General features: G+C 40.8%; 1 protein-coding gene across 1 annotated transcript; it reads left to right on the forward strand.

The window, feature by feature from the left end:
• The first annotated feature begins 6837 nt into the window (after window positions 1–6837).
• klf7b (Kruppel-like factor 7b) lies at window positions 6838–104061 on the forward strand. Its single transcript, XM_022199042.2, has 4 exons — window positions 6838–7376; window positions 67514–68165; window positions 82639–82762; window positions 94719–104061. The coding sequence occupies exons 1-4, from the start codon at window positions 7275–7277 to the stop codon at window positions 94768–94770; spliced, it is 930 nt and encodes a 309-aa protein (XP_022054734.1). The 5' UTR covers window positions 6838–7274; the 3' UTR covers window positions 94771–104061.
• The last annotated feature ends 40118 nt before the right edge of the window (window positions 104062–144179 follow it).

The following is a 144179-nucleotide window of genomic DNA, read 5'->3' on the forward strand; positions in this document are numbered from 1 at the left end:
AAAAAATAACAGTTTATTTTAACAACGTTAATCCCATCACTGTCGATATAAAATGTTCCTTTATTTTCAACAACGTCAGTGTCAAAGTTAGAACTTCTTGCCTCAACTATTGTTGTTGAGGTAAAAGAACATTCTCCCTTAAAACATTCCCACAAATGAAGGATGCTCTCAATGCAACATTCAGCAAATGTTTTCACAACGATTTTTATTTCATTTTATTGTTAGGGGGAAAAAAAGGTCTTTAGGAACTTTATCCTGTTTTTAAGAAGAACATTCTGGGGACTCGAAAAAGAACGTACGGCTAAAAAACGTTATTTGAATTCAGCATAAATTTCTTAGATTGTTTCTCGAACCAACAGATTCTGGCTGGGTGACGGTAGAGGCAGCAGTTGTTGGAATACTGAAGAAGTAAAGTGACGGTAGTTTAACGATAATACTGCTTATTTTAAGTGCAACTTGTAGTATTGAGCCGCACAAGACTTTTATGAGTTTTCATGTTCCAAAGAGGCAGTAATTGGGAATTACTGATGGCAGTAATGTAGCTGTGCTTGGTGTCGCACAGTAGAAAATTATCTCAGTACCCCGCTGTTAAAAATGATTTAAAACCTCATTTTATTAGTATCGGTACTGTAGGAATGACAGTTTTTAATTAAAGTCGTATTTTGTAAGAGTTGTGTCGCTTTGTGACAGTGGGGCTGTGAGCTTCCAATCCCTGCTGGAAGCTTTTTCTTCTTTCATAAGCAACACAACAGCTTCAATTATGACAAAATGAGAGGTTTAGTTGCAAATAAATGTGCTCCACGGATCGTCAAAGCAGATTTAAGAGCAGAATTTTGCTAGCATTGTCAACAGTCGGGGTGTTTTCGCCCTGCTGACCAAAGGAAACGCATCCAACCTGGCAAAACGTCTCTGACAGATTTGTTCAAATTCAAACAGCGACAGGTTGAATTATTCTCTTAAATATTTGTCAAATGAGTGATATTTTCTGGGCGTGTGTGGAAGGTGAATTTTTTTTCACAATCTGAATTCACTGAAGCAATTAAGGCGGTTAAATTAGTCTTTTGGTGAACATTTCTATATGCAGACACATCGGTAACTAGGGCTGGCCCGAATAGTGCTTTCTGGCCTCCGAATATTTGGGCCCTATTAAAGACGAATATCCGAAGATTCGTTCCACCCCATAACGTCCGACGAGGGGGGCTTGTGGCGGAGACGGCCCGAATATTCGGATCCGTTCGTCTGGTCTCGGGTCCAAATTTTGCCTTCGTTTTGTCTTCAGTTAAACTGAAGAATTCCCAAACAGCGGAGGTCTTCAGCATCTTGTCTTGTGTTTATGCAACAAAGTGAAGCGTGACGTCAGAGTCGGCAGCAACCCGGGCATTCGGGTGGATGAGCAGAGATGAGCCGAACACGGGGGATGAGCCGAAGTGGGCCGAAGGCGAAGGGAAGAGACGAGCTCCGAATATTTTCGTCTGGGGGGAGGAAGGGGTGATCACATAGACATATGTGTATATGTTATAGACATATGTGTATATGTTTATGTGATCACACGACGACATGAGCCGATATGAGTCGATGTGGGCCGAAGGCGGAGTAACGCAGCATATTCTTTCCGCTCGGTAACGTCCGACTGGGGGCGGGGGGGTATCCGTGATTTCACAACACGAGTTATAAATGATCCACTGAACTCCTGCAGAACGAGTGAAAGTGGGTGACTCAAATGTGCAACAAAGTGCTGCTGCATCTTCGAAAAGAACGAGTGTGATATGTAAATGTGGAAAGATGTAAATGTATAAAGAACCTTAGGGTCAGTATATAATTGTGGGACTTTCTGTGTGATAGTTGACATTTTTCAATATGAGTGAAGAGTTCCTCCTGGTTTGGTTGTACATAAAATTGTCAACAACTGTGCTACAATAAGTAACTCCTGTTGTTTTATGGTTGCTTTGATATTTTGGGAACATTTTCTGCTTTTCTGATACATATTTTGGCCAGTCATAGTTCTGGTATTGGTGATAGAGATATAGTGGATAAGTGGAGATACTGGATGTAGTTAGAAGTGGTAGTTACCAGACACTCTAGGAACAAAACATGATGATTTCTTCTAAATTCGGAGTCTCATATAGGATGCAAATCTTCTGAAGGCCTCTTGTAGTCAGTCAGTAGGGTATTGATCCACACTCGTCCACCCCCAGCCTCCTTCTCCGTCCTCTGTTCCTTCAGACTGAGCTGTAAAATCAATGGGAAAACGTCCTGAAACAGCCGATCCAGAAGCCATCTGGCCCCGTTGGTCCTCGGAGACGGCAGCGTGTCCCCGGAGACGCCGGAGCCGAGAGAGAGCGAGAAGAAGCTCACAACAACACAAAGCAAGTGTTAACTCAATAACAGATAAATCCTCAGGATGCGACACGTCATGTGGCCGTTACATAAGAGAGAGGCAGGTGGAAGCACTTCAGACTGGATTTCAGGAGCATTTGGTCGTGGAGGTGTGTGATGGGCAGCAGATCATTTCACTGTTTAACGACTTGTTCTGTTGTGATTCAGATTTTGCAGAACTATGGTTTTTCCTTCAACACATCATTCCTCAGTTTTTATAAAAACAGTTTCAGTGTCCTTTGACATTTAATAGCGGCATCTTAATCATCTCAAAGCTGAAACAAAGAGCCAGACTTCATCCCTCTCAATGTTTGGTCAAAATTAGAGTTTCAAATTCTAACCTTTATTGTTCCACCCTAAGTCAGCCAATTAATGGCATTTATAAGAGTTGCTAGATGTGTTCTGCAGGGACTAAAAGTAGAATCTTTTTGACTACAAACCAACTGAACCCCCCAGAAATGCAGTTAGAATTGAAAGACGTGTTGTCTTTTTAAAAAATCACCAAAATTACACCATTTATCAGAGCAAGAAACTGTAAAAACAGAAGGAATCGTATGAATTAGAACTTTCTGACGGTCTTTGAACTACTCATCTGTGATATGCTGTTTGATCAGGAGACACATCTCAGCTTAAAATTAAGTCATACCTGAAGTCAGCGGTCTCCAACTTTTTTAGCACCGCGGATTGGAATCACACAGAAAGCAAAGAAGATGAGAATGGACTTTTTTTTCACTACAACAAAGGAAAACAGTTGTAGTTATTTAACAGTTATTATGCTGTGATTTTACTGGTCCGGCCCAGTGGAGATCAAACTAGACTGAATGGGGAACCTGGACTAAAATGAGCTGGACACTCCTGATTCATGGCACGATAAGACATTTCTGAGTTCTCGCTACTTCTCTGTGTTTCTGCTGTTTCCAAAGAGGTGCAGGACTTTGCATTGCAGTGAAACATTAGCTCACAGTGATAGAGAAAAGAGAAAATGAAAGAAACATGAGAGAAAATGAAAGCAAAAGAAATACAGTATGAAGGTACAAGAAAAGGGAAAGCAAGAAGGGATGAAGACGAGATGACAGGATGAGAACATGTCAAGAAGTACAGACCCATGTGTGTGACAATAGGCCCAATTATCTGGTAAGAATCCCATTTAATACAACTCTGCTGCCCGTCAAATGTTTTAAGAGCTCGGAAATTATTTCTACCATCTGATCCTTTAAAACAGATTTCAATTTGCTGTAACAAACAAAAGATCCATCATGTCTGACCCTGAACCCAGAGGACAGAAAGGTCACATTAAATTAATCCCTGATTGGCCAATAATAAACATCCACACTGTCCTTAAACATCTGGAACCACGACTCATTTTTAAAGTCTAAATATGTATTTCAATCAAATCTTTGACACTCCATACAGCCCAGAGTCCCTTCTGTCCTGCAGCAGGTTGTTTCAGAATCCACTTGCATGAAATTTCATGTACCGTTTTTGTCATTTTGTGTTTAATTTTTGTCATTTTGTGCTTAATTGTTTTCATTTTGTGTTTAGTCTTTGTCATTCTGTGTGTCATTTGTGTCATTTTATGTCTGATTTGTGTCATTTGTGTTTTTCTGTCATTTTGTGTCTCATTTTTGTCATTTTATGTCTTAGTTCTATCGTTTTGTTTCATGTTTTTCTCATTTTCTATTTAATTTTTGACTTTTTGTGTTTCGTTTTTGTCATTTTATGTTTAATGTTTTGTCATTTTGTGTCTTGTTTTTGTCATTTCATGTTTAATTTCTGTCATTTTTGTCTCATCTGTCATTTTTTGTTTTGTTTCTGTCATTTTGTGTTTAATTTTTGTCATTTTGTGCTTAATTGTTTTCATTTTGTCTCATTTTTGCCATTTTGTGTTTAATCTTTGTCATTTTGTGTATCATTTTTGTCATTTTATGTCTGATTTGTGTCATTTTGTCTTGTTTTCGTGTCTCACTGTCATTTCATGTTTACTTTTTGTCATTTTTTGTCTCATTTCTGTCATTTTGTGTTTAATGTTCTCATTTTTGTCACTTTTTTTTGCTGGTTGTAAATATTCCAGCTTTAAACTGGCTTTACAGTTTGCAAACTGTTGCTTTTAAGTGTCAATTATCATCATTAGTGTTGAAAAATGACTAAGAAATCTGCACTATTCATGGACACCTGGTCTGATTGGACCCTGGGACACACCTCCAGCCAATCAGAAGACGGCTTAATGAATAATGGAAGGTAACTGCTGCACCTGGAGACGTGGAAGTCCGAACAAAGTGGGTTTAAACTGGAACATGATCCTAAATGGGAAGCAAAACATGAAAAACTGTCTCCAAAAATTAATTTCCTCTAAATCTCCATTCTCCTTCTTCACTGCTGACCGACAAACATCACATTTCCAGTGTTCTGAAACTCTGGCTACAGAAATCGTTTCCATTTGATCAGATTTTCGTGATGGATTCCTCTTCGAAGCCGCTCGCTCTGCAAAGCTGCAATTTCAAAAATCTCAAAGAAGCTACAAACACAGAGGAGGTGGGATGTAGTTTTAACAGCACAAGAGGGACCTCCTTCACTCTAATCCAAAGATCGCTTTTTTTCCCCTTGTTTTCCACAATTCCATCTTTCAGATCATGTACAGAGTTCAAATCCCCAAACATGGAACCGACACGTTAAAAACTGCGTGGGATCAGTTCAAACCGGTTCTAATACAAATCATCTAAAGTCCAACCTCTTGATTCTCTGCCAGCTTGTTTTGGAGAGAAGTTAAACAGAATTGTCTCTCTGGGAAAAGAGAAAAGAACGACTTTTATTACTCAACAGAAAAAAAACACAACATTGAAGATGCAGATTGGAGGAATTGATGGTAGAACTGTAGAGAAACTACAATTAGCTCAAATGGAAACGGCTTTTATTCACTTTAACTTTTACTGTGAAAGATGTAGAGTTTATGGAGGAACCTGACTTTCCAAAATTAGATCAACGATGATGTGTTCTACAGACGTAACGTTCCTGAAGATGAAGTCTACTGTAAAAAATGAATATTTTAACCCAATTTTTTTTAGAAAAACTTACTGTTAGTTTAGAGATGTTCCACGTTTTTGTTAAATTGCAGTTAATAACTAACAGAATCACAGAAAAAAACTGTCAATCAACATCTGTGAATAGTTTCTAAATTCAAAATCTGTAGTTTTAAGTTTGATTTTAAATTCATACTGTTTTTGCTGCATAGTATTAATTCACAGATATTTGCTGTTATTCTAAAAAAGTATGTATATTCAGGATTGAAGAATGGTAGATAAAATCAATTTACACATTTTTTACGTTTGGTAAAATTTCAGATAATATCTATTGAAATCCCAGAAAGAAAGTATTACTTTACATGCTGACTTAAAAAAAATGGGGGAAAAAATAAAAAATTTAAAATCTCTACATCAAAATTCTGCAGTTTTCTATATGATCATTTATTTTTTCATTGTTTTACATTTGACTGTAAAATGTAAAAAAAAAAATCTGTACAAACAAGTGATATTTTACAGATATTTGCTGTTATTTAAAACAACACAACTTTCAAACTCAGTGTGAGTCAGTCATTTGTCATTTTGTTTCTCATTTTTGTCATTTTGTGTTTAATTGTCATTTTGTGTCTCATTTATGTCATTTTATGATTAATTTTTGTCATTTTGTGTCTCATTTTTACAACTTTTTTGGTGGTTGTAAATACTCCAGCTTTAAACTGGCTTTAGAGTTTGCCAATTGCTGCTTTTTAATGTGAATTATCATACTTAGTCGTGGTGAAAAGTGACTAAGAACAACTATTCCTGTGTTCATGTGGGTTTTTCATTTCTTACCATAAAGAGCGTGTGAGTTCTGCTCATTAGCGCTGCTGTGGGGATGTTTGGCATGAGTGGGAGTTAAAACCAGGAGGATGTTTATATTTATGGTGAGATGGGGAAAAAGAAAAGCTGATAATGGTGGATTTTTTTTAGCTGCACAAACAGAAAACACAGGGATAAAGTTGTGAACTGAGCAGGAGGGCAGATGGAGCTGCTCTCTGACGCCACATGGAGACCACATGGAGGAGGATGTGCTGCTCTTCACCTCCATCCTACCTGCTGCTGACGCTCGGCTGCTGCTTTCTGCAGATTCACTCCACTGTTTTCGTCTGTTTTCCTTCTCCGGCAGCAGCAGCAGCTCATGCTTTGCCTCCTCTCTGCCTGTGCAGCCTGTAATGACTGAGAGAGGAATGCTGCTGCTTTTATATAGGCCTCTAAAAATAACTCACCCCTCAGCGCCATCTAGGGCCGGACTGACAGCCCCTACCGGCCAATCCCGGCCCTGCTTCACCGCCGACTCCGCCCACTCCCTCTGTCTCAGCGCCTCCTTAATTGGACGCCAGTGACATCATCAACCCCATTTGCCTTATTAGGTCACGCATGAAATTGATTGACAGCTGGCTCCGCCCCCTCGCAGCGCCGGTCGCCTGGATTGCAGCGGGGTCCAGTCTGCTGCTGCTGGAGGAGCAAACCTGGCAACCTGGCGGCTCGAGCGGAGACCGATTGGCAATCTGGCAATGCGGAAATAGATCTGGCGCCCCCCCACCCTCCCTCCCGATCCCGGACTGAGGAGAGAGGCGTGACAGAGCCAAGCAGAGAGGAGAGGGGATTGCACTGACAAAGATAAAATAATCAACACTTTTCTTTTCCTCTTTTTCTTTTTTTTTTAAATTGAAAGTGCTCAGGTGCGCACGTCTGCAGCTGGGCTCCTCCGGCGGTGGTTTTCTATTTATTTGTCAAGTCTAAGAAGAAGAGGAGAGAGGAAAAAGAAGAAGTGCGTTTTTATTCTCGTTTGGATTCCGGACTTCTTTCTTTACGGACTTCTTTTTCTTTCTTGCATCAAGCATGGATGTGTTGGCGAATTACAGTATTTTCCAGGAACTCCAACTCGTTCATGACACTGGTTATTTCTCCGCGATGCCTTCCCTGGAGGAGAACTGGCAGCAGGTCAGAGAATGATGCCGTTTGTATCACTCTGTTTTTTTTTTGTTTTTTTGTTTTTTATCTAAAAAGGGGGGGAAAGACTGTGCTTAGAGTAAAAACTGGTTTGGGATGTTTTCCGTGAGCTGCTTTGGGGTTTCTTTGGGGTTTCTATCTGTGTGTTTTTGCGCTCCGGAGCCCCGTGTCTAGTTGCGTCTTTTTTTCTCGCTCACATGGAGCACGGCGAGGTCCGCTGACAGGAGAAAACACGCACACACGCACACACACGCACACGTAGAGGGAGTGGGGTGAGGACGGGGAGGAGAAGGGGGAGGATACAGAGAGCTTTACGCACTAATGGCACTAATGGACACAACAGCGTCTCCAAAAAAGAAAAAAAAAAGAAAATGCGTAAAAATACGCAGATTTACGCACGAACGAACGGTCCCTTAAGTGTACCTGAGCCACGCTTAAGGCTTAATTAAACCCCTTAAATCATTAATTTAAACGCAGGAGCATGACGCCATTGCTCTGTGAAATCCCTCATGATGGTCTCCAGGTTTTTAGAAAAGCCTCAGAAGAAGGTGCATCCACATAAACCGGAGGAAAACCTCTTAAATGCTGCGGGATGAAACCGTAAAACGCAGGTGGTGAAGCTGAAAACGCTGGTGTTTCTCCAAGGCTGAGGTTTTGGGGGATTTACAAGCCAGAGATGGGGCAAACATAAGAGCTGAGGGAGATCTCATTCAGCTGTTTTACCTTTTAAAGTTACTTACGTTGCTTCTATTTCACTTTAATCCCAAAATAAAACCTTTAAGAGGCTTTCGTGGGTTTGAAACAACAGATTTCTTGAAACTTTGGGTGTCTTTTTTTTGCTCTGTTGTATAGAATAAGACAGAATTTAAGCTGCTGAGACTCTTCAGTGAGAGTTGACTGGAGGTGGACGTGTTTTTTTTGGAGGATCTGAACGGTGGAGCTGCTGCTGTTTTTAGTATGTCTGCTGTGATCGATAGACTGGTCTGCTCGGATTATCTCCGTCTCTCTCTCACACACACTGGCTGTGGAAGATGGACACATGCCTAATAGCAAGTGACTTGTTCTTAAATAATATATCCACATCTGCCACTGTTTGTTTGCAGATAATCCTGCTGAATTATGCACATCACCCGGTGTAGAGCATACAGCAGACACAGCATAAACCTGTATTTAACATGTGAAACCTCTTTTTATTGCTTTAAAACAGATTAAAGGTTGATTTTCCACGTCCAACCGCATGAGTTTTTGAGGAAATCCATGTTTCAGAATCTCTGTGAGGATGGGAAAGCCTCAGAATGTGGCATAAAGAGCCTGTTTGAGCTTTTCAAGAAGAGAATTCAATAAGAGAAGTCTCCCCCCATTGAACTTGAGAAATGGAAGCTGTTAATTGGAAGCCATCTTCAGCCACATGTGTGAGTGCAGAAGTGTGTTTTCATGCTATTTAATTCTCAGTACACTCAGAGCCTCCCAGTGGAGCCCCGCATGGCTCAGAATCTGCTCACATGCTGCCGTTTTTTTGTCCGTTCTGTGTCTTTGAGAGGCTTGAACCTTGTGTGCGTTTGTTCCTTCAAACTGCCTTTCTCCTCCCCGACTGCCTCACTGACACCAATCCACACCGTCTCCTCCTATTTTTAGTGCAAACACACATAGTTTCATCCTCCTGTAACCTATTTTTCCTCGTCTGTTATCATATTGTTAATTGATTGAGGGCGGTTAAGGAGAGAAGCTAATTAGGGCCAGTCTGCAGCGTTCACTCCTCTGGGTTTGTGAGAAAACGATAAATGTGGAAACCTGACTTATTGGTTTCCTTATTAATGTTTACTGATGGACATTCAAGGCACATGTTCCCATAGCAAATCTTGCAAAATTAAACCTGCAATTTGCAGAAATAACACCATGAACTAAGAAACCCGAGCAGCAGCAGATTGCATAACATCTGCTTTTACTGGGAGTCAGTAACACACCTCCTCAAAATGTGCAACAAACGCTACAATCATCCAGGTAAACAGTTGCCTACGCCACACGGAAGGAGCTAACGGTGCCCTCTGGTGGACAGGTTGGTCACAACAGCACAACTGCCAATAGAAACAATCTCAGTAAACAGGCCTTTAATCTTATAAAACTCATTAACTGAGCATTCACAGCCTTCTCCAGATAATCCACAGCAATTCTCATAGATATTTTGGCTGAAATTAAATGCAACATAAAGGGTAGTTAGTTATTTTCAATCATATTTTGCCGGACTAATTAACACAAAATGCCCCGCAGGTAGGGCAGATGACACTCCCGACTACCAGTGTTCTCCTCTCTGTATTTTTGTGCAGAATAAGTTAATCCATTGGCTTTAAGCGTTGCAGGTTTAGAGCAAAGGTTAGATGCTGTATCTGTTTTAGATCTGGAATGAAGATGGGGTTGTAAACGCTTACAGGGTCTGAGGATCAGACTAATTCCTGGGTAGGTACTCAGGAAGAATCTGGGGTGCTGATAAAATCACAATTTGAGGGATAACCTCCCTAAACTGAGTTAATTTTTGAGAGTTTAGGCGATATTTGTGAAAAACTTCTGTCACTGTAATAGGAAATGCTCTTCTAAGATGCATTTTATATGGATTTTTTTGCACGGAGTTACTTTTAAAGTTGAATATAGTCTTTTTATTTTCCCCCCTTATGGATATTGTATATAACTAACTAACTAAAGGGTAGTTAGTTGTTTTCTATCATATTTTGCCAGACAAATTTACACAAAATGCCCCTCAGGTAGGGCAACTGTAGCCCAGCAGCTGTTTGTATCACTCTGTGCAGAACAGCCTCCTCTAATTACCCCTCCCTTGTGATTGGGTAATTAGCTTTGACTGATTTTCCCACCTACGAATCAGGAAGGTGTAGCGACGACATGTCAATTTGTCTTTAAACTAGAAGCCTTTCATACAGAGATGTCAGCTGTTTAAGATCTTGGTTACCGTGGTTACCTGTTCCATATTCAATGCAGAGATTGGTCCAAGGTTAGCTTAGCTTAGCACAAATACTTAGATCAGTGAAACTCTGCAAAAGTTGTTCTATGAAAGCGTTCTATAATAATAATGAATCATATAACTGCATGTAATGTGAACTGACAAACCCGCTGACAATGAATTACCCTCTGAGCTTTCGGCTTCTTTTAGTTTGAAGTTTTGTTTATTGTGGGACACTTATTTCATCGTCCAGGCTCGGCTGTTCCAGCATCTGTTTGCAGTAAATAAGAACCAATAACACCAGGTAGAACACCTGCCCAGCACCAAACAGCAGCTAGACAGATTAGCAGCTAGCTCTCGGAGAAAATGAGGAGACAGATATATTCAGGAACTGGTGGAGCCCAAAGCAGAGAACATAGAAAATAATAAACTGTATTTTATATGTTGTATTTACACTAATTATGTAGCAAGAGACATGACTAAGCTGTTGGTTTTTCAGGCCTCGGTGTGTGGATGGAGGAAGCTCACAGCTACCACCATTTACAAAAGCATGAAATGTCAATGTGCACATGTGTGTACCTGATGTGGAATTTTTTGCACCCTACTGACCAAAAATATGATTTGTTAAGACTTACAGTTGCTTCTGCTTTCTTCACATGTAACACCTGAGTGTGTTAAAGCCCAGGTGATTCACAGATGTACTGGCAGCTGGTTGACAAGATGTTGTGAAAGTGATGAGTTTTAGTTTTTACTTTCAGTGAAACCTAGCACTTCCCCCTACTTCTAGAGTTTGTGCTAAGCTAGGCTAACAAAAACGGTACATCCCTTTGTACTGAACACTAGGAGTTCACTCTGCTACTGATTGTTGATAATCAAAGAGACCAATCACTGATAAATGTGGAACCAGTAACATTTTCTGAAAGATAGTGGTAAGACAGTTATTTTCTTTCTTTTCGTGGAAGCTAGCAGTTTCCCCCTGCTTCCAGTGTTTATGCTAAGCTAGGCTAACAACACCCGGACACCTGTCTGTGCTCCAAACTTGGGGTCGGCTGATATGTTCTTTTTTTTTTTTCAAGGCCGATACTGATTGTTAATCATCAGAGAGACCAATGACAGATAAATGTGTAACTGATGCACAGGAATGTATAATTTGCTATAAATGATAAGACATTTTTTTCTCTTATTCTTTTAATGGAAGCTAGCAGTCGCACATTTGTGCATTTAATCTGATAGTTAAGGTCAGAAAAGTGCTGAATATTGGCAGCAGTCAACCACACTGAAAACACACAGATGAAACTGATTTCATGTGTTTTTCCATGTGACTACAGGTACGACATCAAACCGGCATTCAACATGTCAGAATATTCTTTACTTGTGGACAAATCTTGCCGTGTTTGTCGAATGTTTGTCAGACAAATAACCACGTGAGTTTGCATGTTTGCCAGAGGGGGCGTTTTGGCTGTAAACTTGGCGTTTCGGGGAGGAAAACGGCGGCTTATTGTGGATGGATGGCCGAGACTGAGAGCAAAAGATGTGTTTTGTCAAATTTATCTGCACTAGCGGCGACACAGACACAGACACACACACACACACACACACACACACACACACACACACACTGAGCGCAGGCACACCCACATTTTATCCACTCTTGTTCCTTCTGGCTCCTTCATTCACTCCATCACGCGCACACACACACACACACACACACACACACACACACACACACACACACACACACACACACACACACACACACACACACACACACACACACACACAAACATGCTCGGTTGGCATGCACTAATGGAAAGCTATGGTCTGGCAGGACTCATCCCGCCACTTTCGACAGTAATTGGCCGTTTGCTGTCAGACGGACAGAACAACACACACGCACAAACAACACACACACAGACACACATACACAGACAACACAGACACTAGCAGCCTGATTTGTGGCTGTCATTTATCTGTCCTGACTGTCCCTGTGCTCATGCTCTTTGTTTCCTCATACAGGCTGCTTCTATCAGCTGCTTTATTTGCATCACGACTAAACATGTGGAAAACGGACTCTCCCGCCTGTCCGTCAGAGCCGTCGCCTCTGACAGCGCGAGTCCGTGTCGTGCGTATAATTGCCGCATCTTTGCAGGTCTGGATTGATGCGGCGGGCTTTGGGGATTTGCGTGTGTTTGTGTGAGCGGCGGCCGAGGATCAAATGGCAAACCCAGGCTTCCCAATTAGACGTAATCCATTTATTTCAAAGCAGAGCTGCCCCAAAAGTCTGATGAATGAGAGGGAGGCGGTGAAAACAGTTGGCTTGATAAAAGGTTGAAACTGAAGCGGGAGGTTCGGGTTTCAGGATGATACAGTGTGGACGATGTCTGCAGGTATGAAGTCTGTTTAAAAGACTAACGGTGCTTTCAAACGTCTGACTCACGTCGGCTCTTTCTCATCTCGTCTCTTCGTTTACACGCTCGGTGTGTCTGTAGTTCTTTTCAGGCTGATTGATTTATTTGCTGCGGTGTCATTACAGCACTATGCTACACCGACCGGCTCTGTGCTCCTCAGATAGTGTCTCCATCAGGCCAGACGAGCCTCAACCCAGCGTCTGACTGCAGTCTGTCACTATACTGCACTTTATGATTGCAATAATTCCTGCAGATGCACACAGAGCCGCAAAATTCTCAGTGTTTCAGCAAAAGAAACGCTCACAAATGTAATTTCTGCTATTATTCACATTAACCCTCTGAACCACAAAACCTGCCGCTGGCTTTGAAAAGCATGTCGTCTTTTAAAATTTGCCAAAATTGCACCATTTATCAGAGCCAGAAACTGTGAAAGCAGAAAGAATTTGCCAGATTTTCAGCTTTCCAGCCATCCTTAAACGACTCATCTGTGATTCCTTTGGAAAATATAACCAAATGTAAGCTTAAAATCATAATATTTCACCTAAATCACTTCATTCTACATGTACAATTAAAAGTTTTGCCAAAAGTAAACTGTTTGAACAAACTTGATTGTGTACAAATCAAAAAATTCAGTGCTGTTTGGTGCAACTGAAAAACCATTTAGGTTGAACTGCAGGTAGTGTTTACACAGAGCAGATATGAGTAAGGATACAAATTTAAAAAACATAGGTAGTAATCCACGTTTGTGCTGTTTTCATTGAGGTGCAGGACTTTGTATTGCAGTAACAACTGATCCCACAGTGAGTAGAAATGAGACAGGAGCAGAAAACAACCAGAAACTAATTAAAGTTCAGAGGGTTCAATTAGAAATTTCAGATGCAGTCATAAAAGATACGACTTTGACCCCCAAGAGGTGCAAATTGGAACACACTTTCCTCTAATATGTCCCGTCAGACTGAGTTTATTTTCAGGTTATATAACATTAAAACAAGCTCCATCATTTTTAATCTGTGTTGATCATTTCGGACACTAATCTGTATGAAATGAAACCATTAGTAATGTCGTCATCGAGGCTTCAGACCGATGGATTGTGTTGGTTTCACTAAGCAGCCTGTCGTATGATAAAGGTTAATCGCTTCAAGTCCAAGCCTCTAATTCCAGCATCTTAAAATTGTAGATTTTTAAGTTTCTTTCCTCCTCTTTGACAGTAAACTGAATGTTTTTGGGTTGTGGACAAAACAAGACTTTTGAACATGAATCGACGCTTTTCACCGTGAGACCAAACAACTAATCAAACCACAGAGGAAATGAAACAACAAAAAAACCAATCACCAGCTGCAGCTCTGTAGTTTGGGTTCAAAAAACACATTTACAGATCAATACAAAACATATTTCTACAAGTTGTTGCAAAATAACACAAAAAGTTGCCAAGTTTGTTTGCAGCTTTGCAGAAATCCTGCTGCTGACATTTACTGGGGTTTGTGGAAGTAGTTTTTCTATTAAATTCTTCTTCAGAAATGTTTGAAACACAAAGAAATAAACAAGCAAAGTATTTCTTCAGGTTCAGTGCTGAAGCTCAGATACTGCATTATTAGTACAATGGAAGCAATAAAAACCAGACATAGCACTACAGCAGCTGCAGACTCCAGCGCGTTAACAGACTGAGCAGGTTGTTGCAGCTTCTCTTTTCCAGCGTCTGTTGTTCCGTCTGCTTCTCATCTCTCCACTAACCTGTTAACCTGCTGCATGGACCGTTGCATGCACCGCTTCTTTCTGTCTCTTCCTCGCTCTGTTTTTCTCCCCCGTGTGGCTCGGGGCAGGCCCAGGGAAGTTTGACAAGATAATGAATCGCCATGCATGCTGCAGTTTTTCACATTTCACAGCCCAGTAACTCTGTATGTAGGATGGAGGGGAGAAAACACCAGCAGACACAGCAAATGCAGTACAGGTGAAGAAATGCAGATGAAAGCTGGTCAGAGAAGATGTTTGTCCGTCTTTTTTTTTGTCTCTCTGTCCGTCCGGTTGTGTTACCGCAGACACACACCGGGTTATGTAATTGTCTGCGGAGCACAGCTGCTTCCTCACAGTCACAACAAGACGGACAAAAACAAAGGAATGGAGAGAAAATGATGAAAGAGACGACGGAAGAGGTGAAGAGGAGGAGGAACGTAGCCGCTGCTTATGTAAGATCTGATATCAGAAGATAAACCTTTATGAAGACAACTTCAAGCTGAATTCATCATTTTGTTGAATACATCAACCAGAACTTCAGTGCAAACTGTCTGCTTGAACAACAAACTAATAAATCAACCAGTTTAGTAAGAAAAAATGGATGCAAACCGAAATTCTTGGTTGAATTGCAATATGCCGGTTGCAGCTTTTTAAATGCAGATTACTTTTCTTATGTATCATAATGTGAATTTTCCTGAAAGTGTCTCCTTTAAACAACGCTGAAGTCTTTTTAAAAGGCAACTTCAAACTGAATTTATAATATTTTAAACTAGAACTTACATTACAGTGCTACAACACATTTTCTGAAACAATAGACTCCATTTTTAACCAATTTTGTAAGAAAAAATGGATGCAAACTGGAATTTCTTGCAAAATTCTAATAAGCTGGTTGCAGCTTTTTAAATGCAAAAGATTTTTTAGCTGCCACATATAAAATTCTTAATCATATTCTCTTTTAAATAATGTTTAACTCTCATTTTCGACTCCAACATGCTACCAGCTCTCAGAACTGCAGCTTCTACCATCACTTAAAAACGAAAAACGTAAACAAATTTGACACAAATGCAGCATTCAGAATCAGATCTAGCCTATGTAACTCTCATAGTTCCCACATTTTAATATAATGAGAAAGTAATTAAACCGTAAACAGCGAAGTATTTGACACTGATTTTACCAACAAACCAACCAACTCCAAACACGTTAACACTAGAACCAGCAGTAATAATAACAATGGCATTCTTTTCAGTGTATTTATCCTTAAAATTACATTTGCTAATGACAAAACTGGAAAACAGTGCATGGTTGCCAGCCGTAGCGCAGCTGTTTGGCTTTTTTAATCATATTGGAATCCTGGGGAGGAGTTGGGCTTTAATTCTGAACTGAATCTTTCAGGCTGAGGTCGATGAGCAGAACTTCAGTGTCTTTATGTGTCGATCCTGTGATTGATCGGCCTTTAGCCCGCTGCATGCTGGGAAAGACTACAACCCACTGAACAGGACCTGGATGGATGATAGAAGGCTAAAAAAAACAGCTGATTAGGAAACATTTCCCTCCATTAGTGCTGTCAGAATTATCTTGATTAGGAAATCCTGAATTTACATGTGTGATTCCTACCAGTATGTAAATATTAAGACACATCTAAAAACATTTTAAGCCCTTGAACACCAGCCACCTCTTCACTTCTTACAGTGTGGAGCTCGGTGCCAACATGAGCCGCTCTAATCACTGCATTCATTCATTCTCTTTCTTTTTTTTCTCTTCTATCTCGCTCCCAAACACACAGTTATTGTCTTTTCCTCATAATTTGAAATCACTGGAGTCAAACAGACACACACACACACACACACACACACACACACACACACACACACACACACACACACACACACACACACACACACACACACACACACACACACCCGTGCAGACACACACAGCCGCACACGTTAGCCCGGGAAGCCATAATTCAGTAAGTGAATAAGGCATTCAGTCTACGGCGGCAGAGATTAGATAAGAAAGTGAGCAGTCAGACTGCCGCGGCAGGAAAGCAGAACAAATGAGTTGCACTCGTGATGGAGAGAGCTTCCACTGTGAAAGCCATAGCCCTGATCTTTCAAGATGAGTGGTTTTCTATGGAGGGCAGCTCTCCAGCACTATTCACCATGGAGCCCGATTACTACAGTTTACAAGGAGATTTAGCCATTCATCTCTTCATGCTTCAAGCGCACGCTGGATATCTGCTATTGTGGACTGTATCATCCTATTATATGTCATGTGTTGCACATATATATTGATTTTTTACCCCCCTCCTGTTTATTAAAGGCCGTTATAGGAACTGTGCTTGTTTGCTGTCAGATGTGAAGACTGTTATCAGTTTCATGTCTGTTTAGCTCAAAGACTGGAAGCTGGGGGATAAATACTGCCAGCCCTGTTTATCTGTGTGTAACTGTACTGCCGTTTTCATAGTGAGATGTTTAGAAGTTCTGGACATATTTTGTGGCTTTTAAAGCTTTAAGATTGAACTCCTGATAGTCGTCTGCATACAGCATCAAACTGAGACGAGCCATTACAAGTTTGGGGCTGAGACACGCCCACATTTAGACCAATAAATCCACATTAAGCTTACATGTTGGTTTTAATTAGATTTACACTTGCAAAGTAGGGCTCGTCCGAATAGCAGTTTCTTTGCTCTGGATATTCTGGCATAATTAATAACAAATATCTGAATATCTGGGGTTATGACAGAATGTTATTCATTTCTTTATATTTGTTTCTTTACTTATTAACACAGTAAAGGTCATTCAAACAAACTCAAGTACAAATTCAACACTAATACTTTAGAAAGTGACACATTTACCGAATGAATTCTATTCTATTAAAAATATAATACATATATATCATTTATAAATAAGACAGGTAGTGCAAAACAGCAGCATATATTTACAAGAAGGGGCATTTCAGTCGCCTGCCTACACTGTCTTCCTGTTATGTGCCAGAAAAATGAGCATGTTTACATTTCCAGGCAATAGTGAACTCCTGGTTTTATTCACAGTGTAGCCAGCCTGGGAGAATCTGAATATTTGGATCTCAAATTCAACATCCGGATACCACCACAACGACTGAATATTCGGATGTTTGGGTCCAACTCTACTGCAGTGATTAACTGATTCATCAAATGGAACAAAAGTGAATCTACAGTCTGCAACTATTTCAGTTTTGCGGAACCCAAATCTGCAGAAAACACGCAGGAAAGGAAGTTGGGTTGAATTGGTAGCATTAGAGCTGGAGTGCAGGACCTTTGCATATAAATGAAGATCCATTAAGTTCTCGCCATGCTGGTGCAGTGATGGCGATGCGTTTGGTTTTCCAGAGCCGAAGAGGGAAGCAACTGGAATGGCAACTAGGACTATAGCAGAAGAACCTAGGAAGTCTTCAAGAAAAGTTTCTGAAGCTCCCGCCGTTCAGACAAAGGATTGTTGTTTGTCAAAGAAAGCGTCGGAGCGTTTATGCTTTCACTCTCACGGCCAGAAGGGGGAGACAAAAGTTTCGTGCTTTAGCTTCATCATTCTGTCTGGTTATCGGCTAATAGTCACGACACACTTGTGTGGCCAAACAAGATGAGATTTTTCAATGACTGCACATTAATGCACCATTTTTCCATTTATTTTAAATGTAAAAATGATCTATGCGTGTATAGGAAGAAATCTATTTGTGTGGGCTACTTATAGACGTTATCTTTTATATCTGGAACGCAAGAGACCGACTAAAGGATTAACAGCACTAAAGTCGTTTTCTAGTTCTGTCTACTTGACCAGGCCACATACCTGCATTATTATCGCTCTAATGTAAAAGAAATCTTCTCTAGGTCTTTTTTTAAATATCTCCTTTACACCTAACTATTTAAAAAGCAAACATTAATTTGATCTCTTGGGTTGACATAATAATGCGGGTAACTGCATCAACTCAATGTTAACTCTCTTTTCTGTGTTTGTCGACTTAAAATGAAATCGAAGTTGAGGTCATTTAATAAAATTGGCATTTTTCTTGATCTTGAGTTCAGGATTTCAAGTGGAACTAAAATCAGTTCCACAAACTCAATGCAGTTTGTTGGTTAAACATAATAATTTTGTAAAAGCTCGAATTGATGCATGTTTTTTTCTGTTGTTGTGTCTAGACATGATTCTTTTTGACGCTGTATTGGGCATTTAGGAAGTTATTTCACCATAGAGCAGCCCAGAGTGTTTGATTTGACTCAGTTTCTATCAGAGGAATCCCCCTGGTGATCGCAGGTTGAGCTGTGCTGAGACAGACACACACAGGTGTGTTGTGTTGTGTGTCTTTGTGTGTCCACATCCTGCTGAGCCAGTGTTTGCAGACCAGTTGGCTCAGGGATAAAGCCTTGTGACCTGGCATCCATCCAGGCCTCCCATTCTCTCCTCACCCAGCTCTCCTCTCTCTTTCTTTTCTTCTCTGCTCCCCATTCTCTCCCAAACATTCTTTTGTTTCTGCACATTCATACAAAACGACGTGGAAATGCACGAGATCTGAAACTAAAGCGAGGAGTTTTTCCTCTGGACTGCGGTGGAAAGGTTGATGCGTCGTATGAAAGGCCGATGGAAACACATTTTCCAGATAAAGAATGATAGTGTAGGACCTGCTTCCTCTTCACTTTTCTTCTTCTTCTTGTCTTTTGTTACAGCAGGAGCAGGACATTGTCAGAACTCGCCAAAATAAAAGCGGCTGACAAAATCTGTCCGTATTTCTTAAATGCTAATGTTAAAATAAGCATCACTGAAGCATCACAGTGCACCAGAAGTGTTGTGTGGAGAATATTCACACTCCTTACATCACATTTTACACCTTTTTTTTAAATTTGCAGACCCTCTTTGGGCTGCAGCTCTTTGGGTTGTCCTGAAACAACCGTCACCAGGCAACTCACACATTGTCTGTGTGCGCATGTATGTTTGCATGTGTGTGTTTGGGCAATGACATCATTCATAGTGTGCAGAGGATGTTGACAGTGGCAAAGGAAATGAGTGTGTGTGTGTTAGTTGGCAGTGCACTGTGCAGGATGCACTCACACATCACTGGTTCCACAGAGATTTGGTTCGAATTGTGTGTAAAGTTGGACCTAAACTAAACAAAACTAGAAGAAAAGTGGCAGAGTGCCTCCTCCACCAAAGCCAAGCCTGTATTTTGCAGTTTTAACTAAACTGTTCCAGATCTGCACTGAAATTTAAGAGGTTCTTTCTTTGCCCAGGCTCCACCTCTCCGCCCAGTTTTATCAAATTCGGCTGTGTAGTTTCTGCTAACAAACAGACAAACAAACAGCAAACCTCCACCACGGTGCAGCATCCGTAGTCTTCCTCATCACCAATGTCTGATTAAATCATAACTCAGGAACTCGTGTGTCCACATTGCAAAGGTTTCTGTTCATGAATGATAGTGCCGAGAGACAAAAAGTCTTCAAAGGTGAGAAACAAAGATCTGATGTGTTTGTTAGAAAAAAGAAAGATATGGCTAAATTCATCATAATTTTGCAGTAATATTCACTAATACAATAATCCTGCAACTGATGGTTTCCATTGTTGATTTTTCTGTCGGTTATTTCATCAACTAATCGAGCAGTCGTCAAAAAAACATCAGAAAATGATGAAAAAATATCGATCAGTGTCTCCCAGAGCCAAAGGAGACGTCCTCAAACGCCTCGTTTTGCCCACAAACCAAAGATATTCAGTTTACTGTCATTTGTCAGTATATTCAAATTTAAGAAGCTGGAATCAGAGAATTTATACTTACTTTCTTAAAAAAAAAAGCACACACAAATTGATTAAATGATCATCATAATAGTTGATGTAAGTCAGCAGTGCAAATGAGAAATCCAACAGAAATGAAACAACTATTTCTTTGTTTTGTCTGATTTTAAATTGAGCTTGAACAAGATTGTCAATTTACTCAAGAAAACTTGTACAATCGTTGCGTTCCAGATACTGCTGGAAGCCCCCAGTGTGTCAGTGTGATAAAGGCTCTGCTGAAGGCTTTCATTAGAGATGTCAGCACAGATAATAGAGTTTACTGTACCCTGGTAGCGTGGAGGTGTGACTGTGATGTCTGTCAGACAGAGCCGGAGTCGTGGAGTCGCGGTGCGGTCGGTCGGAGCGTGCCGCGCTTTGAATGCGCCTTTCTGCATGCATGGCTGGTTTGTGCGTGTGCACGGAGCGGGACAGTAAATGGGTCAGATGCAGCGGAGGAGGATGACCTTGGGAATTTGTCCTGTTTTTCTACACGCCTCTGCATTTCTTTGTCTCGGCTTGGAGGAGGTGGGGGCGACAGATTTGCCACAAAAGAAGACAGAAAATGAAAGAGTCTTCCTCACACTGCTGCCAAGTTGGAAGTACACTAATTGTGCTAATTGTCTCTAAATTGGAACTAAGAAAACAAACTATTTCCTCTCGCCAGCTGTCTTTAATTCCATTGCAATAACGCTGAACACAACAACCTGTCTTGCCTTCACATTGCAGCTCCTTTCCTACTTATGAAGTTTGTCAGTTGAACACTGTTTGTGAACCTCAGCTGCATTGGCTTCAGCTGGTGTCTCTTCTGCGTGCTATCATTGGCTGAATCCACCTGATTTAATCATTAAATACATCAAGGCGGTCAAACTCATCTTAGTCCAGGTTCCACTTTCAGCCCAGTTTGATCTCCAGTGGACCGGACCAGTAAAATCACAGCATAATAACCTTTAAATAACCACAACTCCTAATGTTTCCTTTATTTTAGTGCAAAAAAAATCACATTTACGGAGTTATCTTTTTGCAAAACATCATGGACAACCTGAAATTTCTTAAGAAAAATGCATTCAATTTCAACAACATTCAGCCTCAGTTTATCATATTACAACTTCCAGATCACAGTGTCCACAAAGGAACACAACATTTAGTCATCTGGAACTGACCCATAGAGGATTTTACTAAAACAGGACAAAATATTACAAAAATGAGACCCAAAATGACAAAAAGGAGAAACATAATGACAAGATAAGCGGATCAAAACAGAGAAAGAGACAAAACATTGACAAAAAGACGACAAAAGTGAGAAGCAAAATGGCAAAAACAATAGACAAACAACAGAAGCGAGACAAAAAAAACACAAAATGACCAACAATCTAGTGTTTTACTTTATGATCAAAACAACTTGTCATGGTCTAGAAATAATTTTAAATGTATAGTTTTACTAATTTACAATCTGCCCTTAATGTCTACACTTTGAGGACCGGATTGGGCCCTCTGGCAGGCTGATTTTGGCCTGCGGGCCACATGTTGGACACCCCTGAAATACATCAAACAAGCAGGGAAAAGCTGCAGAACCAGTGAGGGTAAACGTCTGAGTCACCTACTTAATCCACGTTTCGTCTTTATCTGCAGCATTACGTGATCTGAGTCAGACTTAATCGGATTTAAAGTTACTATCACTGATATATTTTCCTTTATGACGCCCATTAGCTGAACTGTTCCGTTCCCTGAAGTCCAAACGGGACTCCTATCAGGACAATAATAACAGTAAAATTATTGATCATCAGCGTTTAAGCCGCTGTCCATCGGGTCACTGTTTTTCAATATTTGTCATAATTGCAGGTTCTAAATGAGGCCAGCTGTGCTGCTCTAAGTGGACAAATGGTTGCGGTGTCTGGCCCGACACTGCCATGCCTGCTATACCAGGATATGTGGGTCGCCAGCTATTTTAATCCACAATGTTGCCAGGAATACCTGAGGGAATAGACAAGTGCTGCAGAGTGTGTGCATGTGGACAAATGTGTTCCCGATCCATACGTACATGTGCTGGGAACGGGGAATCTGTAGACGTCTAATATCCGGCAGGGCTCCTAAAAACGCACAGAGACCGAAGGGATAAATCTCGTCTTTTTGCTCCCTTTTTCGATTCCTTTGTGCATTCCGTCTTTTAATAGCTGGATAAAGTGTCGGAGACAGGCTTTAAAACGCCGCCGTGTATCTGATCAAACAGTGCAGGTGTCGTGAGGAACGTTCTGTGTCTGTCTGCTGTTTTTATGGCTAGATGACAGCACAAAGCAAAAGCAGAGATTAAAAATAAATATGATGCCTGCTAACCGAGTCCCCGAGCTGCTGCATTGAGACTCGATGTTTTATAGCTTGTAGGTGCATGAAAATAAAAATTTATTAACAATCCTCCATGAAAGATTTTATTATGTGAGCGGATGCACTGACAGAACAGTTTTAGGGACTGAGGTATCATTTATTTCTCTGATCATTTATTCCCCCCCTTAACTAAAATCACTTTTCAATTCATCAATTAATCCATTTACAGAGAATTACTCAAGAACTATCATGATAGTCTAGCAAATTTAATCTTTGTTTATACATTTTGTGTGCTCCATTGAGAGCATTCTCACTTTTTTGCATTAATGCTGTGCACACAGGACAATAAAACAAAATTTATGGTTAAAAATAAGCATTATTCCATCAATACATCCAACAAAAAAGAGGGTAACTATGAAAGCACATGAGCTATGATTGAAATCTATACATCTGAGCTGTGTGAAAATCGTGTTTAGGATGCACATTTAACTGAGATGTTTCTATAGCAAGGAGAGATGTAATCAGTTCAGGACTCAAACCGTTAAAATCAACCAGATCGGATAAATTCCAGAGATCCAGTGAGGCAGTGGATTTGTCTGACGTGCAGCAGAGATGTGAGATGAACATTCTGTACCTACAAGGGCTTCATGTGCATAAATATTAAAGAGTGCAAGTTTCCTTTCAGTGCCAGAGAGGACCGAGCTGCTCTCCTGTCCTGGGATGAGTAGTGGAGTTATCTGCAGAGGGAGGCAGACTATAAATACAATCATCACAGTCCAGGACAGGCAAGACACACCGTTAAAAAAAAAAAAGAAAGAAAAGTGTATTTGAGCTGTAGTCGAGTGCTGCTTCCAAGGAATCTCATTGGTCTTTCTGATTTGGTGGTGATGGCCTTTTGCTGTTGAGGCTTCTGTCTTATTCCCTTTAAAATGGTGTTACAGTTTTGACAAAAGTGCAAAAATGAAGTTTACATCTGACTTCAAAATGTCCGCATCTGCTCAGTTTTTCTTCTGTGGCTTTTCTTCGAGTTCGATTCCAGAGTAAAGGAAAGGAAAGAACAGTTAGTGTTCAGACAAAATCATGTTTTGTCTTCAAGGAAAGCAAACCTTTAATTTAGAAAAATTGGAAACTTCAAGTTTGCTTTCAAGTTACAGCATTGGATTTAGTACGTGGACGTGGAACCAGTGGCATTGATACGACTTGTTAAAACCCTTTAAACTTCAGTGTACCGCCGGCGGTACACCTACTAATTTGCATAGGAATTTCAAGAATGTCCGACGGGTGCAAACGCGATTATACAAACACTATACACCGATGGAAAGCTTAGATTCTCATGAATCCGCCGGTATAAACCACTTTCAGATGTGATTACCACAGCGGGTGAGAAAAACACATTTGTCCGACAAAAACAAATATTCATCCATCCGTTCTCTATACACGGCTTCAAAGCACACAGCGCGACTCACATTTCCGGGTTTATTATTACACACACAAAAAAAGATTCCACAAAAAACGGCCATAATCCAACCTTTTACATCCAGATGACACAAGCCAGTAAACTATTTTGTCCAAAACATGTCCTGAAGTCGGTATAAAATCCCCGAATCGGTCGTTTTCAAGGAAATGCACCTCCCGATGCGCGTCCAATATTCCCCGTATTTTTCATAATTTTTTTTATTTAAAAATAGAATATTAGCGATTTTTTTGTACTGAAAACGGCTGGAATTGACTGAAGCTTAAAGGGTTAACTTAATCTGGGTAAACTTAATCCAATTTATTTAGGTTGATCCAACAATTCACTTTTTCAGTGAAATGTCAAATGTTTAGACCTGCTCAGTGATTGTCGAATGTGAGTGAGGTTAGATGTTGATTGTCATTGGATGCTGCTATCTGGAAAACAACGGCCAAATGGAGAACAAAACATGTGATTGAACTGAGAAATCCTAGCCTAGCCGCGCTAGACCCAGCTCTGAAGACGCAAGGGTCTAGTTACCCTCAGTCAGCATCGAGGTTGGATGCTCCTAAGACTGGCCGGACGAATCACCATGAAGTGTAGAGTCAGAAGGCGGGCGTAACCAAGTGACGACAGAGGCGCGACGATTCTGACAGAAACAACCGGAAACAACTAGCCTAGCCGCGCTAGACAACCCACGGCAACGAATTTAATTCTCTGCCAGGGTCGACAACAAAAATGACAACAGTTGTTGAGCTCCATTAGCACCGACTCTGAATAATCTTTCTGTCAACATGTCTGTAATATACTTGAGCTTCACCCATTGACTGTATAAATAAGGCTTCACTGAACTCCCGTATCCTCTGATTTTCTGGCGCTCTAGGAACTACGTCAGCCTATTCGTTGCGCTGATCGGTTGTATACCTACACAATTGCTGCAGAGTGATTTGATAGACAACCTTTTAGCCCACCTCCCTCCCTGTCGAGAGTTCCTAGACCCTTACGTCTTCAGAGCTGGGTCTAGCGCGGCTAGGCTAGAGAAATCCTGCATTTAAAACACCAGTGAAGTCAAAAAGTGTGACAGTTTGGTCGTAGCGGTCTACGTTTGGACTCTGGGACTGGATGGAAGACCATTCCTGGCTATGTCCTCGTATCCCAACAGGCCTTTTCATGTTATAAGTATCTGTTGTTTAGCTCCAACATTCCATGAAGACACTCTTCTTGCTGTTCTTCAACAAAATAAGGAGTGATTGCTACTATGGCTTGCATTTGGTTGTGTATTTCATTGACAGATTGAACAGATCTTTCATGCTTGCAGGCTGAAGAATTCTATGAAGTATTTGTGTTTTAGAATTTGCAGGGGTTTATTTGGAATAGCATTCGTATTTTAAGTAGAGCAGCTATTTACAATTATTTTTATTGTTGACTGATCTGTCTATAATTTATTTTCTTTATTAGTTGGAAAGAAATTATGCAAAATGTTGCCATAAATGCAAAAAGACGACCTGAAATGTCCACAATTTTCTGTCAGACGAGTAAAGAAACCTGAAACTAGAGAATTTAGATTTTTTTTTACTTGGCATCTAATTGATTAATCGTCGCGGTTTGAATTTGAAGCATTGTTTACTGTCAGAAATACGACCGTGTTATGTGTTCAAATCAGCTTTATTGACCAAACTCGTAAACAAACCAGGAAGCTGCAGTTTGGTTTGTTGTAATTTGTTTATGTTGTCATTGCTTTGCATGTAAGGGCTGCTTGAGTTCAGTATGAGCCGGTTGGAAGACCTGCAGATCAGCTGATGTGGGATACTGCAGATCAAGGTGAGGAAGGTAATGTGTATAAAAGGCTGTCGTCTGCATAAATGTTTTAATTATACACTGATGTGCAGTTGTTTTTAATGCATATCAGGGAAGAACGTGGTAGTGATGTGATATTCTTTTGCTTTAATGACGTAGTCAACACAATATTTTTTAATTCTAGACCAGGGCTGTCAGACTCATTCTAGTCCAGGTTCCACATTCAGCCCAATTTGATCTCAAGTGGGCGGCACCAGTAAAATCACAGCATAAAAACCTGTAAACTGCAAATTCAACTCCCAATTTTCCAAGATACACAAGTATCTATATAGTATTTTACTTGTCCATGAAATGATCAAATGACAACAGTCAGACAAAAAAGGCAAAACTAAAAAAATCAGAAAAAAATAATTCCAAAAATCAGACACAAAATGACAAAAACGAGACGCAAAAATTACACAAATGACACTAAAGAGACAAAAATGACAAAAGCGAGAAACGAAAAACAACAAATAAAGCAAAACACAAAATGACGAAAACAAGACAACAAACACAAGTGAGACAAAAAAGGAAACACAATACGACAAAAACGAGAAAAAAACAACAAAAACATGAGACAAACGACAAAAGTCAGACATAAAACAACATAAACAAGACAAAATATTACAAAAACTAGACACAAAAGAACAATGAACAATCAGTATTTTACTTTATGATCAAAACAACTTGTCATGTTCTAGAAATTATTCTACATTTATAGTTTTACTAATTTAACAATCTGCACTTAATGTCTTCACTGGAATTTTTACACTTAGAGGTCCGGTTTTGGTCCGCAGTCTAAAAGACTCGTGTTCTAGATTGTTGCTCTGGTAAAAATTTGAAGACCAAACCGTTAATCGGCGAAAATAATCATCAGATAAATGCGTTTGACTTTAGATCTTTCAGTTTGTTGCAGTGTGGATGCTGTTCCCAGTCAGTTTAATCGCATGCGACCGTGGTAGAGCGGAATAGAGATGATGACTGGGAGCCCTAAAGCAGAGACAAAGACGCATTTTCAGATTTATGCACATTAGTGTGGACACGGCCTCAGTTTCCAGCTGGGTGAAAAGCAAACTTCACTTTGATGCCAATTGTAGACACGATGTGTGTGTGTGTGTGTGAGGGGAGACATCTGAATTATTTAAGGATGAACTGCAGGACACAGAAAAAAAGCGGAGAAAAAAAAAAAACAGAGAGTGTTTCTCTTTTAGCCCCGAGACTTTGCGATGCAGAACGAACGGTTTGGTTCGTGAGTCATGCGTCCACCCGCTTTGCTTTCCAGCAAGGCCAATGAGATCAGTGACTTCCTCAAAACACAAAGACCTCTGGAAGTAAAAAAGAGAGAGAGAGAGGGAGAGAGTCTGGTGTAAAAAAACAAAAAAAATGTGTGATGACAGCAGCAGCCTCCCTGGAGTCATGCGGGCGAACACAACGTCGTGCATGAAGCTCTCTGGTGGCCGCAGTAAACGCCTGTCACAGCTACACAAATACTTTTTATCCTCACAAGCAGCTGATGTACCGTCATGTAACTGAGATAATGAAGTGACTGCATCATTATTAGCCACTTCTGGATGGGTCAGGGCATAATTGTGGGACTTTTTGTATCATAGTTGCTGTTTTCAGGCCTAAAATCAATATGGCCGCCTATACCCAAACACCACATGGCATTTTTACACATTGTTTAGCTCATTATAAGGTTTCCATAATAAATAATCATAGAACTCGTAAATAATTTACCATAATGAGCATAAAATTCAAAAGTTTAATAAAAACGTGTGCAGGATATATCCCATGAACTTCACTGGCAATGAAAAATCAAAGTTTAGCAGCATTTTGGATGCAAATTAAAGGATTTGTTCACAGAATGAGTGAGTGCATTCGAAGAGCAAAATCTGGAATCATGATGGGATGGATGACGTGTATGGCACCCGGCAGTAAGGAATATTTTAACAAGTTCAGCTGTTAATATGTGGATGCTTATTGATAAAGCGTTGGATAATGGAAGTAAATATCTCACAGTTTTAAAGCATCTAACTCAGCTCTGCATCCCAGAATCCTTGGCAGTCCTGCTGTCAGACACATCTCCCCACCTTCACCGGGAATTCCCTGAACCTCGCTGCAGATTTGCGGTGGCACAAAGCAGTTGTGTGTTCAGATGAGCGGTGGATGTGAAAAGCGGCTGACAGCGACAGTCATGGCAGCGTCTGTCTCCTCTTTATTCTTGATCTCAAAAACGATCCGATCCGTGACTCAAACTTGTCAGACGAGACGAACCGCGAGTTTTCTGATCTGGTGCACCTCTAATGAGAACGAGAGAATGAGATCCTCACATTCTTTGGAGAGCGAATCTTATAGTTTGGTCTTTTATTTGCTCTCGTTCTAAACAAACGTGTGCAGCCATATGGAGCAGCAGAAAGCAGCTTTTAATGTGTTTTTCTTTAGTGAACTAATACAGTCCCATCAAGGAGATCTTCTGCAAAGAACACCTCGGCAAGACTATAGCAGACAAAACGATACAAAATGAAACAGTGAAATTACAAAAACACAAACTATGATACTGGAAAGCACCAAAACAATTCTCTAGAATCATTTTGCATAGGGGTGACCAACATGCGGCCCGCGGGCCAAAAGCGGTCCTCCAGAGAGTCCAATCCGGACCTCCAAGTGTTAAAATTACAGAGAAGACATCAAATACAGATTTTAAATTAGTAAAACTATAAATTTACAATAATTTCTAGACCGTGACAACTTGTTTTGACCACAAAGTAAAATACTAGATTGTTCATTGTTCTTTTGTGTCTCATTTTTGTAATATTTTGTGTCGTTTTTTTGTTTTTTGTCTTTTTTTGTCTGTTGCTTGTCTCGTGTTTTTGCCATTTTGTTTCTCGCTTTTGTCATTTTGTGTCTCATTTTTGTAATATTTTGTGTAGTTTTTTTGTTTTTTGTCTTTTTTTGTCTGTTGCTTGTCTCGTGTTTTTGCCATTTTGTTTCTCGCTTTTGTCATTTTGTGTCTCATTTTTGTAGTATTTTGTGTAGTTTTTTTGTTTTTTGTCTTTTTTTTGTCTGTTGCTTGTCTCGTGTTTTTGCCATTTTGTTTCTCGCTTTTGTCATTTTGTGTCTCATTTTTGTAATATTTAGTTTAGTTTTTTGTTTTTTGTCTTTTTTTGTCTGTTGCTTGTCTCGTGTTTTTGCCATTTTGTTTCTCGCTTTTGTCATTTTGTGTCTCATTTTTGTAATATTTTGTTTAGTTTTTTGTTTTTTGTCTTTTTTGTCTGTTGCTTGTCTCGTGTTTTTGCCATTTTGTTTCTCGCTTTTGTCATTTTGTGTCTCATTTTTGTAATATTTTGTTTAGTTTTTTTGTTTTTTGTCTTTTTGTCTGTTGCTTGTCTCGTGTTTTTGCCATTTTGTTTCTCGCTTTTGTCATTTTGTGTCTCATTTTTGTAATATTTTGTTTAGTTTTTTTGTTTTTTGTCTTTTTTTTTTGTCTGTTGCTTGTCTCGTGTTTTTGCCATTTTGTTTCTCGCTTTTGTCATTTTGTGTCTCATTTTTGTAATATTTTGCCTGTACTTGTTGTTTTTTCTCTGACTTTTGTTGTTTGGATTATGAAGTAAAATCCTATATGGTTCAGTTCCATATAGCTGTGACTAATATTATTATTATTATCTGTTTGTTTAAAAAGGGACCATGTACAATATTATTTTTTGTGTTCCTTTGTAGACACCAAATATTTTCAGAATGTACATTTTTGGACTAAAGCAAAGCAAATATTAGGAGTTGTGGTTATTTGTAGGTTATTATGTTGTGATTTTACCGGTCACTTGAGGTCAAAGTGAGCAGAATGTGGAACCTGAACCGAGCTGAGTTTGACACCGGTGATATAGCATGTTAAAAGTTTTCAGTTTTCTGATTATTCCAAGAAGAGGAGCAGAAAATGAAAGTGTAGCATCTGTCTTTGTATGGTAGATGTTTGCTCGGCCGCTGTTTGCCTAATTTCTGCGTTCCGGGACGAGATCCTGATGAAATGTGTTCAGGACGTCTGAGCTTTGTGAAGTCATAACAGCTGACATGTCATAAATTATTCAGCGCCATAAAAACGGGCTGTTTTTGGAGCTTGTGATACGTTTAGATTATTAAGTCGGTAATTCTCCGCTGCTTCGACAAAGCCGATCCCCCAAATAACGCAATGAAATTCAAACACACACTGAGGTTTTTTGAAATGATTTGACATCGCAGGCTGTTAATAATTACATGTTCCGGTGCCGACCGTGATGACTCAATTACTAATCCTGATAATCTAATGACTCTCTGTGATGTATTTACATTAGTCTACTGCAGACAATGGAGGAGACATAAAGGAAGGGATCAGCTGCTGTTGCGTCTTAATGGATTGACCCTTTCAGTGCACGAGGGTGTGTGCGTCTGACGGGTGGAGGAGGGATGATGTGGGGGATGAGGTCATTGTGTAGTGTGAGCATGCGTGACTCTTTGTGTGAAATAAAGGCTGCCTGGAGTGTGTGTGCGTGTGTGAGATGACTTCATTCGTTATGCATTTATTTATGATCGCGGTCGTACCTCCAGCCGCGTGTTTGTGTGTCTCTTGTTTACCGTCTTAAAAGGAAAAGAGAATTTAATTTTCTGCTCGAATGCAGCGGTTTTGGACGGTGAAGTCAGCGAATCGAAAAGCTCTCGACTGTCTCCAACAAGTATCTGCATCTTTGTTTGGTTTTTGAGTTTATTTAATGATGGAAAAAACACAACTCAGATTATCGCAGGACAATCCAGAACATTTATTACGGTCTGTTATTAGTGATTATCTGCAAACAAAAGAAAAAACAATACAGATTTTAGTCAAGATTGGACGATACAGAAGAAGATTATACAGCGATGGTGGAATGAATCATTTTTAAAAGACAAATTCTGAGCGCATGTGACACTTTCATTAATTTTCTAAAAAGGGGCACAGAATGAGACCCATGGGTGATATTTATGTGGCTTTATACCCACTTATTATTGGCATGAACCCTGTTGAACTGCTACTAAGATGATTAACTGGACTCGTAAAAGTGTTTCTTTTTTTATTAATCATATTTAGAATAAAGAGCTGAAATGGGTGCTTCACTTGGTCCTCGTCTTGGTCAAGTCAAACTTATCACACTTTATTTTTTATTCATTTGGACGGGACAGTGCATATTAATGAACAGACGATCTCATAATAGTTTACACCAGGTTGCAGTAAATACGTTGTCCCACACATAAAAAGAAAACATACAGATGCATAAAAACAATCTAATAAAACAAAGACAACGACAATTAACATGGACTGGGTTAACACAGGTTAATACGGGGGAATGATATTTTCCAGCATATTGTGAAAGCTAAACAAAGTGGCTGTTAGGAGCACATAAGTAGGTCACTTCTGATCTTTAGGTGTGATTTTATATCTCATGTCTGTTTCAAAAATACACTTCAGAAGGGAAACAAGAGTTCTTTAAGTTCCTTGTGCCTGAATGTAGACCTGTCAAATGCAGACTCAGTGAAACGTGTTTGTTTCAGCCTTCAAAAGGACTTTTTAGCTGATCGGCTTTTGAAAACGAGCGTTTTGCGTGTTATTTTGGTAGAACAGCTGTCAGTGTACATCTGTGCATTATTAACAAAAGCAGCGCGACAGAAAGAACTCGTACTGTAATCTTTCATTTTTGGCCAATGGTTTGCAACAACCTCACTTCAAAGTTGGCTTTTTATCAGCGTGCAGCTACAGTAAAGTCTGTTTTCCTGTGTTGTCGAGCCTCCAGCCAGCAGCATGTGTCTGCCAGGTGAGGTTGTGTAATGAAGCTTTGGTCTGACTCAGGACACAGATGTGCTCACAGATGTGCTTTACTGTGTGGAAATGACAAAATGATAGTTTTGGATTAGAATTTTAGAAGGTGAAAGAGGAATAAAAAGTGTTTTGGCTTCTAGGTTTCGTTCTTGGAGTGTTTCCGTCTTGTTTCACTTCAAACTGCTCTGAAATCAGCAGAGTGGTTTATGATGGGATAGAACACTGCGGTGAAAATTCATTCAGTCAGATTTCCAGCTCAGCGGTAATCCAAGACTTTTCCACTCTGTTCAAGTGTTGATTTAAAGCGTCTCTCTCTGCTTCTCTTTGATCTGTAAACAGTTCACCAAACAGCATCATGGGCAGGTCAACAGTGTTGTTGACTCTGATACACATCAGCAGATCCTCAGCACACTCGCCGCTCGCTCTGCTTTTTTAAAATGCGGGGAAACCTTCAGCAAGCCTTCGCAGGAAAAAATAGTTTGGGGATCTTCTGTAAGGCTCAGAGGAGAGAGGTTTTGCTGGTTCTTTGGCTGAAATTAAGGTTCTATATGGAGCTATGGAGACCATAAACAACACACTCAAGTAGAAATGAAGAACAGAAGATCTGTTTAGAATCAGCTGAGCACGGAACAGGACAAGCTGTTTTTCTTTTATTTACTTTATTAAATTCTCCTGCACATGCTCCCTGTTATGCTGAGACACAAACAATCAAAAACAGTCAAACACTGGCAGTTAGGTAGTGGTACCACAGGACAATGATCCTTCATCCAGTCTGTTTGGAAATACAACCTTTATTCACATATAGATGGATTTCTGTTTAGTTTTCTCATGGATTTATTCATATTGCAAACAGTCTGCAATAGCCATTATGCAATAGTTGTAATCTTAATTTTCAGACGCAGAGAGAGTCTTCTTCCTGAAGCTGCAGTTTGACTTCATTTAAAGCTACAGACACTGAAACTGCCTGTTTACTTTATGAATAAAAATAATGGTACAGGGGTCCTCATCGACCTGTGGCGTTTCATCGTTATGTCAGAACTGGTTACGTGGATCTAGTTGATGAGCGGAGCGGATGAATACGTCATCACGCGGCGCTATAAGACAGCTTTGTTTCCATTCTCTGGTTGTACGCCACCTTGGATTGTGCTGCATTCACTAACTTTCCCCCTTCATTATGGCTCCCAAGTGTAAGTCAGACTCTTCTGATGCTTGAAAGAAAAAGAAAGTCGTCTCCATGGAAGTGAAATTAGATAGAATAAAATGCAGGGGACAGGAAGAAACACCGACGAACATCGGAAGGTTGCTTAATCTAAGTCGCATGACTGTTGATTAGATCAAGTCGTAAAAACAGTGTAACATATTCTGTGATTCTGTTGTTATTGTATTCATTTTATGTTCTGTTTTCTTCTTGTAAAATGATTCATACATGCAAAAAAGCCATTGGTATGCATGACTTTTCCGAAGAACTGATCGATATCGTGAATGACTTTGTTTATATTTTCGCCGGAGTTCCGACTTGCGGTAAAAATTGACTTACGTCAGGAAGGAAGGACTCCGTAGGAACAGAACTCTGACGTAAGTCGAGGACCTTCTGTACAGACAGTAAAATAAACCATCAAGTTGAAAAACTGAAAAACACATTCTGAGGACATGCAAGACTAAAGTGAATTAGCTAAAACGGGGCACAACATTAGACCAGTCAGTGGTGTTTGTGTCACTTTACACCATCTTGTAATTGACATGAATCTTCTTGAACTCTCACTAAGTGGAAATGAGTATTTCTCTTCGTCATCGTGGTGATCTGCAGAGGAACAGTCCTTCGTCTTGGCGAGTCAGTCTGAAGCTGTTCTTCACGACAACAAAGCGGCATTTCTTGTAGTGTGAGCTTATATGTTGTGACACGCACAGTGAACACGGCACTCATGACAGAGTTGTTGACGTGACCTCGCATAGGAGAAAGGTGACGATCCTCCACTTCTGCTCTGTTATCGCCGGCTGACTGCATCCAACGCTGTCGCTTTCTGTGTGTTTTCTTTTGTCCCGCGCTCTCCTCCCACCTCTCGTCACGTCTTTGTCTCAGCGTTGTTCGCTGCGCCGGCTGCTTTTCTTTTGACCCTCTCATCGCTCAGAGCAATGAAGATTAGCTCGACACGTGGGACATCGTCGGGCGCTACAATCCGGGCTCTTATAACAAGCTGTTAACCCCCCGTTTAGAAGTGTGGCCTGTAAATCAGCTCGGTGAAAGGGAGTGTAATCCCTGCCGGACGATTTAATGGTAATCTCCATATCCTGAATAGATTACACACACACACACAAACACACACACACCCAAGTCTGCAACACTTCCAGAAGCGAAACTATAGTTTACTGAAATAAACAGCAGATATCTTCTTTTCGTCTCCTTATTTATTTTACCCTCTGGTTATCTCTGTCTGTGTTTCTGGGTTATTCAGAGTTTGGGATGTATCTTTGTTCTTCCTGATCACACACAGTCGTGATGGTTTCCAAATATTAGCAGCGATGATGTCTTTTTATAGCGCTTTATGTTTTTGTACTGACACTACAGAGCGACGGGGAGCGTGGAGAGTCGTGTGGAGGGCATCAATGACTTCACTCGTTTCATTAATTCATCTTTATTTTTAGAGCTGCTGCTGCTCAGCTGTCAGACGCAAATTGCAAAACAATTTTAAACAGTTTACTCTTTTTGCAAAGTCTCTCCGAAGTTAGCAGGAAGCCCAAATAATACTTTCCACGTTCGCATGTAGGCAGCAGGAGTCCAAATGTGGGCAAAAAGTTGTGCTGAACGGCTGAACTCTCAATAAACTGCGACAAGTGAACTTTTTTGAACTATCATTTTTAAAAGATTATCAGACTTTCCCTGTTTGGTTAAATTACAGACAATAACTAATAAAATCACTCTAAATAAAGTAAAAATCTCTGTTAAATAACTGATTTTTCTCAAGATTTGATCAGTATATTTTGGTGGATTTATTGCCGTTTCTGTATCAAAATGATTCATCACATTAAATTAATATTTTTTCCTATTTTTGGTACAACTTGTAATATATTTACAGCATCTTCTATAATATTTCCTTCATTTTAAAAGTGGTTACAGTTGCAAAAGTGATATTTTTTGTTTACTTTTCATTAATTTATATGAAATTAATTCATGGAATTAACAGAAACAGCTAATATGTTGTATTGAACTCACATGCAGTAGCTTTTTAACAGTTTTTTTTAATGAGTCAATATTTAACAGATTTTTTTTTTTTTTTACAGACATTTTGTGATGTGGTAAAGGTGAGGGACAAATTAAATGTTACAGCAACAACTTTCAAGGGTCATAAAATCGTATCTGGCGGTGTCAGACAGCTGTGGAGTGTAGGAACCTTCACACTAATGGATGTATTAGCTGAAATGGACTTCCTTTTTTAGTGAATCTTCTCACTGGCACCGTTAGCAGCTCAAACTTTAGGATTTATTTTTCAGTACTTTTGAGTTTAAATGTGATCTTATACTGAGGTTTAAGTAAGAATTTGTCAGCTTAGCTAAAACCAAATAAACCTTAATATAACCGCTTGGCTCACAGGTACCTTAAAGGGACAGTTTGGTTTCTTTAAGGTGGAGTTTTTAGCAGATATTCATCTGTAGTCTGTGTAAAACCTGCAGTAGAAGGCAGACAGGACGACCGGCAGGAAAGCTAAGCACTGCTATAGATGGAATCAGCAACAAAATGTATTTTAGTCTCATAAAATCAATATCAGTGCAAGTGTATGCTATATTTAGGATATGTTCACAGCTTTGCCTTGCACTCAGACAGCCCTCTTCAATAAGCCGGTCGTATTGCCCTCTTCAGAGAAGCAGGACTCTATAATTTTATCTTTTACAACATGATAGTTACTGATCAATTATTGTATAACTTTGGTGTTTTGACGTATCAATTCAGATGCAGAGTTACATGTCGAAACACCAAAATCATACAAACATACAAACAAACCAATCAATAGCAGCAGCAGTAGACCAGCAGCTCCTGTGATGTGAAATTACTGTTTGTCAACGGAGTCTGGTGGCTTTGAGGAGAGCGATGCTAAAAGCTCAACTCCCCGCTGGAGCCGGCTGTTTGTCAGGGAGGTAAAGGGGTTGAAATATTCTAAATATAGCATACAGTTAGACTGGTATTGATTTGTTCAGATGGCTAAAATACATTTTGCTGCTCATGTTTGGCTTCTGTGCTGTTTCTCCTGCCTGGAGCGAACCCGCTGTGCTCTGCTGCAAGTCATACACCAACTTCAGACCTACCGTTGTGCAAGTTCGCCAAGACAAATCCTTCACTGTTCGTATTTATATTTGCTTTACATAAAAACAACCCTTATACCCCAAGTCTTAATAATATGTATTGACTTTTGTCCTATCTACTACAATAAATTGCTTAAAAGTGCAAAAAAAAACCTAATAAAAGTGAAAATTATTTTTGTTTTTTTCTCATATATCTCAGCTGTATCCCTCAGATTTGCAAAGATTTAAAAAACGTAAACTATTATACTGGGTTCCTCGGATTTAAAAAAGTTGCATAATATCCTTTGGAACCACGGGAAATTTATTTAGGGTCTGTACAGAATTTGCTTTTTGAGATATGGTCAGTTTTGTGATCATTAATTGTACATTGTCAGCACTGCAGACAAGTCAGATGGTACGTTAGATGTGACACAGTCTTATCGTGGCAACAGATGTCTCGTGCTCTTGCAGGATGATATAATACGTCATTTGATCCGGTGTATTATTTTTTTTGTATTGATTTTTTTTCAGTTAATTTCTGTAATGCACAAAGCTGGCAGACGAACACTCAGTCCTGCTTCCGCAACTTGAAAGCATTAATCATCCGAATAACAACATCCTAAATGTTAATTGCAGGGCACGCTCCATCTGTTATCAATGAAATAAACTATGGTAGAAGTCAGTCAGATGTTTGAGCCGTGACCTCCACACGCGGAACAACCGAGTCAAGTGTGCAGCGAGGAGGCTGTTGTTGCTGCTGCTGCTGCGCACACAAAGCACACACAAAGCACACACAAAGCACACACAAACATTTATGTACACCCAGCAATCATTAAATGAATGTATTCCTCAGACTGCAGGCTGTCAGCAATATACCAGGAATACATTAGGGGTGAAAGTCATCATGTGTGCTGCAGAAAACAGTGTGTCCTCACATAGACACACACATGCTGACATCATATATAAACACCATCATCATGCAGAACATCATTTAACAGCTTGCGGTGTCTGTGAATGATGTGTGGGTGATAAAATCAGGCTTGTTGTTCGGAGCAGCAGCCATTTAAACTAAATGAGCGTCGCCAACAATAACCTCATTTAAACGAGTGAGAAATGGGCGATGAGCGACAGTTCACCAAATAACTGCTGGGCGAGCTAATGAGCTCTCTGCCAGTGTGGGGATGTTTGTTTTTTTTGTTTTTTAAAGAGAAAGTTGGGAGCCGCAGCTGGAAAAGAATGGATTAATAATAACTTTGGGTTTTATTTATGCATCAGTTTATACTCGGCTCACTCCAGGTTGTTGTGTTTGTGAGGGCCATGTTTACTCATTAATATTAATAAACTGAAAACTGCCAGCATAAAAAAACGCACTGTTTATGATGGAGCCTTTCAGTCTGGTCTGATTAATGTGATGGATGTGGACATTCATGGTGTCCAGAAGATGATCACTGATAATGATGACAGTAGCTAACATTAGCATGCAGCTGAATTCCCCTCCAACTGTTGGGTGAAGATTGGGATAGCCTTGACTGTAAACAAAACAAGATAAAGCATGTTTGGCTCGACCTTTTAATGACCAAGATAGGAGGCTAAAAGTAAAGTTGGTGAAATTACCCAGAAAATGACTTTAAAGATCTGTGTGTCTCCCAAAGTATCACCCAACTTATTTCTTTCTAAAGCAGTTCCGGCTGCTCGTTTAAAGTTAACTGCCTCTAATGAAGCACCAGTGAAATTCTGTAAACTCTCATTTCTGAAACCTGGTTCATCTAGACCACATGAAGGATGCCAGTCCGGTGTGCATCAGTGGCATAAATAGTTTATCTCCACAGAGTCAGCGAATGGGTGAGTAGCGGGGTGTCTGGGCCGCAGCATTAGGCTTCCAGTGTTGGGCTTTGTTGTATAAAACGCCACCCTGCCCTCTGACAGCATCTGCAGGGACTCAGGTGGCTCAGCCTGATGCTTTACTTCTCTTTCCGTGACGCCGACACGGCATAAAAAATGCCCGTGAACTCGGTCACGCAATGCACACCGCCCTGCAGGACCCTCCGCAGTGGGGTGGGAAGGTAAAGGCCACGCTCAGCACAGCTTGACTGACCTTAAGCAGGCGTGTACTCCACACACACACACACACACACACACACACACACACACAGTTATAGATGGGCTGTCACACTGTCACACACTGTAGAAAATGCAGCAGTAATATCAGCAGTTTCCGGAGCAGGATTCAAAGCGCTGCTACCCGCTGACAGCTGCTGATACCGAAGTAAAACTCACCTCACTCCACAAAGCACGAGTATAAAAGTAATCAAATGTAAATTTGCATACTTATCATGATTGGACCAGCTGCCGTGCGCACACCGCCGTACGTCTTTCATACCCCTAAATAAAGCCCGAAGCCCCCTGTGGGTTTGGATGGGAGATATAATGTGTGAGTGGCTTTCTGTGCCCGTACGTTCGCTCGCATGCTGTCTCATCTCTGGCTAGTTGGCAGGAATGCAGAGTCATATCTCAGCATTAATGTTCTACTTCAGTGGGTTCATTGGGTTCAGCGCAGCGTTGTTCAGAGAGGCTGCTGGAGACACAAACGATCGCTGTAGGAAGCAGCTTTACTCTCTGCCTGCTCGTGTTTTGACATTTATTTGATGTACAGACAGAATGTGCTATAATGATGATCACTTCATTTGAAAGTGTCATTACCATTTATGTATATCTATGTAGACTATCAGGCTGCAGCAGCTTTATTCTCTCAGCTTTGTTTTTTTTTTTCACGAGGCACTTGTGCGTCATTTGTGAAGTTTGAGCCACTCAAACCTGGATTCTCAGGTTTTATGCACACTTTGATGCATATATAATGTAGGGTTGTCCCTGACAGTCGATGCTTCAAAGCGTCAGTGTCAGAGTCCAGATTCTTTGACTGCAGCAGGCGTTTATATGGCGGCGTCTGTGATTAACAGATGAAGTGTGGTGATTCTCATGTTGCTAGTCGAGGTTTTCCTCTTTCCTTGTGTGTGGAAAAACAGACTTCGGAATGTAAGAAGTAACGTTAGCAGCACGGAGCCTCATCTGCTGTGAAGTGAAATTAAGATATCAGCTATAGCATGCCTTCATAGACATAGGTTTTAATGGAACAACTACTAAAATACTCAGTAAAACAGGTTTTGCACACGTCTATGGGAATGATTGTAATACAAGTTTCCTAACTGTTTGCCTCCATCTTTTATTTTGGCTCAATGAACTTTGAGTTTAAAACAAGTTTGAATGAATGAATGGATTCCCACCTTGTTTAAAATTAAATTTAAAATCATCTGAACTAGCTGGACATGAACAGAAATGCACATGTGCTGCCTAGCTCCTTATTCTGACGATTACATATTATAGCATGACATTGTTTTTCTGCACCACATGATGGTGAGATTGCACAGTTATACGAATAAAATCTGTACATTTTCCTGCTATTTCTGATCATTTGTGAAATAAATGTGTCCATTATGCTTGAGTAAATAATCCTCTTATTTAACAAAAATTCTTATGGAATCACTCATCTTTCTGTGTTAGATTTCTAATGTGTTTTTATTAAACCAGATGATAGTCAGTGATTCTGAGTAAAGCTTTGCAAATACAATCATCTTTTAATTATTCCCAACTCATCCTAAAAAGCCGTCAACTTCAAATAAAAGTCGACTCGTTTTTCATTTTGTGCTGCGCCAATATCCATCTTTAAGACGTTTCCCAGAGCGATAATGTCAGATCTGTTAGCAAACGGCGGCACAGCACCAATTGATCTGGACCAAAGCGGAGCCAGAGGGCAGATTTTCAGACCTGGTCCCAGAGAGTCTCGGCCCTGACAGACAGGGGAGGGGACGAATGAGACAGTGTCAATATTGAAACAGGCTAATGGGCTAATGAATGTGGAGAGTTCTGCCTAATGTTCCCAACAGAGCTCCTAGCAAAACCATTAAAGCACTTTTATATGAGTAGACAGGCACAATGCAGTAACTCGATTTATGGGGTACTTTCATGGTCAATTAGGACGGGAGAGACGAGCGAGGCCTGATAGGAGGTTAGAGAGTGTGTGTGATATTAGCTTATTAGCTTTAGACGGGGTTACGCCTGTTTCTGTCAATATTGTACTTGTGATTGTGTCGATGTGATCGGCATGTAAACACACCGATAGATATCCTGTCACTCAAGCATCATAATCTGGACCGAATACGACAAACAATATCAGCTCAAATAGTCACCTGGGAATCATCGGGACCAGCCTGAATAATAAAACCTGACATAATTTTTATGAAAACCGAGCTCCCAGTGCAACCATCTCATCGCCTCCTTTATTACGTTCTACACAGCTGACTGCAGGTGTGACCCAACGTCCTTTCATCTTCCAAACATCTCCAGATGACGGCGCCCTCAGGGGTCTTATATTAAATAACAAAGAGCAGTCGGCCGCTTAAACTTCAACGCACGTAAAAGCAAAGACTTAATTATTGATCTGAGAGGAAATGTCTGATGTCTCTGGATTTATGCTCCAGACTCCAAGTTTTCAGGATTTCTTTTGGTGTGTTTTAATCCTCTGAACCCCAAAATACTCTGATTGGATTTGAAAAGCATGTTTGCTTTTTCAAAAATCGCCAAAATGACGCCTTTAACCAAAGAAATGAGCAGTAAAGCAGGAAGAATCACCACATTTTCAACTTGAAACTGATCCAATTCTTCACTAAAATCATGATCCTACATTAAAATCACTTTATTTTGAAAATGTCATGGCTAAAAAAAGTAATCAGACTTTAGTGCCTCAGCTATGACCAACAAAAATGTAGGGATCAGGTTGAACTGCAGGCAGTGTTTAGACAGAGTGAATAGAAATTAAAAATAGAAGTTATAAAATATCCAGTGTGTCAAGCCACAAGTTTTTTTTTTGTTTCATGTATTGATTCCGGTCTTTTTCAATGTGAGTAAAATGAACAATCCAAGAAATCTTTTCTTTTTTTAATGATTCATGGATTTCTAACTGAATTCAACAAGACTAAAAATGCAATAAGAGCAAAGAAATGCACAGAAATGACATGGGGCTGAGAGGGTTTGAGGGTTGAACTGCTAGTAAATGGCATCCAGATCAGTATTTGAATATCGTGTTGTTGTTTTTAATCGTAGCTCTGGATAGGGACATGTGACCAAATGACTGGCGTACTAGTTGCAAGATGCTAAAAAGGCAAAATAACCTCCAAAAAAAATGAAGACGTCCAATCAACAGTCAGATGAGCCAAAGGAAACTAGCAGGTCACAGGTCAAGTTACCTGAAAACTGTCTGGAGCAGCTTCGTCGTCTCGATGCTACAAAAATGTTCAGCTGTTGATATTGGTGCAACCTGGGTGCTGAAAAAGCATCATGTTGGGTTATCAGTTGTGGCTATTTGTCATGTTATTGTTGGACTTATCATTTGTTAAAAGGCCGTCATTGGAGCAAATTTAGTTTTTATGGGATGTACACTACCGTTCAACAGTTTGGGGCCACTTAGAAATGTCTTTATTGTTGAAAGAAAAGCAATTTTTTTCAATGAAGATAACTTTAAATGAATGGTGAATCCAGTCTAGACATAGTTAATGTGGTAAATGACTATTGTAGCTGGAAACAGCTGATTTTTAATGGAATATCTCCATAGAGGTACAGAGGGACATTTCCATCAACCATCACTCCTGTGTTCTAATGCTACATTGTGTTAGCTAATGGTGCTGAAAGGCTCACTGATGATTAGAAAACCCTTGTGCAGTTATGTTAGCACATGATAAAAGTGTGAGTTTTCATGGAAAACATACAATTGTCTGGAAAACCCCACACCGTTGAACAGTAGTGTAAATGTATCTTAATATCATAAATACTGCACATTTTGTAGCCGTTTTTACTTCAATAAAACAGGTTTTTTGTCCTCATCTTTGTATATTTCCCCCCAGAAACAGTATTTGGAGCAGCCGTAGCATTTTAAAAAACTTGCTCGGCTCCATTTAATCAGAGTCTGGTTTGGACAGGTCTGAACACAGCAACCTTGTTTGTTTGCAGACCAAAACAACAGCAATGAGGCTGTTTAGAGGAGTGTTCTGGTCCTAATCAAATCCTGGAACGGTTCATTTGTAGCAGGAGCTAGATCTGACCTCAGTCTGACCCGACGACGAGGCGCTAAACGGCTCCTATTGGCCGGCGATCATCACATGCTGAGCTGCAGATGAACGACTAGCAGGAGGATGAATCAGGTACCTTCCCTTTATTCTGGAAGCTTCTCCAGGACCTGGTTCTTCTGCTCACACTGCCTCAGGTACATCCAACCACTGAACATTCTCAAGTGGCTTTCAGTCACTTTTTACTCTTGGCTTGAATTGTTTTTTTTAAATATGTGAAAAGAAGCAGAACCCAGGGGAGGAATCCAGATCAGAGCAAATGAAATATTGGTTTAAAAATACCCCGAAAGCTTTGTGGCCAGAATTACAGAGGAAGAAAAAAAAAAAGGTCTAAATGTATTTTGGCTGAAATAGCTGGTGTTGGAGGCTTGTTGACACAGTGACTGCTGGGGCCCCTGGGTGCCAGCGGGACATTAAGTTAATACAGTTAATTCAGTGGAAGCATTTGTCCGATCCACTGCCGGCTGCTGCATCCTGTCTGTGGAGCCGAGAGCTGCAGAGTTCTGTAAAACTGGATGCTGAGACTCATGTAACATCCGTTCAGCTCCCCGCGACAGCACCAACCTGTCAGGACAAATCTGCTGCCGACACGAGACGACTGCACTGAATGAGTTCTGCCCTGAAACTCTTCTGTGGTTCTTCTGTCTCTGGTCTCTGGCTCTAACTGTGCTGCTGGTTCTATAATAAAAGAATAAGAAGAAGCAGGATTTATACCTTAGAGTTGCTATGGTGAACATAATAAACAGTTTGATAGCAAAGATGCTCCACAAACTCTGCAGAAAATCACGTAGATCTTAAGTTGCAACTCTTTTGAATGAAGATTGAGATATGATTTGATATTTAAATCTGAGATACTTAACAAACTTATATATATATGTATATATATATATATATATATATAACTTATATAGTAATATTATATATTAAAATATGTATTTTATACAATTTATTAAGTTATTTATACTATTTAATTTATTAAGCAATTTTTTATCCTGAATATACACCCCCTGTCAAAAGTTTTGAGACACTTTCTCATTCAAATAGATTAGAAGCCGTCTCAAAACTTTTGACAGGGGGTGTATAATTCTATATATTTTTTAATAGCAGTAAGTATCTGTAAAATATTGTTTGTTTTTCTTAAATTATTAAGTACAGTATGTGTTAATTTACAGTCAAATGTACAAAAACAAAACAAAAAACTACCAAATTGCTATTTATAAATATACAGATTTATGAAGTGGTTATCATTTACATTTTAGATTTTTATTTTACTGTTTTTTTAATTTCTATTTTACAGTTAATATGCAAATCAACACATTTTCTCCTGAACTATGATGTTTTTTTTCTGTGATTTTGCTATTTATTCTCTGCAGTTCAACAAAACAGGGAAAATTTGTAAAATTACAGTTAAATTACAGTTAAAAACTGTTTAAAATAGAACCACACAGGCAGATTTAAGACAGTATTCTGCTTTAAAACATATTTTAAACCAGTGATTCACAGCAGATCTGACTCAAAGTAACAGACACTGGAGAGAATGGACTTTAGTTGTTCTGTTTATTTTGGTAGCTCAAAGCACAAAAACAGTAACAAATCTTCTTCCGTTTTTAATAATCACGGGGGTTAAACCTTCGTTTAACGTGTTTTCAACATAGAAACAACGAGACGTCCTCCTGCTGAATCCTTCCTCACAGAAACACCAACCTCTGCTGTGTTTCTGCAGCTTCCCTCAGAGAGTTGTTGCGGCAGGCGAAGTCAGAGGAGGATATTTTTAGTTTTCAGAAAAAAGAAAAAACGGGACCAGGTAGTACAGTTTCTCCCCCTTCTGCTCCTCGTGATCCAAGCAGAAAGAAATGTCTGAATGAGAGCGTCGGTGGTTACAGCAGCAGCAGCAGCAGTTCAACGTGTCGCCTTAATGACTCCAGATCCCTGCAGGGAGAAGCACAACGCTGAACCCAGTGTGGGGTTCAGAGCGTCTAATGTGCTCGCTTTAATTTCACATTTCTCAAACTGACATCATGTATGAGTGACGGTGTCGCACCATGAACCGTATTGTTATTATTATCATTATTATTATTAAGATTAATGGGTTTCTACAAGCAAATAAAACTTAAACGGTTATTATTTTGACATAAAACTATGATTGTTTTGGCACATTAATGCATCATAATCACATAATAGTAAGAAAAGTCCTAAAAGCCAACAAAGTAGTTGTGAAAACCCTGGATTGAACTGTCTTTTCCTGCACTAGACACCCATTTACTTTAGAATATGGACAGAAAACCACACACGTTCTTCAGAAACACAAAGAAGGAAACTGTTTTCAGAGCCTCACAGTGCTCCATTATTAATCATCTGGAGTCGGTTTTATATCCGCGTGATGAATTTCAGCCCAGAATTCATCATCTTTGCATCTATTTTGGTGCCGCAGATTATCAGAAAATCAGAAAACTGTCTCTAACTCTGTCAATGCTCCACTTTCCTTCTGTCGTTTCATACAGCGTGAAGTTAGTTTGCAGAAGCCGCTGTGTTCAGAGTCTGTGTTTGTTCTGCGAGAAGCAACATCGCTTTAGGACAGAACTGGTGGATGTGCTTCCCTGAGTACCTTTGGATCCATCTACTCGATTGTTCGATTGTGAAAATCACGTTAGAAGGAGTTCAGCAGCTGGTCCACTCAGCCAATCAGCGCCATTGTCAGGAGAAAGTTGTGAAGCTGTTGTCAAGTTGTTTGCTGGAAAACTAGAGCGATGGATGACGACTCCTTTGATTAACAAGTTTATTTTGCACCAACAGTGTATACTCTCAGCATTGCCCAACATTGTGGTTTGATTTGACTTCTTTTTACACTTAAAATCTGACAAAAACATTTGGGTACGTCGCCACAAACTAAGCATAAAACGACAGTGGATTCTGAAGGATATGTTGGACATGCAAATTTGGGGTGATCGACAACTAACTAACCAACAGAAATGCAGGATGAAATGACGTACTGATCAGCACCACACTGGAGATAAACCCAGATAAACGATTTGTGGCGAAAAAAGTATGTGGGAAGAAGACAGCCTAGTAGAGTCAGACAGTCTCATGGGGAGGCCCATGAAAGGAAGAGGACCAAGTATGAAGATCTGGTCATCGACTGTCGTACGCAAGGCTGGAAGGCAAGGTGTATGCCCATCGAAGTTGGCAGCAGAGGTTTTGTGGGGCAATCTCTCTACAAAGCCCTAAGTGCCTTGGGCATCACGGGAATGGCAAGGAGCAGAGCCATCAACATCACCGAAGCAGCGGAGAAAACTTCGAGACGGCTCATGATCCGGAGAGGAGAACCATTGGGGGAAGCGAATGCTACCTGTACACAAGCTGCGGCTTGATCAACCGCAGCTGGGTCGCCTGGGAGAGGGTGTCTAATGTTGAAAGACCCGAAACACCCTATGACCCCAGGATACATTACTGATGATGTGTACAGGTGCATCAGAATCATCTGGTGTTTTTAAGAACTCTCTCTGGCAGTGATTCTGTCTCAGCTTGGTGTTTTTTTTTGAGATATATGGAGCCACCAGCTGAAGCAGATGGTTAAACTGTTCCACATCCATACGGAGTAAATGTTTGAAGCCACTTCGATCGTCTGTCTAAACGATATCACGATCAGACTTTTAGTACGTTGCGTTAAATCTTTCTGTCTTAAAACATCTCGGTAGTCTTCACATTCATTTTGTTTCCTACGTTTACATGTAGTGTGTTTTGTTGGAAAATGACAGACCATAACGGTAAGTGCTAACATCAACTGTTAGTAGATGCTAACAACTACTAACTTGGCATCCCAAATTGGCCTCTCTTTCCGAGCCACGACCGCGTCCGTGTTCTCCTCCTCCCTTTTTTTGGGATTTCTCTCCAAACTCATAAATGTCAGCATCGCGAGGGCTTCGTTCATGTTTGGCTAGTTTCCCTATGATTGTAGGAGCTCCGTTTATGCTTTGGTTGTGTATTTTTCATGGATGGATGGTGCACGCTGATGACGTTTTATTCTTTCAGCATTTACGCCGACTCACATACATCATAGGGTGAGATTCAGCTGCGTTTTCATCGTGCAATCTGCACGGAGCAAACTTCACGTCGTGCTCAAAGATTATTAGATTCGTGTGGTACAGTGTAGCAAGCTGTGAACTTATAAGATGTTAAAATCACACAGCGTCGAGAGACCTTTAAACCTGGAAGCAGACGCGTGTAAATTCGGTCTTTTTCCAAACCCCTGCTCTCCTTAAAGCATCTTTTCTGTGTAACTTTTATTGCAGAAACTAAGAACACTTTAAATCTTTACAGCAGCGGATATGGTGGAACAAAGTATGAACACAAACACCTGCAATTATGTTTCTTTTACCAACATATTAAAGGTAATTGCATGTGTGTGTGTGTGTGTGTCGTGTCGAAGCAAAATTTCAATTATTCTGAGTCAAACGTTTTGCTTTCTGTTATTATTTTCGGTTTAAGGATAGAAGTTCTGGCTGTTTGGGTTAATCATTTCCTGCGTCTAATTTCGCTACTTCAGAAGATGTGATTACGAAATCCGTGACATTTTCAAATTGAGGTGGAAAACGGTTTCATCGAGTGGTTTGTGAACAGCCAGTAAAAATGAGGCGTTATGGGGGGGGGAAACAGGTATTCTGTCATCTTTAACAAAGCCTGATTCTCAGTTATTGTTGCTTTTCATTTACATTCTGAGTGATTGGGGGTTTAGATTGGCAGCTGAGGAGCTTTTTACGCCGAATCCTGAATGTGAATGAGTGATTTTTGTGAATTACAAGCCAATTTCACAAAGTGTTTCATCTAATCTCAGTGCCGTCATTTTGTTTATGGTCTTTGTCTTCCACCAGGACCTGAGTGAAGCTTTCTTTTTCTATCCAACCACTTGGCAGAAGAGTCTCTTTACCTCTCACATTTACTCTCATTTAAGTTTGGGAGTCAACGGCTTTTCTGAAGTGTTAAACGTCGGGTTTTAGTCGGTGGCTCTCACAGCGCGGTGTTATTGGACGGGAACAAAAGCACTCAGACAGAAAAACCACTCAGAGCTTTGGAGTGTCTCAGATACGCTCCGGCTGATAAAAAAGGGGAAAAAAAAACCTGTATTTACATGAGAAAAACATGGCTAAGATTTATGCAGTGCTTTATCCTCAAATTAAACAGGAGCAGGATTTAATGGTCCCGCTGGGGAATAGAGTCGCTGCAGAAGAATAGAGCAATGAGACGCAGCAAAGACAAGAGAATAGGAATAAGAATGGAGTTAATGGGGAATTTAATTACAGCACAGAACAACCTTTGAACGCAAACACAGAACAGAAAGGAGAAGCAGCAGAAAACACTTTAAGCAAAGGAGCGCATCTTTAACTTTGGGTTTTGTGGTTCTAAGAGTATTTTTTTGGCATTTTTTTTAATATTTGAAACAAAAACTGATACAATAATTGCACTTCTTTATACGTAGAAAAGAAACATCTCCTCATATGCATCAGTGTTTCTTGTTCTTTAACAATGAAGTCAACTAAATCTAGAACTTGAAAGCAGCATAATGCAACACACATGCATAAATTCTGTCTCTATGGAGGTTGTAATGGCGGATTTTTGCACAGATTCATGAAAAACTGCAGGAAAACCTTCGGTGGCTGGAACAACCACAAGGTGTTTTTTAATTATTGCATTTTTTTTTTAGTTATTCTTGATATAAAAGACATGAAATGATGCAAAATTCAAAGAACAAGTAGCGCTACAGACATCTTTCGAGAGGCTCATTCATGAGAAATCTGTCATGATTTGCACCCATAATACTTGAAAATAACAGAAAACCTGTAGGTGACTGTAACAGCAACAAGGCTTTGCTGTTTTTTTTCTGGAATAAATGCACATTTCAATGCATTTTGGAGACAAGGATAACACAAAATGATGGGAATAGTGGCGCTGAAGATGCCTTTTGAGAGATTCATTCACATGCTGTTGTCTCGGTGTGTGTGTGATGTGTAGACAGCGAGCCCATCATTTTTCCAGCCTGGACAAATGCCTCATGGTGGAGGACAGGCCGTCCGACATGACTAATGACCTGCAGACAGACTCAGAGAGAGAGCAGCTTCATTAACAGAAAGCACAACAGACAGAGGAACAGATGATTCTGCCACAGATTTCAATCCCTCCATCTCGGCCAATTAATGAAATAGCCGGGACACACACACACACACACATGGTGGTGTACAGGCTGGAGGCAGACAAAGGCAGAGAAAGGCCATAAGCTGGTTAAGCAGTATTAAATTATTCCTCAAATTAAAAGGCTGTACCTGCCCTGTCCTTTTAGAGCTCCGTGTGTGTGTGTGTGCATGTGTGTGTGTGTGTGATTAAGCTGTTAATTAATTTTATGTCCTTGTATTTAATTACCATGGACAGTGAAAGTGGAGTGTGTGTTGGTGTGTGTGTGTGTCTGCCGAGGGTCTGTTGTGACAGCTTCGAGTGTAAAAATCGTCTCTCAGAAAAGATTATTTCATTCTCTGCGAATGCATCCAACATGCGGTGGTTTTAGAGAGGACATTGTTCATTCTCTGAGCTCCGATCAGCTCAAAAGAGCCCCAGAGATCGTTTTAAACAGTTATCAGATCCGATATCGCGCATCGGTTGTTTATTTTTTTAAAAGCCGAATCCGGAGACAGAAAGTTAATTTAAAAATTCACTCTCCGTCTGCAGTCGCCACTCATGTTTGTTATCTTATATCATATTATTTCTCATCAGTGTAGCTACAGATTGCTAAAGTTGTTGTTTTTACTTATTTATCAGTTCTGTCAACACGACAAAGAAGGATGATCTGGATGCACGTCACGTCCAATAAAAACTTAGCGTTGAAGGATAAATGCTAAAAAGCTCTCTTTTAACTGAACAAATGTAAAAAATATGCAAACTTTTGTGCTGGAGTCTGTGTTTTTTTTCATTTTGACACCAGAATTTTCATTTTTACTGTGAAAGTGATCTTACAGAAATGGGACATAAAATGGCAAAAGCGAAACAAAAAGACACAAAACTACAAAAACATGAGACAAACGACAAAAGTCAGACAAAAACGATATAAACAAGACAAAATATTACAAAGACGAGACACAAATTGACAAAAGAACAATGAATAATCTAGTATTTTTACTTCATGACCAAATCAGCTTGTCATGGTCTAGAAATTATTTAAAATTTATAGTTTTACTAATTTACAATCTGCAGTTAATGTCTTCTCTGGAGTTATTACACTTTAAGGGCCAGATTGGACCCTCTGGAGGACCAGTTTTGGCCCGCGGGCTGCATGTTGGACACCCCTGTGCTAGAAGCTTGATGAAGGCCATTTCTAACCGCTTGTTATCGACCTAATCCTTTATTTACATCCACTGCCACACAGGTCGTAAATTAGCCCTGAGCTAATTGGATTAAAGGCTGGTTGTTCATACTGGCCCTACTCTAGTTCAGGTTAAATGATTCTGTATATTGGTGTCATTTTCGTTTTATTATGATCAGATGAATGTGAAACTAAAGCATCGACCGTAAATCAGTTTTCAGTCTGTCAGAAACTATATTTTAAAAAAAGAGTATGTTTCAGCTTTTAAGAAGCAGGAGAAGAGATGAGGAGAAACCAGAAAGAACGAGATGAATAAAGAGAGAGAGAGGTGACGTTTGCTTTGCGAATGAGGAAAGAAAGAGTGAAATGTGTGCGATGAAGAGAAAAGAGTTGGGGGGTGCATTTAGAGAGGTGAGGAGGAGGAGGAGGAAGACGGTTGGCTGCTCAAAGGCTTGAAAAGATGGAGAGAATACAGAGAAGATGGAGAGAGAGTTACACAGCAGGAGAGTCTGAGTGCTTCTCCATCAGAGGCTGTTGATTAAAATTTCATCGGCTGAGGCTGGAGGTCGGAGGTGATGATGCTCAGTGTGTGTGTGTGTGTGTGTGTGTGTGTGTGTGTGTGTGTGTTCTTGTACTTGCTACATGGTGAGTACCATTTTCTGCATTTAACTATCAAAGTGAGGACATTTTTACAAAGTGAGGACATTTTGGCCGGTCCTCACTTTGAAACAGCCATGTTTGAGGGTGAAGACTTGTTTTTAGAGAACAGGTATGAATTGAGGTTTGGTTAGGGTTAGGGTAAGGATTAGGGTTAGGCAATCAGTTGTGATGGTTAAGGTTAGGGTAAGGCTCTAGGAAATGCATTACGCCTATGGATGTCCTCACTAAGATAGAAGTACAAACATGTGTGTGTGTGTGTATGTGTGTGTGTGTGTGTGTGTGTGTGTGTGTGTGTGTGTGTGTGTGTGTGTGTGTGTGTGTGTGTGTGTGTGTGTGTGTGTGTGTGTGTGTGTGTGTGTGTGTGTGTGTGTGTGTGTGTGTAGTAAATGTCTTGGTGCACTCCTGGGCTCTCATTGGTTAATTATCTTTCTTTGTCTCTCCGGTCCCTCTCTACCTCGCCGTCTCATCTTAAGATTAAAGGCGGTGATTTACTCTCTTTTCGATGCCACTTATGGCCGCCGCTTTAGTTAGCGAGCGCATAGAAGCTGATCTATAAATCCTGCTCGGCTTCGGCACAAATTAACGCTTTGCTTCTTCAAGAAGCAATTAAACACATGAAGTAAATCAGGAGTCTGAAGTTCAGTCGGATGCAGGATGATGGATTATTAGACTTTATATCAACATATTTAAGTTTCTTCCAACATGGATTTCATTTGTGTTAACCCTCGTGTCGTCCTGCGAGTCAAAATTTACCCGTTTTAAAGTTTGAAAATGTGGAAAAAAAAAAAATTTCACAGTGAATCTTCTGATGTCCACTTTTTTAACATTTTTGGGAAATCTTTGAATATTATTTGGTGGAAAAAAGAAATGTTAAAAATGTTTCTTAAGAACATTCACAAAAAAATCAACCAAAATCCAGAGAATTTTGCTGGATTTTGGTTGATTTTTTTCTCTTCGGTCGCCACGACAATGGCCGTCCTCGATCCTGTTTCACAGTGCGGTGTAGGACCTCCAATTTAGAGCCAAGACCAAAGATATCACCACCATTCTCTCATCATTGTTATCGTAAGTTATTTCACATCAGACACTGAATCTTTAATGTTACCTGAAGCTGTGCCTCTTTGAAAATGTGTTTGTTTTAACAAAATGATGGTTCAAATGAGGAAATACAGAACTAATTTAACAAGCCAAAAAGATTCCAGATCTCACTAGGGCTGGCCCCAATAGTGGTTTCTGGTCTCCGGATCTTCGGGCCCTATTAAAGACGAATATCTGAATATTCGTTTCGCCCCGTAACGTCCTACCGGGGGGGGGACAATGTGGCGGAGACTGCCTGAATATTCGGATCCATTCTTCTAACACCGAATATTCGTTCCAACCGGGGGGGATTTTGATACCAAAATTAATATCCGGATACCGCCGTAGCGAACAAATATTCGGATATTCGGGAAATTCGGGTCCAGCCCTACATCTCACCAGCTTTGTTGTGAAAACACATTGTAGACTCCAGACAGACATTTCACTGTAGCTCAAAGCTATTTCCAAACATTTCTTTCTGAAAACCTGCTGCGAGTTTGTATTATTTGGTATTTTTGACATTCGATAGACTAAAAACATCCACATCTGTTGTATCATCAGCCGATCCCTGATGGGTTTTTCAAGACTAACCTCCAGATCAGAGTCTTGTTCTTCCATCAGGTCTCCATTAACCTCTTTTATTGAAGCCTCCTCCTGCTTTTCAAATCAGACCCGGCAGGACTCCCCGTTTGTCACGCTGCTTTTTCAATCAGACGGAGTGAGAGGATCGCTGATCACACTGACAGCACACACAGGTGTTCGCACAATCACAGAGTCAGCGCTGTCACCGCGGTAACGCTGCGTTGTGTCTTCCTCTTTGTCGCCGCCGATGCGTTCGCTGCTCGTATGTGCGCTCGTTGAGGTGAACCTGTATCATATTTTGTACTTTTTGTCGGTATTCGGTGGTGGTTGTGTGTCTGATGGTGTCATGGCAGAGCTGTGCGGCCTTTTAGGAGATGTGAAAAGCTGAAAGAAGATCCTCAACCGGGAATATCATTTTTATAAACTTGAGTTTCTAGGCAACTGGAGGTATTAGCATTTTCAGACGGAATATTAAGTGAATGACGTGTTATTAAGTAATAACATCTGCATGTGACAATTTATGCACATAATAATTGTGGTTATGTAACTGGAACCAGTCTGCAAGTAGAAACACTGACGACTAATAACAGCTGAACCGTTTTGAGGTGCAAAAGAAAATATTATAAACAGACTCCATGGAACCTTTATTATTGGCTGTCAGTGAAATGCAGAAAACATTAATTTTGAAACCCAACCACTTCTTTTTTTGTCCTTTTTGATCCACAGCGTTGGATGGTGAATTCGGCAAATAGCAATAGAATTGAATTCCATTAAGGTTTATCCAGGTTTTATCGTTTAAAACAATGTCCTTCAATACAGCTCGGTACATTTCTCTGCATGTAAATAGTTATGCAGTGAGAATAGTCCTAAAAAAACACAGATTAAAGCTGAACAGTTGAGAGGCAGGTTAGCATTAGATTGACCTTGTATGCAAAATTAGTTTTATCTCAATCTCACCACCCAACAACAAGTTATTTTAAGAGTTTTCAATTTTTGTAGGACCATAAGTGAAGAAAGTGGTTCCCTGTAAGTGCCACACACTCTTTCTCCATATTATTACTCTTTAACCGTAGACGTTGACACCTTTTAAAGTACCCAACAATCCCTTAGAACACCTCAATACAGTGCATTCATCCATTTTTACAATACATCTACGCTAATTTCTCTTCATCCAAATCTGTTAGTCTGTTTTTGAGTCATGTTGCAGACAGACAGACAGACAGATAGACGGACAAACATACATTTTTGTAAGACTTGTTGGAGTCTGCTGCAGTGTTTGTTTTCATTAGGTTATCAAATATCAGGTTCTTGCTCCTCGGTGACATTAAACACTGACGAATGCGGTGAAACGTCTCAGTCCTGAGTGGATCAGAGCGCTGCAGTGTTCAGAGGGTTTGCTGCTGTTGGATGCAGTCATAGTGACGGGGCTGGAAGCGGAGGCAGCTCGAGATGGTCGCTATCCAGCAGAATGATTTTGGATCGTCACAGCGGCTGGCTCTGGGACCGGTGCAGTGTAGGCATGAGGAAACTGGTGTCTCCAAAATGGCAGCTGTCCACGAACATTATTTGCCGCATTATTTATGCCGTCGTGTTGCCGCACATGGCAGAATGCATTCGGCCCGGGGCTGTTTTTTTAAGAACGCGTCAGTATGCAGGCTGATATTTTAGATGGCGTCGTCCTTCCCTGATCTCCATCCAACACTTTTAGGAGGAACTTGAGCCAAGTCTGATCCCCCGGCATCAGTGTTGGACGTCACTCAAGCCCTTGTGGCAGAATAGGATCAAATTCATAGAAGACTGAAGGCTGTTATAGCAACTTGAAATGACGTGTTGCACAGTCATTATGGGGGATGTTTAGGTCATGTTTAAGCCTTATGGTCCTTGCTTTGCTACGTACAGCCTCGAGGTGCTCGAACGTAACATGAAGTTCCATCTTTCACTGATCCAAGCAGCCACAAAATGCGTTTTCTCAAAGAACTTAAGAGTTTATCTACAAAACTGAGAAGAGCTGAACAAAAGGATGTCATTGAACAAAAGAACAAAAATAATGGTGATGTCCTAACAGAAATTCAGATTGAGCAAAACCAAAATAACAAACAAAAACGACACTAATCTGTTAGGCAAGACTGGCCTACCCCAGCAAAAACTGGTAAAAGACAAACCCAGTCTTACCTCCTGCTACACACAGTACTATACAGAACTGACAGTTTACCAAACGAGGAACAAACTGTGCATTCAGCTGATGTAGTGTTCACTTGTTGTCATAGTTACAGTGACGCCATGCCGCTATCTCACAGTGATACAGAAATCTTTAGCCAGTCTCCACATTTGGCCAAAATGATGAGAAATTTGTCCAGAACTTCCTCAAAAAAAAAAAAAATCCTCTTGTCCTGTTCACAATCTGTCCAAAACGAGTTAAACATCTAGGATGGCTTAGAAGGGTTCCAAAATGACTAAAAACAATAAAAACACGTCCAGAATGACTCAGTTTTGACCTCATAAAATAAGTGTGTTCTCTAAATGTTTCAGAATTTGTCATAAAGGAGCCAAAACATGTGCGAAATGATTTAAATTTGTCTAGAACTTGCCATAAAAAACCTTTCTGAACTGTTCAGAATCTACATGTTTCAATACTCGTTTTAATTGCTTGTACACTCGTGTAACTGGAAACTTGTTTTCCTGTTCGAAGGATGCTGGAATCATCAGCTAGTTTTCACAGTTCTAAAGTTCTGCACTACAGCCTTTTACGTCACACACTCACTTTTTGTCTCGCTTGTTTAGTAAAAGTCACTGCTTCTATTAGTTTGAATCTGGCATTAAAAAACTCAAGGATTAAAAGTACCAGAGGTTTCGGTGTTTTATCACTCTTAATGGTTATAATTCTGCACATTCACTCTTTAAATGTGAGCTGGAATGACTCAGTGAATCTGGCACCGTGTTGAAGAGGAAGTATTTATTTTAGTCAAACATTTCTGCTCCTCAGGCCGCCGTTAATGCATCTGGTTTGGAGCTGTAATGATCAGATTGCAGGATGTGTAGTCGTAAGTCAATGTGGCTCTGCTGCAGTCGCACAAACTGCTCTTCAGCCTCTCAACAAAGCAACAAACACACATCCACTCTGCCGCACTGAGACTCACTCAGACATAAAGGCCGCCGCTCGCTGCCAACGACTCCCGTCTGATATCGTACACACTCCCAAGCATGAGGCAGCTCATATTCACACACATCAGTTAAAAGTCATTATGCTCTTCTCACTCCTACAGACACGCACATCCTCTGTGTACACAGCCACATCAGCAAATTAGCTGAATAAAGAGCCTCTTTTTGCTTTTCCTTTTGAGTGGCTAATTAGCCATCAGAGCCCGCTGTGTGGAGAGAGCGAGATCCATCAAGAGGTAGAGCTTCAAAGAACAGTTTATGGAAGCCAAAGCACTTTAATTAGGACCTATTTGTACCAGAAAGCAAAGAGAAAAAACATAATTTGAAGCCAGAAGCTGCATAATGTAGAGGGAAAATAAACACATTCGAATGCACGCTCGGATAAAGAGAGACAGGAACAAACTGGAAGGGTTTGAACCGGCGAGATGAGATCCTCACAACAGCAGAGGGAGCAGAAACTCAGCCTACACCAGGAGATGTCAGTTTTCTGACCTCTAATGACGTGTTCACATGGAAAGAAAGGAACATATCAGGGTTTCTGCTTCTTTTTGTCTAGAAATTAGAGTCATTTTAAGCAACCAGTAGCTGTGTTTTTAGCTATGGAGTTGCTCTTTGGGTCCCATAGATCCACAGCGCTTAAATAAAGTATTCATCCTTCATAGAAGTTTTCCCCTTTTGTTGCTTTTTCCACATTCAATCATGGTTAATTTAGAGACTCTTTCATGTCAAAGTGAGAACAGCTTTCTACGAAATAATGTTAGTTAATTATTAGAAAGTGTAAAATAAGTGACAGCAGAAGTATTCGCCCTGTTTAAAGTCACTTAATTCAAGCAGTTGGTGTGAAAAGTCAAACAATTAGTAAAATGAAGTTCATCTGAGCGCAGTTTATGTGAATGAGGTGATTATAGTTTAAAGATGCCTGAATCAGAAAGGTTAATTCACTGGAAGATCAGTTCTTCTGAGTAAAACTACACCATGAAGACAAAAGAACGCTCCAGGGGGCTCTGTGAAATGGTTTAGAAAAGCAGAATTAAGAGGATAGACACAAGAACAACTCCAAACCACTGAATGTCACTGAGTGCAGTTAAATCCATCACATGTAAATCAGCCCAGAGTAGTGAGGAAGGCCACCAAGACAGCTATGACTCTCATGTCTTTCTTGGACATGAAAGAGTCTTTATTTGTAAGCGAAACTAAATGAAATCATCACATTTTTATTGTTTACATTTGTGTCATACACAATTTTTAAAGCAGGAAGTGAGTCTTAAAGTCAATTTATTCAACATTTTAGAATGAGAAGCTGTAAGGAAACGCTAACATCACCTCAGCTGTGCATGCATCCTGGACGTTTAGAATTAGTTCACGTTGCGCTGCAGAAAAAGAGCTGAAGTAGCAAAGTTTAACTGGAATTTGTTTTAAACCTGCCTCACAACCGAAGGTGTTGCTGCTGAGCTGGAGGCAGAAACAACCTGTTCTCATCCCCAGCATGTCAAATGCTGCTTTTTGTCAAAGCGGCTGGCGTCTCAGAGATAGGAATGAGATGTCCTTTGGCCTCGATGCCACCCGCCTCCATGTTCAATGAAAAAGACATACAACCTCCATGGATGGGGGCAGATGGTGTCAGGACATCATATCACATGTTGGACCAATATTTAGTCCCTTTTTTTTGTGACAATTTTATTTTCACCTGGTGTTTAGTAAAGTTTATGCACTCAAACTGCTTGATTTGGTTTAAGAAAGGGATCCTAGTTTGGGTTCAAATTAGTGCTGTCAAACGATTAAAATGTTTTAATCAGATTAATCACTGGGTTGTTGTGGTTTTTTTTTTCATTCAAGTTTTCATTTATTTTAATATACTTACACAAACCAAGAAAAGAAAACAAAACAATTGAACAATGCCTGGGTCGTTACAGAGCATCTACATCATCCTTCAGTCCTGTTAATCGTAATTTCCCCCTTGTTCCCCTCCAACGTTGCCATTTCCAGTCCTGTATTCTGTCCACTTAGTCCATGTTTTGTCCATTTGTGCTTCCTGGACTCTCAGTTGGCGAGTTCCTTTATGTAGATTTCTTCTGTAATTTTCAACCATTGGTCTTTTGTTGGTGGTCCTATTTTCCCCCAGTTTCTTGTTGTGGCTTTTTTACATGCCACCAGCAGTATCTTGATTAAATATCTGTCATTTCCCATCACACTCTCTTCAGAGAAACTACAAAGAAAAAGCACACTGCAACTCAAAGGGATCTTATAACCCATTATTCGTTGTAGCTCTTCACATAAAGTTTTGCTGTGGATTAATTTTGATTAATCACGATTAAATATCATTAATTTTTAATCTAAATGAATCGCATTTCATTTTTGCATGAGCATCAGACTCAAGAAAGAAGGAAATATACATGCACTTAATATGTTTATTAAGCCCCTGTGCTTCGTTGGTTGTTGTTTCTGTCATTACTGGATCAACTGCCCACTTGTGCATGTGTGATGGTAAGTCTACTTGGACAAAAAAAGCCAGAAACATTTCATGGATTTTCAGCCGTTCTGCACTGCAGATGCCTTAATTGCATTAAAGTTTTTGACTGAATTAATCATGATGATGGATTAATCTGCATTAACACGTTAATTTTGACAGCCCTAGTGAAAATACACCCTTCCACAATATTAAGAATGCTAAAAAGCAAACTTCTCATTGCCTGAAGAGCAGCAAAAGTAACGACACCAGCTGAGGAAAACCTATTTTTGACGTTTAGGGAATTTTAGAGATTCTTTCGGAAAACTCATTGACACGAAAAGGAACCCAATTTGTTCAGATTTGACGCCATGAGAGCCTGATGACGCGACCAAAAGTGACGAGTTGGGGGTGAGACCGGGCTTGTTGAACGGATGCAGAAGTGTAGATAAATTATACCCAGAAAAGAGTCCTTCTTTGACAGAAAGTCTGTTGTTTTCTGTTGACGTGAACCTGACCTCCGCATTTGCATCCCGAGTTTCCCACCATGTTTATCCCCGACTGGCTGAGCTGCTGCTGCTTCATCTGTCGGCCTGTCGTCACACAGATGTCTTTATCATCAGAGAAGCACATTATTAGAGCGGGACGAGTGAATACGGAAAGATTAGTTTTATATATTTGTATTTAAAGTGGAAAAATGAGACAAATATCAAATGTGTCCTTCCGTCTGTAAAATAAGTCAAGGATTTGAAAAAGCAGGCTTGAGTGTCAGACCATTCTACCAATTAAACGCTCAGTTGTTTATTCGTACTTATATCTTTGTAGAATCTGAAACCTTGCAGCACTAAAAGCCGTTTCTGTTCCTCTTGTTCCGTCGGCCGTTTCTGTGGCGGTCACCACTTGTGAAGCATATCCTTACAGGAAGTGTCACTTTACAAAATCGCGTAAATGGCTTAATTTCGCCATTGTCCTAATGGCAATGCCGGTAATAGCGGCGTAACGGCGACGCGTGTAAACACAGACGGAGCATCTCCTGCTGAATCCACTTCAGTCTGTTTGTTGAGCTCCGTCCTCGATGATCCTTTGTCTGTCAAAAGCTCTTAGCGCTGCCATCCAGAGCCCCTCTGCTCCCTGCATTCATTATTAATGGACCTCAGCAGGCTGCAGCACACACACACACACACACACACACACACACACACACACACACACACACACACAAACACACACACACAGACGGGACCTGGTAGCTATTTTAGATAAGATATTAAATCAAACACTCACGTATGAGGGGAAAACAGAGGCTGCAGGAGGAGGAGATTGTATTTTTCCACTGTTTTTATCTTTAGCTCCGTGTATGAAAGAAGAGCTGCTCCCATGAAACTCATCCACTGATCGCTCACAAATACAGCATGTAGACGTTTACAGCTTTCAACCAGGGCTGAGTTTTCCTCGTGTTTGCTCTTAACCTTGTCTGACCTTGACCTCCTGTCCTGTTGCGTGATTAAATCAAGCAGCAGAGAAACTGTGAAAGGAGCAAACAGCACGTCTAAAACATGAAATATAGAAATAATGACGATATCTGTGACTGTAGAATCCATTTTTCTGTTCGTTTATGTCACAGTTCACACGTCCGTTGAAGCTCTTGGAAACTGCTGCTGAAAATTCACACAGAAAAACTGAACTCTGCAGGATAATTTAACAAGATTACAGAGTTATGGTGCTGTAATATTAAAAACTTTTGAGCAGCCTCTGCTATTGAGAAGATGGCAGGCGGTGAAATCACAGTTCGAACAGCACAATAGTCAGTAATTGCACAGTAATTTGTAATAGTAATTACTGCAGTCAGGAATAAAATGTGCTCTCTGCTGCTTTCACATCAACTCAAACAGACCAGAACCGAGAAGAATAAACGTGAAAGTCTCACAATCGTAACTGAAACTCGGCCCAAGAGAATTCTCAGTAATTAAAACTGTAAATCTCAATAAGTATAACTTTTCTGGGCCGCATGATTATGACGATTTTGTGATAAATGCTGAAATAAAGAGTATTTACAGGACGAATGACACTCCTACTGCACTTGAGCATTTAAAGAAACATAACACTGCTGTGCTACATTCCTGCAAATGGAGAAATCTTTGTATTAACCCTCCCATGGACTTCAAAAACCCCTCAGTTATAGATTGACCTGGACCAGTTTGGAGTCATTTTGGACCATTTTCTTGTCATTTTCAACAAGTTTTATGTCAGATTGGATCATTTCTCATCATTTTGGATCATTTTTATGTCTTTGGGGTAATTTTTAAATCATTTAGGACAAACGTCATGTCTTTCTGGACTAATTTTCTGTAATTATGGATGAATTATGGAGAATGACTTGAAAATTCAAGTCATTCTGGACGGGCCAATACGTAATTGCAGGACTTTTTGTGACATAGTTCACATTTTAGTGATATCCAGTCATTTTTTATTAATAAGTGATTGTTTCCATAATTAATAATTCTGAAATTTGTAAAGACATGATCATAATAAACATAAAAACATTAGTTTTTTTTAACTTTTAATAAAAATATATGCTAGATATATCCCATGGACTTCAAAAGTCCCTCAATTATAGATTGACCGTTAGCAAACAACTAGTTTAGTTTCCAGCTTCTTCTACTCTGTTTATTACAGCCATGACGCACAAACCACCACCTGATGAGGACAAATGGTTTATTTGCTTCAATGCAGTTACTAGAAATGAGCCAAATTTGCATTTTTGTGACGTTTCAACGTTCTGCTTCAAATGAAACGCAGCTACAGTCTTTATATTTAACTGGTTGTCAGTGAAGTAGATCATTTTCAGCTCAGCGTCTCATTGTTTGGCCTGATGATTCAACAAGGAGAGGTTCAAGTCCGTCCTGCTGTGTGTGTGTGCGTGTGTGCGTGTGTGTGTGTCTGCGTGTGTGTGTGTCTGCGTGTGTGTGTGCGTGCGCGTGCCGTTCGATGTGACCTTTCTCCATATGTTGTGGGACCAAGCAGGGGAACAGGAGGTGAAGCCCTACACATGCTATCAGTCTGAGCTGTTAGCCAGCAGCTCACACACACGCACACACAAACACACACACACACACACACACACACACACACACACACACACACACACACACACACACACACGCACTTACGCACACGCACACACGCTGCAGGCCTAACATGTCATTGTTACCTGATATTCATGGTGTGTAGGAGAAACAGACGCAGGAGAAGGTCATACGTGTGATGTCAGAGGCGGTGCGTTCACTGCCGGCCGTGGGTTTGATCGCTCCTCCTGCACCGCCTCGGGCCTCCTCTACCCTCTGTCCTCCCCACCCACCTCCCACAATCCTCAGCATCCGTCCAGCCCCCGCCAGGAGACACGCGGACCTTTCTATTTTGGATTTTCCAGCCCGAGTTGAAAGAACGGTGCGGCAGAAAGCTCTGACTGTATTTCCTGTATCAGAGAGGACGAATGTTCACGGCGCTGCAGTCGTGTCTCTGGATGATAAATAATGTATGGAACATGTCGCCGGGCGGAATTCTGCTGAGACCTGGAAACCATGGGGAAAAATGTGTTTTAGATCGAATTTTTCTCTCTTTTTTTGCTCCAAAACTTTCTTTTTATCTCTAGAAAGATTCTGTTTGTGTCCAAATCCCTTTGGATAAAAGCTTCATCTCCGTTTGCTTTAACAAACACACATTAAAAATACACTTAAATTCATCACAGCAATGCTTCAATTATATATTTAAATACTCATCTTGGCAACCTTTATGTGGTCATATCATCTAAAATCTGATGGAATAAGTTTAGCAGGAAGAGTTGGCTTGATGTAGGATCTCCTGTAGGATGTCCTTTCTAACTCGAAGCTACACTTTTAAGAGGAAATTCCGACAATTTTCTACATTTCCGGCTTTACTGGTGCATTTTTTTGTAGCCTAATTGTTAGCATATAGCGTGAAACTTCATGTAGGACACAAATAAGAGTTTAAAGAGAGACAGATCTATTTCCAGGCACATATTTAGTCATAAAAATCCAGTGCAAAAAAACTAGAATATCACCTGTTAAAGCATCATCAAGGGTCTCGCTACCTGATATAAAACATTCTAAACTCATGGTTTTCCCAGTAGCTTTTATTCTGAAATTTCGACTGTGTCCAGCAGCTTCCTTCAGCTAACTGAACTTCCCCATGTGTTATTATGGGACCTGTGTATTGTCAGCCAACAGGTGCTTGAATTTCAGTGAGATAACAATAAAAATAAAAAAAGAGCTGGTCAAAAACCTTGAACATTGCTCAGATATTTTATTACGAGAGTTACAAAAGAGAAAAATGAAAATGAAGTTAGTTTACATATTTCAGTGACGTTAATATCATACGTTCAAAAGTAATTTTTGTTCTAAAATCAGCAACTAAACTGAGAAGCTACATGTTGTTATAATAAAACCCTGAAAAGAAGACCAAATAATTCACACTTTCTATTAAAAAAAACTTGTGGAAACAGCAACACTGATGTAAAATGATGATGTACTAGTATTATTTCAGCCTTTATTTATTCAGAATTACATCTAGAATCTGCATGGATCAGTCAAAAATCCTCCAAGATCCAAAACATTTGTGTTTGTAGCCCTGCTAGATGACTCTGTTCCTGCCTGTTGTCATGAGTTATCGTCGCTCTGTGATCCAAACACTGCACTTTTGTCTTCTAAAAAAACACTTTCCTGTTTAAGTTTCACTCCGGATAATCCGACGTCTTTTGATAACCTCCAGTGTTGGTTTCCACATGCGTTAGCAGCGACTGATCTCATTTAAAGAGAGACATAACAGCCCCTTTAGCGTGATTGACTAGATATTGTATTACATTCAGCAGCTAATGACAGGAACACAAATACTCACAAAACAAAGCAACTATCGGGACAAAAGGCGAACCAGAAGGTTTCCCTCGCAGCGCCAGTCTCAGCTTGACAAAAGACATTGTTACTGGGCATCTGTATGTGCACGCTTATCACTCTCCAGCTCCCTTATGAAGCAGCGTAACCCCCTCACAGAAATATCTTTGATTTATATTCATATGCAAATGCACATCCTCAAGCAAAAAAAAAGACATTCTCTTAAAGAAGAAAGAGGAAAAAAGCAGGAGAGGGAAGTTCAGCTTATCGCCACTCAACAGATGTTCAGACTAAATGTGCCGGTTTGTCTGAGCAGAGTAAAGCTCCGGAGCTGGACGGTCTGAATGGACCGAGTCAACCAGCTGCAGCTCAAAAAATACATTTGTATAGTGGCTGTAATTTGCTCCAATGACAGAGGTGAAAGGAGCCAGAGGATCAGGATGAGAACCTTCGGCTGCCAAAGGCCGTCGGCCAAACAGAGGAAATTCATTTTCCACGAGGATCCGCTGAAGTCACGACGCCGCAGGAAGGTCAGGTAGCTTCAAGGAAGAGCTCAGTGGACGGAGCTGCTGTTCTGTGGAGGAAAAGAACCGAATGAATGAAACCAAACGCGAACATTACAAACACAATTTACTCCGGTTTACAGCGCTCCTTCGCCACATATCTGTCTTTACTACTGTGGCGAGCTAGGTTGAAGAATGACACTAGAGAAACGATATCTGCCTTTTATCTGCAGCAGACTTTCTGCAACTGACAGATGCTTTTATTTTGACACAGGCAGGAAGTGATCAACCACACTTCACACTCACAATCCTGACAGCAGAACACATTACCAAACTAACTAGGATGACTTGGCCACAATAACATAATAAAACACTCATAACACTAACATAAACCACAATAATGACATTTAAACCCCCAACACCCTGAACTCCCATGGTGCATTGCAGCACAACAGTTTAGCCATAGACCGGCTCTGTCGTCGCTACATTTTTTTTTATTACTTTTGCAGTAAGATAAGCATTTTGTAGCCTAAAAAACGGAAAAAATATGAAACAAATAATTAAAACAATATTTGAAACATATTTAAAAAAAAGAGAGCACAGCGCCGGGCTCTGATTGGCTCAGAGACCGTAGCATCAGTCTCCTCTGTCTCCAGTGTTCAGCAGCGTTCAGCATCTGTCCTCCAATTCACATAGACGTCTGATCGCTGCATAGTGTTGCTCTGCGGTGTGTGGGGAGGGTTTATAAAGCCTTAAAATATATATACATGATACAATTAATATGGTCGCTACTTTGAGGACTTTCGTCTATCACAGGGGGTCTGGAACGTAACCCCCTGATAGACGAAGGACCACTGTATGCTGTAGTTAAAAATACATTTCCGGTCATTAGATAAACACTCATCTCTTTGCAATAAAAGTAAATATGTTTAGAGTTTTTTCCATGAACATTATGAAAGTGTAGCTGTATGAAGCTCACCGGCTCACCTAAGATTCTGCTCAAACACTGTAAAACTACTCTTTGCCACACAGAAAGATAAATAAAGTCACATACAATGGAGGCCAAATTTGAAATGGGCGGTGTCCAGAGGGGCATTTTTAGTGGCGCCTAAGTGGTGACATGACAGCCCTTCAGATCTTCAATCTGGTAGAGGCGTCGGACCAACATGGCAGCTCGGTCGCAAACTTTTTCTTTTATCACGAAAACAGTTCAGTGAAAACTCTTCCTGAAAGCGTCCAAGGCAAGAAATAAGCTGCTGAATCTGTTCTCAATTTAGTTCAGCAGCGGCTCGTTTAGACATTTGAAGCAAATTTCGCGAGGCGTCGCTTCCCGTGAAGTCAAGTCTACTTTCTGCAAACGAGCTGGAGGCAAATAGAACGCCACACGGGCCGGTTCACGTAGACGGTGAATGAGAACAAAGAAGTTGCTGGAAACACACCTTCAGTTTGCACAACGTGGTAGAACTTTGCATGGAGAAGCTGATGGGGGGGGAGACATCGACACCTCGGCAGACTTTCTCCAGAAGCTTGAGTTCATCGCTCGCTTGGCTGCTGGGATGTTTCACTCACCAGCTTGCTCTAGACCATCTTTTCGAAGGATTTTAATCAGATTACAGCCGACAGTCCCTCAGCTGAGCAATCCAGCCCTGCATGTTTGATGTCGAAACTCTGAACAAGAAGAATGATGTGAATAGGATGGGTTGCTTAGGTTTGTTACATATGAAATCTGTGTTTTTAAGTCATTCAACTGCAGGAATCAAAGTGAAAATGCACGGCCATGGCGCTGACGGATTATTCAGTTCAAAATATGTCAAAATATGTAAAAACACAGTATGTGCATGTTCACAATTTAAATGACAGAGGTCTCCTAATTACTGTAAGCTACTTTGATAATGAAAGTGATTGATCAATAATTTTCAAATGTATCCATGTATTGCGTCAAAACACTCAAACCGATCTCTAAATCAAGCAGCTATGAGCTACAAAACGCATATTAAGCATTAAAATATGCATCACTGTTGTCTTTTATCTATTTCTTTGGCTAAAGCTTAAATTCTAAGGACACTTCTTTACTGCATGGATGGTGCCACCAACATTATGCTGCAGAAACTGACCACAAAGGCACAATATTTACACATTTATTTCCATATTTTTAGCAGATTATTCTGGCACTCATGTGATTCTATATTTTTCAGTGAAACAGGATGAGAATTGTAATGTGATGTCTATCAAACCGGACATGAGCAGGATTGAATTTCACAAAGAAAAGTCTATTATTAGCTGAAACATAAAGATAACTGCAGCTGAACAACACATCGCTCACGTACTTCCATTCTGCTGCTTTGGGATCTGATTGTCCAACATCTATACCGTCTTTTCATACGCTCCTGCTGCCCTTTAATGAGCTTGTTTTTAGCTTACATCCATGTCAAACAGGTGTGTAAGCTTCACTTTTATCTCCTCAGATCTTCTAGCTCCTCCGTGCATCTCGTGTTTTGTGCCTGATGGAGCAGAGAAAACTCCAGTAATAACCGGTGTTGCAGGTGGGAGAGATCAAAGCGGGAACACGATCGAACAAACAGTCCCGTGTCGACCTCAGAAGCACTGTTGGTAGTTCAACTGAGGGGAAGCAGGAATTACAGAAAATCCCAAAAAGTTTAGAGAGGAGGAGAGTAGCCTTGAGGTTGTAAAAGTAGGTTGTTGCCTGGAAGGTGTTTGGCTCACATCCTTGGAGGTAACGTGCCCTTGACCGAGACACCGAAGGCCAACGGAGCAGCGACTGTGGTGACGCTGTTCTGCTGCCAACAACAACAACTGTACGCTTCTATTGAAAAAACCCGTCTGGATGAGTACACAGTTTCAGAAGTATGTCCTCGCTCCTCTCCCCTCATCATCCTTCGTTTCTTTGTTTGACTTTCCCTCTGTCATCTCGCGTCTCTTCCTCCCTCCATCTTGCGATAGAACTTCCATGGCTGGTTGATTTGGGCGAGCGGAGGGAAACAGGCGAGGCTTCCACAGTTCAGGGCTCCGGAGAGCTCGGCCAGGCAGCAGCAATCAATCACACGCTAAATCCCTCCTCTCTCAGGACTGCTGCATGCCAGGTGACATGGTCAACAGCTGCACAGAAATATAAAGCCCACAGCCAGTGTCTGAATTTAAATAGACGAGGCGACGGGGTCTCTGGGAACGATGCAGTTCGAGGAAAAGCGCTGAGTGTACCGATGTGGGAAGAGTTTGTAGGAGGGTTTTTTTTTTACGCTTTTACACTGACAAACCTCTTTCACCCTTTTAACCCTCCTGTTGTCCTCATTCACGGGCACTAAAAAGTATTCTTTCCATGTCTGAAAAAAATCCAAAAATCCAGCAAAAAGAATTCTACAAATTTATGAAAATTAGCAAAAACCTTCAGGAAGAAAATTTCAGTAATTCTTTAAAAGTTGTATTTAAAGAAAATCCCTCAAATTTGGCAAAAAATTCTTGTAAATATTTTTAAAAAATGAATAAAAATCTTCCAAAAAATCCTAATAATATTTAAAGTGGTATATTTGGTTTTTGCATCCAGAAATCAACAGATATGAGCCACTGAGAGAGACGATCTTGAAAGGCTACTTGGAATCATTTTCGAACAATAATATGGGTCATGTTGGAAAGCAGAAAAGCATTTCTGTAACAATTAATCCTCTGGAATATGAGCAAACTGTATGATTGTGTTGGGACCTAGAAGCTAGCAGCTTTTATGTAATTTTGGACAATTTTCTTGTCGTTTTCAACAAGTTTTATGTCAGTTTGGATCATTTCTCGTCATTTTGGATAATTTTTGTCTTTAGGATAATTTTGGAGTCATTCAGGTCAAATTTTATGTCATTCTGGGCTAATTTTTTGTAATTATGGATCATTTTCAAATTATTCTCAACAATTTTCTAGTCGTTTTGGACAATTTTTGAGTAATTTTGGACAATTTTCTGTCATTTTCAACAAGTTTTATGTCAGCTTGGATCTTTTCTCATCATTTGGATCATTTTTGTGTCTTTGGGATAACTTTCATGTCATTTAGGACAAATTCATGTCATTCTGAACTCATTTTCTGCAATTATGGATCATTTTCAAGTCATTCTGGATGGATCAATACATAATTGCAGAACTTTTTGTAACATAGTTGACATTTTAGTGATTTGAAGTCATTTTTTAATCAATAAGTGATTGTTTCCATAATACATAATTATGGGATTTGCAAAAACATGATCACAAAATGACCCACTAAATGATCACACCGGGTTATTTTCCAAGGAATTCTGTTTTCTGGAACATTTCTGTCAGTCTAACTATGAGGCCTTTGTGCTACTTTAACAGTGTGTCATTGCGCTGAATTACACTGAAGTCTCACTGGTGTGTCGCTTCCATCTCAGCAGTTAGCTGGGGATTCCACTCCGGCTTAAAACCTGCTATTGGCATTGTCTTCATGTGGTTTTTACAGGGCAAATAAACTTGCACAAGGAGTTGTCAGCTCTCACTGTGTCAGATTATTCCACTCATAATTAAGTGAAATATTTGCTGATACTTTTTTTATTTTACCTTTTATCTTTTCACACAAATGTAACCCAAGACCTCGCTGATTTATTTATGTGGTGATTTTTTTTTCTGTAAAAAAAAGTCTTATTTTTGACTCTTGCTGTGTCCTTCTCTTGCAGACGTGTCTAGAGTTGGAGCGGTACCTACAGACGGAGCCCAAGCGACTCTCGGAGCTCTTCGACGAGGAGCTCGACTGCCTCTTAACGCCGGCCTTCATGCAGGGTGGTGACAGCGACGAGGACCTGATGGACCCCCTCCTCCCCAGCCTCCCCGACCAGCCCAGTCCACCTCCTCTATTGGTAACCCTCCCCAAGGTCCAGGCCAAAATCCTCCAGGTTCCCAACCCCAACAAGAGCCAAGCAGTAGCCGGGACTGAAACCCTCACGGCCAAGGACCAGGTCCTCGGAGGAGTCAGCGCCGCACAGCTCAGCGCCGCCGTCACATCCCTAACACCACCGTCATCACCGGAGCTTGGCCGGCACCTTATCAAACCCACACAAACACTCACGGCGACGGCAGACGGCACATTAACGCTTAAACTGGTGGCCAAGAAGGTGGGGTTAGGGGCGGCTAAGCTGGTGGCAGCGCGAGCGTTACCGTCCCCGCCGAGCCGAGGAGGAGCCCTCAGCGACAGCGAGCAGGGGGGAGGAGGAAGTCTGGCAGGAGACGTACCAGAGAACAAGAAGAGAGTCCACCGGTGCCAGTTTAACGGCTGCAGGAAGGTTTACACCAAGAGCTCCCATCTGAAGGCCCATCAGAGGACCCACACAGGTAAAACCCAGCTCCAGTCTTTCGAATTACCTTCAGGATTAATGATGCTGATGTTTCCAGTTAGGGCTGCACAGTGACGTGGTGGTTAGCACTTTCAGTTTGCAGCTAGAAGATCCACGGTTCGTGTCCCGGCCTTCCTGGGATCTTTCTGCATGGAGTTTGCATGTTCTCCCTGTGCATGCGTGGGTTTTCTCCAGGTTCTCCAGCTTCCTCCCACAGTCCAAAAACATGCTGAGGTTAATTGATTACTCTAAATTGTCCGTAGGTGTGAATGCCAGTGTGATTGTTTGTCTGTATATGTAGCCCTGTGACAGACTGGTGACCTGTCCAGGATGTCCCCTACCTTCACCCTAAATCAGCTGGAATAGACTCCAGCCTCCCGCGACCCTACTGAGGATTAAGTGTATAGAGAATGGATGGATGGATGTTTTCAGTTACTTCTGTCTGTATTCCAACACATACAAGTTGAAATGAAAGTAATTATAGGTACATACTTGCGTGCTTTCAGCTTCAGTTTGAAGGCATTAACATTGTATTGTAGGACTTTCTGACCAGTAAAGTACCAGCTTTGGTTTTCGTAGGTGAACTAAGTTGTGGGCTTTTTGACCAAAAATAGTTTGGGTTTAGATCCAAAAACGCTGGTTTCCAGGCATGCAAGCAAAATGAAGAAGCGTCTGCCTGGTTATTCACAGAAATGACCTAACATTTGGTGAATTTCAGCAGAGGTTTGAAAGCTCTGAAAAATATATTGTATCCAGAACTTGCTGAATAATTGCCAGACTAAAGCACAAACAGGTACAAGAACAAGAACCAAATCATTTCTGTGTTGGTTGAAAAGCCCTGCTAGTACATTATACACCTGAGGAAAACAGGAAACCTTGCTCTTATTTTGATGTATTCCTGGCTTAACCCTTTACGCTTCAGTGCATCGTAGGTGTACCGCCGGCGGTACACCTACTAATTTGCATAGGAATTTCAAGAATGTCCGACGGCTGCAAACCTGATTATACAAACACTATACGCCGATGGAAAGCTTAGATTCTCATGAATCCGCCGGTATAAACCACTTTCAGATGCGATTACCACAGCGGGTGAGAAAAACACATTTGTCCGACAAAAACGAATATTCATCCATCCGTTCTCTATACACGGCTTCAACGCACACAGCGCGACTCACATTTCCGGGTTTATTATTACACACAGAAAAAAAGATTCCACAAAAAACGGCCATAATCCAACCTTTTACATCCAGACGACACAAGCCAGTAAACTATTTTATCCAAAACATGTCCTGAAGTCGGTATAAAATCCACGAATCGGTCGTTTTCAAGGAAATGCACCTCGCGATGTGCGTCCAATATTCCCTGTATTTTTCGTCATTTTTTTTATTTAAAAATAGAATATTAGCGATTTTTTGTACTGAAAACGGCTGGAATTGACCGAAGCTTAAAGGGTTAAAAGAATATGATTTTTGAAACCTGTAAATTAACATCAAAGGTGCCTTTAGGACTTTTGAATTAATCTCCACAAAATCAACATTTTTGTTTCTCTGCCAGCATTTGTGGTTCGTGTTTGGACGGTGGTCACAAATAACTCGGTGAAACAGGCCTCGTGTTCCCCAGTTTCAGGACAAAGCTGCGGGAAACAGAAACACGTGGCAACCGGAGAGTTTTATGACCAGATTTGCAATGTTTTTGCTTGTCCTTAATCTAACTGATCACACGTTTCACTGCTGACGGAAAAAATACCAGTACAGACCTGCCAGCGTCAGCAGGACTGACGATGCCTGTGGGTCAAAGACTGCAGATATGGGATGAAATATTAAAGATTATTACTTTATTCAAGTTTAATCAACTTTTCCAGTTACTCTATGTCAACTAAATTTCTGAGACTTAGAGTAGTAGTGCCTCCAGTATCTTAATCCTGGAGCTCTAACGTAGTCGAAGCACTCAACCCAGCACAGGTGAATAATCCAGAAGATGCTCCACCTTGTGAACTGGAAAAAGCATGGAAGAAGATTAAGACTTCTTTCCATCTTCTTGTGCTCCTCAGATGATCCTCCAGAATAGTTCATCTGCTCAGTGCCAAAAAGCCCTGCCTCTATAATTGCCTGATGATTGATAGACTGGTAGTAAATGACTTTGCGAATTCAGCCGTGTCCAACTGGGTCTGACGTGCTGCTTCAGCTGCTTACTACAGCTGTCCTCTCGGTGACCCTCCGACAGAACACACACCGGGCTGATGTGTCCAGGGGCAGGAAGCCGTGAGCTCTCTGTAGGGAGAACATGGAGACGAGCTTCAGGCTGATGAAGGAGATGCATGAACAGAAATGAATCCGACTGATGGAAAGAATTTAATTCAGTGAGGAACAGTCGGTTGTATTTTTCTGAATTAGCTAGCGCAGTGAGAAGCAGCTCTGTGGTTCTGAAGGGTGGTTAGATGTCAAAACAAAAAATGGATTTTGCAACTTTGGAAAGCTACCACAAAGACACTTCATCATTAGTTCCAACAACTAGCAGGTCAGGAAAGGTATAGCATTCATTATTGCTAAATATTTGACTAGCTTTGCATCTCCTTTTACTATAGGAAAAACTGCGCTCATTGCTAGATGTCAGATATGGCCAAATTTACAGGAAATTGAAAGCTCGACTGGATATTTTTTATCTAAATTCTCCTTAGTAGAAAAGAACATCTCAGATCTCCACATTGTTATTCAATCAGTGACAGATTGCATCATTTTTACCATTATTTTGTGGGAGTTTTATCGATACAGAAATGTGTAATTCAGCTTCAGATATTCACATTGTGGAGATCTGCAGCTTCTGATTACGATTTTAGACATCTACAGTTTAATTCCGACCACTGATAATTCTTTACAATAATTTTACTTATTTAAACCGACAATTCGAAAAGAGTTGTACTATTGTATAGTATACAACGACAAAATGAAACCTAATCCAACTACTGATAATTCTTGTTTGAGATATATTAATTTCCCCTCATTTAAGGATATCTACGTTGTCCTTTTCAGACATCTTAAGTTAAGATGGACCAGTCAAAACTACATTATAGATATTGCAGTCACCTTCAATTTGAGTTTTGCCTTGGCAAAATGATGTCTGTAGTCAGAAACTACGGCAAGTAGGAGGTGCAAGAGGCTTGTTTTCCAGACACACTATGATACTGCAACCATAGCCACAAGTGAAAAGCCGTTTTACCGACATGTCAAAGTAGCCTGAGGTCAAAGCTTTAGGAAATTCAATAAATAAATTTCTAGTTCTCCACAAACTCTTCTTATATCACTTCATTTTCTAATGATCATATCCAACACAGCAGCCTCTGGAGCAACAGTCAACAATTCTAGTCTTTTATTTTGAAAAGCAAAACTGAACTTTAGATATCTCTGTTCAGAATGGTATTATTTATGTCGTGATAAATAAATTGACTCGTCACAGTGCAAATATAACTGGTCCACATGACGTTGTTCAATTCAATTCAATTTTATTTATACAGAACCAATTACAATTCAGATAGTCTCAAGATGCTTTCCAGAACCCATATGCCTGAACCCCCAGAGCAGCCCTAAGGCGACAGCGGCAAGAAAAATTCCCTTTTAACGGGAAGAAACCTTGAGCAGAACCCAGCAATGCATAACCAAGGAGGGATGCAAAATGGCGACATGTAACATGGCTGCAGATGGAAGCTCTGTGAAATCAATGTTATGTTTTTTAACGATAGCTAGGACATTCGGTTTGTGTACTGCTCGGAACTTGTTGTTTCTGTGTTTGGCTTCTCTGCACCGCAAAAGCTTTAATTTCACCATTTAAGAACGAAAGAAAAATGTGCCCCACAAGGAAGGAAGATTTTAATTTTAGGGGCTATTTGAAGTATATAAGTGAAGTAGTCACCAAATATTTTCTTTTTGGTACTCAGCCCTTTTGGATCGGAAGTACAGCTACTGCAGGACCATTTGAGGCCCCATCCACACGAAGACAACACACTTAACAGTTTCAAAACCGATCGCCATAAAGACGAAGGCGTCTCAGAAAATGTGTGCGTCTACATGAATGCACTCGATACGCATGGAAACGCTGTAAAACACATGCCAGATAAATTCAGCGGTAAACAAGACCGCAAAAAGAAAAAAAACTTCACGGTTTTATGATGTGTTTGGAGATTTACAGTCGTCACCTGCAGCTGCACCGCGACTTTTAAAGCGACAGGAACCAGCAGATTTGTTCGTTCTTAGAAATCGGCTCATCAGTTTTGAAGTCGGAATGCCTCCTGGATTTGAGCTCTTCAGCCTGAGTGACTCCGTCCATCATTTATCTGCAGTGTGTGAGGCCTGTACCACCCGGAGCCACCATTCAAGCTCAGCTTTAACCATCATTTACAGTATCTGCGGCGGGTCGTGGCCTCCAGTTGTCATCAGCGAGTGTTAGCAGCTTCAGCGGGATCCCGGTACACGGCCTGTAGACATCCACTGCATTAATACTGGCAGCCTTGGCATCATTAATCCAGCGTGTTACAGGCTTATATGATCCCGGCGACCATAGCTTGCCTTAAAGTGCAGTGCTACGTTCCAGGGCAGCACCTGGCATAGCCGAAGGAAAACCCAACCACTGGCGCTTTACTCTGGCTAATCCAGAATGGAGCTGCTAGTTTCTCTCTGGTATCTTTAATCTTCTGATGATTCGACAGCCGAGTCATGCTAACCAACGATAAGCTTTTTAAAGGCAGAATCGTTCACTGAGAAAAAAGAAAAAGACACCCCGAAGACACTGGCGCTTCCTCGATCCGTGTGTGTGTGGTACGAACGTGGGGGCGGCGTATTCCCTCCCGATGTGTTCATTACAAGCGCAGTGCTGTGGTTTAATTAGCTTAATCCTCTTTTTGGGTTATTATAACCATAAATCATTGAACATACATGTAGGGAGGGATTAGCGTAGCAGAGACTACAGGGAGGAGCAGCTGCAGAAAGCCTGCACAGTGTCAATACACTTACTGTCACATCGTGCACACCAGAGGCCATTAGAAGCATCATTATATGGAGGTCTGTCGGGGGGTTGCTGCTGTACATGCGCCGCAATTCCACATCATGTTGGTTATTATACTCCAGCGTCCGTACTCCAAAATGTTTCTCCGAGCTGCAGCCGTGATGTAGAAGTCAGGTTTATTTTTCCTGTATGAAAATGTTCAGTTAGGGATGAGTTGTAGCATTAATCGATGCACAAATTAATTCAGTAAATCTCTAAAGCACCTCGTCGGAGCTGTTCTGAGCCGGAGCCAGGGTTTTCTGGTTCTATGAGTGTTTTTGTTTCTTTTGGTTTCGCTCTCTTGGATCAGGTTGGAGGAGTAGATAGATAATAACTGCATCCTCCTTGTTATTCAAGCAGCTATCCAAAGTAATATTCTAAACTATGTACTTGGCACAAAAGAAAGCAGGAGAGATGAGCTGTGTTGGAAGGAGAGTTTAAAAGACTCCCAAAAGGTGCACTTAATTAAATTTTAGGGGGTAGAATGGACTCGGTGTGCAGGTTTTTTTTTACTCGACTCCTGATATATGCAGGACATCTCACTGCAGCTTTTAGAAACTCTGAGCATCATCATCATCAATCAGGTCAGATGATGACGTAAATTAGAGAATAGCCAAGAACAAGGACTTCAAACAGGAGAGAAACTGCTTGCCAATCTCTAACACTGTCTTTACGTGACATTTTTCTATCAGGTTTTGGCTTCATTTAACAGAATAATAGAATTTCTTAACAGTGGTAATACTGCAAAAACATCTGTATCCTCAAAAAACTGGACAGAAGATGAAAAAATGTGTATAGAAGAACATTTTGACACAGATAAGCATTAAATCCAGTCCACATTTGATCCGCCTTCATCTAAACTCATTTTGCATTCTTGTAGTGGAGCTTTTTAAGCATTTTTTTTTAGCATTGCCACATTCATCAGTCTGTTATAGTGATGACATTCTGTCCTTCAGACACGGGTCAGTTATAGATTGTTTCTCACGGCGTCATTCAAACTTACAAACCACAGTGATGAAGAGAGTCACAGAGCACCAACAGTTCACACTTCAATACAGGAGGTCCTCGACTTACATCGGAGTTCCGTTCCTACAGATTAATGTAAGCCAATTTTCGCCGCAGGTCAGAAAATGTAAACAAAGTCGTTCCGTGCATCACGATATCGAGCAGTTCTTCGTAAAAGTCATAAATACCAACAACTTTCATGCATGTATGAATCATTTTACTAGAAGATGACAGAATATTGTAACGGACTGATGTTGTTGTTGATCTTGAGGTTTCAATGTTCAGTTCAACATTTACCTAATGTCAGTGAACGTGCCATGTTTAGTTAGCTCACCTCTGATTGGCTGAGAGTCAGCAGTAGAGAGAGCTGGGAACGGCAGCTAATTCTGGAGCTAAGTTATGGGGTTTTTCTAGTAGGGCTGGATCCGAATATCCCGAATATCTGAATATTTGTTCGCTACGGCACTATCCGGATATTAATTTGGTATCCGAATATTCGCACGAAAAGTTAGTGAATGTAGCACAATCCAAGGTGTTGTACAACCGGAGTATGGAAACAAAGCCGTCTTGTAGTGCCGCGTGACGACATATTCATCCGCTTTGCTCGTCAACTAGTTCCACGTAACCAGTTCTGACCTAACGACGAAACGCCGTAGGTGGAGGACGTCGTAAACCGAGGACACTCTGCATTTGTCATATGCTGAAGATTGGACAGTGCATTAAGTGATATATGATGCATAGTAATTTATTTGCTATGTTAAAAGATTTAGCTGTAACTTTGACTCTGTGATGGTTCACCTGTTTGAGGTGAAGAAAAGTTCACAGTGTGAACTGATGTTAGGTCCCGATCAATCCTGTCTCCATGTCAGGGATAAATTACAATTATGAGTAAATTATTCAATTACTTCTGTCCTTTCACAAGCATAAATACGCACAGCTCCTGCTTTGGAGACGCTCATATGGATCCTGCTGCTGTTTAATGCTACTACAACCAACTGGAAGGACTGATGCTCTGTTGAAAGCGAAACGCAAATGTTACTTTGTCTGATCCAGTAAGATTTCAGTTGTAACCAGGATGCTCATTCAGACATGAAATCGACATGTTCAGTTAGATTAACAGAAAGGAGTGCAAGTCTGAAAGGAACTTTAATTTGTTCTTTTTTGATGTTGTGTTTGATTGATTTAATTACATAGATAAACCCCAACACAGTATTTTCTGATATTCAACAGCTCCTTAGCTTTGCATCCTGTATCGTTTATACATCACATTGCTTGGTTGTTGTCCCTCTGCCTGCATTGGTTTTCAAACTTAAAATTCTATAATTTTAGTAATATATTTGTTCCAGGCCTGAAATATGATATGGTCATATTTATATAAATACATAATCAGAAAACATTCAGTCTTAACTTTTGTAAAAGCAACATATACTTGATGAAAATGTAACATAGATGCACATTCACATGCAAAATCTGCACAATATCACAAGCATACAGTTCAATGCTGTAGTGAAGTCAGAGCAGTAAACTTAGCTAGAAATATTTGGAGGACCACAATTTATGTATACTTGGCTTTAATATAGTTTAGTTTTGTGTTTTTTTCTATATTTCTTTCAACATTAAAGTGCTGACTTCATGTCTAGTGTGATGATTAATGCACCTGAAGTCAGTTGAAAGAATCTGCTCACTGATTTTAAAATCAGAACTAAAATGTATTCACATATGTTTGGAAACCAGCTCACGGTGCTGTGGAATATAATTTTACTTTTAACACCGGCACATTCTCTCCGGTCACCTGCAACCCACCCCCACCCAGGATAAACCCCACCATAACCCCTGAACCTCCCCTCAGACCTACACCTTCTACACTACTCTACACCAAACCTCCAACCTGCTCTATCTCTCGCTCTCTCACTTCCATTTGCTCATTCAGTTTGGGTTGCCAAGCAACTGCATCACACTCTTCCATAATTGGTTGGTGGCTGGTGGATTGTCCATGCCTGTTAATCTCTCTCTCTCTCTCTCTCTCTCTCTCTCCAGCCCTCACCCCTCCTCCTCTCTCCTCTCTTTCTCTCAGTTGCTAGGTGACTTTATCATGCATCCTTGCCTTGCCGTGCTATAATTGGCTGGCGTCATGGTTGCCGTGGCGTCAGGCCCGAGCTGGCCTTGCTTCATTCCACCGACAGTGTGTGTGTGTGTGTTTGTGTTGTAGTGTGTGTGTGTGTGTGTGTGTGCTTGTGTTGTAGTGTGTGTGTGTGTGTATGTGTGTGTGTGTGTGTGTTGAGGGGGCTCCTATTGAAGGAAGATGGGGTGCTCGGGCCAATTACAGAAGACGGGTGTGAAACGGCCGCCTGTCTGGCACCTGCGGCCCCCACTCCACCCCGTAACACACACACACACACACACACACACACACACACACACACACACACACACACACAGGTCGGCCATGTAGCGCTTCCCCGACAGGCCCGGAGGATAAGCTGCCGAGTGGTTTGCTATTGTATGTCAAAAATATCGGTCCCATATTCAGTCCCGAGCGAGGAGGACTCTGTGGAAGTGAGTAGGAGGATTCACACGTTCAGACGGCGCCGCTGAACACGGATGATTTTTTCAGGCGCTTTGCAGAGCTCGAGGTAATCTGCCGTAGAATCGCAGGCGCTCAGCTTTTTCACAGCTGTACCTGAGCTGTAGCAGAGGACTGTGGAACCCCATAAAGCAGTAGAATAAAATACCAGGGAAAATGTACAAGGTTGTGTTTTTTGGAGCAAAAGAACTTGAACTGGAAAATGTCTCGTACTGAATACAGCTGCTGTGGTATCTCACAGCTTAAAGTTTAAAAAAAAAAAAATTAAACGCTGTGTTCATAGTGTAGAAATTACGGCAAAAAATCTGCTTTTTTTCTTAATTCAAAATATACAGTTATTGTTAGTCGTCAGAGTTTTATCCTTTTCAGCACAAAATGTAATTGTGTATTCCCTGTAAGTGTTGTGAATAGCATGTCTTAAAAGAGCGCATTTTAACTAATTTATTTCTTTTTCTTTCTTGGGGTCACTTCAGTTTGTGGGGTCACGATAACAAAAAGTGTTTAAACTTCAAAATTTCACGTCATCCTTAGTGCATCTATATTAAATGGCACAGTTCAAGCAAATTAGAAACAACAATTTTGAGTCCAATCAGTGCATCAGCTGGCTAAAACTACACAAAGTCTGATCAAAAAATTTAGAGCTTGCAGTTTTAAAAAGCAAAGAAACACACTGTGCCTGATTTAGATCTGGCCACGGTCCCCTTTAAAGCTGTGACCTTGCGCAGCGATACTCCGCTCCCAGTGCTCCTCCCACAGTTGGAACGCTTGTTGAAAGTCCTGCTCTGTAAACGCATCGAGCGCCATCGGTCCTGGGCTCCACTGTGTCAAAACAAGTCAAGGAAAGTCAGCTTTATTGTCTGCACACAAGGTATACAGTGGAATATATCTGCATTCCCCCAAGACCAATAACGAGTAACACACAGGGAAAAAAACAGGGACTTTAAACAGACACGTAACAATAAAAAAAACAGACTTGCATGGAAAAAGGTGAATCAACAAAGTGGCTTAGTGTTACAGTAAATTAGCAATATAGATACCAACCACTTCACCATGAATTTTAAGCCTTTATTTTAGCGTCTAGGGCAAGTGACAAGCAATGACTGATTCTTGACAAGATGGTTTGGTTGTCTCAGGTTTGTATACAGAAGCAACTTGCAAAGCAATAAACGTAGCCACTTAGCTAATGGATACTTCAAGGACCCCAACTTTTGTATACAGGGGGTCCTCAGTTTACGACACCATGTAAACTGGTTACGTAGCATTAGTTGGTGCGCGGAGCATACAAATACGTCGTCACGCGGTGCTATAAGACGGCTTTGTTTCCATTCTCCGGTTGTACGCCACCTTCTACATTCACTAACTTTTTGCCCTTCATTATGGTTCCCTAGCATGATAAAGTAAACCAAGCTATAAAAACAGTGCAACACATTCTGTTATTTTCTTGTAAAATGACTCATGTGCTTGAAAATCATTGCTATTCATGACTTTTATGAAGAACTGATCGATATTGTGATACACGGAACGGCTTTATTTACTTTCCTTACAGCGAAAATCGACTTGCATCAATCTGAAAGAACGGAACTCTGACATAAGTGAAGGATCTCCTGTACTTGACTTTAATATGAAGCTCACTGGAGTTTTGTTTGCTCTTCTTGAATAGTTCTTTACTGTTACTGTCAACGATAAAGTTTAACTGTAAGATGTCTTTGTCCCGACATGTCTGCACCACAAGAGGTTTATTTTGTTCTGATGCTGTCATTGTACTTCCTGTTCCTCCATCCAGTGTTCTGTGTAACACAGGGAGGCTTTCGTTGCACAGGAAGCAAATAAATTTCAAGCTTTGGTGGCTTCTTGAAACACCCATAAATGAGTGTTAGAGATTTAGACAGATGAGACTCAGAAAGTGTCATCGAGGTGGCAGAGAGACGCCAGTAACCGGGAACACACAGCAACAAAACCCAGGTCCCTGTTGTGGAAATCAGCAACCGACTGCATGAGATTTGACTGGAGGATTTGAATATGCAAATGGCGGCGAGCGCGCTACGACTCAGCCCGTGATCTGGCATTAATTTAGTCCAGGAAGAAACCGCAGTGATGTTGTGTCTGCGGATAAAAAGGACAACTCCGATCAAAGAGGCGCACAAACCGAGGGAAATAAAGGGGAAGAGGGCATCATTCACAGTCGGATGTTCCTGTAACACATCATCCTTTACATGTGGTTGCATCACCGCGCTGTCAGAGCCGCTCTGCACCTCGGATCCCGGTCCATGTGAAGGTGCGCTTTCTTCTTGTCGGAGCGCTCTGAAGTTCAGGTTGATGAATTAGAATTTAAGTCCATAAAAGCGGGCTCACATTTCAAACTCCGGCTGCTGTATGATGGAGAAGTGACGCCCTGCAGTGAGGATGGGGATATGAAGAGCATAAAAGATAAAGAAGATGCATGAAAGGAAGTTGAAGCTGCATCTTTTAATATGAACTTTTGTGCATTTATCTTCAAAAGTCAAAAGAATAAATGTGTGTTGCCTTCATATAACGCATTTAGAGGGTTTAGCAAGATCATGTAATTGAAAAAAACAGCAGGAACTTCACTTTTACTTTGATTATTTTCTTTCAAAGCAAGACATACAACACGGCTATGCATAAAATTACATTTTAGTGGCTCTACTGACGATAGATCCATGTTACATTTTTATTTTTTCAGTTTTTTTTTTTGCATAGAAAGTGACATAACCATCCCACTAACATCATTTCAGTTAAAACAGAAGCTCAGTAGTGGTTGCTATGAGCAACGAATGTTTTTCTCATTCTTTTTCCATCTTTTCATCACTTTACTCCAGCTCTGGCATGGAAATGTGACAATTACATTGATTGAAATTGATTAAGTCCTGCCGACAAACTTCTGATTGCCTTGTTTTGTCCAATAAGTGAGACAGGACGAGTTTGTGATGCACAGATCTGGAACCAGGTGCTACTTCTGAACAAAACTGGCTCCTCTGTCACCATTTTGTTGTCGGAAATCCAAAACGCTGATACAAACTCTTGTGCAAACGTCTTTTTCTATTGCAACCGATGATTTTTTCCAGATTTGGCATTAGTTCCACTTAGCCGTGAATTGCTGCGTGTTTGTGTTCCTTAAGAAGATTGGTGTGTGCTGCGATGGCGGTGGAGGGGCTGCTGGGACATCTGGCTAACTGACTGTAAGCTGCTGTATTACTCCCCATTAAGAGTCATTAAGGCCCCAATTATAGCTACCACCCCCCAGTTCACACACACTAGGGGTCTGCAATTACATTGGGCCAGTTTTTTTTTTTTCCAACACAGAACGCACTGTGGAGAAAGGCTGCTGTTTAACCATGTTTCATCTCTGTCAATATTTAAATTTCTTTAAATTAAAATGATAATGAATTAACATTTTGGCTGATGTTTAGACCCCCGTCCTGACGCAGAGAAACAAGAAAACCAAGGTCCCCTGCAAAAATATGAAAGCATTAAGAAACATGTTAGTTAGAATTTGTAACACCACACAAAACCCAGCCAAATGTATAGAAAAAAGTGAAACTTTGTGTCAAAATCATGAAAAAAAAAACAAGCTGTATTCTCTGCTCTGAATGCTGGAGGTTGTTTGCTGAAAGTGCTGATTGACAGCTTTCACACAAGCTCAAAAGAACTTTACTGTAGAAGTGGGTGGATCGATCCCAATATCAATAATATCGATACCAGCATTGGTATTGATATTGAATGATACCAGTGTAATAAGATCGATACTTTAGTTTCAGTTTGTCTCCTGTATGCCGATTGCAAAGACTGAGCAGCATCAGTCTGCACTGTGAGGCGTTTAGGGAACATCGGTAAATGTGTCGATAAGCAAATGTTCAGCTAGTGAAAATTGAATGTTAAAATGCATCTTAAGAGAACATTTCCCACTTCAGTGACAGAAGTGTTGCACAAATATTGATCAAACCGTCAAAAATTAACACTGTTTGAGGAGGCCATCCCTCACATTGTGATTTCATCGGACACCCCAGATTCTTCATCGTCTGACCAACAGAAAACCTATCCCAGAATTAGTCTGATTCTTAGAACCTTTGAGTGTTTACAACCCCATCTTCATTCCAGATGTGGACGACCATATGCAGCACCTAACCTTTGCTCTAAACCTACCAACTACTGAAAAAAGTTCCAGTAACAGAAAAAATACCAGTGACTCCAGATGCTTCACCGTGCTGAATGTATCTTCCAACAACCATCTTTTTGACATGCTGCATTTATTTTATCGCTCAGTTAGGTTTAATTTTGCTCTCAATTTGTTTCAGTGCTCATCTCCTTTGCTCTGGTAAAACACATCCTGCAGTTCATCTGAAAAAGTCGCTGAAATTTTGCCACTTGCTGCAGCTGAGTCAGTTGTAGCTCTCTGCAGTTTGTCAAAATCTGAAATGAGACATGTAGAATGAAGTCATATTTAAAGTATAGATTTGGATGTTTTTGCCAGTAGAACTTTATATCACACATGATTAGTTCAAGGACCATCAGAAACACAATTTTTCCTGATTTTACAGTTCCGGCTCTGATAAATGGTGTCATTTTCGTGAGGATTTAGGATTAAAACACACTTTTGATCAATCAAATACGTGCATTTTTCCTGGTAGATGCTGATAAACAGTCTCAGCCTACAAATTTCACCCCGCTGGTTCCTGTTGCAGAACATTCACTTATTTTAACACAGGCAACAAAGTGACAAAATAAAATGAGCCACAGCGACTAGACGCGCAATTAGGGTCACACCAGAAGAGAAACTGTCGAAACCTTTCCAGGTTTCTGGGGAAAGACTGTGAAAAACTCTAAGCAGCAGGAGGCTGAATTTGGCAGAAAATGAAAAGCTCAGTCTGCCTGGAGAACAGAAGAGAGACGCAGGAAATGCAGCATTTATTGCAGTGTGACGTACAATCCAAAGAGGCTTGTTAGTGTTGACTCAATAAATAGAATAGTCAGCCACTGTTTGTGTCTCTGACCATGTGAGGATGTTATACTGTTGTAGATTTCTGTCTTGGTGCTATTAGTTGTGGTTTTAATTTCGGGGGCGTTTTCGGTGTGATTTTGGTGCCAAATCTGACGCTTTATCTTGTGACCCCAAACTCACGCACACACAGAGAAACATCCTCCGATACAAGCTTTTACACAGCGAGACATAATCAGGTCCCATCTGAAGACAGTCTGCTGCTGCACTACACTACACACACACACACACACACACACACACACACACACACACACAGCTGGAAGGCTTTCTATCATGGAGAGATAACTACAGGCTGAGAACAATAGACCATCTCTTCTCCCATCTGGTGAACCGAGGGATGAAACTTCATTTACATTTCAGATTCCCCCACCTCAGGCTGTGTGTGTGTGTATGTGTGTGTGTGTCTGTGTGTGTGTGTGTAGGGTGGTGGGGTGGTGGTAATAGAGAGAACAAAACGAGATTCATTTCAGGGTGAATTTAGGATTATGAATTAACACGCCGCCACGCTGAAAGACTTCATTTACAGCTAATTGAGTGTATTGGCTCATTGTTGTGTTAAAGCTGGACGGCCCCTCGGCTCCGTGTGTGTGTGTGTGTGTGTGTGTGTGTGTGTGTGTGTGTGTGTGTGTGTGTGTGTGTGTGTGTGTGTGTGTGTGTGTGTGTGTGTGTGTGTGTGTGTGTGTGTGTGTGTGTGTGTGTGTGTGCACGAAAAGCCAGGGGTGGTAACCTGTACATTAGTGAACAGCTGTAGTTTAGACGTGTGAAATTAGACGTTGGCATTGTAATAAAATGTGACGCTCTGTCCTCCCTCTGCTGCTGTTCCTGTTGCAGGTGAGAAGCCCTATAAGTGCTCATGGGAGGGCTGCGAATGGCGTTTCGCCCGCAGTGACGAGTTGACGCGACACTACCGCAAACACACCGGAGCGAAGCCATTCAAGTGCAACCACTGCGACAGGTAAACACACACGTAAACACTTTACATCTGCAGGACATCGGTGCCCTTCAGCTGCCGGTGTTTAACCGGCAGTCCAAAAGAAATCTAAAGGGTTATTTTCCTGTCAGTTGTCGACGCTGGAATACACACCACCAATCTGGGAGGTTTGGAGCCTTTTTTGCAGAAGACGTTTTGACACATCGCAGTAATAAAAGCACATGATGTGGCAGCAAAAATGTAAAAATTGAGTAGGTCCTTTAACTCCTTTAACAGTTTGCTGTTGACCAAGGGTGTCAAACTCATCTTAGTTCAAGTTCCACATTCAGCCCAGTTTGATCTCCAGTGGACCAGACCAGTAAAATCACAGCATAAATACCAATAAATAACCACAAGTCCTAAGTTCCTTTGTTTTAGTGCAAAAAAAGTCCACATCTTAGGAATTATCTTTTTACAAAACATCATGAACAAAAATAAGTTCAATTTCAACAACTTTGTGCCTCAGTTTATCGTTTCCACATTACAACTTCCAAATCACAGAGTGTCTGCAAAGGAGCACAACATTTAGCCATCTGGAACTGAACCATATAGGACTTGACTTTATGATCCAAATGACCAAAGTCTGACCAAGAAAAGACAAAGAACAACAACAACAACAAGACAAAATATTCCAAAAATGAGACACAGAATGCCAAACACAAGAAACAAAATGACAAAAAATGAGACAAACAGTTAGCCGAGCCGCGCGAGACAACCCACGGCAATGAATTTAATTCTCTGCCAGGGTGGGTCTAGTTACCCTCCATAAGGCTCGAGGCTGGATTCTCCTAAAACTGGCCGGACCAATCACCATGAAGTGTAGAGTCAGAAGGCGGGCGTAACTAAGTGACGACAGAGGCGCGACGATTCTGACAGAAACAACCGGCACACAATAAACAGTTATCTTTCGACTCGGCTTTGGCCACAGCCCTTAAAGATTTGAAGCTAAAATTCAACTTGAAAGATAAACAAAGGACGGCACTGAAGTGTTTCATTGAGAAGAAAGACGTATTTGGACTGATGCCGACGGGATATGGCAAATCCTTAATATACCAGTTGGCTCCGCTGGTTGGGAAGCTAATGGGACTTAGCCACAATCCGCCGGCGCCAGGAACTCCGTCAGCCTATTCGTTGCGCTGATTGGTTGTATAGCTACCCAATTGCTGCAGAGTGATTTGAAAGACAATCTTTGAGCCCGCCTCCCTCCCTGTCGAGCGGCCCTAGACCCTTGTGCCTTCAGAACATGGGTCTAGCGCGGCTAGGCTAACAAACAGTGGGAACGAGACAAAAAACAGAAAATGACAAAAACGAGGAAAAAAAACAAGCAAGACAAAATGAAAACACAAAACGACAAAAAAATGAGACAAATGACATGAAACAAAACAAAACAGAGACTAAACTCCATAACGCCCCCAACCAGGGAGCGTCCAACTAGCCATGTTGTTGCACTGACTCGAGCACAGTGTTGTAAAACTTGTGGAGAAAGGTGCTTTTTTTAAAACTTTATTTAATGGCAAAGTTACAAGATTTTTAAACATATTTGACCGGTGATTCTACACATGTAGTTTTTATGTCAAAATCAATGAAAATACAGTTATGGCTCACTTCAAATTTATTTAGACAGTGACCTGGTGTTAGCCCAAAATATAGACTTGCTTCTAAGGAGCTAAGAAATCATTTGAATCATCTGAGTTTTGCTCAATTGCTACAGTTTTAGTCGATTCACGAGTTCATTTGTGTTGCCTTTGGGTCTGACTCTTGTTAGTCCTCAAAAAGCTGCAAAACCACAGATCCTCATTTCCTGCTTCTATATCAAACATAGGATGACTTAGATGTCCACCGAGATGTTACTTCCTGCATACTGTATTGTTCTTTTATACAACTGATGGAGCTTTTGTCTGTTTAACCTGATGATTTGTAACTGGTGTGCTTTATCTTATTACATTTTGAAGCATTTTGGAGTTTGAAAAGTGCCCTGTAAAACCAAATTTTTATCACCGTTGCAGACTTTGTGCTAAGCTAGGCTAAACACATCCCAGGGTTTCCTCATTGAAATTGCAGAAAATGAAAAACGATCAAGCTGGCATCTGATACGACAACAGCTGAGCTTGTACATGAGTTTTCATCCTATAACTTTTCATGTTTTCCATTAAATCAGTCGAGGGAACAGTTGGCTACGACTTCACAATGCACCAGTTTCTTTCTTTCTGCATGAAAACGGACTCTGAACGTCGCCTGTTAATGCATCCAGAACAGCAGGAAGCCTGTCGACGTCTGTGACAAATGACAAACAGGACAACATTTCTCATCCAGATTTGCTCTACATGCATCTCATGCGGCGCTCAGACGGTGTAATAATGTACAGCGAGTTTCACCTCTTTTCTTCAGGAAATCTGATCCCTTAAATAAACTCAATTAGAGACTAAATCCTGCAGATGAGTCGGGTTTGAAGTTTGGAAGAGACGTGAGCGTTTTCTTAAAGATATTTTCCTCCTGCAGCAGCAGCAGCAGCTCAGGTGACTTCTTATCTGTCAGGATGAGAAAGATTCAGGACTGTAGCTTATGCTGTAGTCAATTTAATGATAAGGAGTGTTATCGACTTAAATTAAGGAAATGGATTCACATCACAGCACAGCCAGAGGAATACATACAGGATGCAGGTTGTTCTGTTTCCGCTCAGGTGTGGGTTGCAGAATGATTGATTTCTTTAAAGCCATGTTATCTGATTGGTGGTTGTAGATTTTACTCAGTGATTCTGCAGAAGTTTGGTTGTTTCCAGTCGGCGGGAAAGAAAGGAGATGCAGACAGAACTAAAGTTTATGGTGGATGAGATGTTGAGACTCATGTCGTCACTGTTTTGGTGTTTGTTCCTCAGAGTATGATGAATTTAAAGTCACAAACCATGGGCCAGAGTCTAAGACTGGATCATGTTCAAATGTTAAAGATCTTCAAAAAACATCACCAGGAGAAGTCAGCATTTAAAGGCAGCAGGATTTATAGTCGACAAAAATCCAAGAGTAGTTCTTAGCAGTGATTAACACCCAACAAAAACCAGAGATACTGAGCTATGCATCACCTTTTATGCTGTGAGAGATGTCATTTTTCCACACCTATAGGGCGTATGATAGGAGGGACAGTTCTGACACCATTATGCTTTTCTAAATCTACTGGTCAGATCATGACATCTGCTTACAGGAGGTCTTTGGTTTACGACGTCATCGACCTACGACATTTCGTTGTTGCATCAAAACCGCTTTTGTGGAACAAGTTGACAAGCAGAGCGGATGGATATGTCATCACACAGCGCTATAAGACGGCTTTGTTTCCATTCTCCAGTTGTACAACACCTTGGATTGTCTACATTCACTAACTTTTTGTCCATCGTTATGGCTCCAAGCATAAATCAGACTCTTCTGATGCTTTGAAGAAAAGGAAAGGCGTCTCCATGGAAGTGAAATTAGATCGAATAAAACGCTGGGAACAGGAAGAAACACCGACCAACATGGATCAAGTTGTAAAAACAGGTCAACATATTGTAGCGACCCTCTGTGATGAATGAGTGAGACTTTATCTGGTTCTCTGCTGGTTTATTGAACCTTCACACAGGCTCTTGTGGGCCGTAGCCAACGCCAGAATAACTAGAAAAACCCCATAACTTAGCTCCAGAATTAGCCGCCGTTCCCAGCTCTCTCTACTGCTGACTCTCAGCCAATCAGAGGTGAGCTAACTAAACATGGCACGTTCACTGACATTAGGTAAATGTGGAACTGAACAATAAACATTGAAACATCAACATCAACAACAAAATCAGCCCGTTACAATATTCTGTTATCTTCTTGTAAAATGATTCATATGAGTTGTTGGTATTCATGACTTTTGTGAAGAACTATCAATATCGTGATGCACGGAACGGCTTTGTTTACATTTTTGTCGGAGTTCTGACTTACAGCGAAAATCGATTTACATCTATCTGTAGGAACGGAACTCTGATATAAGACAAGGGCCTCCTGTATCATATTTCACCCCTAGATCTCTACCTACATGGGGCATTTGGTTATCATTTGGTCATCTTTTACAGAGAACATGTCCAGACATGTTCAGACTTTGCTCTGTTATTTTGAGACATATTTAATGCATATCATATCTTTATCGTTCTGTTTCTGATACACCTCTTTTAAAAGTTATGTTGCTTTAAGTTTACGCCACTCTTTTGAGAACTCCATATATCATTTTCTGAAAAGCACTAAACCATGAAAACATCAGTGAGTATTAGAACCTTGGTCAGTATCTATTTCATAAAATATTTCACTACAGTAGTTGAAGATTTTACTCAGTGATTCTGCAGACGTTTGTTTGTTTCCAGTCAGTGGGAAAGAAAGGAGACGAAACTAAAGCTTCTGGTAGATGAGATGATGAGACTCACGTTGTCACTATTTTGGTGTTTGTTCCTCCGTGTGTGTGTGTGTGTGTGTGTGTGTGCTTACTCATGCTCCTGGCCTGGCACTTAAATGGATTCTGGCTATTGGCAAGCAGGTCGCAGCTAATTGAGTGGCACCAGATGCCAGCTCCACTTTAACATACACTCTCTCAGTGTGTGTGTGTGTGTGTGTGTGTGTGTGTATCCGCCCTACCTTTTAGATGAAACACACACACGCACACACACAAAGTTTTGCCCTAGAGACAGTGTAATTGGCTGTTGTGGGTTCCCTCTAGTTAGGCGGTTTTAGACATAAAACCCCCCAGAAACCTGCTGGAAGCTTCTAATCCAGACTGAGAGCTGGGACTGTATTAGCTCTTTTTCTGGCACACACACACACACACACACACACACACACACACACACACACACACACACACACACACACACACACACACAACCGCAATATGCAAAGATGCAACACACAACATGAACACAAAGACGTTTACATGCAAAGTCACAGTGACTCACGTGAACATGTAAATGAGGCAGCGACACGTGGACGGGAACAGACGTGAGATGATTCAGTCGACTTGAGGGCTCAGAGCAGGAGTGAGTCCACGGTGTCAGAGCTGAAGGTCCCATTCATGCTGCTCTCATAGTGACATTTCCTGGATCTCTCCAAAGTGAATCATCCCTGCAGAGCATGAATGTCAGAAAATATCAGCTTCTTCTCTTCAAAGTCAACAGTGGAAGCGGAGAAAAGCGAACCGTAACTGTAAAGGTGTGTTTCACTGAAATATATCGACACAGAGACTAACATTTCAAGAAAAAGATGACTCTATATGTTTCATTCCCAGTGACATCAGGGAAGCATTTTAAATGAGCTCTGATGTGGCCGCTGACTAACATCATTGCCATGGTAACAGGTGCTAAAGCTGCTAAATTTAAACTTCTAACTTCAGCAAACTTTCATAACGTTATTTATATTTATTTCAAATTATGTGAATCAATTTTCAGTTCAAGAATTAATCAGTCCATACAAGATTTCGTGGCCGTTTTTTGAGAATATTGCGCCCCTAAAATGCCTGAATTCACTAGCCTAGCCACGCTAGACAACCCACGGCAACGAATTTAATTCTCTGCCAGGGTGGGTCTAGTTACCCTCCATAAGGCTCGAGGCTGGATTCTCCTAAAACTGGCCGGACCAATCACCATGAAGTGTAGAGTCAGAAGGCGGGCATAACTAAGGTTCTGACAGAAACAACCGGCGCACAATAAACAGTTATCTTTTGACTCGGCTTTGGCCACAGCCCTTAAAGATTTGAAGCTAAAATTCAACTTGAAAGATAAACAAAGGACGGCACTGAAGTGTTTCATTGAGAAGAAAGACGTATTTGGACTTATGCCGACGGGATATGGCAAATCCTTAATATACCAGTTGGCTCTGCTGGTTGGGAAGCTAATGGGACTTAGCCACAATCCGCCGGCGCTCTAGGAACTCCGTCAGCCTATTCGTTGCGCTGATTGGTTGTATACCTACCCAATTGCTGCAGAGTGATTTGAAAGACAACCTTTTCGCCCGCCTCCCTCCCTGTCGAGCGGCCCTAGACCCTTGTGCCTTCAGAACATGGGTCTAGCGCGGCTAGGCTAACAAACAGTGGGAACGAGACAAAAAACAGAAAATGCTTCCATCATGGTGGATCTGTGGTCTGCTCCTTTCAGCTATTCTCCTAACATGTTTGGAGGTAGAAAAGTGTTTGTCAGTCGATGATTTTCGTTTGTATTCCACCACAATATTTCACAGGTGTAAAACAGTTTAGCTCCACTTTGGTGAAGAACATCAGGGAATTGTTTTTCACGGTGTTTCGCAGTTATTTTTGTTGGTAAATGAGAGACATTAGAATGGGACATGTCTGCATCTTCACACCATAAACAAGGAAGTGAATTAGGTGTCGTACGTTCACTACGTCTGAGCTGGGGACTGCTATGATTGGTGGAACTCACGGGTATAAAATTGTGGAAAAGTTGCAGACAAAATTGCAAGGTTTAAAAATGAATATTTAATCACGATTAATTGAAATGAATCTACAGCAACCCTGTGATTAATCTGATTAAACTTTTTAATTGTTTCACAGCAGTAATAAAAAACAAAAATTCAGTACTTTTGGTGCAAGAGGGAAGCCTTCAGTTACTCCATGGTGACCAACAGTCGTGTGAATTTTTCAGTGAAAAATGAGCCCAGAATGAGTAAATTGTGACAGCAGTAATATAGGAGGTTAACCTAAACTACAAAAAATGGCTGTAGAAATGTTTATGCTGATCAACCACATTAGTTCAGATTAAAATATCCCAACATCCAGAAGGTAAATCTGACAGAGTCTGTTGGTTTTTTGACTTTTACTCTCAGTCCCACCTCAGATTGATGTTTGTGATTCAAAGTCACAAAATGTCAACAAGTCCTGGATGGATTGTCGTTACAGAAACTAAGGTTCTTTGTGAACTTTGGTGATCCTTTGTCTTTTTATCAACATTTCACCCTTCTGGAGACTTTAGTATGACCGTACCTTTAGTTTTTCATTTACATTTGAAGTGTTTTCCTTTAGGGTTTTTTTTTTTTGGCGCTCAAATTACAAGGTGGACAGAAACGTGCTTAACACAGCCGGGATGCACCTTCATCTGTACAGTAGCAGACAAACACACACACCCACACACACACACACACACACACACACACATCTGTGGTGGGTGGAGTCGGGCAAATATTACCATGAGAATGGCAAAAAGTGGCAGCCATGGAGAGGTTAACATTAGATAGAATGTTCAATCTGACACAGTTTCTCCTGGGGAAACATACACACACACACACACACACACACACGGCTGGTATTAATCCTGCCTAATCAAGCGAGGACCCCCTGATGTTTCCATGGAGCTGGAAGGAGGAGGAGGACAAAAAAGGAAATGAGGAGGAGAAAGGAGAGTTTAGAGGAGGAGAAGAAGAAGGTGTGTGTGTGTGTGTGTGTGTGTGTGTGTGTGTGTGTGTGTGTGTGTGTGTGTGTGTGTGTGTGTGTGTGTGTGTGTGTGTGTGTGTGTGTGTGTGTTTCTGTGTTTCTGTGTTTCTGTGTTTGTGTAGTGTGTGTGTGTGTGTGTGTAGTGTGTGTTTTCGGGGGGGTACCAGCTGGTCCGGCTGCTCCGCCCCCCGACAGTGACACAGTAACTGGCATGGCCATCTGTCCAGATTAGTGGAGGTGTACAGTGGGAGCCACATGGCCGGTTCAGGGCCGAGGGGGAAACACCGAAGCTCAGAGACAACGGAGAGCAAAGTTCAACAGCATCCTCACACCACGATCACTGGGAGAGTTTGTGTCAATGAACGTGGCCATACTTTGTGTTTGTGTGCTCAGTAATTTTCCATGAAGCGCTGTTAAGCGGAACCAAGGCAGCGAACCAGAGATAACACATACCAGGATGTGTAACTCATTGCATACCTGTATAAAAGCTACGCTGTTTCTCACCTTTGTCAGTCACGAGTTCACGCTGTGTTCTGTTCATGTTGACTCCTTTTTTGCTTTAACTTGAGAGACGACTCTGAGTGTTAATTTAGAGAAGTCAGGACTCCACTGAAGAATCTTCCTGACACTTTACAGCTAATGTTCAGAAACTAACCGTCGACCTTGAAACACCGAAACAGTCGCAAATGTGCTGGAAACTCACAGTCTTCTTGTTCGTCTAGCCAAAAATGTAAAAGTTGATGTTTTTACATGTCTGTAACCTCAGCTGTTCTGGAGAAATCTGTACTTGCCAGTTAGCAAAGTGAAATGTTTCTCACTCTTGTTTTTACACAGATTTATGTGATTGAACTCTCTGAACATCAAGCGAAGCAGAAATTGCAGCATTTTCCCAAGTCAGAAACAGGAAAAACAAAAAGAATTGCGAGACTTGCTTACTTTTCACTGGTCGAATCTCTCAGTCTTGTTGTTTGTCCAGCAAAAACCGCAAAAGTGATATTTTCAGACATCTATAGCCATTGCTGCTCTGGCAGAATATGTGTATAACAGGCGTTTATGCCCAGATTTATGTGATTTAACTCTGAAGGTCAAACAAAACAAACTGTGGCATTTTTCCAAGCTAGAAACTGGAAAAATAAAGTGTTCGGAAAACTTAATGGCCCAATTTTAACACTAAAACAGTGGGAAATGCATGCTGCTGTTTGTCTTGCAAAAATGTGAAAGTTGATGTTCTGACAGAACGATGAAAGACCGTAGGTCGATGACGTCGTAAACCGAGGACCTCCAGTATTCCGCAGATATAACTTTCATGTTTGGCAGCTTCACAGCTGTTTATGATCACTCTTTAAAAGCAAAAATCCACATGATAACAGTGATTCTTGGCCAGAAGATCACATGTATGCCAAATTTGGTTTAATTAGATGTAATTAGATTGGAGAAACTGTTGTTTCTGTGCAAAATTCCAATATTTTTCCATAGATTCCAGTATGACATGAGTGTAAGTCACAAACTGCGTTGATCTTGACCTAATCGCCAAAACTTAACGTAATCTTCATCTGCTCAAGCTGTATATCTTCACCAACTTTAATGAAAATCAGCCCAAAAGTTTGGTCACTAGCAGCAGCGTTCTCATCAGTCACAGAATATTAGTTTAGAAAATGAATGAAGCGTCACAAAGAGTGTTGCAGGCAAAAGAAAATTGGATTCTCAGTTTTTGCTGCTAGTATCTGTGTTTATGAAGGCTGACAATTACACATGATACACGATGTATTGGAGGAGGATTGCAGGTTTGGATGGAAGGCCAAAAAACAGAGAGAAAAAGATCTCGGCTGTGGAGGCTCATGTATGCCAGCAGGTTCTTGCAGACAGGTGCGTGGGAGGAAATATCTGTGGCTGGGAGAAGCGAGAACTCCCACACACTGTCCTTTCAACTGCAACCAGCTGTATTGGAAACACCATTTTTCAGTTCTGAGACCTTCATCAGGTGAAGCTGAGGAACAAAGAGCATGTCAGACTGATCTAGGTGACATTTTCTGAGGTGAGGGAGCCCTCAGGTGATCCGTCCCGACTGAAATTAAGAGAATTAATCTTGGTAAAAGCAGATTCTGCTTCAGTATCCATCAGTACTTTTGGGTGTTGGGCTGGGATTGAACAACAGCTAACAGCCTAAACACACACACACACACACTCAAACACACAAAGAATAGGCCTTGACTAATTAATAATGAATAAAGCCTCTGGCAAATTGAATTTTTAATTTCTCGTTTTAGTCTCGCCCACATTCTGTTTTGCCTCTCCTTTAGTCATATCATTTGTGATTCATTTTATTACGGATGTTCGGCTTTAACGTCGCCACAATTAATAAAGTCATAAAATTAAAATGCTCGTGACATCGTGAATCTCGTAACACACATCACCGGCACCTGCTTCTATGCCTCTCTCCCGTCAGGTGCGGTCGGTGGCGAGTTAAATGGACCGGCGTTAGAAAGCACTGCCAGCCCGTCTGCATTAGTGTCCGTGTTCACGATGCATATCTAATGAGCTGCACGCTCGTATTTTACTGAGCTGGAGGACGGACTGCAGAGCTGTGGAGGTCTGGCTGTGATTTATGACCGTGTTTGAGGCGTATTTGGGAAATCAGTGAGGCTGAATTGGCCGGTATTCGTCTTTACATCTGGGTTTCTCTGGTGTGACTTAATGGAGTGAGACAACTTAAATTCACTGTAGTTTTAGAATGAAGTAGTTAGAGTGTGCGGGCTTCTCCCTGGGAGTTCGCTTTCTGTCTGTCAGTCTGTCGGGCTTGAAATTTTACTATTACATCTAATTCAAATAGGAATCTTTAGACGACAGCTGTCAGAACTGCTTTTAGGCAACTATCTGTAGGGACTTGGCTCACTGACTACATCTGAAGATGCATATTAATGTTTGGAGGTTTATATCCAACCAGTGTCAGAAAATATTCACATCTCCACCGGACTGACTTCGACTGTCGAACATCAAACTTTTCTCTGTTTTCTAAGGACTCGCGGTCGTTTTTATTACCAGTGAAAGTGCAAGTTCATTACTGACAACATTGCCTCTGTGGGGTTTGCAAAATAGAGAGCCGTGCATCCAGAAAAGCTCATATGTGTGTAAAGCGAAACATTTAAATAGCAGACAGGAAATGACAACTGTAAACAGAAAACTTCAAAATAAAGGCCTTTTCAAGAATGAAAGTACATCAATATTTCTGCTTTAAGGGCAACACACCATATAAGTGAAGTTAGATTTTAAAAAACACTTGGAACAGGATGGAACACGCAGTGCAACATGTTCTGTTATGCGCTTGTAAAATGATTCATACATGCATGAAAGTCGCTGGTATTCATGACTTCTATGAAGAACTGATCGATATCGTGATGCATGGAACGGCTTTGGTTACATTTTCTCCGGAGTTCCAACGAAAATCGACTTGCATCAATCTGTAGGAACAGAACTCCTGTAAAGCTCTGAGTGGAGGACATTAAGTGTCATATATGTCCCTGTCATGGTGCCCATTGGTGGCTAAACTTCCACAATGCTCACTGCTTGCCAACATGGAACTAACTCGTCCCAGAAACCGCCTGCTTGGATCACTGTGGTGCTGAACAGTAAGACACTCAATCAGGTCCTACAGTTAATGTACAAAACATGAGACGCATGTAGAGAACACAGAGTCTGGCCCCCTTTTTTTTTAACCTGTGGAGCAAATGCGGCATTTTTTTCTTAATGCATTCACTTGTCAAGCATACGGTACACGCTGGATTGATTTTTCTTGCCGTAATGTACTTGCAGAGTGTATTATGTAGGAAGGTGGTATTGGATTAGGAGTCAGTATCAGCAGACACTAAATATTTAATGACTCGAATTGGATCGTGAGCAAAAAACTTGATCGGGACATCCCTGCCAGATACATCTGAGGTCACATAGCTGTCCAACAATCAGAACCGTACATCCACACAGAAGTTCTCAGAGCCCGCAGGACTACCGCACCGACGATCACTCATGTTTCAGTAAAATAAAATAATAAACCCGAGCACATGATGGATGGTTCAGCCGTCTTCCAACTGTCAAGTATTCCGAGCAAACGCACAGAGCCGGTGAATATTTCATTGGGCCCAGCAGTATAGAGCACTCCCGGCAAACACACAGAGACAATGTGTAGTAGAAGTGTGGAGCATTTCCAGCAAATACGCATCGCCGGTGGGAAGTTTTTGGAAGCCTGGGATTATGGAGATTTCCCACATATTACACAGAGCTGGTGGGTATTTCAGGGTGCTGGGAGGGTGACACATTCACAGCTAATGAACAGAGCCCGTGGCATCAATCAGCAACTCCTGGCAGCCGCATGCATTGTGCTTATTTTGTGCAAATCTCCAGCAAAGTAGGACTAATTGTGCCTTTGCAAATCTTTACTTTTGTCATTTGTGTAAGTTCTTATCCAAATCTGGTGCATAGTTGAGACGTTTATGGATATTTCTGTTTGCCTCTACAGGTGTTTCTCCCGGTCGGACCACCTGGCCCTGCACATGAAGAGGCACATCTGAGGGCAAAGAGAGGAGGAGTGGGAGAGGAGGAGGAAGACGAGGAAGAGGAGGAGAGATAGGAGGAGAGAGAGAGAGGAGGATGGGCAGTCGAGCTACCAACCGCCCGCCTCGTTCGCCGCCGTCCAAAAACCATCTGGCTCGGACGGCCGCTGGAGACGGGCATAGGAGGGAAAACGAGGAGTAGCTAGATTGTTGTTTTTCTTTAAAACTTACACACTCACATGTTGCAATAGGGAACACGTCACACCACCGTCTTTGAATGCATCATCCCGGTGAACCCCGGCCGCTCTCACTCTGCGGCTCTGGGGGCTTGGACACTGCCAATCCAACTTATACTTAAACTCGCTTGATGAAACATTACCTTCTTTTCTTTCTCTGTATTCAGTGTGTTTAAATTACCAGACGAGGAAACTTTTAAATATCCATATAGTCAGCTGTTAGTGCTTTACCGGCTTCTTGAAATCAAATACTCAACTTTTTTTTTTTTTCCTTTTTTCCGTTGTTGATGTCTCTCATACACGGAACATAAGAAACCACCATCTGCCGCGGTCAGCTCCAGTAATCTACGTGAAGAAAACAACAATGCCAAAATCTGCAGGAGAGAGACTGTACGGATGGACTCCTGGCATGGCTGACAATCGGGCCCAGGGCTCGGACGCTGGGTGCCTCGCTGCACCCGTGGGGCCTCGGTCAGCGGGTGCTGCTGCAGCTCTCAGGCTCTCCTCCAGTGGGTGTTTGCATCTCTCACCTTCACTGAGACGCCTGCCGCCTCCGCAGGCCATCTGACAGAAATGCGCAGCGACACTTTCTTCCCTTTTTTTCTACTTAGAGGACAATAATTCTTCTTATTGTTGTTATTAAGAAAAAAAAGAATGACACTTTGTTCTTTTCTCTCTTGGAGAAAAAAAATGTCTTAAAACTCACTGAAATGTGTTTGAGGAAAAAAAAACAAAAAAACTGAAAAATCTAAGATGACTTCAACAGAATGTGTGGGATGGAAGGAGAGCGTTGTTGGTCTTTGAATCCCCATGAGCACCGACTCTTCATCTGCAGTCTGTAAGCAACCAGTGGATGAACAAAAAAAAAACAAAACAGAATCACACCAACTCTCAGAAAAGGGATTTGTATTTTTTTCTTTTTTTTTGGACTAAAATAAAAGCAGAAAGCAGAGAGGTCATTTTTTCGTGCTGCTCTTTCTGCCCTGCGATTCGCTGCAGCTGGAAAACGAAGCCCAGGAATGACCTGCTGAGGTCTCCCTGTCAGGCAGAGGACTCGCTAAAAACTGAAAACCTATTTTTTGGTTTTGGTTTTTTCCCTTTTTTTTTTTTTCCTGAATGTCATCCTCGAGCGCTTTCACAGACTCTGAGATCTCATCTCTCTAGCAGCACTGCAGGGCGAGAAACCCGAAGAGCCGCTTTTTGCTTTTTCACGTGGGACTAAAGACGCCAACCGACCTTCGAGTGGTGATTCTGAACGGACACGGTCACACGGACCCGTTAAAATTTGCCTGTTTCGTATCCATTGACTGCACTGACTTTTTTTTCAATGTTATCTGTGCTTTTTTTTTTAATACAGTGAAAAATAAGGAAAAAATGAACACAAAGAAAAAAAATCATAAAAGACTTGAAAAAATGCAACACAAAAACAATTCTGTCTCACTCTACACACACTCCGTCGACACACACACACACACACACACACACACACACACACACACACACACACACACACACACACTCTCTTACACACCGCAGTTCCTTTTTTGCTCACGGCTCCTCTTCAGATAAGACTAATAAGATTTAGGAAAAATAATTATTAAACTAATGAACAGAGTTGGAAAACAAAACACTGCATGGCGGGCTTTATAGCAAACACACACACACACATAAACACACAGCAGCTCATGCGCACGCACACTCTTCCTGGAATTATATGTTCTGCTCCCAAATCTTTTTTCACAGTAGGAATTTAGCAACTGTTGTTTAGTAGAAGAGTATCTTAGCTCTCGGCTGGAGGTAACAAACGATTCCAAATCCTTTGAAGTGAGAAATCAGCTTGTTCTCAGTTCCAACAATCACCCACATATCCCCCGCTACAGCCGCTGCCTCTCATTTAATCGCTGTTTTTTACTTCAGACACTCCGGTTTCATTGTTGGTTACAGTTCAGCGTGTTAGTCGACGTTTTCATCAGAAATAAACCCAATTAAAACAACTGTGGCAGATCTAGAAGTATTTAAAAAACAACAGTAAACATGTAGAATGAATGTGAAGCCAGAAGCTTTATCACAGCTGGTTCCTTGAAAACCGAGAAAAGCATCTTTATAATCATAGAAAACTGACAGAATATGGTGTTACAATCTTTTTTGGGGCCGGAATCACAATATTTTTCTAGTTCAAATACAACATGCTGCAGAAATTCCAGCTCCAGATTCAATTTGACGAATTAATAAAGATTCATTTTCAATTTATCAGAATCCTGCATTAAAGAGATACATAGAGTAAAGCATACAGCAAGCAAATGAATAAAAAATTATATTTCAAGCTTAAAGGAATCATGTACAAAGTTCCAGTTATGTCCCTACTTTCTAGTATTTTGAGCATCACTTTTTTGCTGATCTTCACAGCAGTGATGCTCAGAATGTCGCAATTTGCAACAAATATTTCAAAAATTAGCTTTGTGTCATCAAGACAGGGGAAAATGGTGGCTCAGAAACACCGTAGATATTTTATGACTAACTTTTAAAATCAGCGTCCATACTCGTCTTCTGTCTGCTGAGTGTAAACACTGCCTGCAGTTCAACCCAGTTCATCCAAAAACCCGCAAGTTTTTTGTCATGTGACGGCTGAGTCAGTCGTGGCTTCTTGATTGCACCAAGCAGCGCAGACTTTTTTTTTTTTACAGAATCGGGTTAATTTTTAAATATATGCAATGTAGAATGCGGTGATGTTTGTACAGTTCGAAGATTTCTGGATTTGAGAGTGTTAATCTGAGCAAATGACCACAATGAAAGGCTTAAGTAATTGTAGTGAAGGAAATCTTTTGGATCTAACTACTGAAGGCCTGTGAAATGGATTGGCATTTGTAAGCCAGCCAGCTATCTTGTAGGCAGCTTCTTTTGACCTAGTGCTTCGAGTTTCATGGGCATGGCTTCAAAAACAAAGTAAAATCAGCTGCAGGGTTTTCAAATCTGTGCTTATGTTTGATGAAAACAACGACTTCTATCCGTGTGAATGTAATCACTGAAACCTCTGATTGGAAAAAAAACAGGATAGATGAGAGAAAACTAGGGCACACACACATCCTCAACGCCTGCTTCCTTTTCTTGCAGAAAAAATAAACTCGCCTTGCAACCAGGGCGATCAGCACCGACACTGACACCGCTGCTCCATCCGCCCACCACCATGCATTTGCCCCGTAGCGCATGCAAACAGCCCGATGCTCGCTGCTGCTGCTGCCTGGTGCAGCTGGGTGAGGGTGCAGGTTCCTGAAGCTGGCGGGGGATTTCACATCCCAGCGTGCCCAGTCATCGTGCCAGTTGGCCTTGCCAACCTTCATTAGGTGAAGCAGTGAAAACATTCTCCTCCAGGGGGGTTTATGGTGTAGCTTTGAACAATCGATACCAAAAACCTCCAGCACGGAAACTGCCCTTCAGCCAGGGGCAGAGTCTCCCCGGTCAGGAGAGATCAGCGGGAGACGCCTCCATATGGGTATCTAGCGGCAGCTTTCTCTACTCGCTCTCTCTTTCTGCTAAATACGACAAGGCGACTCACGTTTGAGATGAATCCAGTGTTTCACTTTTGATTTAATTGTTAGTGGTTTAGAAAAGCTGTCTGGATGTTTGTTTTCTTCAGCTTGGATGATGCAAAGTCATGCCCACAACGTAGAGGCATGCAAAGGATAACGAAGGAGCCCTCCTATACAGGACGTACAATCATAGAGGGATGGGGATCGTAGCACTTTGTGAGGGGTTTGATGGCATGAATGTTCATCTGTGTGTGTGTGTGTGTGTGTGTGTGTGTGTGTGTGTGTGTGTGTGTGTGTGTGTGTGTGTGTGTGTGTGTGTGTGTGTGTGTGTGTGTGTGTGTGTGTGTGTGTGTGTGAGCATACTGTGAGGGAAGCAGCCGTTCAGCTGAGTGGTTTGTAACTGATTTCTAACTGCTGAACAGAGTGCAGCAGCGTGGGGGGGAAAGTTAGCTGATACATTAGCTGTTGGATTTTTTTTTTTTTTAATCTAAGCAATGGCTGAGGGGATTTATTAGAGTTTTGTTCTGTCCTTTCCTCATTCAAAGCATTCAGAAAAGTCACAGAGCTTGATGAGTCAAATTAAAGAGATGCAAACTCATGCCTTGCAGAGCGCCGACCGCAGCTTGATCCGTATCGGAAGTAGATAAATCAGACTCTCTGCCAGATTAGTTGACATTCAGTTCACATTTTTTGGAGGACACGTAGGGCGCATTATTAATGTCTGCAATTTAAAAATAATCTAAATTTATTGGAGCTGATTCTGCTCATTTGAGAATGGGTCCTAAGAAACCTAATTAACAGAACATTGGATGGATGCATGTTGACTTCAAATTGGGATTAAAACTGACCTAAATTGACGTGTTCTAAAAAGGTTTTGGGGGAACACATTGAACACTAGACTTGCAGATTTTGAGGCTGCAAAGTGTTTTAAATGTACAGCTTGAAACAAACACGACTCATCGCTTCTCTCCCCCTAAATTAAAATCCCTCCTGACATCCGACAGATCTCAAAGTCACTTTAGATACCAACTCGCATTTGTTCCCTTCACATCTCTGAGCCTGTCAGAGCAGGTTTTCTGTCACGGCGTCACTCCGGGTCTCCTGTCGTCTCTCAGGCTCCTCCAGGCCGGCTAGCTGCCGTCCCACAGCTCTGATTAGCATTAGCACTCCTGGCTCCTCTTCTCTAGTTGCAGTTCAGCTAATGAGATAGCTCTGGGTCACAGGGAAACTGAGTGGTCTGGAGAAAAAAAAACCCTACAAAACAAAAAAACACCAACGGGGACCTTGAGCCGGACCGATCCGCACCCAGTGGACAGATTTGATGTGGAACAAACAGAAAATCCAGAAATACCAGGAGACTGTGAGATATTCGTCAAAGAGACTAAACTTTGATGAAAAAAAGGATTAAAAAATCATTTATTCTCGTGAATATCCAAATCATTAAATCAGCCATTGCATGTTATCTCATGGATTACAGATAAAATAAATTAGCATTTATCTGCGAAGTCCCGACAGATATTTAATCCACTCCGTGTCTCCCAACCCTCCCCCTTCCTTTGCAGTTTAAAGTGCCATTCTTATTTCCCCTCCATCCCTCCATCCTCACCCCATCTCTCCCTTTCTGTCCACAGCAGTTGTCCATGCACTATCAGCTGCAGGAATGCTGAATGCACACTTTACACATTTTGCCCAAAGATTTGCATATTTGCAAGTTAACTGCTGTGAATGTAGTAGATGTAGTGGAAAGAGCCGAGAGGCAGAGACGCAGAAAAGGAGTGATGGATGGAAGGTGGAAGGAGAGGGACTGTTTTTCTTACACCGCCGTCCCATTAAATCTTAATTACCGATTACGCTCCGACTCTTCACGCTTCATAACATTCTCAGTCTCTTGTCTGCTGTCAGCTGGAGCCAAACTCATTGTTCACAATGTAAAAATAATGTTTTCATGGTCTTCTAGGGCGCCCGGTATAGCGGCGCCAGCAGCTTAAGCAGGAGTGAAGTAGCTTTAGTTTAAGTTTAGCTTCTTAGCACACTGCAGATAGCACCGTCAAGTCGAACTTCAAAGTCAAAGGTGGGCTTGAGTCTTTTGGAAATGTTGTGGTATCCGATGTTATGTGGCCAACTTTGGATGAGTTTACCGTTCCCGCACATCAAATGGATGGAGCTGAGAGGAAATCCAGGGAATTTACTAAAGGTGCTTTCACACCGGGAGCTTAGTCTGAATCTGGGATCATCTCACCCAAAAATTGGGAATGTGACTATTTTTTTTCTGCCTCAGGTGCAGAGCAAAAACAACATCTGAAAAAACTGTCTGAATTTGGAAATCCACTAAAATCTGGTACAGTTTACGTGCAGTCAGAAAGCGTTTCAGATCCCAGAGGAAAAACCTGTGCATGTCCAGCTACGTACAGAGCCTTGTGTTTGCCACAAAGGACAATTCATTGTTTCTGCATGACCCATGTGGACTTTCAAAAGTGGACATGTGGCTCTATTCATACGACAATCGGTCTGCTATGTAAGATGGTTGCTTTTACCCTGATATCGAATACAGAAAAACATGAAAGTTTCTGACCGACTATAACTTTGCACTTTTTACAGGATAAAGCAGCTCGTTACAGATTAGGCTGCAGCACTGAGGTGTGCCGATCACAATGAGAAGACATAGGATGGGATTTCTGGATTACTTCTCACTGTGTTTGGTCACCATCGATGGAAAGCTTGTACAAAGCAAAGCACTTCTTAAGTGCGACAGCAAATACTTCAATCATAACCCTTTCAAGGATGAATCATAACATGCAGACAGTCCACAGTGTGACAAACCTTGGGCATGTGGATGTACACGTGAGCAACCTTCGTGAACTTGAGTGCATAGTGAAATTTGTCATTTCTTTGCAGACCCATGCACATTAGGAAAGCATGAATTGGCCTTTCTGTAAACACAATACAGGTCAGGGCATCCTTGCATGAAATTCGACAAAATTGTGACCCATAAATCAAGATTTTAGAATTTGACTGACCATCATTTGTGAAATGGAAAGCTTCAATCTGCATTTGAGTATTGCTTGGCACAAGTTAACACTTGCAAAAATCAGACGAGTGAGCAGTCATATTCAGGTTCAGACTCAAACCAGTGTGAAAACAGCCTTTAGACATCCTTTGTGACCACAGGGAGCAGTTAAGACATCGTCCTCTGAGGGACCAGGCTTCAGTTTCTGTACTTCCCACCACATCATCCTGAAGAAGGATTGTCACTTCTGGCAGCTTTTGTAAATAGCGTGAGATCTTGCATACAGACCGCTCTGTGTGAAATTAACCGTACGTGGCGACAGCACCGTCTCAAACATTTCAGCATTTCTATAGGTCTGCTTTAGTTCTTGCAAACATTGCACTACATGATCATACTTAGCTATTGCACTCTTCATGTGCGCGCACTGCTAGCATAGTCTGTTGGAGCACTCTGTCAAATATCCACTTAACATTTGTTACACGACCAGGATGCACTTTGCCACCAAGAACCATTTTACAGGTCCGCCCTTAACCCTCCAGTGAAATGCCTTTTTCATCACTGTTACTCTGGGGTTGTACTCCGTAAACAGTCATGCTGTGGCTTGGTTGAGCTTTCTTGGTATCAGTGGCATCCCGGAGTGACTCTGTCTGTAACTACTGTGTTTGTCCATGCTTGATGTGTCAGTATATAGAGATTCACAGATCTTTACCTTCTCCTTGTGTCTGTATGTTTCACTTCACCCACACCAAACCTACTCCACCAAATCCACAACAGTCAGAGCCCTGTGGGGCCCAACATGCTCATAGTCTTCAGATATCCAGCTGTTCTGAGGTATATTCTTAAGAGCTATGCAGCTTGGGAGCTCCAAGCAGTTCTTTGGTGAGACTGCAATAACTTTCCACCTTTGCCAGCTAAATGTCCTCGGTCGGTACAGTTTGTTTAACTTCAGCCGATCCATCCTTGTAGGTGCTTTATCCTCTCTGTCAGTCGATGCCTGATGCTTTCCTGTGATGTTATTTTAGTTGGAGTCTGGCCTGTTCTGTCTCTCAGTATGTGGGGAAAAAAAGGATTGGTACCAAAAGTTTCTGATTGTCTTTGCTATATTCGTCTGTGAAATTTTAGCTGGACAATTTTCAATTAAGTTCAATTCAATTGTATTTATAAAGCACAAATTACAGTCAAATTGTCTCTACAGAACTTTCCAGAACCCATATGCCTGACCTCTAGAGCAAAACCCCAAGGCGACAGTTTAAGATGGCCAAATCCAGTTCAACCTATCTGAAAACTCTGATTATCTTCTCTAAAGTCCAATGCAGCTATTAAGATTATTATTAGTTTTTCTGAACCATAAAGTTTTATTGAGGGTGTCTCAAAAATCCAAGCCTGTTGAAGCCAAATAATCTGTCAACATTTCAGACCTCTGACTTCGTGAGCAGGATTCTTAGTTCCGTTATGAACCGTTACATTTCAAATTAATTGTTCATCTTTTATTCATAGTTTTGGCTCATTGTTACTACAAATCCTGGTCTCTTAAAAATCCTCTTTCTATAAATAAATTGGAACAGAATTTTCCCTTTGAAAGACACACAACTAGAGAAACAACCAGGTCCTGTAGACGTGTCATTTCTAGAAGACTTGGTTGTTTTCATTGGTTCGGACAACATGTTGCTGCTCATCAGATCAAGATCCAGATCACATGAAGTATTTCCTTCAGTTCAAGTGCCAAGCAAACGTTTGAGGCAATTTCCGTTAAATCTGAGGTTGCAGAACTGAACATGATCCTCATATTACTTGTCCAAGTGGATGTTGTTGTTGAAGCTTTATTAGGCGGAGAACTCATCTCCAAAATCTCCTGCAGTGCGTCTGGTGAGTATCTTACTGTGGTATTATACCTAACAGGAACAGATGTTGAAAAGAAAAATGATATTTACCTTTGAATTAATGCCGGTTAGAGTCCAGACTAACAGAACTGAATTTGGTGTCAATCCTTTTGCCACATCTGCAGCAGCCAATCCAACGTCATCATCAACTGCAAGTGGTATTTTAGCACCTTCTGTATGATCCAATGTGTGTACACGTCGACTCAAACAACAGCCGTCGAGATCACAACTAAAACTTTTCTGGGACAAAAGGACATGTGGAAGTGAAAAAGACAGGCAGATGTGTTTTCTACATCACAGCATCCCTCACCATCAGCCGGGGGCTCTGTAACTCCGTTCATATCAACCTTGGATCCATAAGCCGTCACTCGCCCCGCCCTCTCTCTTCTGTCACTGTCACCTCTGTTGAGTTTGTTTTGTTTCAGTTCCCTTGTTTTACTTACAATTTTTTGCTGTACAAAGTGTTTAAAATATTATTTGTATTATAATGATGTTAGTATGGTAATGTTCTTTATTAAGGAGAAGCAAAATTTATTTTTGTTACTGGTCTGTTTCATAATTCTTTTCTAAATTGGTATTGTAAGATATCTATGCAAGAACTGTTAAGTGGAGCATTTTTATTTAAGAATGTAATACTGTGTAATAAATGGTAGAATCTGGTCGTGGCTCTCTGTGTATTATTTTTATGCCAGTATCGGCCCAATATGTCATACACCCCCTGTCAATAGTTTTAGGACACTGTCTCATCAAATAAAGTAGAACCTGTCCTACAACTTTTGACAGGGGGTGTATTTCATCATAGGTTGTTGCTAGAGGTAGCAGACCCGTACCGCGTAGCCTGTGGCCTACGGATACGGGCACTTTCCATTTGCCAATCAGATACGCGAGATCTGGTCACGTGACTCCCGGTAGACGCTGGGTTACGGACCCGTAGCATCGGTACTACAGGTACGGACCCTAAAACTTAACCCTAACACTAACCCTAACCTTAACCTTTGCTTACGTTTCAACAGTTTGCAGTGGTTAGCAGCTTCTTGACTCGCGAGACTCGCGTACGGGTCCGTATCTGTCTGGCAAATGGAAAGTGCCGTATCCGTAGGCCACAGGCTACGGGTACGGGGTCCATATCTGTAGACACTACCTTCATCATATGGATGTGATCAGGGCAGGACTCTGATCATACATGTAAAGTTTCAGGCAGATTGGAGCATGTTCAGGACATTTACACAGCATTTGAAATTTCATGGAGAAGGATCAAAATTCCAGAGGCCGCCACGAACACGCCTTTGACTTTAGAAAAAGATCTTAATAACTTTGGGATCATTAAGGCCTCCTGTATGTACTGGCCGAATTTGAGGTGAATTGGAGTTTCCCCCTAGGAAGGAGTTCGCTCTAGAAAAAAATTAAAAATGGGCAAAATCTGACATTCACACAAAATAGCTCACTCCTGTTGGGTTTGGAATGTGGCTGTCACCACTTTTTTGTTCAGCCTGATGTGCTGCATATGTTGTACCAAACTTGGTAGATACACCCCCTGTCAAAAGTTGTAGGACAGGTTCTACTTTTTTGAATGACAAAGTGGTCCTAAAACTTTTGACAGGGGGTGTATGTATACGCTACCCGTTCAAAAGTGTCAGGTCACCCAGACAATTCCATGTTTTCCATGAAAACTGTCACTTTTATTCATGTACGAACATAACTAATAAGTTTTCTAATCATCAATGAGCCTTTCAGCACCATTAGCTAACACAATGTAGCATTAGAACACAGGAGTATGGTTACTGGAAATGTTCCTCTGTACCCCTATGGAGATATTCCATTAAAAATCAGCTAGATTTCCATCTAGAATAGTCATTTACCACATTAACAATGTCTACACTGGATTTATCATTCATTTAATGTTGTCTTCATTGAAAAAAAAAACTGCTTCATTTTCAAAAATAAAGATATTTGACCCCAAACTTTTAACAGTAGTCTATATATAATTAAACCAATTAATCGAGTAATAATTGGGGTTAAGCAATTAACAAATAATAAATTATTCATTGCAGCATTACTTTGGTCCATAAAATGTAGGAATATATAATGAAAGTCATCCACAGCAATTTTCCAAAAAAGATAATGTCTTCTTGTTTTGAGCAACCATCTGCATGAGGGAGAAAAGCAGCTATCCAGCAACACCTGCTCGCCTTGTTTCTTCAAAGTGATTTAAATGATGAAGTTATTATTTTTAAAAAGTTGCTGAGTAATTTTCTGTCAGTTGCCCCATCGTTTCCACTGATGCACTTAAACAGTGCATGCTCACGGTTGTGGGAAGGTACCCACGGAAGCAATTAAAATCCTTAATTAAAAACAACACGCATGTTATTAAACTTCAGTTACTTCTTTTAGAAGTTGAAATGAGTTTTAAACAAGAAAAGAAAAACTATTACTTCCAATCTATTTACTTTAAGTACATCTCTGGGATAATTTACTTCAGCCTGGAGATTAAACAGCGTTAATCTTCTCTGAATTGATCTCATCTCAAATGCACTTGAATGCTTCATTTGTCTGTAAAAACGGTCAAAATCTTCTTCCTGCTGGGGTTAAGTTTCGGAAATGTCCCCTTTTTCATCTCATTAGGTTTGCATCTCTTTGCTTCAGACAATGGGGGAGCAAAAACCTCGTAGAAAACGGCTGAAATCACCCCCGTGTGGCGACGCTGATGGAATTATGAGTAACGTGGTAGCACATAATTCCTTGGTAATGGCCATTTAAGGCAGATGGACACATCCTGTCCAGCCGCCGGCAAGAGCGCAGACGTATGGAGAACCGGCGCCGCCTAACAGCAACAGAACGGCTCGTATTCTCGACACCGGCGGTAATGTAGGTCTTTAAAACAATCTCATGAATATCTACAGCTCCCTCCTCCCTGCAAATGGCTTCATGGTCTTTAATTAGAGCTAACTTGTCACTGACTGAGCTGACATGCAGGCCCGTGTCATGCAGACTAAATGAGGTAATTAAATAATTAATGGCTAATTGGGGATCAATTAGGCAGAAGATCGGGAGCTCATATACAGCGCGAGTTTGTCCTCCTACATAGAAATTGCTAATTAACTCATTAAAAGGGACCAAATTGTGATTGTATTTCTCTGGGAGGACAGACGTGGTATTCATTGCTCCGGTTTAAATCATCCTAACAGGTCTCTTGGCTTTTGTGTAAATACAGACGTTGCAGTTCCACATTCGCTTCTGTTTTCTTTGCTTACAGAGCGCTTAAGATGAAGACATCTCAGCAAAGCCAACGCAGAGGATTATTATCGTTTCCTCAGCAGCGGGGCTGTGTTGGCTGGAAAATGGGAATTCACAATGCTGATTAGTGCGGGCATTTTGAAGTTTTGCAAGCTTATTCAGTTGTTGTCAGAGGTGGAGAAGGGAGGCGAGTGAGCTGTTTCTAATCTTATTCAGCAGCATTAGTCTGTGTGGCGTTGGTGAGTGTTTACAGAAACAGCAACCATCAGCTTTCCTCAAGAGCACAAATAAACAGAAATGTGGTGAACTGCCCCATAGCATATTCTATACTTATCTCCCAGAAGGACCCTGTCAGCTCATTTAGCGACTCTCAGACCGCACTGTCCACCAGCACCGTCCCAGTATGAAGCAAAATATCCCCACAGCTGTGCAAAGGACAACAGCAGCTATTTGTGATGACTGAAACAATGCTGGAAATGTGTGAATCCGGTTCATTTACTGCAAATCACAAGCAAAAACTTCCAGTTCACACTCTCCAGCAAATGTAGTTTCAGGTGTATGTTATGTTTTTGTTTCTGATGCACCTTCAAAGTAATTAATAGGACAACCTTGTTGAAATAATGGACAGTTATGTGTAACATCAATTTGCTCTTTATGCCAAAATGTCCATCTGGAAGTGAACAATAAACACTGAAACCTCAGCAACAATATCAGTCAGTTACAATACCGGGCTTTGCAAAAGTTCTGTTACACTTGTTGAGACATTCACGAAAATGAACACAAAGATTTTTTGGTGCAATAAGATAAAACTTTTGGGTGGCCACATTTCTGATTAATATTATCATTAACACATATATTGAAATATTTGGAAAATAAAAAATTATCTTATTGCACCAAAAAATCTTTGTGTTCATTTTGCTTGCATTTTGCAAGTGTAACAGAACTTTTGCAAAGCCCGATATTCTGTTATCTTCTAGTAAAATGATTCATACATGCATTAAAGTCTTTGGTATTTAGGACTTTTATGAAGAACTGATCGAGATGATGCACGGAACAGTTTTGTTTACATTTTCGTCGGAGTTCTGACTTACGGCGAAGATCGATTTACGTAGACTTACTAACTGAACTCCAATGAAAGTCGAGGACCTCCTGTATTTGTTGGTTGCAACATAAGTTGTAGTTTGGAGAGCTAAAAATCATCTGCCATGATCCCTGTTCCAGCCTGTTTCCCTCCTTCATTCTCCCTCCCGGTCTCTCCTTCTTCCTCCTGTTCTTTCTGTAGCTGTCTGTCTGTTTTCATCTGTCTCTCTTTGGCTCCCTCTGTCTGTCATCTCTCCCTCATGTCTCACCTGTCTACACTCAGCTGATTACTGCAGGTGACACGCATTGCAGTAATCAGCTCACCTGCCCACTACTGAAGCCTGTTCATTCACTTACACTCCGCTGTATCATAAACTCACATCCTGTCAGTACTCTCTTCTGGAGCCCTGCTTACCCCTCAGCTGCTTCACCTCCATGGACTCTGCTCTTCTCCCCCTGGATTCCTACCTGTTCCTGTTTTTGTTCCTTGACTCCCAGTAGCTTAGCTTCCCAGATTTTGTAAGTACTCTGTGTTTCGTTGCCTGCTTCAGTTTATCTCTATTTGGTTTCTGTAGATTAGCTGTGGATTTTTGTAGGTGTGTGACTTATTTTAGTATAGATTTGGTTTAGTTTTCCTTCTACTGTATTGGTTAGTTCCTGTTTGGTTTAAATAAAAACCCTTTTTCCTTTGACCACCTGTCTGCCACTATCTGCGCCTGGGTTCTCTGACTCTCACAACAAAATCAGCTGAAAGTCACCAAAAAGAGCTGCAGATTCAGGTGATAATTGTCTGTCAGGTGATGGGTTTTGGAAACACTGTGAGGTAAAGTACAGTTAAGATTTGATGACTAAAACCCTTCAAGGATCATGAATAATAAAAACCAGTCTCCTATGTGAAAGTCTTGCATGCTGAGCCATCCATCACACTTTACTTTTCACTTCAGTTCATTCCCTGAACCCTTGGATGGTGCAGAACATTAATCATGAGGGGCAGACCCATTTCACCTCGTTCATGATAAAACCAGCTCAGTATCGTAGACGTCTGCATGCTTTTGGGTTAACCAGGAGAGAACCGTGAGACTTTTTTTGCATTTTATTTTCTCTTTGATTTTGCCTCAACCCTAACTAGTTTTTGTTTCCTGCCTGGACTTTCGGTAACGACAATCAGCATGTCAGTAAAGTTTTCTTTTTGTGACCAAAACTCTGCCCCTTGTATCCTGCATTTAGGTCCAGTCTTTGACCAAAACTCTTAAGACTGCTGCCAAAACAGAGGTCGTGCTTGAATGTCTCTTCTCTAACGTGACCAGCGGTAAACCGGCACTCGCTGGACGCTTTAGCTTCCTTATAAATCCCTTGTCTTGACTCTTCTTATTGGTTCACTGAGGTGAGGTAGACAACTTCAATATGAGGAGCTTTATTCCCCACTGAGAAGCGCTACACTCGCTGCATTTTTCCCAGCAATCTCTGGTTTACACTTAAAAATATAAAGCGGTTTTGACAAGTGGAGTCCAAATTAGCTACCTGCTGCTTTCTTATTTGTGACTACCTAAAAGGAAAAACTGTCATTCTCACACAGAAGCACAACCAACTGCATCCAGAGAGTGAATTAAATGCATCTGGTAAAAGAAATCCCAGTTTGGAGAATCGTAGATCTCCTGTCAAACTCATTTTAGTTCCGGTTCCACATTCGGTCCAAAACAACACGTAACAAAACGGAAAAAGGCAAAACGTTTGACAAAAGTTACAAAGCAACAAAATAACACAGGAGACAAAAAAGGGGATAAAACACAAGCAAGACAAAAGGAAACGCACAAGGACAAAAACATGTAACTAAGATGAAAGTCAGGCAGAAAACGACGAAAACATGACAAAATGAGAAAAACGACACGAAACAAAAAGTAGACAAGTGAGAAGACAAAAAGGAACAACACAACAAAAATAGATAAGCGAGACAGAAAGGAAACACAAAATGACAAACATGAGAAGTGACAAAAGAAGGCAAAAAACAAGACGACATATTAAGACACAAAACGATAAAAATATGAGACAAACGAAACAAAGCAAAAAGACAAAAGGCACATAAAGGGCACAAATGACAAAAGCGAGGAACAAAGCAACATAAAAACTGACGAGAAACAAACAAAACGACGAATAAAGCAAAACACAGAATGACGACACACAAGCAAAACAAAAGCCAGACAAATAACAAAAACAAGACAAAAATATTACAAAACTGAGACACAAAAAGAGCATTGAACAATCTAGTATTTTACTTTCTGATCAGAACAACTTGTCACAGTCTAGAAATTATTTTAAATTTATACTTTTACTAATTTGCAATCTGCAGTTAATGTTTTCTCTGGAATTTTTAAACTTTGGGGGGTGGATTAAACCCTCTGGAGGACCGGTTTTGGCCCATGGACCACATGTTTGACACTCCTGGTCTAGATGGAATTCCAAACTGCTGGATTCCTGATTTCAGAGATTCTCCAACAGTTAATTCTTTCAAACCGACTTTGTTAGAAACTGTGAAAAATGTTTAGTTGCTTCTGTTTGTCTTTTGTCGCAGCTTCGCAGAGTATCTCATCAATCTAACCCCTGTGAGCGGGCCTCTAGAGTTTCTACCAAACACTCTGATCTAAAAATACAAATCTACTGTACATGCAGAAGCATTTCCTCTCTGTTCAACACACACATTATTCTGTTTTAGAAGTGAGCGTGCCCCATGAGACAGTAGTCATATTTCTCTAACCCGCGACCTGCTTGTCTTCCTAAATATTATTTTAGCAGTGAAGCTTCGCGGCCTCCTTTTCTCTGAATTGGAGGCACCATAGGAAGGAGTCGGCCTGGTGTGAAATCCACCAGAGTAGCTGTGTAGGTGGATGTAGTGGGAGGTAAGAGGCATGATGTCAGCTTTAATTTGTTCACACAGAAACCTTCTTTGTTGGTGCAGTTTTTGATTGTTGACAATGAAGGAAGAGTTTGATGAAAAGATATTGAATTTTATTTCTGTGCGCTCAGCTCTGAGGTCTCGGATGTGTTTGGCGTTGCTTTTGGAACATCACAACTAAGACCACAAAGCCTGCTGGAAAAACTACACCTTCCACCAACTGGCCTATTTAGAAAAGGGTTAAAGTGTCCTACACCTGGTCACCACATAATGAGGACAGGGCCGTTCTGCAGCTTTTGGTCACAAATGGCTCAATTGCTATACCTATGTCCGTGAATAAGACCGTACATGACCATTGCACCGAATCGATGTGACTGCTCCCTAAGTTGCCAAAGCGGATCATGCGTTGTAGCATTTCTCCGTGTTGACAGCATGTGGCAACAAAGCAGCACCAGGCGTATGATGTAGATCCTCCGTCATGGCCCGTCATGAAAGCGGCAAATCTTGTGATCGGTGTGGATGAAGCTCTTACTATAGCGAACCCAGCCAGACATCGGTGAAGCGTACTGATGTTTTGTTACAGTTTTTTATTCTTTCCAGATGGCCTTTGACTTTCTTTAGACAGAAACACCGTAAGAGCTACGAACAAAAGAACAAAACAAACAATTAACATAAATGAGAGCCATTAAAACTATACAGAATTCTTGGGATGCATTCTATCCATACACACAAAGGGGCTAACTGCAACAACATTAGCAATGAGAACAATGCACAAAATACATTAACACAGATAATTAACCACACAAAAACTCATAATGAAATAAATAAACCAAGTCAATACCTTGTCCCCACGTTTAGCTAGGAGCTTATAAGTAACATAAATCGCGTTGCTATCCTTTCCATATGATTTATTCACAGTATGAATCAACAACTTACAGACTCATTTTCCTTCTGTTTAGACGCGTCTTCCGATGTCAAGACACCCTCTTTTCCGCCATAAGCTTCCGCCGGAAGAGCGTCAAAATAAAGCATGACGCATTAAAATTACAGCAACAAAAATAAAGCAAGGAGGGAACTCAATTTTAACTTGTAAGAAACAAAGGCTTTGTAAAGCAATAAAAGAAGTCATTTACAATACCTGTGTTTTCGACTTTGAGTCCATCAAAGCATTTTTTGGCAGCTTAAAATGCGCTTGAGAGTACATTGGAGGTGTGGTGCTGTTTCAGCTCAGTTTGGTTCCATTGATGATTCATGAAGGTAGTTGCTAGCACAGAGCTGGAGGAGCCACCCTGTTACACCCATAGCAAACTAAATGTTCCACCATCAGCATTTTTCATATTAATATTGTTGTCTAGCACATCACCTTGCAGCTAGAAGATAATCGGTTCACATTCCGGCCTTCCTGGGATCTTTCTGCATGGAGTTTCCATGTTTCTGTGATGTGTGGGTTTTCTCCAGGTTCTCCAGCTTCCTCCCACAGTCCAGTTAGTTGTCGTAGGTCACAGCAGCAGTCACACCGAGATGATCGCCCCAAATTTCTGACAGTCAGAATTTCATGGCAGCTTGTCTTTGGTCACCATGACAACGGCCGTCCTTGAACCTGTCCCACAGTGTGCTTTAGAGCCAAAGATATTCTCTCACGATTGTTATCTTTCGTCCCAGTTGGCCTAAAATCACACAATATGTAGAGGCCTTAAGTCAGCTAAGAGAGACTCCAACCACTCGCGACCCTAATGAGGAGATAATTGTTGTGAATAATGAGGATTTATCCACAACAAAGTGGTGTGTAGATGATGGATGGATATTGTTGTCATTCAGGGATGTCATCTGGTACTCAGTGTTAGCTCCTCCTCCATTGCTGTTGTTCAACATTTCTACATGTACAGGATGACGGTCGGTTGATGTCATGTTTGTCAAGCCCCTCCTCCACTGGGATTGGACAGTTGGGTGAAGGGTGAAATTGGCGAATTTTCAACTCTCACCACTTGGCAGGGAGTGGACGCTCAGTGCTGCATCATTCTGCTGTCTTTTTTTGGCATAATTTGCACATGTTCTGTACCAGCTGCAAAAAAGACGCAGGCCCAGGTATCCAGAATAACTTCCACACCCACATTTTGTTCCGGCTATGAACCACCTTGCATGCTGATGAATCGTTGCTGTTGTTTATTTTCTCTCTCTTTCTCATATCAGTCTTATAAACTGTTCAGGCTCATTTCCTTGCCTGCTGAACATCTGCTCATTGATGGACTCTAATCACCGATGATCCTTAAACGCCTCACATGCAGGCTGATGTACCTGCTAGCCAGGTGGCTGCAGTTCAGTCAGCTGTGAGACCAAAAGTTGAGCTGGAGATGAAGTAAAGACAATCTCCTGTCATATTTGGCAACTGCAACTTCCTACATGCACAGATATCAAAGATACATATCACAACCTCTTACGGTGAACCGAGATGCTACTTTTCTGCTCATAAAATCTTCACCTCTTTTTGTCTTTCTACTAAGGTTCAATATCCAAGTTGCAATGAGTAAATCTGAGCGAGTCAAACATGTTTTCCCTCAGCTTCTACTCTTTGTGCCTGCTCTTGAACGGAAGTTGTGTTAACACTAAACTGATGTTACTCGTTTGAGCATTCAGAGAACCGAGTGTTTGAAAGTCTTTGAGTACACATGTAGGGTCTTAATTGCTTATGCTGAAAAAATATTGTCATCAATTTTGGTCCATTTAGATTTGAAAAGAAAACAAAGGACACAGAAAATCACATCAGCACAGAAGAAGAATGGATGTTGAATATTGATCCCTCTACAGCAGATTATTTAGTCAGCGCTCGACCATCTGGACTAGATAAACATTTATCCACAACAAAATCTTGTTTATTTGCCTGTGAGAGGGACGGTGCCAGAAACTGTTCAACTTTTTAATAAGACTTTACTTTCTGTGGGCTCCAACTTGTATTTGAAACAACTATGAACAGGTGATCAGTTGTTAACCCTTTACAGGAGCTGGGTTTCTAGGCCGTGGGTTCTGTATGTTAGAATATTTAGGAAAGCAGTTTGGCAATCCTCATATAGTAAGTTACCCATTTAATGTAAACAATGTTGGTGTACATTTATGATTGTTACTGTATGCAGTGTTTTGACTTCATAACTTTCCATATATTATTGAAAGTTGCCATATGCTGGAATGATTTGGGATTTATTCCTTTGTGTAGCATGTTGGGAATGTGATTGGTTGCGAACTTGCAGCCACTGCCTGCTTAAAATGACTTTTTTCATGTGAACTATTTGCCTAACTTTGCAAATACAGGGGCTCCTCGACTTACGTCAGAGTTTCGTTCCTGGTATAACATAAGCCGATTTTCGCCGTAAGTCGGAACTCCGGTGAAAATGTAAACAAAGCCGTTACGTGCATCATGATATCTATCAGTTTACATGTTTTTACAGCTACAGTAACAAAAAAAACAGTCACTAGCTCACACTGAAACACAACTCGGTAGGAAAATACCGGCAAAATGTTAACTGTAGGTCGTGAATGTAGCATGATCCAATGTGGCGCCAAATATAAACAAAGATGTCTTAAAGTGCCGCATAACGACTGCACATACAGTATCCATCCGCGCCGCTCACCATCTAGTTCTGCTGAACCAGTTCCAACAAACGCCGCAAGTCGAGGACGTCGTAAACCGAGGACTTCCTGTAACATGCTCATCCCCTCCTATGCAAATATCTCAGGAAACAGATGTGCAAAGAGTTGTTCTGTCCTCTGACAAGGATGTAAAATACCTTCTATTATCAAGCGAGATGTCTGTCTGTGCAGATAGTAATTTAGGATAATTAAAAAGCATGCACTAATGTAAAGCATTAATGATAGTCATATTGACCAGATTGTTGCAATTCATTTGATTTTTGATGATTTATTAGCCATTGATTAGGGATACTAGCAACTTTTTAGCCCACTAGTATATTTGAAAAGTATGTTATCTTTAAAAAATTGTAGAAATTACTAATTCAGTTTCTCCAGGTTGTTCCTCTACTAGAGAGACATGTCATTTAGAACGGGTTTATTGAATTAATCTTACTTCAGAGAGATGCTACGGGCCTGACCGCAAGCCTCTTAGTGATCGCTTTAGCCATCCATTGCTGCCCAACGGTAGCCAAAAAATGTTCCACTGCATTGGCACCAACATTACGCAAAGAAATATCTATCGCTCCATAAATATACTGTAAATGTAGTTGTAAATTTACTGTTTACGACTGCAGTAAAGTGAATTAGTCAGGCAGTGTAGCAGTAAACTGGTGAGGTTTGCATAAGATTGCTGCGTTTATTTCACCTTCAAAGCAAAGCTCTGACCCCATCTGTACTACAGTAGCTTTAGTTATTGATTGGATATTACGCATGAAGTGTAACGAATCAGACGGTGCTGTGGATGGGACATTGCTCGAGAAAACAAAGTGATAGAACTGACAGAGAGAGGAGGTTACATCAGGAATCCGTGAATAAATATAATTTACAACTGGAAAAACGCCGAATAGCAGCCAGACTACTGACTGATTGAACCCTACAACAGATGACTAGAACACCATAAAATCACAATTGGAATCAACTAGATGCTGTAGAGAGACAGTATCAGAAAATATAGAATAATCTGAAAGGCTTCCTGGAATAAGATGAAGTGTTGTTCAGGAAGACAAAGTGGTGTTTCCAAATTCTGTGGTGGAGAATTGAAAACTGTGAGCTTAAAAACGACTGAACACATTGAAAACTCTGCTGCAGTGTGCTATATTTTAAGGCTGTGTTTGTAGCAGGACTCAGACTCCTTATCTTCTGTTCCATTACTGTCACGGAAGTTCAACCACAGCCTATATGGATAATCCACATTTGGGGAGTAAACTTAACACTTCTGTCCGGTAACTTATCTCCAGAGAAAACGGAGGAATGAGGAACCGTCCAGGGGACAGCAGTGAGGAGGAAGGAGGACAGGGTTTATTCTGGTAAACATTGTCTCAACTGACGTGCAGGGAGATGGAAGAGGAGAAAATAGAGGCTGCTGTCAAAGACAATATCTCTCCCCACCATTTTCCCGCTCTCTCTCTCTCCCGATCTGGGCATGCACTGAATAATTTAAAGCTTTACAGTACAGCCGGTGATAAAGTCGAGCAAACAGCAGAGACTCTGACTGAGACGGAGGCAGATGAAGGCAGAAACGTTGCTGCTCGATATTTGACTCTCTGTGATAAGCAGAACACGCCGTCTGCACAAAGAGGACCATTTCCCAGATTACCGCTCCAGATAAAGCTGTAATGTTTCCGTGTTACGTCTCAATTCCACGTTGTTGTTTGCAGGTGAGCTTCCGAACACCCCCCCACCTCCACCACAGAGTATAATGACACCACACTGCAAAAAACAAATGCTCAAATTTTACGGTGAAAAACTGTCAAACCAAAAACGGATTGACACGGTAAATAAAATAATCAGGAGAAAATTGTACATTTTTTTTATTTCCCTTCTGTTGCACTGTTATTTAATAGAAACATGCCGTAACATGTAGAAATATAACATCAATACTGTAATTTTTGCATTTATTTCTTGTAAAGAACACCATTTTTCCCTTAAAATATAAGAACTGATAACAATAAAAATGTCATGATGTTTACTACAAGCAAAAATTTTTGCATTTTTCATGTTAAAAAATACAGTATCGGTCAAACTGATGTGGCTGAATATTTATGGCAGCTTTAACTGCAATTTCTGCTAAAAAATACTCTTTAAATGTTAAATACACTAACTGTTGTAATGCTATAATGGAAAAATGTTGTAATATTTGTAACGGGTCACACAAACGTTACTTAATGTGGTATTTTTTTCCAAGTAAAACTAAAATTTCTTTAAAGGTTTGAACGTTTTCTAACAGTAAAATATGGAATGAAGCAGGTTTTTTTAACCATAACATCAACGGCATCAATACATTTGCTTACCGTAAATGAAGAAAATGTTTTACTGTAATTTTAGGGCAGTGTTCTGGCGACCACAGGTGCTGGAATTTTACCACAAAAATAACATTTTTTTTTTAACAGTGTATAGAAATATAAACATGCAAAACAACGCGCTTGCATTTTAATGTAGCGTCTTAACATGGTGAATCATACTAATTTGTGGGGGGAGATGAGAAATATTCATGAATAAAGGGCATAATATAACCTGACCGTGAAGTCTTGTGGGATTTCTTTTTTTTTTAATGAGACACATCTGGCATAATAACCAGATGTGCTCCTCCTCACTCATCATCACTTTTCCCCAGCTTGTGATCCCGGCTGTAGGAAAAGGAGTGAAGCTTGCTCCCTCAGACTGTATACGTTTAACCAATCAGAAGGCACAATATAGTTTCTCTGTGTTGGTGTGTTTCAGCTGTACGATTCAATGGAATTTTTATTTATACATGTTTAGTTTTCCTTTTTTCTTCTGGTGTAATTCAAAGTGGTGATGGTACAGTAACTTACTGCTTATTTAAACAGACACTGATGTGGAAGTTTAATAGTGATACAGTCAGATCTAATACAAGCTTAATATTATTTAGAGACGATTGTGCCGCTAATTTTAATTTTATCATTAATGGTAGTTGTTGTTTATTGTGGACTGCTCAAAGCCCATTTTTGATGCTGGGATGTGCCTTTTTCAACACGTTGGCTAAATCTGTCTGCGCTGTTGTTTTTCCCTCATTTTTACCTGATTAAGATCTAACTTTGTATTTCCAATTAAGTTTGATTGCAAGAGAACATCAATAAACCTATGGATTAAGTCTAAAACTAAAATATTTGTGGAATTGTTGAGACTTTATTCTCATTTTGTTAATATGTTTTACTTCTAAAATAGGTTTTTGGCATGATAAACTTCCGTTTCCAAACTGTTCCTCAGCATTTTACTCTTTCACTATTCTTTAATAACATGGTCCGTCTTTATTTATAAGGCAGATTGCGTACGAGCCTTTTTAGTTTGGTGCGTTTGCTGCAGTGGGAGGACAAGCAGACAAGGGGTTGTATACATGCTTTGTGGATGTGTCTGAATTTGAAGTTGTGGATTTTGTTTGCTTTTAGTTTCATTTGGTCAGTCTTTGTGTGCTGCTCTTTTGTGGTTCTTTTATTCCCCCGTCCAGGTACTTTCCTGTACTGTTCTGGTCGTGCACACATGAAAAATCCCACAAAGAATTCAGGCAGAAAGCTACTAGCAATAACAGAGAACCTCTAACCCCGAGCGTCACTGAAAGAAAACCCATTTTCCTGTTGACATAATGTTTAAGAATTCAGTGCTCTGCAGAAAACCAAAGATAACCTGGTTATTTAAATATCTGTATGTGTGTGTGTGTGTGTGTCTGGGGTGAAGTGAGGAGGAAGCAGAGACTGACAGGGAGACAGAGATTAGCAGTGATAGCAGGCTAATGTGTGTTTGACCTCCTGAGTGGCTGTAAGCAGCAGATAAGCTAAAGACTTGATTGTCTGCGGACCTCTGCCGACTCTCGCTGTAATTAGTTCATCTATCTGAACATGTAAAGACTGAATTTACAAAGACCACTTCTCTCTGCTCCGCTGACCCACGGGAGAGCAGACTCCTGACCTCTAACCTCTGCTGAATAAGCCGCTGAGGTCTCCCAGAAGTTCTTGTGCTTTTTATTTTTTGTATTTCCTCGATTGACATCACGTGGAGACTACAGTGCAATATTTTTAGAGAAACTGGGAAAAAAACTGAACTCAGGAGACAAGCAGCTAAACGTTATCAACGCTGACTCTATCGTGAAGCCTGCGTTTGAAACTCAGGAAGACAGAGTCACAACTAATCAGCATTCCCACCTTCAGAAGCTGGCAGCAGCTGTATTGAGTTTGGCAGCCTGAGACGACGCTCCAGGAAACCCAAGGCAGAGAATCACACCTGTCCAAGAGCAACACAGTGGGAGCTCCTGGTTCATTTATCCACCGTAAACGCATCACGAGGGCTTCAAGATCCTCTCTACAGAAAGAAACGTTTTATGTCGGATTAACCCTCTGAACCCCAAGCAGTTTCTGGATGTTCTTCTTGCTAATGTCACGTCTATAGAAGCAGCACACCCATGACTAGAAGTGGAGAGAACTAAAAAATGTCTTTTGTGCTTTAATATGCAATTATGATGGCATATATCATAACTACTCACTTTAAAGATGTATTTAAAAGAAAGAAAACTGGAATCAACATGTACAATATCTCCGCAAAGGTGGTACCAAAACTGGAATGGCTTGGTGACTCTACATACAATAAATATTTCCCAAAGTGTGTTTTTAAATAGCTTCCATGCTTGTTATCCATCTGCTCTGTGAGGACACAGCCTGCACTTCAGCGGAATGGCTTCAAGGACGCATCAAAGCAGGCAGAATTATGAGACTGTGGTCTTCAGTTTATTTAGTTGGATGTGGAATGAAGTCAGAGATGGCGAACAGGAGTGTGTGAGCGACGTCACCGAGGAAAGAGAGGGAACAGCCAAACACAAAATAAGTTAAAACAATATCTTATAAAAGGTTGTGGTGGGATTTTGTTTTTTCATTTAACACCAACCACCAGCCAAACACTGATAAAATATGAGCATGTCTGATAGATTTGAAACCCAAAAGAATGATTTACAATAGAGCGGTTGATCAATTTAAACCTTTATTTCATTTCATAGCAACAAATACGCTTAAAACATCACAACGTCAGGCGTTTTAGCCTGAAATAATCTAGAAAAAAAAAAACCCTGGAGGGACTGTATATTGGTCTGGTACGTACTCAGTCATAATAATCCTTAAAAATGAAGAAGCCAGGTTATGAATGTCAGGTTCTCTGCAATCGCATCCTGTTAATATATAGATATAGATATAACTTTATTGATCCCTTTGGAGAGTTCCTCAGGGAAATTGTAGTTCCAGTGACAACATAGCACTAACAATACAGGATAAAATACAAAAGAAAAGAACACCCGAAATAAAATTAAAATTTAGTGCAAGATTAAAAACAATCAAAGTCAATATATAAATAGGAACAAAGTTAAAAAGTACGAATTCAAAAGTTAGCGGAATGTGTTAATTGCACTCTCCCTTGCCATTCCTGCTGTCTTGCTGGGCATTATAATGCACTAAACCAACAGTGTATATATCATATCTATATATACATATATATGCACGTATTTAGCTATAGTAGTCCTAGTCATGAATGTCAGGTTCCCTGCTATCATGTGCTGTTAAAGTGTTAAATATATTATCAGTCACCTGTCTTCTTGATGACTAATAATTACTATTAGCATTGAGGGAAAAAAACATATCAGTGTTTTATTCAATGATATCATTACTTATTTGGGTCACTATACAGAGTTGCATTCTTGAGTAGTGTCCTTTCCTTCACATCCTGGTCTGACACAGTGTGCTGTATTACTGTCTGTAATATTTTTTTTATAGTTCCATATAATACGGCTTCTGTAATGTCAGTATTGTTCTGTAGTGTTACAACATGGTGTACTGTACAGTGTTATATGGGGTCATTATATGGTGACATATAGTGTTATTATTAGATGTCGTGAAGTGTAATTGTACCCTGTCCTATTGTGCCATTATTCTGAGGTGTCACCATGTCGTGTCCTCTGCTACCATTAACTCTACCTGCTCATCCTTTACAGGGCCGGTGGGGCGGGGGGAGGGGGGGGGTGTACAGCCTGGAGGGGTTGCCAGTCAGTCACAGAACTGACACAGAGGAACAGAAAACCATTCTAGCAAACAGCACAGCCAATTTAATACCACTAATTAACCAGCCGTGTGTCTCTTTGGACTATAGGAGGAAGCATCCAGTGAAACCATTCTTGGCGCTGGTGCAAATGGTTCGTTTCCAGTTCAGTGTTCTAAGTAATGGTTAACATAGCCTTTAGAGTCTTTTAGTCGGGGCACAACAAGTCACCTCAGGCTTGCAAGAAAAGTAAAATGTGTACATAAAGAAGCTTAATTAATAGGCAGAACTTGGCTTCTAACACCAAATTGTATTCAGGAAACTTGCATGGATGATTAGTAGGACTGATACTCTGACTTCCTAGTAGATGGGTTCTTTGAAATGTCCCGTTGCATATAAAACTCTCTACGGATCATCAGCTGAAGACAAACTAGCTGATTAACTCACAGCAAAGGTACAGGAGATGTAAAAAGATTTATGTGTTCTGTATCTGAGCAAATGTTTCTGTTGAAGCTCTTGATTCATCTTTGAACCTAAACCCTCACTCTCTTTTCTTCCTTTAAGTTAAGAGCTCTCCGTGCGTTTGACTCACTTTGTTATCACAACCTGCACAGATGGGCACCCTGGACACCACTGTGATGATGATGGAGCTCTCTAATCTGCTATAGTTCACTGAAAAAACTGAGGTCAGGGTTTCTGTAAGACTTGCTGATTCTCAGCTTGCTTTATTTGTCCTAACAGACTCAGCTCTCTCGACCTGGGTCCATCCATTAACTTCTGTGGATGTATTGAGACCAAAGTTGTAAAGAAAAGGAGGAAATTTTCCTTTTATCTAAAGCTAATGACTCTCATCAGCCTCTTGCCTTTGATAAGAGACCTGAGAGAGCATCATGGATTCCTCCTGTCCATGCAGCTGAAAGCCCTGAGCTCTTTGTGTCCTTTCTATCAGCCTGTAATCATCAGACATGAAACGGTATAAAAACAGAGAACCACAGAGCTGCTGAAGGGCCTGTTTCTCCTCACAGGAAGATGGTTGGACACAGAGTGTTTATACTCTGTTCTCCTCCATCATTTCTAATTAGACCAGGGGTGTCAAACTCATTTTAATTCCGGTTCCACATTCAGCCCAATATGATCTGAAGTGAGCCGCACCAGTAAAATCAGAGCTTAACAGTCTACAAAGAACAACAGCTCCATTTTTTCCCCTTTGCTTTAGTGCCAAAAAGTACATTCTGAAAATGTTCACATTTAAGGAGTTATCTTTTTTTTCAAAAAATCATGAACAACCTGCAATTTTTGAAGAAAAATTAAGTTAAATTTCAGCAACATTCAGCCTCAGTGGTCAGGGAGATGTGTCTACAAAGGAACAAAATGTTTAGTCACAGCTGCCTGTAACTGAACCACAGGATGTTACTGTATGATCATACTGACAAAAAAAGACAAAAAAACAAAGCACAAAAGGCAAAATATTACAAAAATGAGGCACAACATGACAAAAGCGAGAAACAAAATTGCAAAAAATGAGACAAACGACATGAAGCAAATAAAACAGAAACAAAAAAAATGATAAAAAGTTACAAAGCGACAAGAAATAGACACAAGTTAAAAAAACACCAAACAACAAATAAAGCAAAACACAAAACAACAAAAATGAGAAACTAAACAAAAACATGACGCAAACAACAAAAGTCAGACAAAAAATCAACAAAAATTAAAATAACTTCTAGACTGGCTTGCTCACTGTTCCTTTGTCAATTTGTCTCATTTTTGCAAAATAGTTTTTTGCTGTTTTTGTCTGACTTTTGCCATTTGTTTCATGTTTTTGTCGTTTTGTTTCCTGCCTTTGTTATTTTTGGTCATTTGTGTCTTTTTTTTGTCTCACGTACGTCGTTTGGTCTATTTTTTTTTTGTCGCTTTGTAACTTTTTATTTAATTTTTTGTCATTTGTCTCATTTTTTTGTCATTTTGTTTCTCGTTATTGTCATTTTGTGTCTCATTTTTGTAATATTTTGTCCTGTTTTGTTGTTTTTTGCCTTACTTTTGTCATTTTGTGTTTTGCTTTATTCGTTGTTTTGTGTGTGATTTTTGTGTCTTGTTTTTGTGCTTGTTCGTTTTTGGTTATTTGTAACTTTTTTTGTCTAATTTTTTGTCTCTTTTTTGTTTACAGGTTGTTCATAATGTTTTGTAAAGAGACAGATGTACTTTTTGCACTAAAACAAGAGAAAAATGTTGGGGTTGTGGTTATTTACAGGTTATTCTGCTGTGATTTTACTGATCCCGTCCACTGGAGCTCAAATTGGACCTGAGCTAAAGTGAGTTAGACACCCCTGGTCTATGATATGTTGTTATCTTGAATTAAGTGAAAATAAAGATATCTTAAACTTCAGATGAGTAATACTGGAATTAGAAGGAGTCATGGTGCAGCTGCAGATATCTGCAGTGTAAATTGCAAAAATCTGCAGCTGAGTCGTAGATATCCGTAATCTGAAACCTCATACACATGAATGGTAAAGGTGGTGTCATATCTGATATCTGAAATGTCATTTTTGATAAGGGGGAATTGAATTATAGATATCGCTTGAGACATATCCAGCTATTAAATGTTAAACTGCTTGCATAGATGAGACCTGTTTCCCTTCACAGTGCTAATATTTTGCTGCTTAATTGCACCCTCACCCTGTGGGTAGTTCTTTTTAAGATTTGTTAGTGATCATTGAGGCTGATTGTTTCATACTCTAGTATCAGATTTAGTGTCGTTCTTATGCACGGATACACAAAAAGAAAGCTGGCCGTGTTTTAGAATAAAAACAGAACGTTGGAAACATCGAATAAGGAAGAACAGTGTAGTAATTTATTCAGATGTTCTCTGGTGTATATCTTTCAGTTTTCTCTGTGTGTGTGTTCAGAGAGGCTCCATTTGTGTGTTTTGTGCACCTGGTGCATCCTGCAGCAGCCTTTTGTGGAGAGGAAAAGGAAGAGGAAGCATGAACTAACACATACACACACATGTACAGTAGTCAATTCACACTCCATCCTTTTCTTCTGAGTCAAGGTCTCGGGCCATTCTTGGAGAATGTGCTCTGATAGAACTGGAACAAAAGACTCACCGACACAACACAAAGCCACATTCACCACAGCGAGCAACAACTGTTTGTACACAGAAACAGCCAAATGCTTTTCATAGTCATGTCCATGTGAGCGTGCACGCATTAGCACATGAGATGGAAAATGTTCTCTTGAACTCCAGTGGGTTTGGTCCAGTCTTTCCTTTCCTCTGTTTGCACCTCGCTGTGTTTCATCCCTGCGTTCACTGGAAGCTTCATTCAGCGTTTTGCCACAGGGGTGTCAAAATATTACAAAAGTAGAAATGCATCTGGGGAGTGCAGTCCTCCGCCAAGGCCACTGACCCGTCCGGCAATTTTTACAGATTCTCATCCAAATTTAACGTGTTCTTCCTTTTTTTCCCCCATGCGTCATCTCGACAGCAACATACAAAATGAAATTCAGTTTGGCAGTTTTAGCATAATGCTGCTGACAAACAAAATCATACAAATGACGCTGAAAACATACCTTCTCTTCACCTCTACCTGGGCAGAGGAACAACACAGAAACAGGCTTTTTATACCAGAAGTCCGTTTATTGAAGCCACAAGGGGCTTGGACTGAAGCTGATAAATGCCGATTCTTTCTAGGTGGCACAGATTAAGATAAAGACTTGAAGAGAAACTAAAGGCCTCTACAATCTGTGTGATTTTAACAATCTTATAAGTTCACAGCTTGCTATGCTGTACGACTTGAACCTAATAATCGTCACGTGCGACGTGAAGTTTGCTCTGTGCAGACTGCATGATGAAAACGCAGCTGAAGCTCAGCCTACGATGTACGGAAGTCGATGTGAATGCGCAAGAATAAAACGTCATCAGCGTGCGCCGTCCGTTTACAAAAATGAGACAAACGACAAAAATGAGAGAGAAAATGAGAAAAACGACACGAAACAAATAGAAAAGTCATGAAAATTTGACAAAAAAAGCTACAAAGCAACAAAGAAATTTACAAACGAACCAAAAAATGACAAAACCATGAAACGAAACAACAAACGATACACAAAAAAATGAATAAAGCAAAACACAAAACGACAAAAACTCAAGTGAGACAAAAATGAAACCCAAAACGAGAAACAAAGCAACAAAAATGTGACACAAATAAGTCGGACAAAACAACAAAAGCAGGACAAAATATCACAAATGAGACACAAAATTACAAAAGAACAATGAGCAATCTAATATTTTACTTTATGATACAAACAACTTGTCATGGTCTTGAAATTATTTTAAATTTATAGCTTTACTAATTCCAATTAATGTCTTCTCCGGATTCTTTACACTTTACAAAGTCGTCCGGTGGACAGGATCGAACCCTCTGATGGGCCGGTTTTGGCCCGCATGCTGCATGTTTGACACCCCTGCTGTAACGTCTGGTACCACCTTCCTCCTGACCTGAGTTACTGGTAGAAAAACTAATTACCCCATTCAATGACCATTTTAAGTCTGGCTGAAAATAACGAGCCCTCTTTTAACTACCAGAAAAACCTGATTTGAAACGTCAAAACGAAAAGCTTTTGACTGGGTATATGCCCAAAACAAAAGAAGACAGTGACGCAACTCTGAGGGGAAAATGTTTAAATGCCATTTCGTTTTAAAGGTCAGGATTCAGAGACTTGAAAGACGTGCATCTCGACTTCCAGCTGGAGACGTGACTCCAATAGAAGAGTGAAACGCGGCTCAGAAACCCTATCGCAGCCCAGCGAGTCGTTTGATTTATTGAGCGTGTCAAAAAAAAAGCTGGAGCTTCGGCAGTCAGAACAAAATCTCAGACAAATTCTTGAGCTCGTACGCTGGGCGTCGTCGCTGAATGTGTGTGTGCTGTCAGCCTGTCCTTGCTGTGTCCAGTGGTGACAGCAGAAACTTTGGTCCTGTCACTGCTCATCGCTGCTTCACATCCACAGCGCTCACAACGTGTCAGTGTTCCTGTTCCACATGGAGGCCAGTGGGGCATCATTACCATCTGGCTATAAGGCTATACCGATGTCAAATATAGGGCAGCGAACACACACACACGCGTGCGCGCGCAGTTACACACTGATCCCCAAACAGTGTGCTGTTAGCTCTTGGAGAGCAACAAGGGGAAGGAGGCGACGTGGACGTGAGGCGAGCCGCTGTGACAGTCCGTCCAAATTGACCGCCAGCACTCTGGTGGCAGTTGGCCTGGTTCCTTCTCACTGCTCCGTGACATTCCCTCAAACAGCAACACACACACACACCGTCACACATGCACAGCCTCATCCTCCAGCGGCCCTCATTGTCTCACTATCCATATGAGTCACTCCTCCCCTACAGCTCACAGTAAAACACACACCAATTTGTCTCTTCCGATTCGGCAGCAATAAATATCAACACGTGTGGCCGAAAAAATCTTTGTTCTTCATTCTGATTGTGCATTAAATACAAGCGGAGCCAGAGCCTAATTTTAACCACGCACACACTGTTCTGCATCATGGTTAGTTTCACTTGTCTTTTTGAGGAAAAAATGGCAAAATGAAAACAGATTCCAGTGTTTCTTCTAGGATTTTTCATGCTCAGAAGGCCAATAGGAAAAAGGCCTGATTGTTTTTAATGTTATCAGATTGTGTTACAGGTGTAACACAAAATATTATTTATATTTTAAAATAATTTTCAAGTCCGTTACAGTGAGTTTTAAAGGTAACAAAGCAGACACTGTTCTCACTGACACAGAGAATGCTGACAGTTTACTGAAAAGTGGTCAAATGGAATAAAGTACTCCTCCAAGGCTGCTCATTCCCCCAGAAATGCAGCATTTGTTTAGTAGTTATGGATAACCAGAAATCACAGAAACATAGAATGTGTCCATCTAATGTAGATGTACCCACAAATGAAATGAACTTGCACTGGCCACAAGCGTGTGGTATGCATGTGTACGTTATGTATGGATACTGAATTACGTGATCTAAATATGTACCGGGCGGCAGGAATTGATGGGACTCAGAAACACCCCCACAATTTAATCTGTTGTTCCTTGTGTCATTTCTGACGGATAAGTCCTGGTTAAGTCCGCAGTAGGATCACAATCATGTGATCGTCGGCAGGCAGCTGACGTAGTGTTCGCTTGTTGTCATGGTTACAGTGACGCCGTGCTGCTGTCTTTAACAAATCTGTGGATCCAGACTATAAGCTGCATCACTGACAAAATCTAATCACTTCGTCCTTTTGTCATTTCTGACCTTCCCTGAAAATTTCATCCACATCCGTTGGTCCAATTTTAGAGTAATGTTGCTGACAGACAGATTCACGTACTCCGATCATCAGTAATAATGTAATCGATGACCTTTTTGGCACAAAAAAATCTGTACTGACTGTATATCAGTGGACAGTAAAGGTCCCTGCAGCTGAAAACGAGTCATGCTGCATTTTCTGGCCTCCCAGCAACATTAGCATTCATTCAGGGGTGCATTTGTGCCCGTCTGATTAGTTTAAGTCCAACATTTACTTTCCTTTTCGCTGTGATTTGGGCCGCGGCCACTCCTGTCCGTTTAACGACATCAACAGGTCTCTAACTTGTTTGTTTGGAGCCGGACAGGACGTGCACGGCGGCTTTAACGGAGCTTGATTGCCGAAGACAGCTGCCTGCTGTTGCCGTAAACAATGTTGATGAGAGTTATGAGAGGGAGCCATACAGTAAATGTGGACCGAGAGAGGTTGAAAAGCTCCACTGGGCTGTAGAATTATCTGATCATCAGCGCGAGCAGCCACTTTCATTCTGTAAGTAGTTATTGAATTCGCAGAAAAATATTAATCAGTGAAGCTTTCAAGTAGCACTGCATTTGCATATTTCTGTGTGAAATTTAAATATTCCAGTCGGAGTGTTTCAGTTTACAGCTACCAGGCTGAATGATTAAAGGTCACATTTTATTTATTGTTTTTTTTAACAGGAAACTATTGCTCTGTCCGTACAAACAGCAGCTGGATTTAGGGAAAGAAGCAGGTGATGGAAGTGGTTCTAATACATAAATTGTTTTTGGGTAACTGGTAGAAAATAGCACTTATCCCGAGTGAGTTTCACCTTGCCCAGCAGTCTTCTGAGAGCTCTTGGTCTCATTAATCTCGTTTCCTCTCCCCTGCCTGCTCTCCTCCCTCATCCCTCGCTCCTCCTCTCTCCTTTGCAGACAATGATCCAATTAGCTGCTAGCTGCCGCGGCACCAGTTGCCTGCAGATGTCGGAAGCCTGCATGTGTGTGTGTGTGTGTGTGTGTGTGAGTGTGAGTGTGTGTTTGTGTAGCTGCCTCAGTAATTACCAGTCTGATACTCCTGCAGCTCAGTAACCTTGTTCTGCTGCTGCTGCTGAGAGCGGCTGTTTAAAGGCTGCATAAAGCTGTGAAACGCTCCTATAGCTGCAGTCAGACGTACACGTCACGGATGAGAGAGCTCACACTTTGGAGTGGATTAAAGACTCAGTCATACATTATGTCAACACTAATGCTACATGTGATAGCAGATGAGCTACTGGGAGCACTGGGAGGATTCATGGTGGCCAGTGTTGAAAACGTATCCTCATGTTTTTGCCAGAAATTTTCCCATGGGTGGTCCTGATGCTCACTACACAACAGGGATCAACCAATAGGGGGATTCAAGGGCCGATTATTGGAGCTCAAGAAAGGCAGATGAGCGATATTTGGGGACGATATTCTTTCATGAAATGTTTTAGTAGCATGTGGTAGCAGAGAACCTGTCATTGATAACAAGGCTTCTTCATTAATGAAGGTGACTATAACTGAATATGTAAAGTAGAAACAGGAGTGATTAAATGAAGAAGCTCTCCTGTTTCTGTGAGATCAGCTGAGACTGATCAGTTTGTCTCCTGCAGTTACATCTGCTATCTTCTCTATTTTCTTTATCTTTTCTCTCCGTTTTGTCACTTTTATTCCCTTCTAAGGTCCATATCTTATAAATGATTAACTATCATTTTCTAAACTCTCTCTTTTATGTCTGTTAGACATTTATAGACATATGCAGCTTTCCAGACATGGCCGCTCACTGCTAGCATAGCCTTAGCCTCTGTGAAAGCTAATTTCCTGGTTTGTGACCACAACTACTGTTTCTCATTCAGTTTTTGTAGTCTCTAACTGAGAGACATTTCTGAGATAACAGAGGGACTACAGACAGAGAGGAGGCTGCATCACACTGCATTTAATTCATCAATAATCGGTCAACACTTTACCGATACTGGCAATCAGAAAAATGCCAAATATCGGCCACGAATATCGGCCAGCCCAATAATCTGTCTGTCACTGATCTGTGTACGAGGTGCAGATGGTTATAGTTCATGTTTTGTCTATGCATGAAAACATTTTTGGGGGTAAAGTAAATGAGGGACCTTACCAGCAATCAGCTTTTCCTTAAATGGCGACAATAAAAAGACAAAGAAATATAATTTCAGTCAGGACTGATGCAGCAGTCTTGGACATGCTTGGATCTACTGTAGCTGCAATGATTGTCGTCCTCACTTGTAGCTGAGTGGAGCCATCTACGTGGGATTAATGTGCTCTCCTGATTCACGTTTTTTTAAAAATAATCTGCTGTTAACATTTTGAGAAAGGCTTCTTACTTCACCCATCTCTTATTTTTGCTCTGCCCCACCTGTCCACCAGATGTCCTCGGTGTGTTTCCACCTTTCTCAGCCACTTCGCCTCCAAATCTACCTGCACACCTTCTCGTCCACATCACTGCTCTTCTATAAATATTTTTGTTTCCCCCCTGCACCGTTTTGATAAGTAGTTTTCCACCCATTCTTGCCTGCAAGTGGTTGTTTTTTATCCTGTAAGACCCACTGTTGCAGAAACACAGCATCAATTTTATTTCTTTATTATTTATATATACATATTATTATTGCTATTTTTTTCTACATTTGGGTTTATATATAATTATGTATATTATTTTTATATTTTAAATGAATTTTGCTAATTAAAAAAAGTCTTTGAATTTTTTTTGTATTTGAGTTTTATATATGTGTATATATTTTTTTGCTATATTTTGGCAATTTTTTTCTATATTTTGGTATATATATGTTTTGCTTTTTTGCTATTTTTCTCTTCTATATTTGGGTCTTACAGGGTTAAGAATTTAAATTGTTTGGCAATGTTTTTTTTCTTTAATCATACTATTGTGTGTGTCTGCATTTGTGTCCTCTGTTTTAAGAATTCTCTGCACAGACACATCATGTGACTTATGCATTTCCTACCCTTCTGTTGCTTTCCCAAACAGCTGCAGCGTATTTGATTATTGAACTCCTTTCATATGGTTAAAGCAACAACAACAAAAAAAGCCTCTGTTCTCTTGTCCAAATTGAAAAGCGAGGCCAGCATTTTAGATGTATTCGCCCTCAAAAGCATTTTTATTTGAAAAGCTCGGGGTGGAGTCCGTGAAACGAAGGCCGAACCGGGGAGAAAGAGAATCAATTTAAAGCGTTTCTGTGTTATTGTGTTAGTAATGTGTGTGTGTGTTTAAAGGTGCATTCCTGATCTATTGTTGGTTTCTTCTCTCCTTCCTTTGTCGTCTTTCTTTTCTCTCCATGCTTCGAGCCTCTTTCATCCTCGGATCGAAGGAGGCCGCAGCTGCTTGAGGCTGTTTAGCATCCTGAGGGTTTGACCTCTGACCTTTATGATGCCGTCCATTTAGACTCAATTTAGCACAGCAATATGAGTGAGGACAGGGCAGAGAGAGGAGGCAGGATCAATGAAGGAACATGCCTGGAATCCAGCAGCATTCAGAGAGGAGGGTCAGCTTTTGTAGTCCCATTACAATTCCATGTTTGGAGATATCAACGAATATTATTCTGGGATGTTTTCACTGTTATTATGAAGTTCAACACAAAAAAACACAAAATGTTAAAGCTGGAGGAACAAGGTTAGCTTAATGTGGGATTATCTGGGAATGCATCAAGTGATTACAGTAGCGAATGAAGAAATGTTTTTAATCATCTTTATGCAAACATGCAGAACATTTTGTGGTTCCAGCTTCTGAAATTTCTACAATTTTTTCTGTTTTATATCAGACATAAATTCGACGAATTTCAGAATGTCGTTTTCTAAGATTATATTTTATGTAGTATTTTCACACACTGAATTATTAAAAATGAAAAGAAGAACAAGAGTCTTTAATCCTTACAGACACAGCGATGCTTCAGGCTACATGCTAATTAGCAGGTGCAATGTCTCCTATGTTTACCGCCTTAGCTTAGCATGCTAAGTGTTGCAAATCTGTGTGTAGCTGAGGCTGCTGTCATTGCATGTATTTGATTGTTAGCCACAGTCCTGGACTAATTAAATATACGATCTGACGTTGGTGCTGGAGAAAGTTAGTTATTACAGTTTAATTTACAAAACTGCAAGGCAATCCATCCAATGGCTTTTTTGAGCTTTAGAACACAACTTAAATTAAAAATGGATCGTCAAACAAAACAGGAAAATATATATAAAATAATTTGCATTCCACTGCACATACTATATGAGAATGTGATTAAAAAAAAAAACTTAAGAATCTTCATAATTAATCTGTCACTTTTTCACAATTAATCTATTATTTTATTACTGATAGTATGATTTGTGTATTGCACCTCTATATAATCTTTTTTTCTCTCATATTTTGAATAATCGTTCAGGACGAATCTCTATCAGACTTCAGAAGAAGTCATTCAATAGAAACATTTTAGTAAATTAACACCAGAATAACCTATAATGTGATTTCTAGAGATGCTCTTCTACTGTAGCACCAAATCCTTAATTGCAGCCCCAGTAGTTTGGATTAATTGTTGATAAAAAAACTAACAAATCTGGAGGATATCAAGTCTAGACAGTATTAGTCCGCAATCCAAAGCCACCGATTTCCAATATTTTGTAGCTCAAAGCGGTAAATCTGATGGCTCTCTTCTCAAATAATTCAGCCATTGGTTAGATTATTATTTAACCGACCAAGAAAAAAACAGAACCGAGAGTATAAAAGTGTTGTAGGAACATTTCTCTTCTTCTCTCCTGTCTTATAAATCCTTTCACGACCCATCAGGTTTATCTCTGCAGCCCTCAGGGCCCCTCATTGCTAACCACGGCCTTAAATATAAATGCCTCTGGCTGTAGTTTATATTTGGCTGCATTGCGCACCTTATCAGCACCCAGATTTCCATCATATATTGATCTATTTCAGAATAAATCTCTCTGCAATACCTTGAGATGTCAATATTAAGGCAGCTACTTGAGAAATATATTCAAAGGGGAAGCAAGGACCTCTTTAGAGTTTCAATAAACCTGGAGAGATAAAATCACATCCGCCAGATTTAATATATAGACGTGGACAGATTTCGGAAACGGTGAAAGGTTAAAATGATGCTTTTGTCGAGAGCAGGTCGGTTTTTGGCATTTTGAGAATTTTTCTGGCAAGTTGCTCATCGTTTGGAGGATCATATGTGTCTGTAAATATTCTGTTAGGAATATAAAATTCACCAGTGCAGGTTAAATGCAGTGGGCCGGACCAATAAAACGACAAAAGAACAATCTAGTATTTTACTTTATGATCAAAACAACTTGTCGTGGTCTAGAAATTATTTTAAATTTATAGTTTTACTAATTCACAATCTGCAATTAATATCTTCTCTGGAATTTTTGCACTTTGAGGGCCGGATTGGACCCTTTGGGGGGCCGGTTTTTGGCCCTTGTGCCGCATGTTGGACACCCCTGCTGTAGATTAATTGTTATTTGGGACCATGAAAATGATAAGAAATGTTGTTCAAGAGTATAAACTCATAATTAAAATCTAAAAATGGTCTTTTAATTTAAAATGAGAGAGTTAATGATAAGAATAATGTAGTTTTAAAGCAGCACAGCCTGAGACTGTGAAGGTGTATTTACTCATATATTTGTGTGTGTGTGTGTGAGAGAGAGTGTGTGGGTGGATGATTACCAGGTGTGGATCATGCAGAGACACAAGAATTGCACAGATGGCCGAAATCTCCAGAGTATTTCATATGCACATGTGTAAACAGCATCATGCAGCCGGAAGACTTCCTGTCTGAAAAATATTGGGAAAAATATGGAATAATCAAAGTTTTTCTGCCTCAACGAGAACAAAGTCTGCCTGAAAATAATAATCAGGTGCCTGTTGGATGGTTTTAACAGCACTTTATTAAAATAAGTTGTCGACTCCGAGAAAGCTGAACGCTGCCGCCACATATTTTATCACTTTTCTGTGACGATCATCCACCCAGTCACACCTGCATGGAAGCATTTTTATTCTGTCTCCTCTCTTGTGTGCTCTGCTGCAACAACAGAAGCTGCAGAAACTGAAGTAGTACAGCTAAAGACAGATCAATTCTTCTTTGCCATTCAGTAAATCTCAGTTAATTATTTACATGGTACAGGTTTTTCTGAATCTGACAGATCACAGAATCGGGTGTAACTCCAGCTTTAGACTTCAGTCAAGTTATTTAAAATCCCACAAGTTCCCAATGTAACATGATTGATGGTAGGTAAATATTTAAACAAGGAATCATCAGTCCCCCTTCGTCTGTAGTTCTGTCAGTTCTCATAGTTTCCCATACTTCATTCATTCCCTCCAGGATTTAGGGACTTTTTTCTACATCATTGTGTCCTAAAATGCCTGAATTCACGGCAGCTTTTCTAAAAGTTTGCGATGTAAGCGATGTTTTAGGCGTATTTGTTGTGATGAAATTGTAGGAGACAGTGACGATTGCTGAAGCTTTTAGAACATGTTTCAACATTTTAATTGACAATATCTATTCCTCCAGCCAGAGCTGGTGTGAGAGCGTTCTTCCTACACCACCTTTTAGGTCTGATCACCAGGACCTGGATGAGTTTAGCAGCACCGGGCACCATGACAAAGACTTCCGTGGAGGTTCATGACCTCCAACCAGCACTAATTTCCAGAATAACCAGAGTGTTTTTATTGCAGAATGACAGATTTAACCAAGCGATTCTTCATTGTTTGTTTTACAACAAAAGCATCCGTGGTTAGTTCTTACTCCACGATTAACTCTTTAATTCTGGTATCTCCTCCAGGATTTTGTGGCTTTTTTCCAGATTGTTGCTGTCCTAAAATGCCATATATATATATATATATATATATATATATATATATATATATATATATTGTCTCAAACAACAGTTCACTCTCTTCCTCCCTCTATTTGTTGGTAACTGCTGCCGAAATCAAGGCATTATTTTATTGGCTTTCACGATAGGCAAAACAACCGATAACGATATTGACCAATATTCCATTTTTATGCCAATATCAGGCAGATAATACTAGTGGGCCGATATCAGGCATCCCTAGTATACACGCTGTTCTTTTGAAATGTAGAATTGAGTTTATTGCTGAACTCAATCACCATTATTCATCATGAACAGGAGCGTAACCCTCGACGACCGGCGATGATTGGCTCCCTCTGCTGTGGTCTAAAGTCTTTAATTAACATGTCTGTGTGACAATGGAGTGTGTGTGTGTCTGTGTGTGGTTGTGTGTGTGCATGTTGGCAGAGGAGTGTGAAATTGGCTAATTAACATGACCTCCCTTTGATCCTGGGAGAACACACATATGACATGTGAGCTGGAGGGAAGGGAGGATTCCAGGAAGTCTCGACAAGAGTGTGTGTGTGTGTGTGTGTGTGTGTGTGTGTGTGTGTGTGTGTGTGTGTCAGACTGACATTTTGCTCTGCATGAGTTCAAGGTTTATTCTCTCCTATATGTTGTTACGTCAGTGTAAAGGTGAACCAAAGTGGATATAAACTACTGTCGGGTTCAGACATTACATTTGATGTTTGATTGTAATTATTGCAAAAATAAGACGGGACATAGCAATAATTTAACTTTCCTCAGCTGACAAATTGCCACAAAGACTACTTGTACTGATTTTTATTAAACCGAGTGTATAACTTTGGCAATAAAAAAAACTAAACTGTGCCCAATATCTGTTGTCAAAGTCAGAATACGTTTATATTTTTACTCTTAAATCAGTGAAAATGTCCCTTTGTGTAATATCTAGGAGTGCACCAACATTGAATGAGAGCAAACAGCGAGTTAGCTGTTCTGTAAGCACATCGCTGCACCAGATGGAGGGAGTTAAGCAGAAGACAGATGGACAATGAACTGCTTCATCGCACCAATATGTAGGAACCATATTCACTCCTGCCATGTGTTTCCTCCACCAAAGATGTTGTTGGTCTGCAGAGTGCAACAGCAGTAATATCCAGAGAAAACACTGTTTTACATACCAGTGACCTTATTATCATGAGAGATGGTGTATTTGTTCAACCGTGTCTGCAAACAATTACATTTTTACACAACTAAGCTGCATTCTCACTTACGTTTTTAAAGCTACAGTGCTGTGAAGAAGTATTTGCCCCCTTCTCAAATTCTTATTTTTTGGCATCTTTTCCCCACTTTAATGTTTAAGATCATCAAACAAAGGTAAATATCGGACAAAGATAGCCCAAGTAAACACAGAATGCAGTTTTTAAATGATGACAGGGCTACCTGGCCCTGTAATGAAACTCGGCTGACCCAAGGGGACAAAGTAGGAAGAATGAAACTCAGCCAAAACTGAGGGGACGAACAAGGAGGAATGAAACCCGGCCGCCCTGATTTAACAAACAAAGAGGAATGAAACCCAGCTGACCTGAGAGGACGAACCTGGAGGAATGAAACCTGACCAAAACTGAGGGGACGAACTAAGGGGAACGAACCCCAGTTGATCTGAGGGGACGGACCTGGAGGATCGCAGATCCAGGTATTCTTAGCTTAGCTTAGATCCTCCATGTATTATTAGCATAGGTACTAATAATAACTGAGGCTACATTTAATGTTAGTATCTTTCTTAAAAGTGTATTCATTTGCATTTATTCATTTATCTTTTCTTAGATTTTGCCGATAATTGACCAGTTTTTATTTTTCACTTTTTACAGACTGTAAACGACACATAAAGTGTATTTCAGATATTTTATGCATGCTACCTCTTTTTGAAATGACACAGGTGTTTAATATAACTCAGGGTTCATGTTTTAATTTTTCATTTTAACTTAACTTTTGTTAGATTTCACAGATAATTGTTCAAACAGTCTTTTTTAAACTTTATCAGACTGTAAACTAAAAAGTAATTTCAGACATTTTATGCCTGTTAGTTGTTTCTAAAACTACATCGGTGCTGATAATAACTATATTTTTATTAGTCATTTCTTTACATTATACTCATTTGCAGCTTATCAGACACTTGTCCAAACGGACTTTACTGCTCTATTTTAGAGCTGCTCGCCATTTTTTCCCTCTTCTTCTCCACTTCCGTCTTTCGCTCATCATTTCTTTCTGATCCATCCTTTCTCTCTCCGTCTGTCCATCCTCATCCCGTCTCCGTCACATCAGCTCAGATCTGCCGTCTCTTAACGTCTCTTTCTAGTGTTTTCTTTTTTCACCTGCGACTCTGTCACACCGACGTCTCTGCTCTTTCCGTCTCTTTTCTCTCCATTTATCTCTCTCCTTTCTCCTCCATTTTCTACCTCCTCTCTCCATTTTTCCCTCCCTCCTCCTCCTCCTCTCTCGTCGCTCCCTCTCTCCTCTCTGTTCCCCTCCATCACCTCCTGGGTAATGACAGGGGGGACAGGTGGAGACCAGACCAGCACTACCAGCCAGCGTGTGTGTGTGTGTGTGTGTGTGTGTGTGTGTGTGTGTGTGTGTGTGTGTGTGTGTGTGTGTGTGTGTGTGTGTGTGTGTGTGTGTGTGTGTGTGTGTGTGTGTGTGTGTGTGTGTGTGTGTGTCATTTACACACACACACACACACACACACACACAGATGGTGGACAGGGGTCCCTGCCGGCCAGCCTGTCTGTCTGGTGATGGGGTGTTGTTGTTGTTGAGTGCACTCAGCCACACATGATTAGCTAGACAAACACACACACATCCACACACACGTATGAAGTCCTTTTCTACGTGGCACATATGGGGCTCAGCACCAAAACAAGTCACCTGCTATTCCAGTCACACACACACACACACACACACACACACACTCGACAGAACAAGGATCATGGAGCTGTGGGACTGTCGCTGCTGATTATGCATCGTTGTGTTTGTGTGTCTTTGCTTTATGTAACATCACCGACACACACTTACTGCAAAAAACATCTATTTTCTTCCACGTGACCCTCAGACAAACCAATTAGACGTTTGATTTATGCTATTTTGGCATTTTAAGAACCCTTTCAAGGACTGTGAGTGAAGATAATCAGATGGTGGTCGATGTAAATCAGTGTATTTACGTGTGCTTAACCCTCGTGTTGTACTGCAAACCAAAATCAAGTTGAAAATGTGGGGGGGGGGGGGTATTTTCACAGTGAGACTTCTGATGTCCACATTTTCAACATTTTTGGGGAAATCTTTGAACATTTTTTGGTGGAAAAAAAAAGAACATTCACAAAAAAAAACCAACCAAAATCCAGCGAATTTCACTGGAGTATAAAATCAAACATGTTCTCTCCAACGACGCATTCATGCAGAAAACATAACCCAGACTTTAGTGCTCAAGGTCAGTGTGATGTAAAAAACAGAAGAAGGGACAACTACAAACTGAAGCTTAAACAAATTTCACGTTTCTTTGTTACTAAGACGACCACGCTCCAATCCCTGCTGGAGATAAAACAGCAGCACATGATGAAATTTTAAACATCGCAGATGAGGAAAATGTATTGTTTTATGCCTTTGTGAGGGAATGAGGGAGATTAGAAAAGGATCTTCAGTTTATCACCTTCATAAAAACTCTCTGCGTCTTCTCACCATTGCGTTTTTCCAGACCTGTAATGACGACGCCGTCATCGGTGAGCAGGTGGAGGACGTCCAGCAACACGTCACCTTGAGCTGCTGTCAGATGATGCGATTCTCCCAGTGGAGCCCTAAAGGTTAAAGAGGTGAAAGTGCCGTTTATCTGTATTTTTCCATAATGTGAATAGAAGTCAAACAAATGTCCTCTGAAGTGATTGAAACCCAGCTGTGCTCGTTCCAGTTTTCAGTGTGTGTTTCTGACCGTGACATGTGTTTCTCTCGGGTCATATACACGTCTCATATTTCACAGTAACTTTATGGATTTATTCGTGTTCCTATCTGATACCCCGATGCACTCTTTGTATCGCTGTCCTGCCTCCTGTGTGTTTGTCCATAGCTGCCATATTATTACCACGGATGAGTGACCTTCACAGAGTCGTGTCACGCTCAGTAAAACCTCCACGCTGGAGCCGTGCACGCTTTTCAGCCCTCTGCTCAGTCTGTCAGACTGGCACGAAGATCATGTTTCCTCACGATGGAGCTCCGGGCATCACAGCAGCTTTATGTTACACACAGACAGCATCGGGTCTGTGGTATAAATAGCCTCTGCCTGATTATGGGATGCAAAAGTATTACATTTGCTCCAAGATGCCTTAAAATAACCAACCTAGGAGATTATTGGGACCACACAGGAGCAGTACTGATGTATCTTTAAAGGAAAATGATTCTGGAAACCAGTAAGATGTGACGCTCTAAAGGTCACGTCACTGTATACCAGGATCCATGATGCACTGATCAGACACTTTAAAACTAGTGGCAGCTGGAGAAAATTACATGAATTATCGGCTTACAACGACACCGTCCAGGAGTTGGATATATTAGCCAGAAAGATCAACAGAGTCAATATATAATAATATGGGATTTTTTTGTAACATAGTTGACATTTTTGCTGTTTACAGGGCCTAAAACTCAAGACTTTTAGAGAAATATTCCTCTAAATATTATATATACAACTGATTAAAATTGAAATTGAAAATTATTCTAAAGATACTGTAGTAAACCTGTTGACATTTGACTCACTTTATATTAAATAACTAAGACATTATGATGGTTTGGTGATATCCAGTCATTTTTTATTAAAAAATGAGACACAAAATGACAAAAACGAGACACAAAATGACAAAACTGATAAAGGAAACGACAAAATCGAGACACAAAACAACAAAAACCAGACATGAAACGACAAAATTGAGACACAAAATGACAAAATCGAGACACAACGTGACAAAAACCAGACAGGAAACAACAAAACCGAGACACAAAACAACAAAACCGAGACACAAAACGACAAAATTGAGACACAAAGTGACAAAAACCAGACAAAAAAACAACAAAATTGAGACACAAAACAAAACTGAGACACAAAACAACAAAACCAAGACACAAAATGACAAAATCGAGACAGCATGACAAAAACCAGACACGAAACAACAAAATTGAGACACAAAACGACAAAATCAAGACACAAAATGACAGAAACCAGATAGAAAACAAAAAAAATTGAGACATGAAGTGACAAAAACAAGACACAGAATGACAAATCGAGACGCAAAATGGGAAGCAGACATCTACCTCAACCAGGTGGGGTGAAGGTAGCCAGAGACAGAAGACAGAACACAAACTATAGCAGAGAGAAAACACAATACTGGTATTTAAATGTGTGAAGAGACAAAAAGAGGCGAGTGGAGCTGCTGAGTGCAGCATGGAAACTCCCCCAGCAGTCTGGGTCTAAGGCAGGATAATTAGGGGACGGTTCAGGGTGATCTGAGCAGCACTAACGATAAACAACCGGAAAGTTTTAAGCCTAATCTTAAACGTAGAGATGGTGTCTGGTAACCGAGGCTTCAACAGTCACTTCTTGATGCTGATGGAAACAGGAAAAGTGGGCGAGCATCAGGATCTGAGCGTTTTTGACAAGCAAGGATCAAACTGTGACAGATGACTGGGTCAGAGCATCTCCAAAGCAGCAGGTCCTGTCAGGTGTTCCTGCTATCCAGTGGTTACCAAAAGTGGTCTGAAGAAACACAACCAGTGAACTGGTGACAGACTCCAGGCCACCTAAGGCTCTCTGATGCATGTGGAGAGCAAAAGCTGGCCCATGTGGTCCAATCCTCAAATGCTGAAAACCTTCATGCTAGCGGAAAGCTGTCAAAACACGCAGGGCATCTCAGCTTGCTGCATAGCTGAAGACCAGCCAGAGCGTCCACACTCACACCTGTTCACAAATGAAAGCACCAACAACGAGCACAAAACTAGACCAGGAAGCAGTGGAAGAGCATGCCTGGTCTGTTGAAGCATGTTTTACTGGGCAAGACAAGACAGGAAGACATCAAGGTGGCAACAGTCGTCTGATGTTCTGGGAAATGTTCTGCTGGGAACCCTTGGGTTCTGGAGTTCGTGTGGATTCCACCAACCTAAACACCGCTGCAGACCACCTTCATAGCAGCGGTATTCCAAGATGGAAGGAACCTTTAGCAGAAACTCTTAAAGAATAGTTTGTGGAACATGGCAAAGACTTTATGGTGCTGACTTGACCTCCAAATTTCCTAGATCTCAGTTTGATTAAGCAGTGTCTAACACATCTTAGTTCAGGTTCCACATTCAGTCCAGTTTGATCTCTAGACTTCCAGACCAGTAAAACCACAGCATAATAACCTGTAAATAAACACAACTCCTAATGTTTCCTATATAAAGTGGCGTACAAGCAGAGAAAGGAAACAAAACCGTCTTATTGCGCTGTATGATGACGTATTCATCCGCTCTGCTCGATAACTAGTTCCATGTAACCAGTTCAGATGTAATGACAAAACGCTATAGGCGGAGGGCGTATTAAACCAAGGACCTCCTGTATTTAGACCCTTTATGTTTCTTAAAATTTCTTCACTCCAGTAAATGGAGATATTCCAAATATCTTGGGCCTATTTTTGGACACATTTCTGTAATATTAAGCTCATTTTTTGTGTTTTTAGAAGCTTCTGTGGATCCGGACTGTGGAGCGTTGAAGAGCCATTGGTGTATCTGGCAGAGAGTAAGCGGTCGATTAATCCGGACTAAATGAGGCGTTTGCATGATTTTTCGAGTGATACTAAATTAGTAAAAGACGCTTTTGAAAAGGTAAAGTCTTCTCACGCGTTTCTGTTGTTCCTCCACTCGCGCTGTTGGATTTATTTTGCGCTGTAATGAGACTTTTCATTAGGCGTGACTCATCTGCGGTGAGACCGTGGCACTGGACCACCTGTCCCCTCACCTCAGCACTCATCTCAGCTCTCCTCCAGTCGACCCTGGGACCGGAGCTGACAGAGCGGCGGCGTCCTGCCGACACGCAGAAGACAGAGAGGCCAAGACAGACCGGAGATAAACAGAGAGAGGGTGTAATCTATCTGCAGCTGTTGGGCTGCTGGACAGGCTGCTGCTGCTGTAACATCCTTAATCTGACTGGCAAGGCCTGATGCTGATCTGACAGCTCCTGCTGATGGACTGTGGAGGGAAGACATAGATACTGCACATCCTCACTCACACTGGAGCACATATAGACTTAAGATACGTGTCAACTGGATGCACATATTGCATGCTGATTGCGGTGCGTTTCCGGCTACGATCCGGTGCATCTCCCCAAAGCTCATTTGCATAAAGTAGACTCGATTTCTACGTTATACAAATTCGATCCGCACACTGCATTGACTTTTTGGTTGAACTGCAGGCTGTGTACACACAAAAAAAGTATGGAAACAAATTAAAAATATGAAGAAGTATAATATCTAATATGTACACACGTGGACAAAATTGTTGGTACCCCTCAGTTAAAGAAGGAAAAACCCACAATTCTCACTGAAATCACTTGAAACTCACAAAAGTAACAATAAATAAAAATTTATTGAAAATTAAATAATCAAAAACAGCCATTACTTTTGAATTGTTGATTAACATAATTATTTAAAAAAACAAACTAATGAAACAGGCCTGGACAAAAATGATGGTACCTCTATAAAAGATTGAAAACTATTTGACCAGAGTGACATGATTAACTCAGGTGTGTCATTTAATTGACATCACAGGTGTTTCCAAACTCATAGTCAGTCAGTCTGCCTATTTAAAGGGAGACAAGTAGTCACCCTGCTGTTTGGTGAAAAGGTGTGTACCACACTGAACATGGACAACAGAAAGCGAAGGAGAGAATTGTCCCAGGACATCCGGAAAAAAATTATAGACAAACATCTTAAAGGTAAAGGCTATAAGACCATCTCTAAACAGCTTGAAGTTCCTGTGACAACAGTGGCTCATATTATTCAGAAGTTCAAGACCCACGGGACAGTAGCCAACCTCCCTGGACGTGGCCGCAAGAGGAAAATTGATGACAAATTGAAGAGACGGATCGTTGGAATTGTATCCAAAGAGCCCAGAGCAACCTCCAAAGAAATTAAAGGTGAACTCCAAGGCCAAGGTACATCAGTGTCAGATCGCACCATTCGTCGTTGTTTGAGCCAAAGTGGACTTCATGGGAGACGACCAAGGAGGACACCACTGCTGAAAAAAACTCATAAAAAAGCCAGACTGGAATTTGCAAAAATGCATGTTGACAAGCCACAAAGCTTCTGGGAGAATGTCCTTTGGACAGATGAGACCAAACTGGAGCTTTTTGGTAAGGCACATCAACTCTATGTTCATAGACTCAAAAACCAAGCATACGAAGAAAAGAACACTGTCCCTACGGTGAAACATGGAGGAGGCTCAGTAATGTTTTGGGGCTGCTTTGCTGCATCTGGCACAGGGTGTCTTGAAAGTGTGCAAGGTACGATGAAATCTGAAGACTATCAAGGCATTCTGGAGAGAAATGTGCTGCCTAGTGTCAGAAAGCTTGGTCTCAGTCGCAGGTCATGGGTCTTCCAACAGGACAACGATCCAAAACACACAGCCAAAAACACCCAAGAATGGCTGAGAGAAAAGCGTTGGACTATTCTAAAGTGGCCTTCTATGAGCCCAGATCTGAATCCCATTGAACATATGTGGAAGGAGCTGAAACATGCCATTTGGAGAAGACACCCATCAAACCTGAGACAACTGGAGCTGTTTGCTCATGAGGAGTGGGCCAAAATACCTGTTGACAGCTGCAGAACGCTCATTGACAAATACAGAAATCGTTTAATTGCAGTGATTGCCTCAAAAGGTTGTGCAACAAAATATTAAGTTATGGGTACCATCATTTTTGTCCAGCCCTATTTCATTAGTTTGTTTTTTTTAATAATTATGTTAATCAACAATTCAAAAGTGATGGCTGATTTTGATTATTTAATTTTCAATAAATTTTTATTTATTGTTACTTTTGTGAGTTTCAAGTGATTTCAGTGAGAATTGTGGGTTTTTCCTTCTTTAACTGAGGGGTACCAACAATTTTGTCCACGTGTGTAGTGGCCATTTTTTCAGGGGTATTGGTAACCCCTGTGAGCGCTTGAAAAAGTGTTTTAAATGCCAGTATAACCAAAAATAATTAGATTTTTAATGATTTATGTTGCTTTATGTGTGTCAAACTGAGCATTTCGGACTTCTCTCTACTTGTAGCCATGTTTTTTCTATTTCCATAGAGGTTCAGGGCTTTATATTGCAGTGAAAAATGGGCTCACAGTGAGTAAAAATGTGACGGGAGCAAAAGAAAATAGCCAGAAGCTGCTTGGGGTTCAGAAAGTCAAATGTTTTATTGACCCACGTTGTCCTCTGTTGGCTTGTCTGTTGCTCTCTAACACCATCTGACTTCCACCTTCGGAGACGAGCCTCATGATTCCTGCGACCACTCAGTGGTTTTGTCACTTGAAAGTAAACAGAATTTGTTGTGGGGTCAGTAGCTGAGGTGACTGATGAAGCTGTTTTTCTTGGGAGGACAGTTTCCTTTCCTTAAACGGACACTCCACCACGTTTACTGGTCAGGTTGAATCTTTTTACTGAGCAGAATCCTCTTTGGCTTTATGAACGCTTTTCAGAACAGAGAGAATACTTGTTGAGGGGTAAAAAATAAATTTAAAAAATGTTCCCACTGTAAGAATAACTCATGTAGATCCTCTTTCTGGGTCATTATCAAGGGAACAAAGAACAAAGAACCTATTCCAGATGCGGTGTTTCTGATCTGCTATGCAACATTACTAAGTGGGGGTTGTAAACATTTTTGTTTTGTTCTTGGTCTTCATATTGAGCAGCAGTCTTCTCTCTTTGGCATCTTCGATGTTAAATTGACTATAGATGTCCAATATGCGGCCCGCGGGCCAAAACCGGCCCTCAGTGTGTAAAAACTCCAGAGAAGACATTAACTGCAGACTGTAAATTACTAAAACTATAAATTTATAATAATTTCCAGACAATGACAAGTTTTTCTGATCATTAAGTAAAATACTAGATTGCTCATTGTTCTTTTGTGGTTTTGTCTCATTTTTGTAACATTTTGTCTTATTTTTGCTGTTTTTGTTTGACTTTTGTCGTTTGTCTCCTGTTTTTATTTCATTTCTTTTTTTAAATCTTGTGCTTCTTTTTTGTCTCGCTTGTGTATTTTTGTCTTATTTTGTCATATTGTGTTTTGCTTTGTGTCGTCCTTGTTGTGTTGTGTATTTTTGTCTTGCTTGTGTTTGTCCATTTCTTTTGTAGCTTTGTAAAAAATCTATTTTTTGAGTCTGTTTTGTGTAATTTGTCTCATGCTTTTGTCATTAATGTTTCTCGTTTTATTAAAATCTTGTTTCCTTTCTGTCTCGCTTATGTTTTTTGTCTTATTTTTGTAATTTTCTGTTTTGCTTTATTCATTGTTTCGTGTGCTGTTCCTGTTGTTTTGTGTTTTTTTTGTCTTGCTTGTGTTTTTTTGTTTTATTTTTGTAATTTTGTGTTTTGCTTTGTGTCGTCCTTGTTGTTTTGTGTTTTTTGTCTTGCTTGTGTTTTTCCATT

The sequence above is a fragment of the Acanthochromis polyacanthus genome, chromosome 14 (genome assembly GCF_021347895.1).
Source record: "Acanthochromis polyacanthus isolate Apoly-LR-REF ecotype Palm Island chromosome 14, KAUST_Apoly_ChrSc, whole genome shotgun sequence".
Classification (NCBI taxonomy): domain Eukaryota; kingdom Metazoa; phylum Chordata; class Actinopteri; family Pomacentridae; genus Acanthochromis; species Acanthochromis polyacanthus.

Bases quoted from the DNA above. Each gene is read 5' to 3' on its own strand.
- klf7b (XM_022199042.2), top strand. From the start codon at position 7,275: ATGGATGTGTTGGCGAATTACAGTATTTTCCAGGAACTCCAACTCGTT. The intron at 7,377-67,513 runs GTCAGAGAATGA...CTTCTCTTGCAG, and splicing joins TGGAGGAGAACTGGCAGCAG to ACGTGTCTAGAGTTGGAGCG. The intron at 68,166-82,638 runs GTAAAACCCAGC...TTCCTGTTGCAG, and splicing joins CCATCAGAGGACCCACACAG to GTGAGAAGCCCTATAAGTGC.